This window comes from Tasmannia lanceolata, unplaced genomic scaffold (genome assembly GCF_043159265.1).
Source record: "Tasmannia lanceolata isolate RefF3 unplaced genomic scaffold, GAP_Taslan_0.1 ptg000002l, whole genome shotgun sequence".
Taxonomy (NCBI): Eukaryota; Viridiplantae; Streptophyta; class Magnoliopsida; order Canellales; family Winteraceae; genus Tasmannia; species Tasmannia lanceolata.
Window position 1 is genome coordinate 1425469 of NW_027518679.1, and position 117048 is coordinate 1542516.

The window sequence follows — 117048 nt, forward strand, 5'->3', positions numbered from 1 at the left end:
TCTGGGTTTACCCAACCTTCACCAATGGCCCTGTTTATATATGAATAATGAATTACACTTGGTTATTCTGTCCAACATGGGACAAAGACAATGTGGGCTCCCTCGTGGTGATATAGAAGATCAATGGTCTTGATCTCACTTACTCTATAGTAGGGCTGCACAAAAAACCGTTCAAACCGATACACCGAACCGAACCGGACCTTTCGGTTCGGTTTGGTTCGGTTTTTTTGCCCCTCGGTTCGGTTACGGTTTCTAAAATCAGAAAACCGATCCCATCGGTTCGGTTTACGGTTCAAAAAAAAATTTAACCGAAAAATTCGAACCGAACCGGCAATCGTTAGAAATGTATAAAAAATTAAAAAACCATGTAAGATTACAGATTACAGAACTAAGGGAGTTGATATTTTCACCCCCCATGAAGTACGCATCCACCCCAGTTTAATCCTTTATAAGTTGAAACCCTAGCTCTCTCTCTTTCAAATCTTATTTTTCAATGGAAATCTCACTTCTCTGTTTGTCTCCGGCTCTCCGCCGACAGCCGACCCTTCACTCCTTCAGTCCTTCACCACTTACCACTTAGCACAACAGTGATCTCTTCATTCTCTCTTCTCTTGTCTCCTTAAAAAAACCCAATCTTGAAAAGGAGAAAAGATTGAGGTGGGTTTTGAAAAAGGTAAGAAACCCTAGCTCTCTCTCTCTTTCAAATTTTATTTTTCAATGCAAATCTCCCTTCTCTGTTTCTTTCTCTCAAGATACGTGTCACCACATCTTCTTCTTCTTCTTCTTCTCTGTTTTTTTTTGTGCAGCCCTAGTACACATACACACAAAAAAGAAAAGAAAAAAAGAGAAAGAATGGAAATAGGAAAGTAGAGAAAATAAGAGCTCTTCTCTTGGGTTATTCCCTTTTCCTTTCATCTCTTTTTTTCCCCATCTTGTTTTCTTCTTTTTTTCCAGAGAGACATGGATTGTTTTCTCTATCTCTTATTCTCTTTATTTGTTTTTCATTTTTTTTTTTTGGGTTTTGTGTTGTAATTTTGATGAATCCCTTTTCTGTTCTTGTTGGTGGATTATTTGTTTGTTGATTTCTTCTTGGTGGGTTTTAGATTTGATAGCAACGCTCTTTAGTAGAAATTTACTTCTGAGTTGGGAATCAAATTGTAAAGAAGAACAGAGAAGAAGGGAAAATGATATTCAAGAGGAGGTGGGTGGGTCCTACAGTAGATATCCAAGGAGTCATAACTTAAGAAAATGATCGGATGATCCTGGTCTATCAGGAGCCTCGGTTTTTACTTCTTAGGCCATTAGAATCCAATTCATCAGTCAAATAGGGTTCACTGCTTCTTTTCTTTTCAATTTTTTTTTTATCTTGAGCTGATTTAATTGGATGTGATCATAGCATAAAGCCATAAATGGGATTTGCTTGCCAATTTCAGTATTTCACGGCTGATTAGTTGTTACATTCCTAATTGCCCATGTTTTTCTAGTCAATTTTCTTGAATTCATTTGTTACTCATCACCTTCATCAAAACCTCATTCCCTAACAACATCTTTGGGAATTCTTCATTTTCTTATTAGATGTCAAGCATGGAAGATACCTCCGGCTCTAATCCAACTGTCGAGCTGAGCCTCGATGCTCCACAAGAAACCTATGCATCAAAGTCAAAGGTGAAAAAAAAGCCTTACAAATCTGATGTGTGGGATCATTACACTAAAATTGCAAAAGTGGAAGGACACATGTCTTCTAAGGACAAGGTAAAGTGCAATTATTGTCGTGTTGAATATGTACATAGTAGTGCTAATGGGACTAGTACAATGCGCACACACTTACAAAAATGTGAGAAGTATCCCTATAATAATGACAAGAGACAAAAGCTTTTATCCTGGCAATCAGTGACACAAAAAGAAGGAGATAATAGTCTTGTCTCTTGGAAATTTGACCAAGATGTATGTAGGGATGCACTTGCGAAGATGATAATAGTAGATGAGTTGCCCTTTAAATTTGTAGAGCATGAAGGTTTTAGGTATTTTTGTAGTGTTTTGCAACCCAAGTTCAAGTTGATCTCTCGTTTGACTGTAGCTAGAGATTGCTTAGCTTTGTATGCTGTGGAGAAGAAAAAATTAAAGGGTTTGTTGTCTAATGAAAGAATTTGCCTCACTACGGATACATGGACCTCTTTGCAAAACATGTCTTACATGTGTCTCACCGCTCACTTTATTGATAAAAATTGGAAGCTTCATAAGAGAATAATCAATTTTTGTCTAATTGCTAGTCACAAAGGTGATGCCATTGGAGGGGCAATAGAGTCGTGCATGCTTGATTGGGGTATTGAAAAATTGTGCACAATAACTGTAGATAATGCTAGTTCCAACGATACGGCTATTGCATCTTTGAGAAGAAGAACTGTTAAGACAAATGCTAGTTCACAAAATTGTTTGATGTTGGATGGTGATTTTTTGCACGTGAGGTGTTGTGCACACATATTGAATTTAATTGTGAAGGATGGTTTAAATGAGGTGAAGATGTCAATCAATAATATTCGTGGGGCAGTTAGGTATATTAGGAGTTCTCCTGCTAGAAGCCAAAGATTTAAGGAATGTGTGGAGAAGGAGAAAATCACATGTAAGAGTCTTCTTTGCCTAGACATTCAAACAAGATGGAACTCAACATACCTAATGTTAGATGCTGCATTGAAATTCCAAAAAGCGTTTGAACGGATGGAAGAGGAAGATTCATCATACTTGATTGATTTGAAGGATGCGGTTCCTACTGAAGTTGATTGGGATAATGCTCGATTATTGCATAGATTTTTGAAGTCCTTTTACAATATGACTAATCGTTTATCTGGAACTCTGTATGTGACTTCTAATATATATTTTCATGAAGTGTGTGCAATTGAAAAAATTCTATTTGATTGGTCAAAAAATGTAGACTCGTCCTTGAAATTAATGGCAATGAAGATGAAGGAGAAGTTTGATAAATATTGGGGAGATATAGAAAAAGTCAACATAATGTTGTTGGTTGCGGTAGTGTTGGATCCTCGCTACAAATTAGAGTATGTGACATTTTGTTATTCAAGACTTTATAGCTCTGAAAAGGTTAATTTACTTGAAAAGAGAGTGAGGGACACATTGCATCGTCTTTTTGAGTATTACCAAAGGGTGGACTCACTCTCATCATCTTCAAGTAGCACACCAAAAGTAGCAAGTGACATGAATGTTGATCAACCAAGTGTTGAGGGATGTGAGCAAGCAAAGTCAGATTTCATGTCGGATTTTAGAAAGAAATTGAGACAAGACAAGGGTTTGGAATGCAAGACAGAATTAGATAGATATTTGGAGGAAGATGTTGAGGAGGGGGGGTCGACATTTGAAATATTATATTGGTGGAAGTTAAATTGTTCTAGGTTTCATGTTCTCTCACTCATTGCACGTGATGTTCTAGCTATTCCTGTTTCTACCGTTGCCTCGGAGTCAGCTTTTAGTACAGGAGGTCGAGTACTTGATAAATTTCGTAGTTCTCTAACTCCTAAGTTAGTAGAATGCTTGATTTGTACACAGGATTGGTTGCGAGCTTCACCAATTCCTATAGATATTGAAGAGAACATACATGACTTAGAAGATTTTGAGTCAGGTATGTTTTTTCTTTGTTTTCTTTTTTAACTTCTTGTTGGCAATTTTAATTAATTCCAATTTGTGTAGATATCGATTCTAATACATATATAATTATTTTTCTTTTTTGTAGGCATAGCTAAGGATTTTGAAGCTTTTGATCTTGACTCGTGAATAACATAACTCTTAAGTTACTTGATTCATGGTAACTAATTATGTTCTTGTAAGATTAGAGGAAAAGGGGTGCAAGATTTGATTCATGATAAATAATTAATTGAGTTACTTACTCTTAATCTCTTATGTTTATTTTTCAGAAAATACCTATGGGCTATGGATATTGGATTTGAGGAGAAAGGATGCAAGTTGATAGCTGGATGGCTGGATTGAGTTACTTTATTTCTGTTGATGACTTGATTTGGAATTTTAGATAATGGATATGTTCTAAAATGGATTGGGCAATGGTCTTGGATTTAGTTATTAATAACTGTTTTAATTGTCATCTCATGAACTCGATGTAACTGTTCCATCATTAAAATCTTTTTAGTTTTTATGGTTTACTATCTGAGTATCTGATGGAAATATGTAAGATCCCATTCACCTCACCAGCTAGGTTTGGGAATTTCGATCTGTTTCAAATATTTGAATTTGCTGGCTTGCTGCTCCATGTTGCGGTTTCAATATTTTTTGTAACTTGTTTGGATTGGAAATTGACTCCAAAATGTTTATATCGACTTGTGTTACTCTCAGCTCGTTGTGATTGGTAAGTTAATTATAGAATTTGTACTTCATGTCTGGAATGCTTATCTCAGTAGGCCAATAGGACGAGTTTTACTAATATTGCAATTATTGTTTCACTGTACAGGATGGAAAAATCGAACTTCTTGAAAACGAACAGGTTATATATCTGTAGTCATCACAAATACTAGCTTACCATATATATGTTTACTTCACGAAAGATTTATCAAGGGATTGATTATCTGTTTACATTGTACAGGATTTTGCTAACGCAAGTGTCTGGTATCTGTGCCAAATTGCTGAATTTGCTGGAGGGGTTCATGATGGAGCCAATGCTAAGCCTTTTCAGGTCGCATATTAATGTTTATTTTTTCTTAATACGACAATTCTGCGTTTTGGCATGGGTTGCATGGCTTAATTACTTCGATTTCCATGCTGATTGCTAACTTTGGTTTGCTGCTCATACTTTGGGGTTTAAATTTCTAGCCTGCATATGTATGGATGTTTTAACCTCATTCTTGCATTAAAATGTAAATCTGGCCATTCAAAAAAATATAAATCTGTCTCCGTAGGTGATGTGTAACTAGTTTTTGTTTGTCACCTGGCCTATTTGTTCATGTTGGAGTTGTTATTTTGTATCTCATTACTTGTGCTGCTGGAAAGAACTGAGAATAGCAGATTTGATGTTCATAGGTTTCAACATCCACTTCCTTAGGGTTGACAACTGCTTGCTCTGCATTGAAATTGAAGTATCAGCTGCTATCTACATGGTTATTTCGATTTATTGTTGCATAGACCTGAGCACTGCAACCTGTGTCTATAGAGCTCCTTGTTTGTGCTGGAGTAATCAGTTTGTAGTCACCTCCTTTACAGGGTCTCGAGGAGTATTCATTGTTGTTCTGTTCTTATATGGTGATTTTGAGCCTGGTCATGAGAACATCATATCTTTGATTGCTAGGGCAGCAATGGTGGTGGTTGATTTATTTATTGAATGTGGTGCTACTGTTTTGTAGCACAAGTTGCTGTGGATTATTTATTTATGTATTTTACATCAAAACATCTGATCGTCATATTTTTAGTACTCAAATTTAAAACAGTGCTTAAAAACTTCTTAGAGTGAATCATTGACTTGCCCAAGCCCAAGTCCAACTTGGTTTTAGCCCTCTCGAGTTAATCATAAACTCTTTTAATTCACCCGTCAGTAAAAATAAATCGTTGCATCAATCATTGACTCTCTGGTTCCACATGATTATTTATGTATGTTTGATTGATGGGGAGGTAAAGACACCGCTGCTGATTTGCTTGCAGCCCATGGACTTGAATTCTTTTGTTGAAAAAATCTACAGAAAACAGGGCCATTTGGATTATGGCATTATCTTGGTAAGAGCAATAATTTGAATCCCTAATGACTTTGAGTAATGATAACCTTTTTTCCCCAGTTCATCCACTTTCTTATTGCACTTTATCTGTTATCACTGGAACCTCTTGGGCACCATTCCTTTGTCTTCCCATTCGATGTTTTCCATTATGTTTTATTTGCTGCAATTATTGAGAAAGATGTTTGTCAGTATAATTACTTGTATTATTAGTAATAGTTTATTGATCTAGCATTCCATGATATAAAAGTAAAATGTATCTATTTTATGGGTATAGTACAATGTTTTCTAACTCTGCCAAGCTTTTTAAAAAGTGTTTTGCACTTTTAGTCAAGTAAATATTGTCTGTTTTGCAGATTGGTATATTCTACTTGCCAACTTCATCAGTTATTCCACTCCATGACCATCCTGGGATGACCGTCTTGAGCAAACTCCTTTATGGTTCCATGCATGTGAAGGCATATGATTGGATCGAACCTGTCGGCATACAAAGAAGTGAGGGACCAGAGCAGTTTCCTGGTGTGCTTCTAAAATATGTAGTCCTAAACAATTATGATCATGCTACCATATGACAGTTCCTTGAACTTTCTCAAAATGATAAATCAATTTCACTTCTGCGTGGTGACTGGCTAAAATTCTACTGATATTTTCAAGGTAGTGCACATAGCCTTGTTTTGGGGATCATGTAAAACACCTTGTTCCATGAGAAGTACATGACAGTATGACACCCTTTTTTTCTTTTCTTTTTTGAAAATTTGTAAGTAAATGACACTGAAGTACTGAACCCAGAAAATATCTATTATTATTAAGGGCTACTGATATTCACACTACTATGTTTTGATAATGGGGTGAACTCACCTTGGAAATATCAGGATGATTTTTCAGTATGTTAGAACTAACTAACTAAGAGCTGATGGGTGGTCCCTCTCTGCATTTTCCAACCATCATCTGCAACCCATTAACTCAAGATGCAATCCAAGTTCATGGGTGCCATGCATGCTATTCCATAAATGTCCTAAACTATTTTTCTGTTTAATGGAATGGCTATAATCATTATTTTCGTTTAGTGGTAAATGGTATGTTAGTTTGTTGGCTAATTTGAGTAGCTCAAATGTGTTGCTTTCTGTATTCCAAAGTTGGCATTGTAATCTAATTCCAAATACGGATAAACCATGAACCGAACCGAACCGAACCGGTCAATAACGGTTTGGTTCGGTTCGGTTAGACTACCTATCGGTTCGGTTACGGTTTGGGAAAAAACCAAACCGATGGGATCGGTTCGGTTCAAGAAACACCCTTAAACCGAACCGGACCGAACCATGTGCAGCCCTAGCCGAGAGGTATGTTGATTTTATCTACTTGAAATCCCTTGCATCTTCTTCATCAAATTTTTGAAACCATGGAACGGCACCCCCAAACCGTGTATGCTATGAACCCTTTCTGTTTATTCTGTAAAACCCACTTCACTTTCACGAATTTTCCTTGCCCAAATCTCACGCTCCAAAACCTGCAGAAAATCGACATATGCGTTAAAATAATTTAGGGTTTCTGCAAACCAAGGAATCAAGATGCAAGAAGGAAAAATAAATGAATAAATACAAAAATCTATACATTACCCAAATTCGTTTCCACGATTTCTTCATGCTCAATTTCATGTTTCAACCTGCAAAAACCCACATCTTTGTTAAAAGAAAATAGGGTTGCTGTAAACAAATGAAGCAAGGCAGAAAAGAGAAAATAAATAACGAAAATTTTCATGCTTATGCCCTTGTTTTACCTTGAGACACACCCTTTTTGTTTATTCGTTTTGTTTTTTTTTTTTAAAAGGACATGCGTCTGTTCCAACATTTTTGTATTTTTTTTTGTCACAAATGAAAACTATATAAGGGACTTCTAATTTCCCAAAAAGTGGTAATACACGATTTTATCAGTTCCTAATAAATCTTACAAAATGATTTTCTTTTATAATTTTAAATAAATCAGTTCTACACTAGTAGCCCTCTTAGTACAAATTTTGTGTAGGGTTAATATCTCATCAGTGATGCATATAATATTTTTAAATAATTGATCTACAGGCCTACTACTTCCTTCTCCCACATAAAGGGGCCATCTTAATCTCACACATCTCCAGGTTTAAAAAGGCAGGTGACAGCTAGACCTTGCCTTGTAATGGTTTTCAATATAATTTGTCTATGTGTGGGACCCGATCCCGCGAGAGGGGTGGGGCGCGGGCCGCCACACTCTCTCTTGGTCTCTCGTACCCACGCGATTGGCGTGTGCTCTTTTATTATTGATTTGAATTCATCTTTTATGTGAACTTGGGACCACTAAGGCAATCCGAATTCCACACAAAAGAGACTGACAGAGTCGCCACCTAGATGTGGGATCTAGGACCCATAATTAACCAGAAATCTAGACTCGCTACCTGGTTACGAGAATAGAAGGTATGGGGATTTATCCACCACATGCACCATTCTTGCCCGATAATCGGTCTTCGATTCCAAAAGCTAACTCTTTTAAATTTATTTTAAATGGCTCATTCAACTCTCTGTTAATGCGCTAACTACGGGACATGCATCCTATGATCTAATTTCAATGTGAATCATAAATGTGTATCTTGATTTCTTAATTTGTCTGGATTCAATCTAAGTGAAAGTTCTCGTAAAATTCTAATTTCATGGAAAATCCTAAGTGATTTGATTAAGCATTTACAAGAAAATTAATATACAAAACACCACAATTTGTTGTAGTGCCGACTCGCGGTTGGTATGCCATCAGACATCCAAGCTGCCTACGTACCCAAGCCTCACTGGGATCAGAGTCGACGTAGTTCGGTGCACCTAAGCTAAGCTACTTATGCCTAACTCAACTAAGACACCGACCTAGACGGGATTGACTGTTTCAACAGTTTTAGGAGAAGTTATTTAATTCAAGTTGAGGATTTTATTATCTTAGGATTTCATCTAAGATGCTATATGACTCTTATCTAAATACAAGTTGTTCCTTAGACTAATGCAGGTTAGCCTACATCCTAGTTTACTAGGCTTGTCCTAGGGAAAGATTGGGTGACTAGTGTAACTAGACCTATAGTACGGTTGCTATCCATAGCAAGCGTCCGTGATGAGGCTGGACTCCTAACTCTAGGACTCCCTAAAACCTAAGACTCCCTAAAACCTAGGACACGACCTGACACCAGTGTTCCTAAATTGGGCTCTAATGGTTCTTATATCGGAAACCATAATCCAATGGTTCCGAAAGACTCGAGACAAATCGATTCAAGTTCTTGAAGTTAATGAATTTCAGATTTCAAGGATTTTCAGTTTCTGGACATTTAAGGATTACCAATGGCTCTAGGGTTCACCAATTTCGGCCTAGAATAACATCCAATGAAGGGAATCGTGCGCTCTTTCCTTGTGCAATTTAATACTTAAGTTATAGCATCTTATTGCCTGGCATATCTCAGGATTTCCGTGGACAGTAACCTCGGAGCCAATAACATGCTATAGCTTAAATGTTCAAATTGTCAAAGATCGAGTGCAATAGGGATACGATTATGGATGCACTAGCCATAATTAGGGAAATCTAAAGATCCTAAATTTTTTGTTTCAATGGATTTAGGAATTAATATGTGACAAAAATTCAAGGTTCTTTAGAAACTTTATGATGATTTTTAATTAATTTCGAATTTTCAATGGATTTTATCAATTTTAAACCATATGAGTGATTTTACAAGTGAAATTATTGCAAACAAATTTGAAATGAGTTGAAAATTCTACAGCAGCAAGATATGATGAGATGTAGCTTACTGGAAGATTTCTACAGATTTTTACATTAATCTCATATTTAATTTTGATTTAACAATTAATTGACCAGATTGCAAAAATAACACAGAAACTACTAGAAATAGAAATCTAAATTCAATGAATTTCTACAGTAGTAAGATATAAGTAGAAATAGCAGGCTGTGAGATTGTCATGAATTTTAGGGATTATTTACTATCAGTTTCGGATTTGTTAATTTTCAGACCAGATTATGAATTAACACTACATCCCATATGAAACAAGATCCAAATCAATTGAAACTTTTACAGCAGCAAGAAATATGAAATATAAGACTACTGTAAAAAGTTTGAGAATTTTATCTGTGATCTGATGTCAGTAAAAAGTCTCCCAAAATCTGATAATTTTCAAAGAAAGCATAAAATAATATACCAAACAAAATCCAAAAATTCTCAAAAATTCATGGTAGAATGTATCAGTATCATGTTTTTAGTATATCTTTTATTTTTCTTCGTCGAAAAGATATTTTTGAAGAGTTTTCCATTTTTAAAATACGATTTTCGAGGAAATTACGACTCCGGAAAACGTCCTTTAATCTTGTTCTGATATGATGAACACAAGAAAAATTTTAAATTTCAAAAAATAGATCATCCTGAGATGGCTATTTTTTTGAATTTTGTAATTTCTCAGCCATTATTTTAAATAAAATTCCACTCATCACTCAAATTTTCAAAATCCTTTGATTCAATGTCCGATCCAATCCGATGGTTATTTTAGTCTATTTAAATAGATCAGTGTATTAAATTTCGGGACGAATCGGAATTGAAACACTCATGTAGATCGTGATTTTGAGCACACACATATAATATTGAATTAAATTCAATTAAATGCTAAAAATCGTGCAAAAATACATAAAAAAATATCAAATAATCCTGAAAAAATCTGAGAATAGTGCACCTACCTGTGATGGAGATTTTGGGTATCCTTTGAATAGGACAAGATTTGAAGGCGGGGATATGGAGGATTTCTCTAGTAGTTTTCTTTAAGTCTTCTTCCTCTTTTTTTCTCCTTTTTGAAAGAAGAGAGCATGGGTATTTATAGGTGAGGGATGAGCCAGGTTGCCATCTTTAGGGCCTAGAGGTGTAGGGGTGGAGATTGAGTGATGGAAAAAGGAAGGGGAAAGAATAGCCAAGATCGGATTTTTCTAGAATATTCTCCCTCTTCTTTGGCATCTTCCATTTAAGCCATGGCTATGTTCAAAATGGCAGGCACTTATGCGGCCAGGATCAAGTACTAAAGATTTAGGAACAATTCAAGGTCCAAGATGATGCCATTTGTCCTTAGAATCTTTGTAGATTTTGGAAGCAAATTTCAAGGCAAAGGAAATGTCAAATTTGGTTGCCTTTGTAGAGAATGGCAATGATTTGGATGGTTGCGATTAACTGCAATCTCCATGTGATCGAAAGAACGGGCGAGATCGGGTCTCCAAATATCCTGAAATCTTTGCAATGATATGTAATAAGATTGGGTGGTTGAGATCAATTTCGATCGAAAGAATGGACGAGATGATGCCTCCAAATCTCCTAGAATCTTGTAAAAGAATTTTCAAATATTTTGAATGTAAAAATCAAAAAATGCGGTTTTCAGGAGATTTTGAAGTCCGATTTCGATAATTCTTTCGCCATTAAAATCGTTGATTTTTCCTCTTTCATTTAAGCCCAATATTTCCATAGAAATATTATTTTCAGAATTTTTGACCGATGCGAGCCGTCGGTTTTTAACAGCGAATCGTTTTTCCAACCGTTGATCAAATTGACGATTCGATTGGTCCAACCAACTTGATCAATTTTTGATGAATGATCCTAACCTTTGAAATATGAATTTTTTCAACAATTAAAGTACTGAAAGCATCGTTGTTGATAATTTGGTTAAATTATTTCGACGGCTCTCATTCACCCACTTTGATCCGTGATTTTTCACTGGGTTTTTGCTCAATTAAGTAACACAATGCTTAATCTGAATTTGAGATTAACCTTGATCGATCTTATTTTGACTAAATGATCACAAATTCTTGGTAAGGAAAGACACCCGGGTCAAGATCTGCCCTTGGTCTAACGATTTACGGAAATCGGGTCTCGGAATGGAATCATGTCCCGGGCTGTGAAGTGCTCCTAGCTTATTTTGTCCCGATTGAAGATCCGTAAAGTCAGATCGAGACATAATGACATAAAACATATAAATCCATGATAGAGGGGCTCTCACATGGATTTAACACACTAAATTCACCAATCAGGGTATTTTCCAATTTTTCGGATCTAATCATCTCACCAGGTACATCTCTTTATCATTTTGGTTTTTCAGAAAATTTGAGGATGCATATTTTACCAATGAAATTCTACGGGCAATTAGAGAATGAGATATCATTTTCGAATGGATTCTGAAGGGAAAGGACAAAAATTGTTCTCAAACGGTTTTTAGAAGAAGATGAGACGCCGCTCACAAGCGGGTTCAACGAGGATAAGAAGCATTCCCAAATGGACTCGGACAATGAGGCACCGTTCACAAACGGCCTCAAGGAGGATTGAAAACCATTCACAAATGGACTCGAGAAAAGAGGCACCGTTCACAAACGGGCTCAAGGAGAAGACGAGACCATTCACGAGTGGACTCGAGAAATGAGGCACCGTTCACAAACGGGCTCAAGGAGGACGAGACCATTCACAAATGGATTCGAGAAATGAGGCACCATTCACAAACGGGCTCAAGGAGAAGACAAGACCATTCACAAATGGACTCGAGAAATGAGGCACCGTTCACAAACGGGCTCAAGGAGAAGACGAGACCATTCACAAATGGACTCGAGAAATGAGGCACCGTTCACAAACGGGCTCCAGGAGAAGACGAGACCATTCACAAATGGACTCGAGAAATGAGGCACCGTTCACAAACGGGCTCAAGGAGAAGACGAGACCATTCACAAATGGACTCGAGAAATGAGGCACCGTTCACAAACGGGCTCAAGGAGGACGAGACCATTCACAAATGGACTCGAGAAATGAGGCACCGTTCACAAACGGGCTCAAGGAGGACGAGACCATTCACAAATGGACTCGAGAAATGAGGCACCGTTCACAAACGGGCTCAAGGAGAAGACGAGACCATTCACAAATGGACTCGAGAAATGAGGCACCGTTCACAAACGGGCTCAAGGAGAAGACGAGACCATTCACAAATGGACTCGAGAAATGAGGCACCGTTTACAAACGGGCTCAAGGAGGACACGAGACCATTCACAAATGGACTCAGAAAATGAGACATTATTCACAAACGGGTTCAAGGAGAATACGAGACCATTCATAAATGGACTCGAGAAATGAGGCACGTTCACAAACGGGCTCAAGGAGAAGACGAGACCATTCACAAATGGACTCGAGAAATGAGGCACCGTTCACAAACGGGCTCAAGGAGGACAAGACCATTCACAAATGGACTCGAGAAAAGAGGCACCGTTCACAAACGGGCTCAAAGAAACAAGATAGCTTTGATTGATGAATTCAACAACGAAGAATTTAGAGATTTTTCATGAACTTGAATTTGACATAGGATTGGATTTTTTTGATATCTTTCTATCGACTTTCGGATTGCTTTGAAATTAATGCCCCTAGTTTCAGGAATTGTTGTTATTAGCTTTGCCTGACCTACTGCGACTTCAGAGATCGAGGTAATTTTCCTGGCGTGAATCCCGTCTTACCATGACCAAGTCTTCCTTTTTGGATTTTCAACTTGGCGGACCGCTCGGCCTTAACTTTTGCCTGAATCGCCTTTTCAGGTTTTCGACTCAGCAGGCCACCCCCTTAACTTTTGCCTAAGCCGCCCTTTCAGGTTTTCAACTTAGCAGGGGAATGATCCTAAATTTTGCCTAGATCGCCTTTTCAGGTTTTCAATCTAGCGGATCTTCAAGCTCCATTTCTTTTTTCTCTTCTTTTTTTTATTTTCTTTATTTTCTTTTTCTTTTTATTTGAACACCAAAAGGACTTTATGGGTGAGGTAGGGCTTTTCAAAGAATGGCTTAAGGTTTTGCAAGAGTTTCGACCGAACCTGTGAACAGGTTGCCTACGTATCCCAGTGTAGGAATCAGGTCATGCGTAGTTCAGGGCGAATGCCCCTAATTCGAAGGTATTTCAATTTTTCTTTTCTTTTTGCATGGATTTTTTTTTCTTTTTTCATGGATTTTTTTCTTCTTTTTTTTTCAACTTCTGTTTGGAATAATTGATTTTCTTCTTTTGAAAACAACCGAACTCGGTTTGGCCGAGCTGCCTACGTACCCCAGTGTAGGGATCAGGTCATGCGTAGTTCAGGGCGAATGCCCCCAATATATTGGGTTTTGAAGGAAAATTTTATTTAGGCTCAAAAGGGTTTGCAAAAGGTTATATATATATATATATATATATATATATATATATATATATATATATATATATATATATATATATTTATTTTTTTAATCTTGGGTTATGAATTTGGGATTTATTCGGCCAAAAGACGGCCTTCTAGTGTTCAAGCATAGAACCTCTTGAGTTGATCAAGATTTGTTGGTTCCGGTAATATTTCTCCATTTAAATTACGGAGCTTGACGGCTTTTCCGGGTAAGATTTGGTCCACAATGTAGGGTCCTGACCAATTTGGCTTGAACTTGCCCCTTGGGTCAAACACTGGTGCTCGGTTCTCTTTCAAAACAAGATTGCCTTCTTCTAGATCTCTGATTTTAACTTTTTTATTAAAAGCCCTGGCTATTCTGCGCTGATAACCCTGCACATGGTAAAGCGCCTTTAACCTCTTCTCGTCTAGCATGTTCAGCTCTTTATATCTGGCATCTGCCCATTCATTTTCTGACAACTTGACCTCAGTCAATACCCGGAGCGAAGGTACACGGATCTCAACAGGTAGCACTGCTTCCATCCCATAAACAAGAGAGTAGGGGGTTGCCCCAGTTGAAGCTCTAATTGACGTTCTGTAAGCCCACAAGGCGTACGGCAACTTGTTCGACCAATCCTTGTAAGTTTCTGACATTTTGCTAATGATAGTCTTGACATTCTTGTTTGCAGCTTCTACCGCTCCATTTGTCTGTGGACGATAAGGCGAGGATTTATGATGCTTAATCTTGAACTCTTCGCAAAGAGTGATAACCTCCTTCTTGAAATGAGATCCGTTATCTGAGATAAGCTTGTGAGGAATTCCATATCTGCATATGATGTTGGTACGTATGAATTTAGCAACTGATGCGGATGTAAGCTTTGCATAAGAAGCGGCCTCGACCCACTTGGTGAAGTAGTCAATTGCAACGAGTATGTACTCGTGACCATTAGATGACCTAGGAGAAATCTTGCCAATGATGTCAATTCCCCATACCGAAAACAGCCAAGGAGAGGTAAGAGAATGCAATTCGGTGGGTGGTACATGGATGAGATTCGCATGTATTTGACATTTATAGCATTTCTTCACAAATGTGTGACAATCTGCTTCCAATGTCGGCCAATAGTACCCCAGACGTAGGATCTTCTTTGCCAGCATCTTCCCATTCATATGAGGCCCGCACACTCCTTCATGAATATCTGCGAGAATTTCTTCTGCCTGATCTTCATTGACACATAAAAGTTGAATTCCATCGAAAGATCGTCGATACAACTCTCCTCCACAAATGACAAAATTAGCTGCCAATTTCTGCAAAGTCCTTATTTCTTTACTCGACGCCCCATTGGGATGCCCCTGGCCTGAGATGTAGTTCTTTATGTCCGTATACCATGGTTTTCCATCGGGACATCTTGCAGCTATTTCTATAGCATCAACATATGCAGGAGCCCATTGCTCTTGAACCGTGATGGGCCTCATCTTCATATTGTGAGGTATGTCAATCATAGAAGCTAATGTCGCTAAGGCATCGGCGAATCTATTCTTCAACCTTGGCAGATAACTGAAAGTGATGCACTGGAATTGTTTAGCAAGAGCATCCAAGTATTCATGATATGGCAATAGCTTTTCTTCTTTGGTTCTCCACTCTCCTTGAGTTTGGCAAATGATTAGCTTCGAATCTCCATATACGTCAAGATTCTCTATGCCTAAGGCCAATGCAGCCTCAAGCCCAACAATGCATGCTTCATACTCTGCCATATTGTTGGTGCAATTGAATTGTAACTTAACGGCAAGGGGAACATGCTCATTTCGAGGTGACACCAGCAATGCCCCTACTCCTTGCCCTGTTTGGTTTGCTGCTCCATCAAAATAGAGGGTCCAACCAGTTTCTGGATATTCATCTTCTACCATCATGATCTCTTCATCTGGGAACATTGGTTTGAAAGGCTGATTTTCTTCTCGGGGTGCTTCTGCCAATTGCTCAGCAATGACTCGGCCCTTTACCGATTTTTGGGTTACATGGGTGATGTCAAACTCAGACAACAACAATAACCATCTGGCAGTCCTGCCTGTCAAGGCTGGTTTTTCAAAGAGATATTTCAGAGGATCCATCCTTGACAGGAGCAAGACCTTATGTGATAAAAGGTAATGCCTGAGTCGCTGAGTAGCCCAAACCAGAGCTAAGCAGGTTTTTTCTAGGACAGTGTATTTCTGTTCATATTCCAACATTTTCTTACTGAGATAATACACAGCCTTTTCATGCTTGGTTTCTGGATCTTGCTGTGCTAACATACAACCCATTGTGGTTTCTGTTACTGACAAGTAAAGCATCAAAGGATGCCCCGGTATTACTGGTGCTACTATCGGTGGTTCAGCCAAACTTTGTTTTATCTTCTCAAAGGCCTGTTGACATTCCTTCGTCCATTCTTTAGAAGAGTTTTTCTTTAAGAGCTTAAAGATAGGTTCACAAGTTGATGTCAGATGAGCGATGAATCGCCTTAGGAACTGTATCCTTCCTAGGAATCCCCGAATTTCCTTCTCGGTTTTAGGCAGCGACATCTCCTGGATAGCCTTAATTTTCTGAGGATCTACCTCTATGCCCCTTTGACTCACCATAAATCCAAGCAACTTACCGGAGGTAACCCCGAATACACACTTGCTAGGATTCAGGCGAAGCTGGTATTTGAGAATTCTTTCAAAGAACTTCTTAAGGTTTGGGATATGATCTCTCCTTTCCTTCGCCTTTACAATCATATCATCGACATAAACTTCGACTTCTCTATGTATCATGTCATGGAGTAGGACTGTAGCTGCTCTTTGATATGTCGCACCGGCATTCTTAAGACCAAATGGCATTACCCGATAGCAATATGTCCCCCATTGTGTAATGAACGAGGTCTTAGCCATGTCCTCGGGTGCCATCTTAATTTGATTGTAGCCCGAAAAACCATCCATGAACGATAGTAATTCATGCCCGGCCGTATTGTCTACCAGGATATCGATATGTGGTAGAGGGAAATCATCTTTTGGACTTGCCTTGTTCAAATCCTTGAAATCTACACACATTCTCACCTTTCCATCTTTCTTCAGTACAGGTACTATATTTGCGAGCCATTCTGGATATTCTACCACTTGCAGGAACCCAGCATTCAACTGCTTAGTAACTTCTTCTTCTACTTTCAGGACCCACTCGGGCTTCATTCTCCTTAGCTTCTGCTTTTTAGGTTTAATCCCAGGCAACAAAGGTAGATTGTGCTGAACAATGTCTTCGCTCAACCCGGGCATATCTTTGTAGGACCAGGCAAAAACTTCTTTATATTCCTTAAGTAGGTTTATTAATTCATCGCGCTCTTCAGAGGATAGAGTATTTCCAATTCGTATTTTCTGTATTAAATCTTCTGTTCCGATGTTTATAATTTCGATTTCATCTTTAAGAGGCTGGGCCCGGCGCTCCTCCTCTTGTTTGAGCATATGCTGCAATTCAAGGGGAGTTTGTCGATCCCCTCTTCCTCGTCTGAGGAGGGAGTGTTATCATTATTATTAAAGTCAGAAGCAAACACAGAGACATACTGAGAATCAGATTTCATTGAATTGAAAGAAATTACATCATTATTATCGGACTCATCCTGAACAGGCTCAGGATTCACATAGTAAATAAACTCAGAAAATGACTCACCTGGACTAGGCACTGACACTGATTCAATCGACTTGACTAGACTTGACTTAGCAATAAAATAAGATGGAAAAACATCAGAACTCCAGTTTGAAAGATTTTCTGTTGCAGGTGCAATCTGACTCTGAGGTTCAGTAAAGGTATCATTACTCTGAATAACTGCCACCAGCACATCTTCACAATCGGTCTCTTCTTGTTCTTCAGAATAGTAATCAACATCTGGCACATTTTCTTCAAACAAAGATCCCAGAACATCTGGCTCAAGGTAGACTAACCAGTCCTCAACAGCTTTCTCAACATAATATATTCGGCGGTTCTGTTTCTGGGAGAGCAAGGCCACTGAATATTTCAAAACCGGGTATCATGATCCCTGTCACTGAGTCATACCATGGTTCAGAAAACCCATAGTATGTAGAGGTCTCACCTTCTTTGATAAAATGACCATTCATCGATAAGGAATATGGAGCCATTGGGTGGGAGTACCCTTCCGGTGCGGCGGACTTCTTCCTTCAATTTCAACAATTCTTCCATGGCTTCCTCCTCCTCCTCAGTAGGTACATATCCAAGACCGAAAATTCCATGGTTTGCTTTGATTGGGCGCCAGTGAGATGCCTTGCTTGGATCACGGCCCAAATTCATACCAGGGAAGTAATTCATTTTTCTCATCATCTTGGCCACCACAGGACTGATGGCAAAAGGCAAATACAACTCCTCCCGAGAGGCGTCCTCATAAGAAATAGCAGCAACGTCGAATGCGAAACCATTCAAGTTGTAGTCATCTGCTTTTGCAACTGGAAGGATCAAGGTTTCTCCTGTTATCTGCCCTATTTCTGGCCCTAGTGGCCTGGGTTAGAGCAACAACTTCAGCCAGTTGTTCCGGAGATATCTCTGGGGATACCTGTGTGGTATTCAATTCTTTCAACACAGCCTCTCTGTGTTTCTTTGATGCTATCAATAATCCCCATACAGATATAACAGCCTGAGTTTTCTTCAACTGCTGCACAACTTCATCATCTGGATCTTTCACATATTGCGGCTCCTCTCCTCGAGCCAATGCCCCTGGGTTTTCGACTCTCAATTCAGCAGGTTTGAAAATTCTTCCGCCCCTTGTCACATGTCTGACTTCATCCAATTCAGGCTCATCATAAGTGATAATTTGAGGGACTTGTGGCTCATAGGTGATTACCAAGGGAGGTACAGACTCTCTTAGGTATGATTCATCACAGAATATGATTTGGGGTTCAGAAATGGATTTTAAGGCACATATGAGGGTGAGAGGGTCAAACTCAGAATCTCCTATGGTTATGGCATTAACGGCAGCAGGAGGGTTTGCATGACCAGGTAGTGGGTTTTGGGTGACATTGGGTCTTGGCTGGAATGCAATGACTTTCTCATCAATGAGTTTCTGGATTCTATATTTCAAGGCAATGCAGTTGTTAGTAAGATGACCAGGACCTCTGTGATACTCACAGTGTAGGTCAGCTCGCCAATTTGCAGGTAGAGGATTGGGTGGAGGCCGGATGGCAGGTAGGGTTATGCGACCTGAAGCCAGACACTGCTTAAGCACCTCTGAAGATGGAATGGGGAGAGGGGTAAATTCTACCCGGGTTTGTTGCCGAGGTGCGGTCGCGGGTTGAGCATAGTCCATTACTAGAGGTTCTTGGGATTTGGAGGACTGAGCATTGGAACGAGAGATGCTACTGACTTGGGCTAGAGGGAACTTTTTGAAGTCTCTGGGGTTTGGGTTGCTACGGTTAAATACACCTTGAGCCATAGCCTCCTCTATCTGGGTGCCAGCCACAATGAAGTGTTTGAAGTCTGGATAGTATTGCAATGACATGTGATACTGGAGTTGGGGGGAAATATTTTTCATGATTATTTGAACCTGCTCCTCCTCAGACGGGCGCTCCATCATCTGAGCTGCTATTCTCCTCCATCTTTTCACAAAAATCAGGAAGGATTCCCTCGAGTCTTGCTTTGTTCTCTCTAAATCCTTTCTGGTGATTTCTGTCCCATCATCATATTTAAACTGCCTGATGAATTGTTCGCCGATATCCTTCCATGTTCTGTAACGAGTCTTGTCCAAGACCATGAACCATCTCCTAGCAACCTTGGTTAGGGAAACTGTGAACAATTGAGCCATTTGCTCAGGAGATAAGCCTTGAGGCTGACACATGATGGTGAACATTTGCAAATGTGTGATTGGATAACCCACACCATCATATTTGTCGAAATCGGGCATTTGAAAATTAGAAGGAAGGCGGATTTTGGGAAATAGAGTAAGATCACTGGGATTGAAACCACCCTGGTCTTGAAACTGAATGTCTTGAACTTTCCTGGTAAGAGTCTCTAATTTCTCCATAACAAACTTATCAACCATGAACTGAGAAGGCCTACTGCGATCCTCGCTGTACTGCTCTTTTTCTAAGTCTTCTTCGGCTTTATCGGGGATATTGATGAACACTGGTTGGGCAGGTGCTGCTGAAGTAGCTGCTTGGTGCATAGGCCCTTTATCCTTGGACAATGATGGTCCCAACTTTTCAGAAAGTTGAGCCTTGATAACTCGGTTCTCTTCTTTGAGTTCTTGAAGCTGTTGGAGAATCAAGGTAAGAGTATCGGTAATAGCAGCAGGTGGAAGGCCATCTTGGTTATCTGCCATTGGTGAGGATGAGAAAGAAGGAGATGCTGGGGTTCTCAGAGAGGGTGGTGGAGAGACAGAATTCCTCTCCAATCGTGAAGAGACCCGAACCCAAGGAGCAATGGGGTTAGCTATGGTGTTTACTGCCCTGTAATATTTGAAAGACACATTTTAAAATCACGGAAAGAAGTAAACAATGACGCATGCATAGACTAGGATAATGAGAGAGAAAGATGAACTTTATTGATCAATCATTAAAATTTGAGTACATGGTTCAATCTTTCAAAGATAAACGGATAAGATTAAACATGGAACTAAGAATTCTTTTTAGACTTCTTCTTTGGACGACAATCTTGCTCAGCTGACTCTTTTAGAGGTTTGATGATCCTGGCATCCCAAGCAGATGAAACGGCTTTGACAATCTTGGGCTTGAGATCCTCAGGCGGATAGAAATGACGAAGGGGAGGCACAATAGATTGCTCCCTTCCATACTGACGCAGGATCCTGGCAGGAACATAAAAGGAAGTCTTTTTTAGACCAAGAAGGCGAACGTAGTTAGCTTCTCTAGTGTTGAAGACGGCTTCTTAGATTCCAGGAATTTGCCAATAAATCTGATCTTGTCGGCGAGAATTTAACCATTCAACCCAATCGCTTTTATGACCGAAAGAAACATCATGACGCCATTCACTGAAGGTGTACAACGTATGATCGAAATGCACAGGAGCTGCAATTTTTAGTTTGTGGCACAACCACACCTGAAGTAAAGCAGGACATCCTGAGAAAGAACCAACGAATGAGCGAACATAAGAGCCTGGACCTGAGCTGGCACGAAGACGAGCCATATCATCCAAACCATTGAAGGTTTCTGCAAGCATAGTAGGAATTGGATTGGCACCACGATCCATTTGATCGACGAGGTCCAAGAGAACAGCTGACTGTGGTACCCGATCCCGCGAGAGGGGTGGGGCGCGAGCCGCCTCGCACTCTCTCTTGGTCTCCCGTACCCACGCGATTGGCGTGTGCATTTAATTATTGATTTGAATTCGTCTTTCATGTGAACTTGGGATCACTAAGGCAATCCGAATTCCACACGAAAGAGACTGACAGAGTCGCCACCTAGATGTGGGATCTAGGACCCGAAATTAACCAGAAATCTAGACTCGCTACCTGGTTACGAGAATGGAAGGTATGGGGAGTTATCCGCCACATGCACCATTCCTGCCCGATAATCGGTCTTCGATTCCAAAAGCTAACTCTTTTAAATTTATTTTAAATGGCTCATTCAACTCTATGTTAATGTGCGAACTAAGTGACATGCATCCTATGATCTAATTTCAATGAGAATCCTAAATGTGTATCTTGATTTATTAATTTGTCTGGATTCAATCTAAGTGAAAGTTCTCCTAGAATTCTAATTTCATGGAAAGTCCTAAGTGATTTGATTAAGTATTTACAAGAAAATTAATATACAAAACACCACAATTTGTTGTGGTGCCGACTCGCGGGTGGTATGCCATCAGACATCCAAGCTGCCTACGTACCCAAGCCTCACTGGGATCAGAGTCGACGTAGTTCGGTGCACCTAAGCTAAGCTACTTATGCCTAACTCAACTAGGACACCGACCTAGACGGGATTGACTGTTTCAACAGTTTTAGGAGAAGTTATTTAATTCAAGTTGAGGATTTTATTATCTTAGGATTTCATCTAAGATGCTATATGATTCTCATCTAAATGCAAATGGTCCCTTAGACTAATGCAGGTTTGCCTACATCCTAGTTTACTAGGCTTGTCCTAGGGAAAGATTGGGTGACTAGTGTAACTAGACCTATGGCACGGTTGCTATACATAGCAAACGTCCGTGATGAGGCTGGACTCCTAACTCTAGGACTCCCTAAAACCTAAGACTCCCTAAAACTTAGGACACGACATGACACCGGTGTTCCTAAATTGGGCTCTAAGGGTCCTTACGACGGAAACCATAATCCAATGGTTCCGAGAGACACGAGATGAATCGAGATGATGAATAGTGTGAGGGAATGGGAAAGATAGAGAAAGGTGCGACTGAACTTGGGAGTGCCAAATTGCCTACGTACCCCGTGATGGGGATCAAGCCACACGTAGTTCCACTGGGGAGGTTACTTGGATTTTGGAAAACAGAATTGGTATTTGGATCAGGAATCGGGTTTGTATTTGAGCATTGGACTTGAGATTCAGAAACATTGATTTAGCAATGGGATTTTGGAATTGGGAATTTGCATCAAAGAATTGAGCATATAGGAATCATCAAGGGTTTGAATTTTGGGAATTCAAAATGGGCGGGCTTATGAGATTCGGCCAAATGGATTCAGACATGCGACTCAGATTGTGTTGGGATATGACTTGGTTAGGCAAAAGGGAGGAAGTTCTATTAGATGTAAACGGGCATTAGTAGAATAGGGGAATGACTCGGTTGTGACATGGAAGGCCGCCACTTGGTCGAATGCGACTCGGTTGCATTGGGATGGGTTGATTAAGGAATTGGATTGAGTCAACTAAGGGGAGAGTCCAATCGGTTAAAGAGGTTGAGCATACTCGACTAGAGAGTTGGGTCAACTCGACTAGGGAGGTTGGCTAGAGTTGACTCAGTTGAGCTGGGTTGGGATCCCACTTGGTTGGATTGTATTGGGGCGATTTGACTTAAGCTGCAGGTGGCCTGGCTGGGTTAGATTTAATGTAACCAGATTTATGGATAAATGGTGTGCCTCAGTGAGTGGACAAAGGTATGGCTTGGGTTGATGTGACTCGGTTATAGGGTTTAAGGCTTATGGGTATGGGGTTTAGTGAGTTGGGTCTAAGTTAGGAGCAAACCCGAGACTAGCCATGGTCTAACCAGGAGGAAGCAGGGTACAAACCAGGGTGCGGACCAGGGTGCACCAGGGTGCGAACCAGCAGGGAACCAGGGTGCGAACCAGCAGGGGAACCAGGGTGCAACCAGCAGGGAACCTGGGTGCAACCAGCAGCGAACCTGGGTGCAACCAGGGTCTAACCAGAGTGCGAACCAGCAGGGAACCAGGGTGCGAACCAGTATCGAACCTGGGTGCAACCAGCAACGAACCTGGGTGCAACCAGGGTCTAACCAGAGGCTAACCAGGGGGAACCAGGGTGTGAACCAGGGTACGAACCAGAGTACAACCAGGGGCTGGCCAGGGTGCGAACCAGGGTGCGAATTAGTAGGGAACCAGAGTGCGAACCAGCAGGGAACCAGGGTGCGAACCAGCAGGGAACCAGGGTGCAACCAGTATCGAACCTGGGTGCAACCAGCAGCGAACCTGGGTGCAACCAGGAGCTAACCAGAGGCTAACCAGGGGGAACCAGGGTGTGAACCATTAGGGAAAAATAAAAATGAAGATCAGATGGGTTAAGAGAAGAGGGAAACATGTATAACTTCAAAGTCTACCATCAAGAAGAATATGAGTAAAGATTGATCCTAGATGCTTCCTAACATGGTTTTTCTTTTAAAGTAAAAGATATGCATGAAAACAGACCCTACATAAAATTGAAATAAATGCCTACCTCTTTGAAAACCCACTTTGTGTTTGATTTTTCTTTGATGTTAATTCCTTGAAGATGATTCCTTGCTTGATAATGACCGCTTTTGATATATATCACCCAACGTATAAAATCACCCGATCCGGCAAGGATGGCCGAACCCTTGAAGAGATGAGGGAGAGGGATGAATTTTCTAAGAGAGGGGTTCTTTTTTTTCTTCTCTTCTTCCTCCTCTTTTTGGATGGTGGGATGAGAGGGTATTTATAGGAGAATGGGATAGGAGGTTAGGTGAGGTTAGGTGAGGTTAGGTGAGGTTAGGTAAGGTTAGGTGAGGTTAGGTGGTTAGGTGAGGTTAGGTGAGGTTAGGTGAGGTTTGGATGGTTAGGATGAGAGGAGAGGTTAGGTGAGGTTAGGTGAGGTTTGGATGGTTAGGATGAGAGGAGAGGTTAGGTGATTTTGGATGGTTAGACCCAGGTCAAGATCTGCCATTGATCTAACGATTTACGGAAATCGGGTCTCGGAATGGAATCAGGGTCCGGGCTATGAAGTGACCCTAGCTTATTTTGTCCCGATTGATGATCCGTAAAGTCAGATCAAGATATTAATGACCTAAAACATATAAATCAATGATAGAGGGGGTTCTCACATGGATTTAACACACTAAATTCACCAATCAGGGTATTTTTCAATTTTTCGGATCTAATCATCTCACCAGGTACATCTCTTTATCATTTTGTTTTTTTCAAAAAATTTGAGGATGCATACTTTACCAATGAAATTCTACGGATCAATATATTAGGTTATTGTTGGTTAAAGTAAGGCAAAATGTGGGTGTCTACAGATGCCCCTCTTTGGTAGAGACGGCGTAGTCATCGAATACCAAAGTCAAAATGACAGAACCATTTTGCGTAGCTTTAATCGACAAAGAACCCCCTAAACACAATGCAACCTAATATAATGCAAGACCTTAGATGAAATCCTAGAATTGGAATGCAATAAAACAAACCCGCTGCGGTGCCGCTGGCAACGAGAGAAATGGGATACCATTTTCAAATGGATTTTCGGAGGGAAAGGAATATCGCTTTTGAACAGCTTCAGAGGAAATGAGACGTCATTTTCAAATGGTCTCAGAGAGAATAATGGATGACTTTTGAAAGATTCTTAATGAAAACGCAGCATCATTTTTGAATGGGCTTGGGCAAGATGAAATACCGTATTTATACGGATTCGAAGGAAATGAGACATCATAGTTGTATGATGTTCAAAGGGGATAAGAGACCATAGTTGTATGGACTCGAAGAGAATGAAATACCGTATTTGTACGGATTCCAAGGAAATGAGACATCATAGTTGTATGATGTTCAAAGGGGATAAGAGACTATAGTTGTATGGACTCGAAGAGAATGAAATACCGTTTTTGTACGGATTCCAAGGAAATGAGACATCATAGTTGTATGATGTTCAAAGGGGATAAGAGACCATAGTTGTATGGACTTGAAGAGAATGAAATACCGTATTTGTACGGATTCCAAGGAAATGAGACATCATAGATGTATGATGTTCAAAGACGATAAGAGACCATAGTTGTATGGTCTCGAAGAAAAGAGGCACCGTTCTCAAACGGGCTCGAAGAATTTAGAGATTTTTCATAGGATTGGATTTATTATTATTTTTTTGAATCGGGGATTGGATTTGATGAATTTTTTTTTTTAATTTATTTTATTTTTTTTTAATTTTATTTTTGGGAAATGAAACATCATAGTTGTATGATGTTCAAAGGGGATAAGAGACCATAGTTGTATGGACTCGAAGAGAATGAAATACCATATTTGTACGGATTCCAAGGAAATGAGACATCATAGTTGTATGATGTTCAAAGGGGATAAGAGACCATAGTTGTATGAACTCGGAGAGAATGAAATACCGTATTTGTACGGATTCCAAGGGAATGGGACATCATAGTTGTATGATGTTCAAAAGGGGATAAGAGACCATAGTTGTATGGACTCGAAGAGAATGAAATACCGTATTTGTACGGATTCCAAGGGAATGAGACATCATAGTTGTATGATGTTCAGAGAGTATAAGAGACCATAGTTGTATGGACTCGAAGAGAATGAAATACCGTATTTGTACGGATTCCAAGAAAATGAGACATCATAGATGTATGATGTTCAAAGAGGATAAGAGACCATAGTTGTATGGACTCGAAGAAAAGAGGCACCGTTCACAAACGGGCTCAAGGAGAAGACGAGACCATTCACAAATGGATTCGAGAAATGAGGCACCGTTCACAAACGGGCTCAAGGAGAAGACAAGACCATTCACAAATGGACTCGAGAAATGAGGCACCGTTCACAAACGGGCTCAAAGAGGACACGAGACCATTCACAAATGGACTCAGAAAATGAGGCACCGTTCACAAACGGGCTCAAGGAGAAGATGAGACCATTCACAAATGGACTCAGAGAATGAGACACCGTTCACAAACGGGTTCAAGGAGAAGACGAGACCATTCACAAATGGACTCGAGAAATGAGGCCCCGTTCACAAACGGGCTCGAAGAATTTAGATATTTTTTATGAACTTGAATTTGACGTAGGATTGGATTTTTTTTTTTTTTAATTAAGGATTTGGATTTGATAAATTTTTTTATTTTTGGAAAATGAGGTACCGTCCGCAAACGGGCTCAAGGAGAAGATGAGACCATTCACAAATGGACTCGAGAAATGAGGCACCCTTCACAAACGGGCTCAAAGAGGACACGAGACCATTCACAAATGGACTCAGAAAATGAGGCACCGTTCACAAACGGGCTCAAGGAGAAGATGAGACCATTCACAAATGGACTCAGAGAATGAGACACCGTTCACAAACGGGCTCAAGGAGAAGACGAGACCATTCACAAATGGCCTCGAGAAAAGAGGCACCGTTCACAAACGGGCTCGAAGAATTTAGAGGTTTTCATGAATTTGAATTTGACGTAGAATTGGATTTGATGAATTTTGGATTTGAACTTAATGAAATCGGGGACATTATAGATCGTGCACAGTAAAGATATTGGAAACCAAGACTTTGACGAATGATGAGACGACCAACCTTATGAACGAAGAACCATTAGTAACAAGAATGGATTAGGAACACTTTTATGAAACTTCAACAAGATTTTTCTCAATGAGACTGTTGGTCTTGTCTTCTTGGGATTTTGATAACTGAAACCTTGAACAAGACATTTGAGATTGATAATTTAGAACAATGGCTCTCTTGGATATAATCATGAAAAAGTGGGATTTGCCTCTTGACAGGTGTTTAGATAAACATTTCTTGACCAGGATAGTATTTAACTAACTGGAAGGAGATTCCGAATTTTAATGGTTCATCTTTCTGAGAAATTGGCTCAACCACCATTGCATCTGGGGCTCTTCCAAGCTTAAGGTGCCTTCCTGGGGTATGATCTTTTTACGGAAGCTGGGCTTTTTGATGTTTCTACTTCTGAACTCTTCTGAGTTGATCTTCTTTGAAATGTAGCTGTTTGACTAGATTCTCGAACCCTTTCAGGTATAATTGCAGGGAGCTGCCTAGGCCGGGCTTCCTTCACCAAGACAGTTACATCATTTGGACATAGGAACGACGATTGACTCTTTTTAAAGAGAAAACTTAGATGAAAGGCACTACTCAAAGGATTGAGCAGCCCTGAAGGAGTGAACTTAGAATAACAAAGATTGACTGACTACACTGACAGACACAGTGATGCTTCTGACTTAGTTAATATTTTGTTTGGTAAGTCTATCCTTCCGAGGAATAGTTTTTCAATTGGTAAACACTGGACCTTTTCCTTAAAACAGTAATGCCTCAAGGATTTAATTACGACCCCTAAGATTGCTTAGCTTCAATGCCCCCAGTTTTGAGGATGTTACTTGAATTTGTTTGAACTTCAGTTAATCTTCAGTCTTGATATCGGATGTGGCCTTCTTATAATGATTCTCTTACCGTGACCAAGTCACCTTTTTGGGGTTTTTAACTTGGCGGACCGTGCTAGCCTTAACTTTTGCCTGAATCGCCTTTCTAGGTTTTCGATTCAGCAGGCTGTCCCCTTAGCTTTTGCCTAAGCCGTCCTTTCGGGTTTTCAACTTAGCAGGGGAATGATCTTAAATTTTGCCTAAACCGCCTTTTCAGGTTTTCAGTCTAGCAGATCTTCAAACTCCGTTCTTTTTCTTATTCATCATTTTTTTTTCTTATCGTGTCTCGAGACCTAGATCATTAGTTCTGAACATCGGGAGGACTTCATAGGTAGGATAGGGCTTTACAAAGAATGGCTTAAGGCTCGACAAAGATTTCGACCGAACCTATGAACAGGTTGCCTACATATCCCCATGTAGGAATCAGGTCGTGTGTAATTCAGGGCGAATGCCCCTAGTTTGAAGATAAATTGTTTGAAGGTTAATTGATTTTTCCTTTTTTTCGTTCTTTCTGGAATGATTGACTTCTCTTCTGTTGGAACTTGTCCCTCTTCTTTTTTTCTGAAACGATTGAATTTCTTTTCTTTTTTTCTTTGAATCGTCCGAACTCGGTTTAACCGAGCTGCCTACGTACCCCAGTGTAGGGATCAGGTCTCGCGTAGTTCGGGGAAATGCCCCTGGTTTGATGGGTTTTCAAGAAAATTTTATTCAGGCTCGAAGGGTTTGCAAACCGGTATTCTTTTGACATTGGTTCTGATTTTGGGATTTATTCGGCCAAAGGGGGCCTTCCGATGTTCAGATTGGCTAGAGTCCGTCTGGTACTGATTATTTTTTTCTTTTTTGTTTTGTTTTGTTTTTTTTTTTTTTACGGAGTTTGACGGCATTTCCAGGTAAGAGATAATGGATCTTCTTCTTCCAAGATTCTAAAGTGTGCTTTCGACTTTCATAGAGCGAAACTTGTTCTTTGACATCCTCCATCTATGGATTCGTACTCTCGATATCTGATGATCACTTTTCATTGTTTGCTCTTGAACTTTTCATCTTGAATTTGTTGGCTTTTTGCTATGAATTTGAGAACCAAGGTCATTGATTGGAAATATGAAAGTTGTTTCCACTCTATGCCCCTTGTATAGCATATATCTTCTCACTTTCTTCATTTTCTTTGAGCTTTCCATCTATGTCTTGCCCCTGGTATCGGTTGTAGCTTTTCTAGACAATCTTCTTATTCTTGAAATAATTTTATCAATTCTTCACACTCTTTAGAGGGTAATGTATTTTCAATCGGCATTCACTGAATCAAAGTTTCAGTGCCAGTGTTTATCATTTCAATTTCATCTTTGAAAGGTTGGGATTGGCGCTCCTCCTCTCGTTCAAGTAATTGCTGTGACTCAAGTGGAGTTTCGTCAATTTTGTCCTCATTTGAAGAGGGAGTCTTATTTTAAGATCAGAAGCACACTTAAGAACAGACACAAGTGAACTTTTTGGAACTGACTGAAATTTTATTTAAAGAAAAGCTATTACATCAGACGACCTATCCTGAACATGCTCAGGATTCACAACTCTAAATAAGAAAGGGAAACAGAAGATAACTTGCCTGGACTAGGCATTGACCTTTAACTGTAAGACCGGACTCAACAATTATACTGACCATGATGACTGACTCAACATAAAATAGTAAGTGACTAAAACTTTAACTGCTGCAACTGTTTGGCGTTGAAGGCTCGGCGAAGGCTGGTTCGTTCTGAACATCATCATGGCTGATACTTTCAATTTTGGACAATGATGACTGATTCGCATAGGGAAATGCCCCTAGCTCAAGGATTCTGAGAGTGAACTCTGAAGGACTTAGCAAAATAATCTTGAAAAAGGTAGCCCCTAGAGGAGGAACAGACCAGGGGTACAAGCAAGATTGGATTATCTGGACCAGGCATGATCAGATCATGAGAACGCATAATCGAAAGATTGTGAGATTCTGCATCTGCCAGTTAGGGGATGGCATGAAGATACGATCGAATCGTATGACAGAAGAACGAAAGACGCACGATCAAAAGATTAGATGAGATAGCATAAGATTGCTTTCAACGGATAGATCATGAATGACTAATCCTATGAGATCTTTGGAAATGATGGGATTTATATCCTAACTCAAAGGGAATTTTTTTTTTTTTTTTTCACATTTTATCAGTGTTACCTGAAGGTATCAACCTTAATCCTAATCTATCGGAGTGGAGAGAGAATCTCGACTCATGACTTTGTTCGTGTATATAAGGACCGATCGTGACCATTGGAAGATGGACCACGGCCTAATCTAGACACCAATGGGTAGGATCCTAAACTAGGCTCACACACGTGATGCACATGTGTTCGTATACTACATGCATGTGTGGGTTAATCTAGGGGTAAGGCCAAGAGTTCCCTTAGCGCGAATCCCTGCTCGATATACTGTACCAGTGTCCGGCGTATCAGTACGTGAACAAGAGATCCGTTTACGTACCATAAAGGTACCAGGCTAAGGGTGGAATGCTTCTCTAGCACAGAGGCACCAGGTGATGAAATCCCAGTCAACCATGCTAGATAACACTCCGGGTTCCTAAAATAGGACGTGTGTGCACGTGAGATGCAAGGGTTTAGATGCAAGTGATGTAAGTGTGTGCAATAAGTTCGCGCGATCTATGATGCCTTCAGGTTTTGTTAGATTAAGTTTGAGTAAAATGTGATGAGAAAATAAAACAAGACAAACTAATCTGACAAGTATACAAGAGATAGAGTTCTTATGAGCCAGTTAAATTAAATTCAAATGAATTATCTTTTGGAATTTTAATGAAGTTAGGTGATCCCCAGCAGAGTCGCCAAACTGTGGTACCCGATCCCGCGAGAGGGGTGGGGCGCGAGCCGCCTCGCACTCTCTCTTGGTCTCCCGTACCCACGCGATTGGCGTGTGCATTTAATTATTGATTTGAATTCGTCTTTCATGTGAACTTGGGATCACTAAGGCAATCCGAATTCCACACGAAAGAGACTGACAGAGTCGCCACCTAGATGTGGGATCTAGGACCCGAAATTAACCAGAAATCTAGACTCGCTACCTGGTTACGAGAATGGAAGGTATGGGGAGTTATCCGCCACATGCACCATTCCTGCCCGATAATCGGTCTTCGATTCCAAAAGCTAACTCTTTTAAATTTATTTTAAATGGCTCATTCAACTCTATGTTAATGTGCGAACTAAGTGACATGCATCCTATGATCTAATTTCAATGAGAATCCTAAATGTGTATCTTGATTTATTAATTTGTCTGGATTCAATCTAAGTGAAAGTTCTCCTAGAATTCTAATTTCATGGAAAGTCCTAAGTGATTTGATTAAGTATTTACAAGAAAATTAATATACAAAACACCACAATTTGTTGTGGTGCCGACTCGCGGGTGGTATGCCATCAGACATCCAAGCTGCCTACGTACCCAAGCCTCACTGGGATCAGAGTCGACGTAGTTCGGTGCACCTAAGCTAAGCTACTTATGCCTAACTCAACTAGGACACCGACCTAGACGGGATTGACTGTTTCAACAGTTTTAGGAGAAGTTATTTAATTCAAGTTGAGGATTTTATTATCTTAGGATTTCATCTAAGATGCTATATGATTCTCATCTAAATGCAAATGGTCCCTTAGACTAATGCAGGTTTGCCTACATCCTAGTTTACTAGGCTTGTCCTAGGGAAAGATTGGGTGACTAGTGTAACTAGACCTATGGCACGGTTGCTATACATAGCAAACGTCCGTGATGAGGCTGGACTCCTAACTCTAGGACTCCCTAAAACCTAAGACTCCCTAAAACTTAGGACACGACATGACACCGGTGTTCCTAAATTGGGCTCTAAGGGTCCTTACGACGGAAACCATAATCCAATGGTTCCGAGAGACACGAGATGAATCGAGATGATGAATAGTGTGAGGGAATGGGAAAGATAGAGAAAGGTGCGACTGAACTTGGGAGTGCCAAATTGCCTACGTACCCCGTGATGGGGATCAAGCCACACGTAGTTCCACTGGGGAGGTTACTTGGATTTTGGAAAACAGAATTGGTATTTGGATCAGGAATCGGGTTTGTATTTGAGCATTGGACTTGAGATTCAGAAACATTGATTTAGCAATGGGATTTTGGAATTGGGAATTTGCATCAAAGAATTGAGCATATAGGAATCATCAAGGGTTTGAATTTTGGGAATTCAAAATGGGCGGGCTTATGAGATTCGGCCAAATGGATTCAGACATGCGACTCAGATTGTGTTGGGATATGACTTGGTTAGGCAAAAGGGAGGAAGTTCTATTAGATGTAAACGGGCATTAGTAGAATAGGGGAATGACTCGGTTGTGACATGGAAGGCCGCCACTTGGTCGAATGCGACTCGGTTGCATTGGGATGGGTTGATTAAGGAATTGGATTGAGTCAACTAAGGGGAGAGTCCAATCGGTTAAAGAGGTTGAGCATACTCGACTAGAGAGTTGGGTCAACTCGACTAGGGAGGTTGGCTAGAGTTGACTCAGTTGAGCTGGGTTGGGATCCCACTTGGTTGGATTGTATTGGGGCGATTTGACTTAAGCTGCAGGTGGCCTGGCTGGGTTAGATTTAATGTAACCAGATTTATGGATAAATGGTGTGCCTCAGTGAGTGGACAAAGGTATGGCTTGGGTTGATGTGACTCGGTTATAGGGTTTAAGGCTTATGGGTATGGGGTTTAGTGAGTTGGGTCTAAGTTAGGAGCAAACCCGAGACTAGCCATGGTCTAACCAGGAGGAAGCAGGGTACAAACCAGGGTGCGGACCAGGGTGCACCAGGGTGCGAACCAGCAGGGAACCAGGGTGCGAACCAGCAGGGGAACCAGGGTGCAACCAGCAGGGAACCTGGGTGCAACCAGCAGCGAACCTGGGTGCAACCAGGGTCTAACCAGAGTGCGAACCAGCAGGGAACCAGGGTGCGAACCAATATCGAACCTGGGTGCAACCAGCAACGAACCTGGGTGCAACCAGGGTCTAACCAGAGGCTAACCAGGGGGAACCAGGGTGTGAACCAGGGTACGAACCAGAGTACAACCAGGGGCTGGCCAGGGTGCGAACCAGGGTGCGAATTAGTAGGGAACCAGAGTGCGAACCAGCAGGGAACCAGGGTGCGAACCAGCAGGGAACCAGGGTGCAACCAGTATCGAACCTGGGTGCAACCAGCAGCGAACCTGGGTGCAACCAGGAGCTAACCAGAGGCTAACCAGGGGGAACCAGGGTGTGAACCATTAGGGAAAAATAAAAATGAAGATCAGATGGGTTAAGAGAAGAGGGAAACATGTATAACTTCAAAGTCTACCATCAAGAAGAATATGAGTAAAGATTGATCCTAGATGCTTCCTAACATGGTTTTTCTTTTAAAGTAAAAGATATGCATGAAAACAGACCCTACATAAAATTGAAATAAATGCCTACCTCTTTGAAAACCCACTTTGTGTTTGATTTTTCTTTGATGTTAATTCCTTGAAGATGATTCCTTGCTTGATAATGACCGCTTTTGATATATATCACCCAACGTATAAAATCACCCGATCCGGCAAGGATGGCCGAACCCTTGAAGAGATGAGGGAGAGGGATGAATTTTCTAAGAGAGGGGTTCTTTTTTTTCTTCTCTTCTTCCTCCTCTTTTTGGATGGTGGGATGAGAGGGTATTTATAGGAGAATGGGATAGGAGGTTAGGTGAGGTTAGGTGAGGTTAGGTGAGGTTAGGTAAGGTTAGGTGAGGTTAGGTGGTTAGGTGAGGTTAGGTGAGGTTAGGTGAGGTTTGGATGGTTAGGATGAGAGGAGAGGTTAGGTGAGGTTAGGTGAGGTTTGGATGGTTAGGATGAGAGGAGAGGTTAGGTGATTTTGGATGGTTAGACCCAGGTCAAGATCTGCCATTGATCTAACGATTTACGGAAATCGGGTCTCGGAATGGAATCAGGGTCCGGGCTATGAAGTGACCCTAGCTTATTTTGTCCCGATTGATGATCCGTAAAGTCAGATCAAGATATTAATGACCTAAAACATATAAATCAATGATAGAGGGGGTTCTCACATGGATTTAACACACTAAATTCACCAATCAGGGTATTTTTCAATTTTTCGGATCTAATCATCTCACCAGGTACATCTCTTTATCATTTTGTTTTTTTCAAAAAATTTGAGGATGCATACTTTACCAATGAAATTCTACGGATCAATATATTAGGTTATTGTTGGTTAAAGTAAGGCAAAATGTGGGTGTCTACACTGACGCAAAGCGAGAAGGCTGGACAGTGAGGAACCTAGCAAAAGAGCAGAATCTCAGAGCACGACGTCGGGCTTTCTAAATATCAACAGCACCAATGTGTCCAACAGGAGGGTAAATGTCAATCAGTTGCTGCATGGACACTTCTTGGCCTTTGATGAAAGAGCTCATGGATTCATCTGGATTATTCATCAAGCGAATGAACAAAGGACAATAATCTGGAACACATGATGGCTTCACTAGAGGGCCATCCACAGGATATTCCAATAAGGCACACCATTCTTCAAAGGTGGGACACATTTCTAAGTTGCCAAAATGGAAGACATGATGATCGGGATCCCAACACTCTGATGCGGCATAGAGTAATCCCCAATCGAGCTTAATGGTCGCCACATAGCCGAAGAGATTTTTCTCTTGCTCACTTATGGCATAGATATGGGATTCTCTTAATGTACCACAGATCCAATCAAGAATTGTACGAGTAGACATGGTGCCTGTAATCCAAGAGAAGGGATACAAGAATGATCAAGATTACATGAACACAAGATTGGGATAAGTTCCTGCCAGTAAAAGAAAGTATGAATACATGATCGAATCACATGATAGAAGATTGAAAATCGTACGATCAAGAGATGAGATGAGATAGCATAGGATTGCTTTCAACGGATAGATCATGAATGACTAATCCTATGAGATCTTTGGAAATGATGGGATTTATATCCTAACCCCAAAGGGAAAGTTTTTTAATCTTCGCACATTTTAACAGTGTTACCTGAAGGCATCAACCCTAATCCTAATCTATCGGAGTGGAGAGAGAATCTTGACTCATGAGTTTGTTCGTGTATCTAAGGACCGATCGTAGCCATTGGAAGATGGACTACAGCCTAATCTAGACACAAATGGGTAGGATATCCTAAACTAGGCTCAAACACGTGATGCACATGTGTTCGTATTCTACATGCATGTGTGGGTTAATCTAGGGGTAAGGCCAAGAGTTCCCTTAGCGCGAATCCATGTTCGATATACTGTACCAGTGTCCGGCGTATCAGTACGTGAACAAGAGATCCGTCTACGCACCATAAGGTGCTAGGCTAAGGGTGGAATGCTTCTCTAGCACAGAGGCACCAGGTGATGAAATCCCAGTCAACCATGCTAGATAACACTCCGGGTTCCTAAAATAGGACGTGTGTGCATGTGAGATCCAGGGTTTAGATGCAAGTGATGTAAGTGTGTGCAAATAGTTCGCGCAATCTATGATGCCTTCAGGTTTTGTTAGATTAAGTTCAAGTAAAATGTGATGAGAAAATAAAGCATACAAACTAATCTAACAAGTATATAAGAGATAGAGTTTTTATGAGCCAGTTAAATTAAATTCAAATGAGTTATCTTCTGAAATTTTAATGAAGTTAGGCGGTCCCCAGCAGAGTCGCCAAACTGTGGGACCCGATCCCGCGAGAGGGGTGGGGCGTGAGGCGCCACGCTCTCTCTTGGTCTCTTGTACCCACGCGATTGGCGTGTGTATTTTTATTATTGATTTTAATTCGTCTTTTATGTGAACTTGGGATCACTAAGGCAATCCGAATTCCACACAAAAGAAACTGACAGAGTCGCCACCTAGACGTGGGATCTAGGACCCATAATTAACCAGAAATCTAGACTAGCTACCTTGTTACAAGAATGGAATGTATGGGGATTTATCCACCACATGCACCATTCCTGCCCGATAATCGGTCTTCGATTCCAAAAGCTAACTCTTTTAAATTTATTTTAAATGGCTCATTCAACTCTCTGTTAATGTGCGAACTAAGTGACATGCATCCTATGATCTAATTTCAATGTGAATCCTAAATGTGTATCTTGATTTCTTAATTTGTCTGGATTCGATCTAAGTGAAAGTTCTCATAAAATTCTAATTTCATGGAAAATCCTAAGTGATTTGATTAAGCATTTACAAGAAAATTAATATACAAAACACCACAATTTGTTATGGTGCTGACTCGCGGTTAGTATGCCATCAGACATCCAAGCTGCCTACGTACCCAAGCCTCACTGGGATCAGAGTCGACGTAGTTCGGTGCACCTAAGCTAAGCTACATATGCCTAACTCAACTAAGACACCGACCTAGACGGATTTGACTGTTTCAACAGTTTTAGGAGAAGTTATTTAATTCAAGTTGAGGATTTTATTGTCCTAGAATTTCATCTAAGATGCTATATGATTCTTATCTAAATGCAAGTTGTTCCTTAGACTAATGCAGGTTAGCCTACATCCTAGTTTACTAGGCTTGTCCTATGGAAAGATTGGGTGACTAGTGTAACTAAACCTATGGCACGGCTGCTATCCATAGGACACGACACGACACCAGTGTTCCTAAATTGGGCTCTAATGGTTCTTACGACGGAAACCATAATCCAATGGTTCCAAAAGACTCGAGACAAATCAATTCAAGTTCTTGAAGTTAATGAATTTCAGATTTCAAGGATTTTCAGTTTTTGGACATTTAAGGATTACCAATGATTCTAGGGTTCACCAATTTCGGCCTAGAATAACATCCAAGGAAGGGAATCGTGCGCTCTTTCCTTGTGCAATTTAATACTTAGGTTATAGCATCTTATTGCCTGGCATATCTCAAGATTTCCGTGGACAGTGAACCTCGGAGCCAACAACATGCTATAGCTTAAATATTCAAATTGTCAAAAATCGGTTGCAATTGGGATACGATTATGGATGTACTGGCCATTTTTCCAGGAAAATCTAAAGATCCTAAAATTTATGTTTCAATGGATTAAGGAATTAATATGTGACAGAGATTTAAGGTTCTTTAGAAATTTTCAGGTGTTTTTCAATTAATTTCAATATTTTAATGGATTTAATCAATTTTAAACCATATGAGTGATTTTACAAGTGAAACTGTTGTAAACGAATTCGAAATGAGTTGAAACTTCTACAGCAGTAAGATATGATGAGATATAGCTTACTGGAAGATTTTTACAGATTTTTACATTAAGCTCATATTTAATTTTGATTTAACAATTAATTGACGAGATTGTAAAAATAACACAGAAACTACTAGAAATAGAAATCCAAATTCATTGAAACTTATACAGTAGTACGATATAAGTAAAAATAGCATGCTGTGAGAATTTCATGAATTTTAGAAAGTATTTACTATCCATTTCGGATTTTTCAATTTTCAGACCAGATTATGAATTAACACTACATCCCATATGAAACAAGATCCAAATCATTTGAAAATTTTACAGAAACAAGAAATATGGAATATAAGACTACTTTAAAAATTTTGAGAATTTTATCTGTGATCTGAGGTCAGTATAAATTCTCCCAAAATCTGATAATTTTCAAAGAAAGCATAAAATAATATACCAAAAAAAATCCAAAAATTCTCAAAAATTCATGGTAGAATGTATCAGTATCATATTATTTTCCCACGAAATTTCATTAATTTTGGAATCCGTTTAGTATATAATTTATGTTTCTTCGTCAAAAAGATATTTTTGAAGAGTTTTCTATTTTTAAAACACAATTTTTGAGAAAATTACGACTCCGGAAAACGTCCTTTAATCTTGTTCTGATATGATGAACACAAGAAAATTTTTAAATTCCAAAAAATAGATCATCCTGAGATGGCTATTTTTTTGAATTTCGTAATTTCTCGGCCATTATTTTAAATAAAATTCCACTCTTCACTCAAATTCTAAAAAACCTTTGATCCAGTATCCGATCCGATCCGATAGTTATTTTACTCTATTTAGATAGATCATTGTATTAAATTTTGAGACGAAACGGAATTGAAACACTAATGCAGATCATGATTTTAAGCACACACATTTAATATTGAATTAAATTCATTTAAATGCTTAAAAATCATGCAAAAATCTAAAAAAATATCAAATAATTCGGGAAAAATTCGAGAACAGTGTACCTACCTGTGGTGGAGATCCCTGCTGAATCCAAAAGCCGAAAAAATTCGAAAATCCCGCCTACGTGCGATCCGCTTCCGCTTTCTTTCTCTTTTTCTTTCTTTTTTTGTTTCTTTTTTTCTTATTTTTCTTACTGTGAGAAAGAGATAGATAGATAAGAGTGAATGAGAGGGATAGAGAGAGATTGTGACCGAGAGAAACACAAAGAGATAGAGAGGTTGAGAGATGGAAAGTGAGAGATAGAGAGAGAGATAGATAAATAGAGAGAGAGTGATAGAGAGTAAAAGAGAGTGAAAATGAGAGTGGGATGGAGAGACAGACAGGGAACGAGACAGAGAGTGGAATGAGGGTGGGAGAGAGTGAAACAGAGAGTGGAGTAGGAGTGAGAGAGACCGAAACAGAGAATGGAGTGAGGGTGAATCGTGGATGGAGGGAGTGAGAGAGAAACGAGAAAAAACGAAAAAACAGAGTGTTAAAAAAAAACGTGAAAACACTCTGTTTTTGTAGTTTTTATGAGAGAGAGAGAGAGAGAGAGAGAGAGAACAAAACAGAGTATGTGATACTCTGTTCGGTTTTTTTTTTTTTTTTTTTTTTTTTAAACGCTGCTGGGGGAGAGTTAGAGGGGAGATGAGAGGGTTAAATGGAGTATGAGAGAGGAGTAGTGCTGTTAAGAAGAGAATACGAATGGGGAAGAAGGCTGCTATGTTGAATCGTGTTTTACCTTGTCTTCTCTTTTTTTTTCACAAATCTGTTCTTCCCTCTATTCAAAACAGAGAGCCGTATTTTCCACCTTTTTTTTTCCCTTTTTTTTTTATTCTCCCATCTCTTGTGTTACAATCCGCCAAGCTCACCCAAGGAAGAAAGTTTCTATCCTTTCCTTTCTCCTTTCTTTTTTTTTAGAATCTTTTCACCCCTACATAGCAATTTTCCTTTTCATCATCTGGGAATGGGAAGGAGCTGCCAACCTTATTCGAGGTCGTCCCAAGATTTCCCTTTACGTGAATTTTAAATAGCAACCTCAAAAAAATCCTTTCCCAACTTAATTCAACTAAGTATAGAAAGCCGAAGGATTTCGTATAATTCCTAAACTCCAAGTGGGGCGTACATGGAGAATGGAAAAAGAATGAGAGAGAGAGGAACACTATACAGTTGGCGTCATAGGATGATCCAAACCGTCCAAATAAATGAGCCACAGTCTTATTTGATGAGTTGTCAAATGAATGGTCATTCACTCCAAATCGGCCATTGGATGATCCAATCCGCCCAATTAGTGGGCCGCAATACAAATGGGTTGGTCTCCTAAATCTTTTCTATAGGATGATCTGAACCGGTCCAAATGGTGGGTTGATCCGAGCCATCCAACTCACGACCTATCAAGTGAGTGACTTGGATCATCATAATGTGGGCCCCATTCCATGCTAGATGTACTCATTTTTTTCTTAAAATTTGATCTTTGAAATCCATAGCGACCTTTATAGATGACTCGAACGCTCTTTTAGCTGGGCCCACTTACTCGGTCCAAATTTAATCAAAATGCATCATGCGGCCCCACCAAATGGGTCCACACTCTCTCTGGTTTGGATTCTTCTGAATGACCCCTCTCAACGCTTGGCGGGAATATGCGAAACATGGCGGAAATGATTGAAAAGATCGAGAAAGCATAAGGGACTGACACGGGAATGGAAAACACTGAAAAAGACCGATAACAAGAACACTAACTTCTTTGTTGATTAAAGCAGAGCAAAATGGGGTGTCTACAATCGTGTTTTTGCATAGATCACCAGCCGACTTTCTCTCTTTATCCCTCTGTTTTCACGATTTCTTTCTCCGTACCTCTGTTTCTCTATCTCTATCACTCTCTGTATCTCAATCTCCCTCTCAGTTGTCACTTTCTCAATCTCGGTCTCTCAATCTCCCTCTGCTTCTCTATCTCTATCAATCTACGTGTATTTCTTATTCTCCATCGCTCGGTCTCTCTCATACCCTCTGTCTTGGTCTCTCTCACTCTTTCCATCTCTCGATTTCTCTCACTCTCTCCATCTCTCGATTTCCCTCACACTCTCACTCTCTGTGTATCTCTCACACTCTCACTCTCTATGTGTCTCTCATACTCTCAATCTCGTGGGGAAGGAAAGCAAGAAAAAAGAAAGAAAGAAAGCGTATTGGAGTACACGTCGGCGGGATTTTTCGGACTTGCGGCTCTTGGATTGGGCGAGGATCTTGACTACAGGTAGGTGCATGATTCTCAGATTTTTCCAGGATTATTTGGTATTTTTATATATTTTTGCATGGTTTTTAACGTTCAATTGAATTTAATTCAATATTAAATGTGTGTGCTCAATATCATGATCTACATGAGTGTTTCAATTCCAATTCGTCTCGAAATTTAATGCACTGATCTATCTAAATAGAGTGAAATAACCATCGGATCGGATCGGACATTGGATCAAAGGATTTCAAAAATTTGAGTGAAGAGTGGAATTTCATTTAAAATAATGGCTGAGAAATTACAAAATTTGAAAAAATAGCTATCTCAGGATAATTTATTTTCTTGTGTTCATCACATCAGAACAAGATTAAAGGACATTTTCCGGAGTCGTAATTTTCTCAAAAATCTTGTTTTAAAAATAGAAAACTCTTCAAAAATATCTTTTTGACGAAGAAAAATAAAATATATACTAAATAGATTCCAAAATTAATGAAATTTCGTGAGAAAATAATATGGTACTGATACATTCTACCATGAATGTTTAAGAATTTTTGGATTTTGTTTGGTATATTATTTGATGCTTTCTTTGAAAACAATCAGATTTTGTGAGATTTTTTACTGACATCAGATCATAATTAAAATTCTCAAAATTTTTACAGTAGTCTTATATTCCATATTTCTTGCTTTTTTAAAATTTTAAATTGATTTGGATCTTGTTTCCTAAAGGATGTAGTCTAAATTCATAATCTGGTCGTAAAATTGAAAAATCCGAAATTGGTAGTACATAGTCTCTAAAATTCATGAAAATCTCCCAGTATGCTATGTTTACTTATATCTTATTACTGTAGAAATTTCAATGAATTTATATTTCTATTTCTAGTAGTTTCTGTGTTATTTTTGCAATCTGGTCTCATTATTGTTAAATCAAAATTAAATAGGAGCTTAATGTAAAAATCTGCAAAACTCTTTCAGTAAGCTACATACATTCCCATCTTGTTGCTGTAGAAATTTCAATTCATTTCGAATTCGTTTGCAATAACTTCACTTGTATAATCACTCATATGATTTAAAATTGATAAAATTCATTGAAAACTGAAATTAATTAAAAATAATCACAAAATTTCTAAAGAATCCTAAATTTTTGTCACATATTCACTCATCAATCCATTGAAACAGAAATCTTAGGATCTTTAGATTTCCCTGGTAAAATGGTCATTGCATCCATAATCGTATCCCAATTACAATCGATCTTTGACAATTTTATTATTTAAGCTATAGCATGTTGTTGGCTCCGAGGTTACTGTCCACGGAAATCCTGAGATATGCCAGGCAATAAGGTGCTATAACTTAAGTATTAAATTGCACAAGGAAAGAGCGCACGATTCCCTTCCGTGGATGCTATTCTAGGCCGAAATTGGTGAACCCTAGAACCTTTGGTATCCCTTAAATGTCCAGAAACTAAAAATCCTTGAAATCTGAAATTCATTAACCTCGAGAACTTAAATCGATTTGTCTCGTGTCTTTCGGGACCATTGGATTATGGTTTCCGATATAAGAACCATTAGAGCCCAATTTAGGAATACATACGTCATGTCGTGTCCTAGGTTTTAGGGAGTCCTAGAGTTAGGAGTCCAGCCTCATCACGGACGTTTGCCATGGATAGCAACCGTGCCACAGGTCTAGTTACACTATTCATCCAAATTTTCCCTAGGACAAGCCTAGTGACCTAGGATGTAGGTTAACCTGCATTAGTCTAAGGGACAACTTGCACTTAGATAGGATCATATAGCATCTTAGATGAAATCCTAGGATAATAAAATCCTCAACTTGAATTAAATTACTTCTCTTAAAACTGTTGAAACAGTCAATCCAGTCTAGATCGGTGTCTTAGTTGAGTTAGGCATAAGTAGCTTAGCTTAGGTGCGCCGAACTACGTTGACTCTGATCCCAGTGAGGCTTGGGTACGTAGGTAGCTTGGATGTCTGATGGCATACCAACCGCGAGCAGCTCCACAACAAATTGTGGGGTTTTGTATATTAATTTTCTTGTAAATTCTTAATTAAATCACTTAGGATTTTCCATGAAATTAGAATTTTATGAGAACTTTCACCTAGATTGAATCCAGACAAATTAAGAAATCAAGATACACATTTAGGATTCACACTGAAATTGGATCATAGGATGCATGTCACATAGTTCGCACACTAACAAAGAGTTGAATGAGCCATTTAAAATAAATTTAAAAGAGTTAAGAAGACCGATTATCGGGCAGGAATGGTGCATGTGGTGGATAACTCCCCATACCTTCCATTCTTGTAACCAGGTAGCGAGTCTAGATTTCTGGTTAATTATGGGTCCTAGATCCCGCATCTAGGTGGCGACTCTTTCAGTCTCTTTTGTGTGGAATTCGGATTGCCTTAGTGATCCCAAGTTCACATAAAAGATGAATTAAAATCAATAATAAAAATGCACACGCCAATCGCGTGGGTACGAGAGACCAAGAGAGAGCGTGGCGGCTCGCGCCCCACCCCTCTCGCGAGATCGGGTCCCACAGTTTGGCGACTCTGCGGGGGATCACCTAACTTCATCAAAGCTTCAAATGATAACTCATTTGAATTTAATTTAACTGGCTCATAAAAACTCTATCTCTTATATGCTTGTTAGATTAGTTTGTCTTGTTTTATTTTCTTATCACATCATACTCAAACTTAATCTAACAAAACCTGAAGGCATCATATATTGCGCGAACTCATTGCACACACTCACATCACTTGCATCTAAATACTTGCATCTCACGTGCACACACGTCCTATTTTAGGAATGATTGAAATATTAAATAACCGCAAGTGCACGGATCGTGTAAATACGGGTCGAACTCAAGGAAGAGAAATCTAGTTGTCAATCCTATTCTTGTACCGATTAGAATACTAGCTATGATATACTGTTGCCTGGCAAAATCTCAGGATTTCCGTGGACTTAGACCTCGGAGCCAACACTATATATATAAGCGTGTATTCTATTCAATCTAAGAATCAAATTCAACTACGATCTTTTTGATTTAAAATCCTAATTTAGGCAAAGTGTACCAAATTTTAATGATCTCTATTAACTACTTATCCAATTTAATTAGAAAACTAAATTCTAAGGGCTTAAGTAAATTGGAAAATTGCAAAAGTAATTTGGAATAGTGTAAAAACCTTAATTCAATATAAAAGATTACTTAGGGTTAGAATCCACCATGGGTTTGGAATTATATTATTAATCAAACCAATTTCTGTATTGGATAGTGTATTTGATAAATTTAGTCTATGGGGAATAAGATCTATTGATGTCATTGCCCATGAGTGTTTTATCAAATATACTACTCAATTTAAAGATATTATATAAGAAATTATATTTATTTATCGGCAATCACTTATACGACTAGGGAAAGCCAGTGGCATACGTGATTGGGATCCAACAAATACAAATCCTTACATAAGTTGTTATATAAGCCAATGGTTTTAATTACTTCTCATTCTCCTTCCCCATGGCTTCATCTAAACCCTAAGTATAGTGGGTTTAGCTACTCATGGAGAAGGCTAAAGAAACAAAAATAAAGGGGATAGAGAAGGGAAGAAGTGCCATATAAGAACTTTAAAAAGAAAAATAACACAAGTACTCTCTTTAATATTAAACTTCAAAACAAAAGTACATCGAATTATAACTTGGAATTGAACTTGAAAATAAAGAACACAAGTAAAGTAAACTTAGTCTTTTTCTCCTCCGAACAATGGTTGAATCCTTGATCGCCCTCCTTCAAGCCTTGGTATTGCCTTGGACTAGGATCTCGGACGGTTGGATCGTTCCTTGATTGAGAGAAAGAAAAGAAAAAGAGCAAGAAAAAAATAAGAGAGAGTAGAACATGGGAGAGAGTTGTAGAGAGGACCGAGAGAGAGGAGGAGAGCAAGAGGGATGTAGAGAGAATGGAGAGAGATAGCCGAATTCCACTATGGGAAAAAAAAAATGCCAAAGAAAAGTCTTACGAGAATAATCCAGAGCCTTTTGTCATCCTTTTATTGCAATATATAGAGGAAATCTCCTTCTATTTTCAGCTCCAAAGAGGTTCACAATCTTGGCATGTGGGTAAAGTTTTTTTTGGAAACCCCAACTATCCTTGGCAATTTCAGCAACTTCACCATTTGTTGGTAATTTTAACAACTACTTCTTTTCTTCTTTACCATTTCACCAACTTTATACCTTGCTTTTGTAATTTTCTCTCTTCTTTTTGACTTTTCAACGTGGGAATGAGTGAGTTTTTTTAAGCAACTTTCTTCTTCACTTTGGTGGTGGGTCCCACTTTTATTGTATAATGTATACAATACAAGCTTTTGAAAAATAATATTTTCTAACCCCAAAGTCGTGGGCTACTGTGAATCAAATAACTTTTCATGAATTTGCACCACCATGTGGGTCCCATGCGCACTATAATAGCCACACTTCAACTTGGAAACTACCGTTTTGAACCAAAAGACGTGGGAGAGCTGCTATGTTTGGAACTTTAAGGTGGGTCCCACAGCTTGCATGCATGCATATAGAAAATACTATTCTTGCTTCATCCCAAAACGTCCAAAACGTGGCTACTAAAAAATTAAATAAAGTAACATGCTGTACCTATTTGGAAAGTTGCCACCATTCACATGCACAATAACACGTGGGTCCCACTTTTAGAATTTAGAAACTGCTATTGTTGGGCCACAACCGTGAGAACCAAAGTGGCAATTTTGGCAAGATGTAAAAATCAGTGAATAGGCAAGAGGTCGGTGGATTGTGGTTTTGGATGTGAGAAATGAATGGGTGAGATCATATGGGCTGCACTTTTGATCACTATAGACACCCAGTGTGAGTGTATCAACGTCAAAAAGGGAATGGAGTGATAGTTACGCACCCTTTTGATCACACTAGAATAGTGGGCCCACACCACTTTCTTAACGTATGAGAGAGAAAGAATCACACAGCATCTTGCATGGCTTTTTGCATGGCTGTAAATCACTACCACGTGCAAGACAATTCCAAATTTGATAGATGGCCAATTAATCTCACCCTTATGGAAAGTTTTTAGACGGGCAATCCACTTCTTAAGATAATCCAAACCATCCATTTTATGGAATACAAAACAAATGGTCGTGCCTCTTATTCCAGTCCCACAAGTTGATCCAAACCGTTCACTTAATGGGCAACTGCAAAATAAATGGGCCGTGCCGTCAAATCATTTTTATAGAGCAATCCGAACCGTTGAATTGACTAGCCACGACATAATCGGCCATGCTCCTCAACTCATTGCCAAAGGATGATTCGAACTGTCCGAATGGAAGGTACAAAGATGGCATCCCAAATTATCATTCCCATAGGCTGACGTTAGCTCTTCAAGCTACATATGGTGGGGCCTACACTAGGCTTGGTTGATTCCCATTCCAATTCAGCAATTTCTTTCCATTCAACAACTGATTCCAGCACAATTCCAGCAGCTTTTCAGTAACCTGATTCCATTTCAGGAACCTGATTCCAGCAGCATTGAATTCATATAGATCCTTGAATTCTCTTTGCAATTCCATCTCTTAGCCCTATTTTCTATGAAAATCCAGAAAACAACCTGAAACACCAAAAACACACAAAATACCTTAGTAGCACCGATTTAAATGAGATAAATGCGTGCTTTTCCTACCTATAATTCACACATAAAAGTGCTCATCAGATTCCCCCATACTAAGCTTTGCTTGTCCTCAAGCAAACAAGAAGAAAATAAAGAAAAATAGGAACAAAATAAAATCCTAACTCACTTTCGTAGGAATCACGATTGCACTTAGCAGGTGCAATAAGCCTTTAAACCCCTAGGTTACCCTAGTGGACGAGTTTTGTCTCGTGAGTGTTTGCAGTGAATATACACACAAAATTCTAAAAATAAACTTTTCTTTCCAAATCTCCCTATAGAATAAAGCTAAAAATTTCTAATCCTTTTTATTTGTTTGATAAATTACTCAAAAATAGAAGAACAAGAATACCTATATACTTAAACTTTGCATCCTATCCCAAGTCGGAAAAATTTGAAAAAATATTTTAATCAAGGAATCCTCTTTTGAATTTGTCCTACTTTGCTCCCTTAAACTTGCCTCTGATGTAATCGTACCATAAAAGAAATTTGATTCGGAAACTTCGTAGAAAACTTACAAATTTATATGGTCCACCATACTTTCAACTTTTCCCATAGTTTCTAAGAATAGAACTCATTTTTTTTTTTTTTGGTAATCCTCTACTGCTTTTGGCGTGAATGACATGCAGGGCATGCACCAGACACCCAGGCTACTAAGCAGTGTCCGACTAATCTTTGATTTGCATATGTCATAGATATTGATGCATATGAGTCCAAACTTTACCTTTGATTACGTGCAATGCTTTGATTTATTAAGCTTTCTAATTGACCCATGTATGTAGTTTTCAGTCAGTTGCTCTCAAGCCAGTTGGCTTTAAGGAACTAGGCATAAAAACCCTTCAGACTTAATAGCTCATGTCAAAAAGGCTACAAATCAAAACTATAATCAAGAAGCAAACTTTCTAAAAATCATTCTTTCTTTCTTTTGTTTCAACCTTTCTTTCCTTTTTATCCATACCATATAAAAAGCAAGTTTCTATTTCTATTTCTTATTCAAATCCTTTTAAAAGAAAGATTCCAAAAGAAAACAAAACTAAGAAAGGAAAGTATTCTTTCTAATTTTTTAAATTCCAAAATTAAAATATCCACAAACTTTCTTTCTTAAAATAGGAAAACAACTTTCTTTTTAAGAATACCATGTTCTTTCTAATTTGCGAAAAATTACCAAAAATAAAAAGAAAGGAAATTTTCTAACTTTAACTATAGAAAAGATTAGAAAAGAAAGTTTCTAAAAGCTACCCCCCCCATACTTGAATCATGCAGTGTCCTCAATGCATGCAAAAATAGAAACAAGGACAATAAAGAGAAGAGAGGGGCGTACCTTTTTCTTTTAAGAGAGATTTGAATAAAGAGGCTCATGAAGATCCATGACCTCTTCTAAATTAGATCTTGGTAACTCAACAAAGGACTTCAATCTGAGTAAATGAAACTTGTCCTTCCAAGTAGAGTCCTTATTTTCTTTTAAAAAATTAATTAACTCTTCTTCTTGGGTCGAGTTTAAGTCCATTTTGATTGTCACAGGAGATGTGCAAGTCTTACCCAAATATGCTTTTCTTAAATTTGAATGCAAAGGCGGCAAATTTAACTGTGGGGCCTTTTTGGGTGGAGGCTTGGGAAGGGGCGGAGATAGGGATGCTCCAAATTCTATTTGTTGGATGCTAAGGTCATCAGAAAAGGAGTCCCCTATATCTCTTGCATTCTCCAAGCCTTCTTCATCCAGAGCTTCTTCAAATCCTGCATTCAAAATATTTTCACAATTAGTCTCAGGAGAGGAGTGCAACATATTAATTTCTTCTTGTAAATTAGGTTGCTTACCTAATCTAAAAACATTAAAGTCCATGGAAGCATTCCCAAAAGTTAATTTCATTAAACCATTTCTACAATCAATTAAGGCGTTGCTCGTAGCAAGGAAAGGCCTACCAAGAATTATAGGAATTTGATCCTTGATATTAGCAACGGGCTCAGTTTCTAGCACAATGAAATCTACAGGAAATAAGAACTCTCCTACTTTAACTAGGACATCCTCAACCATCCCTTTCGGTTTCTTCATTGATCTATCCGCCAACTGAAGAGTGACGGTGGTGGGTTTGAGTTCTCCTAATCCTAATTGTTTAAAAACAGAAAGAGGTAATAAATTCACACTGGCCCCTAAATCTAAAAGAGCATGATTAATATGAGTATTTCCAATAGTGCATGCAATGGTAGGACATCCCGGGTCCTTGTACTTAGCCACCATCTGTTGAGACAAGATGGAACTAATGTTTGCAGCCAAGAATGCCTTCTTGGGTACATTAGACTTGCGCTTTTGTGTGCACAAGTCTTTTAAAACTTTGGCATAAGTCGGGACTTCGGAAATCGCATCTAACAATGGAATATTAATTTGCACTTGTTTAAACATATTTAAAATTTTCTCCTTAGCAGCCACATTTTTATTATTAGCAAGTCTCCTTGGAAAAGGAGCTTTAGGCACATACTCTTTTTCAGGTGGAGAAACTGCCTGCTCTGTACTTACCTGTTCGGGCTCTTCTTCTGAACCAATGGAGGATGACTCTTTACTTACCTTAATTGGAGATTCTTGAGCATCTTTAGAAGGTTCGGATCTGCCCTCCTCCCTTTGATATTCTCTGCCACTCCTTAAAGCAAATACAGCGTTACAGTGATCGGAGGGCTCCTGCTGCGGCAAGTTTGGTTGCATGGGATTCAACTGATTTACCTGTGGTTGTTGATTCCCATTTATGGCCACATTCCTTGGATTAGGAATTGGTTGACTTGGCATCTTCCCCTTTTCCCTTTCATGCAAGGCCATGGCAAGTTGGGAGATTTGCTTCTCCATATTGTGTTGGCTTGTCATGAAAGTGCTAGTGAGAAGTTCTATGCTCTTTTCTAAGGAAGTTATGCGTGCCAACTCCCCTTGTTTTGGAAAACCCGATGGTTGCTGATTTGAAACATTATTTAAAATTGGGTTTTGAAAAGGTGGAGGTGTGGTTAGGGGTGGTCGAACATTCATAGAAGGGAAGGTGGGCCTAGGTTGGCCAAATTGGCCTTGACCTTGGAAATTTGATGGCCCTCCTTGATAATTCCCTTGATTCCAAGAAAAGTTGGGATGATTCCTCCATCCCGGATTATATGTGCTACTATATGGATTATTTAAAACCATGGCACTTGCATTTTCATTAGAATTACCAAATTTAGCAAGAGTTGGGCACTCTTCCATGACATGGTCCGTGGCTTGACACCAATTGCACATAGGAACACTATGTGCAATTTGATGGACCTGTGAAGGTCCTTTGACAACTATTGCTTCTAGCCTTTTGATTAGGCTATCAAGATGGGCCTCCTTAGCCACGGCACCCTCTATTAGAAATCCCTTACCTGTGTTGGCTCTCTCACCTTCTTGAGTGGATTCCCACTCTCTTGTTTTTTCCGCCAAATCAAGTAAGAAGTTCCATGCCGCGGCCTCATCTGTGAAAGATGTAAAACCGTTAGGACACATGGACTCAAGAAGTTGCTTTGTTTGGTAATCTATGCCCTCATAAATAATTTGGCATAAATGCCACACATCAATTCCATGGTGAGGACACTCTTGGAGTAGGTCCTTGAACCTCTCCATAAACTTAGAAAATGACTCTAATGGCTTTTGTTTGAATTGTAAAATATCGTTCCTAAGCTTATTAGTTTTATGTAATGGAAAAAACTTTTTTAGGAAAGCGACGGCGAACTCCTCCCAAGTGGTGATGGAGTTCGTTGGTAAGCCATAGAGCCACTTTTTAGCTCCCTCCTTGAGTGAAAACGTAATAAACCGCAACTTTACCGCATCATCGGTAAGTTGTTGCATCTTAATTAAAGCACATACATCTTCAAACTCACGCAAAAATAAATAAGCATCCTCCGAAGGGAGGCCATGAAAATGAGGAAGCAAAGAAATAAATTGCGATTTTAGCTCAAAATTATTGCCCTGCGCAACCGGCAATCTAATGCAAGAAGGTTGCGCGGTTCGGGCCGGATAGAAGCGATCGCGTAAACTCTTTGGCGGCTCTTGTTCTTCCGCCATGGCTACTTGATTTGGATTTGGTTCGATGTCTTCCTCCGTCTCTAACCGGTTTGCTCTTTCTAGTCGATTGGCCGAGTTCCGCACCCAACCTTCACTCATAAACACAGGAAAACCAAGTAAGAGAGATGGATAGCCAAGAAACCAAAAAATATAACTAAAATAAAAATAACTACTAATCTAACACTTCGAATAATTAAGATTCTAATGCATCTCTCTTCCCCGGCAGCGGCGCCAAAAACTTGATTGAAATATTAAATAACCGCAAGTGCACGGATCGTGTAAATACGGGTCGAACTCAAGGAAGAGAAATCTAGTTGTCAATCCTATTCTTGTACCGATTAGAATACTAGCTATGATATACTGTTGCCTGGCAAAATCTCAGGATTTCCGTGGACTTAGACCTCGGAGCCAACACTATATATATAAGCGTGTATTCTATTCAATCTAAGAATCAAATTCAACTACGATCTTTTTGATTTAAAATCCTAATTTAGGCAAAGTGTACCAAATTTTAATGATCTCTATTAACTACTTATCCAATTTAATTAGAAAACTAAATTCTAAGGGCTTAAGTAAATTGGAAAATTGCAAAAGTAATTTGGAATAGTGTAAAAACCTTAATTCAATATAAAAGATTACTTAGGGTTAGAATCCACCATGGGTTTGGAATTATATTATTAATCAAACCAATTTCTGTATTGGATAGTGTATTTGATAAATTTAGTCTATGGGGAATAAGATCTATTGATGTCATTGCCCATGAGTGTTTTATCAAATATACTACTCAATTTAAAGATATTATATAAGAAATTATATTTATTTATCGGCAATCACTTATACGACTAGGGAAAGCCAGTGGCATACGTGATTGGGATCCAACAAATACAAATCCTTACATAAGTTGTTATATAAGCCAATGGTTTTAATTACTTCTCATTCTCCTTCCCCATGGCTTCATCTAAACCCTAAGTATAGTGGGTTTAGCTACTCATGGAGAAGGCTAAAGAAACAAAAATAAAGGGGATAGAGAAGGGAAGAAGTGCCATATAAGAACTTTAAAAAGAAAAATAACACAAGTACTCTCTTTAATATTAAACTTCAAAACAAAAGTACATCGAATTATAACTTGGAATTGAACTTGAAAATAAAGAACACAAGTAAAGTAAACTTAGTCTTTTTCTCCTCCGAACAATGGTTGAATCCTTGATCGCCCTCCTTCAAGCCTTGGTATTGCCTTGGACTAGGATCTCGGACGGTTGGATCGTTCCTTGATTGAGAGAAAGAAAAGAAAAAGAGCAAGAAAAAAATAAGAGAGAGTAGAACATGGGAGAGAGTTGTAGAGAGGACCGAGAGAGAGGAGGAGAGCAAGAGGGATGTAGAGAGAATGGAGAGAGATAGCCGAATTCCACTATGGGAAAAAAAAAATGCCAAAGAAAAGTCTTACGAGAATAATCCAGAGCCTTTTGTCATCCTTTTATTGCAATATATAGAGGAAATCTCCTTCTATTTTCAGCTCCAAAGAGGTTCACAATCTTGGCATGTGGGTAAAGTTTTTTTTGGAAACCCCAACTATCCTTGGCAATTTCAGCAACTTCACCATTTGTTGGTAATTTTAACAACTACTTCTTTTCTTCTTTACCATTTCACCAACTTTATACCTTGCTTTTGTAATTTTCTCTCTTCTTTTTGACTTTTCAACGTGGGAATGAGTGAGTTTTTTTAAGCAACTTTCTTCTTCACTTTGGTGGTGGGTCCCACTTTTATTGTATAATGTATACAATACAAGCTTTTGAAAAATAATATTTTCTAACCCCAAAGTCGTGGGCTACTGTGAATCAAATAACTTTTCATGAATTTGCACCACCATGTGGGTCCCATGCGCACTATAATAGCCACACTTCAACTTGGAAACTACCGTTTTGAACCAAAAGACGTGGGAGAGCTGCTATGTTTGGAACTTTAAGGTGGGTCCCACAGCTTGCATGCATGCATATAGAAAATACTATTCTTGCTTCATCCCAAAACGTCCAAAACGTGGCTACTAAAAAATTAAATAAAGTAACATGCTGTACCTATTTGGAAAGTTGCCACCATTCACATGCACAATAACACGTGGGTCCCACTTTTAGAATTTAGAAACTGCTATTGTTGGGCCACAACCGTGAGAACCAAAGTGGCAATTTTGGCAAGATGTAAAAATCAGTGAATAGGCAAGAGGTCGGTGGATTGTGGTTTTGGATGTGAGAAATGAATGGGTGAGATCATATGGGCTGCACTTTTGATCACTATAGACACCCAGTGTGAGTGTATCAACGTCAAAAAGGGAATGGAGTGATAGTTACGCACCCTTTTGATCACACTAGAATAGTGGGCCCACACCACTTTCTTAACGTATGAGAGAGAAAGAATCACACAGCATCTTGCATGGCTTTTTGCATGGCTGTAAATCACTACCACGTGCAAGACAATTCCAAATTTGATAGATGGCCAATTAATCTCACCCTTATGGAAAGTTTTTAGACGGGCAATCCACTTCTTAAGATAATCCAAACCATCCATTTTATGGAATACAAAACAAATGGTCGTGCCTCTTATTCCAGTCCCACAAGTTGATCCAAACCGTTCACTTAATGGGCAACTGCAAAATAAATGGGCCGTGCCGTCAAATCATTTTTATAGAGCAATCCGAACCGTTGAATTGACTAGCCACGACATAATCGGCCATGCTCCTCAACTCATTGCCAAAGGATGATTCGAACTGTCCGAATGGAAGGTACAAAGATGGCATCCCAAATTATCATTCCCATAGGCTGACGTTAGCTCTTCAAGCTACATATGGTGGGGCCTACACTAGGCTTGGTTGATTCCCATTCCAATTCAGCAATTTCTTTCCATTCAACAACTGATTCCAGCACAATTCCAGCAGCTTTTCAGTAACCTGATTCCATTTCAGGAACCTGATTCCAGCAGCATTGAATTCATATAGATCCTTGAATTCTCTTTGCAATTCCATCTCTTAGCCCTATTTTCTATGAAAATCCAGAAAACAACCTGAAACACCAAAAACACACAAAATACCTTAGTAGCACCGATTTAAATGAGATAAATGCGTGCTTTTCCTACCTATAATTCACACATAAAAGTGCTCATCAAGGAACCCGGAGTGTTATCTAGCATGGTTGACTGGGATTTCATCACCCCAGTTCGTCTCCACAAAGACCGGAAGCGCACTTCTGGTAAGGAACGGGCCCAGGCAGAAAACCAAACCTGCTCAGAAACCCAGTTCACCAAAACTTAGGTACTCGCTGCTTGGTTCACCCCGATTCGTCTCCACAAAGACCGCAAGCGCACTTTTGGTCAGGAACGGGCCCGGGCAGAAAACCAAACCTGCTCAGAAACCCAGTTCAGCAAAACTTGGGTACTCGCTGATTGGTTCACCCCGGTTTGTCTCCACAAAGACCGGAAGTGCACTTCTGGTCAGGAACGGGCCCGGGCAGAAAACCAAACCTGCTCAGAAACCCAGATCACTAAAACTTGGGTGCTCGCTGCTTGGTTCACCTTGGTTTGTCTCCACAAATACCGGAAGCGCACTTCTGGTCAGGAACGGGCCCAGGCAGAAAACCAAACCTGCTCAGAAACCCAGTTCACCAAAACTTGGGTACTCGATGCCCGGTTCACCCCGGTTCGTCTCCACAGAGACCGGAAGCGCACTTCTTGTCAGGAACGGGCCCGGGCAGAAAACCAAACCTGCTCAGAAACCCAGTTCACCAAAACTTGGGTACTCGCTGCTTGGTTCACCCCGGTCCGTCTCCACAAAGGCCGAAAGTGCACTTCTGGTCAGGAACGGGCCCGGGCAGAAAAATAAACCTTGGCGAGAATCCAGGTCAATAAAAACTTGAATACCTGCGGGAGCGTCGTTCTATTCGGAAACCAACTGTTTTACAAGTATTATTGGCCCACAGTGTTGAGTTAATCAATACTAGTCAGAGGCAGACACAAGCAGAAACAGTAGACAGCAAAATGTAACTTCTATTCATGAAAAGTTGGGCCGCTAAGGGCCATTCCAAAAAGTAGGGCCTCCAAGGGCCATTACAAAGATAATTAAGAAACAGTGCCAAAAAGGGGGAAATGGGGAGCTCAAGACACCCCATGACTACCATCCCGTGGGGGATCTACCACCGGGGCTTCAGCTGCTGCGAGGGCGTCCTGTTCGTCTTCGTCCCTGGCCACTGGCGGATCAGCAAGGACAAGGCCCGTCAAAACGACATTCGGGTTGGATCCCTTGACCTGCTCAAGGCAATCCATGAATCCCAGCTTGTCAGATTCAATGGACAAACTAATGAGTTCGCCCTCCTTCTTCTGCACGGCCTCTGCCACGGCCGCTGTCTGTCTCTCCCGGGTTCTCTCCCACTACGCATTGAGGGCTTTGGAGGCCTTCTGCTTCTGGGCGGCCATCTCGGTCTTGAGCCTATTATCTCCTGGTTCCTATCCTTAATGGACCTATTGAGCTCGGCAGCCTCCTGCTTCAGCTTGCCGTTCTCCGCCTCAGACTGAGTGATTGCGGCAGAAAACTTCCGGCTCTTCTCGCGGAAGTCATGATAATACAATTCGATCTGCGGGTCAGCGAAAATAAATGAGCAACGGATTAAAAAAAAGTACCTGGTAAAGTGAAGAGAAGATGGCCTCATCGGCCGCATCTGGAAGCTCGTTTAGCACCTGGAGCTTGTCATGGTTCAGTAGGCCTTTGGTGACGATCTCCATGGCCACCCGGTTGTCACCCAAGCCGGTGTCGCTCTTCTGAACGGCCCAGTTGGGCCGGAAAACATTGTCCCCGGGCCTCGCGGGGGTGGATCGGACTCTGGTAGCTGCGTCCCCTGACTTAGAGGACCCTGCTCCCCGGCCGTATGCGCCAACCAGCTTTACCGTGGGCTTGCCCTGGGGGGGGCGGTGCGTCCTGAGTTGGTGCTGGACTTGTGACCTCGGGAGCTTTCCTTTTCTGGCCATGGCCCCTGCTGAAGGCCCCTTGCCTCACCTTCTCCAGGTCGGACTGCTTCTGCATTTCTGAAATTCAACATGACAAACAAAAACCGGTCAGGAACGAAGGAGAGAAAAGAGGAGCTCAAAAGCAAGACTAGCCACATACGTGCCGGGGTCGCAGTACTAATGCCGAGCCCGACCAGAATCTCTTCCCTAGAGAACTCGTCACAATGAATCATGCTCGTTCGTTGCAGCTCATCACAGACTCGAGCAAACGTGAGCCTATCCTCGCCTTCCAGGCTCGGCTTGCGACTCAACGCAAGCGTGTCCGGCGTATCCCATTTTAATGGAACCGGCCATGGCTCGGAGAGCTCGCTGTCCTCAATGTAGAAGAACCTGTTTTTCCACTTACGAATAGAAGTTGGAATGCCGGTGATCATCTTCACATCTGGATGCTGGCAAATATAGATCCAACCCCCGTCCTTGTACCTCTCCAGATGTGCACACATGCGGAACAGAGGTATGGACAGGTTCCTTTCGAGACGACCTTGGACTAGATATATGAACCCGACCAGCGTCCTCCATGAGTTCGGTGTGACCTGGGCCGGCGCCAGGCCGTAATATCGGAGGACCTCGGCAAAGAAGGGATGCAGAGGGAACCTAAGCCCGGCTCTTAAGGACTCATCGTAAATACAGACGTCGGCACTCTCATTGCTGGCTCTATCCCCCTCTATTGCTGCCCTCAGTTTGAATCGCTCAAGAATGCAATATATATCCCTAACTTCCCCTAGACTGGACTCGTCAAGGATATTCTCCTCGTACAGAGCCTGAATGTTATACTGGGGATTGGCGTCCATCCGAGCCACAGCTATAACCTCAACAGCCCGGCTCGGAACGAAAGTGGTGGACGCCTCCGCAACATCACTACCCCCACTCGCCTCTGCTCGGAAGTAGCTATCCGTTGGGGCTGGGTGGTATTTAAATCCAAAATCACCTCGTCCCCACTATCTATGACCTCTACACTAACACTAGGACTCGCCATATATGGGCCGGGAACCCTGGGTGGATTCGTTTGGGTCCTCTCCGACGAACTAGACCTCGAACTGCTAGAGGATGCGGACTCCCCTGAGGACGACCTAGAATTGGACTCAGAACTAGTCACTACGGGACATGAAGGACGCAGGAGAAGAAACGAGTAAAAGACGTGCTCAAGAAGATTGCCGGTCTGAAGAGGGAGGCTCTTAACCCGCAGACGACCACAACCCCATGATTGACGAGCCGAACAAGCAGAGCAAAAGAAAAAAAGAAGGGGAGTAGTAGAAAGTGAAAAGTGAAAATGAAAGGTGAAAACCTTTATTTATAGCCTTGAGACCTGAGGCAGTTCGCATTCGTGAACTAGGTGATGCCACGTGTCCCTCATTAATGAAGGGCACACACTTCGAGGCAAGAGCGCGAGTAAATGCGCACGTGTATAGACTACGCACGTACAATGTGGATGCGGAAAAATCTTCCAAGTGATTAAGGGTTATCTATGAAGTGCTTGAGTACGGGATATCTTCTAAGTGACTGTGCCCGTCTAAAAAAAATTGTCCGGCCCAAGTCAGACAGCATATGACGCGTCCGCTAAAAGACAAAATTATGCCCGGCCCAAGCCGGACAGAATATGACGCGTCCGCTAAAAGAACAAATTCTGCCAGGCCCAAGCCGGACAGAATATGACGCGTCCTCAAAACGACAAACATCTGCCCGGCCTAAGCCGGACAGAATATGACACGTCCGCTAAAAGACAAAAACATCCGCCCGGCCCAAGTCGGACAGAATATGATGCGTCCGCTAAAAGACAAAATTATGCCCGGCCCAAGCCGGACAGAATATGACGCGTCCGCTAAAAGACAAAATTCTGCCCGGCCCAAGCCGGACAGAATATGACGCGTCCGCAAAACGACAAACATCTGCCTGACCCAAGCCGGACAGAATATGACGCGTCCGCTAAAAGACAAAAATGGCCAGACGAATTTTTACACTTCAACTTCTGGTCGTCTCAGGCCAGACAGACGGCTTGGCCGGACAGATTTTACACTTCAACTTCTGGCCGTCCCAGGCCGGATAGATTTTACAGTTCAACTTCTGGCCGTCCCAGGCCAGACAGACGGATTGATCGGGCAGATTTCACCCCATTTATCCCGGTCAGTCCCAGCCGGATCTCTTCATTTCATCGAGCCATCCCGAACACCGGCTCGTTCTACCGTTCAGGAACACAACTCCTCGCACTTCCCCAAATCACTACAATGACTTGGAGAACTGGGGGGCAACTGATGGGGTATGAAAAACAACAACTAAGCAGCTGTCGACACATGGCCCCAGAAGGGCCCACCACAAATCCGGCATCTGCTCAGGGGTAATCCGGTAATTACCTAAGAGTAGGTAAACCTAAACCCACAAAAGGGCCGACACCTGTCCTGGGGTAGGTAATCCAACCACCCCAGGTCTCCCTCTATAAAAGGCCTCTCAAGGCTCAAAGCAATGGGTAATAACTTCTAAAACTACCACTCTTAAAGTTTTGGCTCTGCACTTCTACTCATACTGACTTGAATGTCGAAGGGCCCGTCCAGAGCAACGACTCCGGGTTGGTCTTCTGACTTCGTGCGCTCTTGTGAAGGACTCAGTTCCTTCAGCTCGGTCCCTTGGACCTGCCAGATCAGCTCTTTCGTCACTGTCGTATCTGTTACCAATTTTAGGCATAACACCTACCCAACTCAAGAATCCAACCAAAGCCTCAATCCAGTTGAAAGGAATGCAGAAAACTGGAAAAAGAAAAATTATGAAGTTTATTTTCAATTTTAGACTGGTCAAACCGTATAAATAACTTTCTTAAGAGATTTAATTAGGGTTGTCAATGGACGCAGACGGTCCGATGGACAATCCAAATCCAAACTTAAGTGGGCACATTACCATGATCAATGGACACATCTTGGGACCCTATCATAGGATTCGAAATTATTACCGGATCCAAACAACCAACAAAAGCCTGCAGGACAGTCTTAAATCCGATTTTATTATACTGTTTTACAAAAATACCTTCTATTTTTTTATAATTTTAAGTATTATTTTAGGGGTATTTAGTAGAAATAAGTCAATCCTTAGCCCAGTGTGTTGCCGCCGTTGTGGCTCACCCTCACAGCTATCGATTATGTCTGCACTCGCTCTCTTCTATGAATTTTAACTATGTAAAATGTAAGTAGGACCTAGTAGGACACTCCAATGGACGGTCCGATTTGAAATGGATCGTGACCAAGACGTAGGAAGTAGGATCCGAAGAACACTCAAAATCCAACCTAACTAATAAGAGATTTCAATGGATTGTGACTAAGACATAGGTGGATCCGTTGACATGAGATTTTATATGGTGGATGGTAGCATGGTTTTAAAATTCGTCAAAATCTGAAATTTCAGTTGAGACTGAAATTGAAACATATCGAAAATGGAACTTCCAAAATGTACAAAATTTTGGTCGAAATTTCGGAAATTTCAGCTAAAATTTTGAAAAAATAATATCTTTTATTATTATTTTTTACAAAATTCCGGCCCAAAATACCGACATTTGAAGACTTTTTACCAAATTTCAGCCGAAATTTCGGTTTCGGCAAACTCCGAAATTTAGTCCAAAACCGAAATTTAAAACCTCGGATGGTAGTGCCTGAACGTGCGGCCTAAAGATATAGTGGGGCCCACATTGTCTGGGTGATCCAAACCAAAATTTTGTTGGGCCTTGAGATAGATCGGGGGTGCCATAAAATCTTCTCATAGGATGATCTTTTAATCCTTCGATCCGTGGAGAGTTCTATACTGTGCCCTCTATTTTAAACCTCCACAAGTCGGAGGATTAGTATCAGATATGGAGAAGATTTTATGGGCACCCCCTACGTCAGGACCCTGACAATGTGGGCCCCACTGTATTTTCAGTCTGCAAGTGCATGCGCGCCATATAATTTCTCCCTTTCTCATATTAAATGGTATAATGATAGAATATCCATATCGCATTAAAAATGATAAAAAAAAATACACTTATCTCATTATAATAGCATAAATACCTTTCGAGTAATGCTAGGGAAACCGAGAGTAGGACCTAAAAGGGGACCAGACAAATAATTTCACACCACAACCATGGTTTTAAATTTCGACCGAAATCCGAAATTTCGGATTCGGATTTCGGTGGAGACCAACACCGAAATCGACCAAAACCAAAATGGTCATCTATTTCGGCCGTAATTTCAGAATTTTGATTTTTCCGAAATTTGACCCAAAAAAACTGTATTTTAAAATATTAATTTAATATTTTACCGAAATTTCGACCGAAATTTAATATTGAATAAAATATTGGTTTCAGGTTATGTACCAGATTTCGACCGAAATTTCAAATTTTCGAAATTCCAGTCAAAATTTCAAAATTTCAGGGTCCGAAACCGGTACCGAAACCGAAATTTTAAACCTTGATCACAACCTCACAAGTGACGTGAGCCATCCCTTATTTAGGGAAATCATGAAAAAGAAATTTTTTTCTTGCACACATGGCATGTTCTCATTGCAGGTTCCCCTGCTAGGTGGTACTCTCGGTCTCCATGTCATTTTCCATATCGCTTTTCTCTTATAAATAATCAAAATGCATATATCTCATACAATGAAATATACCCAAATCTCTTATAAAACCACAATAATACTCTTATCTCATGAAAATGGCCAAAGTATTCATAGCTCATACAACATATCAAAATACCCATATCTCATAAAAACTAACAAAATGTCCATATCTCATGGAAAATGACCAAAATACTCATGTCTCATAAAAATGTCAAAATACACATATAGGATGAAAACAGACCAAAACATTCATATTTTGTTGGCTACCGATGTTGGCATTAGCGTGTTTTAACGCTAAATAGTCCCAAATAATTACAAAATTCTTGCATTTTTTGTTTAAATACAATATTTCATGATTGAATGCAAATTTGATGAATAATTCATCATTATCTCATGTATTATTTGTAAATCTCAATAAATCAGAATAAAAATCAAGCCCACATCTGAAATCTTATCCTAATCTAGCACACACATGCACTTGACCTTCCTTCCATACTTTTTCCGTTGCATTTTGCTTATACAATAGACGTGCATCTTATCAAGAAAAATATGTAGTGAATAAATTTAAAAAAAAAGCATTCTCTCTCATCTTTTTCCAAACTCTTCCAAAACATTTCACAAAATTTTCAAACATTTACCTCAAGACATTATTCCCAATTCCTTTGTAACTATGATTTCAATAGTAGGTGTACACACCCCATTTTGATCGGGCCCTAAAGTCCCTTAGTTGAATAGGTTCCCGAAGTCGAATAAGGTCCCGAAACCGAATTCAATGTCTCCCAAAATCAAGTCTCAAGTTCCCAAACCAATTTTGAAACCAATTCCCGAAATCGAATGAAATTTCCGAAGAACCGAGCCTTGAATGCAAAAGAACCCGAAAATTCCGAAAAATTTTATGTTGTAAAGCCTGATGAACAATTTTTCATAGCCTAGATGGTCCCCTAATCCCGTTTATATCATTCATTTGGAGGCCCTGATCTTCTATTTCATTTTTCCGAAATTTACAAAAATTACATAATACCCCTGAGTTTTTGGTATTGGCACTCCTCTATTCGAATCCCCCTGCGCTCTAATGTATATCGGCATGGTCCTATCTTGATATTGTCACTAACCCATTTTGTCTTATAGTGTTTAAGAGAGAGAGAGAGAGAGAGAGAGAGAGAGAGCTAACAATGGTTATTACATTTCTTGAGAAGTTCCCATGAGTCATTTAGGACAGAAAAGACAAGCTGAAATAGTGCTATTATCAAAATGTGGGCGTGTCGATAATCCCCTCACTCTCAAAGGCCGCAAAGAAAAGAAAAGACAAGCGGAGTGTGCCAAAACCAAAAATGATGCTGCCAATATCATTTCCCTTTTAAATGAAAAAAAATATTTATATAAAGAGCCAAATGTTACCCCCTTTTAATGTTCTATTGGAAGTTAATAAAAGTCAATTTTCAAAAAAAAAAAATAACACTAGGGAATTCTCAGCTTTGCATTGGTTGTTTAATATTACATGGCTCTAGGGAAGAATAAACAGTATCATTGTTCAGATATGTTCGGTATAGAAATTCCCAGTATTTGTTTAGCACGTGGTCTTCGGGTTGCACCTGTTTCCACTTGCCTGTACAAAATATTGCATGTGCATCTGCTCCATACCTAAGCCAAAACATGAAAAAGAATCGTATGAGAGCAAATGGAAAATAATGAATGAATTTGATGGATACAGAGCTGAGCTCCTATGCAAAAAAAAGAGAACTAACTTTCCAACACCATGTAGCTGGGTCACATGTGTCCAGTCTTCCTCCAAATATTCCTTCGAAAAGCGCTGAATCATTTTTGCCCGTTTCGTTTGCAATCCAAGATGCCGTATCACCTTCTCGATCTCCTCTTCATCAACCTCTGTTGCTGTCTTTGCATCGGGGCAGAGTCTGAAGAGATCCTCCAGCACTTTTGTAACCTGCAAGAGATGCACCTATTAGAAACTGACACACAAAGTGCACAATATGTGTATTCTGTTCAAAATGTGTTCTTAAAAAGGGAAACCATGATCCCAATGCCCCTTGCAACTCAATTACCAGCTCTTGCACAACCACAATAGTCATGCCCAATACATAACCAATCTGGCTAGGCCAAAGGTCAAGAGAACTTTGCTTTCCTGTGGAAATAACAGTCAGCTCTTGCTGTAAGGAAACCCCGCAATTCAATTTATAATGTATGTGTTCCAAGACATGTCCTTGGGTAAAACAGTACCAAAAATGTCTGCATGGTACTTTTAATCAAACCATATGAACCACATATAATAACAGAAGCAGAGAAAGAAGATCTCAACTGCTGTTCTATGTTGTTGAAGTAGTGAGTGCTCCTAACTTCTCTGGACGAATGAAGCTTGATATAGAGGCTTGCATATTATGCTTTTTTTATAAAAAAATTTGAATGATATTTGCATATTCCTGCATGTGGACGATGATCAAAACTGAAACGGAAAAGGATGGAACGGATGCGTAGTTATGGTGACAGAAACTCAACTTTTGAATGAAGAAATCGGAATGATGAACGGAATAATAGCAAAAGTAGTGGCTTTCAGCATCCGAGGAAGCCACCTGCTCTGCAACTTCTCCCTGGAGATTGGCTATGTAAAGGTTGTGGGTATTACAACTTTAGAAGAAGAGAGAGATGCAGGCAATGCAATCGGAACAAAGCATCTGGGCATCAAAAAAAGGAGTCCGATAGAGACAGAGTCTGGACATATGATATGGCCAGAAGGAGGTTCCATTGAAGTATGTAACGATGGTGACATTCCCCAAGTAGTAATCACCGGAAAGGAGGTTGCAAAAGAATGGTGCTACTAAAGACTTCGTCTCATTGGAAAGATAAAAATGGAGAAGTGGACGGTTAATGAAATAGGGGAGTAGGCCAAATGGTTCTGGAATATCCCGTTTCTACCTGAACCATATGTTTTAAATGCGCGAGAAATTCTTTTTGGTTTCGAATCGGAGGCCCAAGCGATGCATGTATTCAGTAGAGGGGCTCAAGCTTATGGAAGTCACCTACTCTCACTGAGTCCTTGGCATCCGGCGTTTGAGACGGGCGGTTCGTTTTTACGGGATTCCATTGCACGCATGGGCTTCATCTACCGTGCAAACTCTAGGAGGTATTTTCGGAGCGGTTTTGGAAATCAAAACCAGAGGGGAAGCATTCTCAATGTATGGAGTACATGTCAGGGAAGATTTTTACAATGGAATGGAGATTCCTCCGTTCATATGTTAGATTAAAGGTGGAGAATCACTGGTATTCTATCGGCGTGATGGGTGAACATGACGAAAATTATCTGATGGGAGCCCGGCCGGCGAACACTAAGCCCAATCATTATCCGTTTGAGGAAGATGGTGAAATGAATGGGATGAAAAATTCAAAGGCAATGGAGTCCAGATCTAGGCTAAGTTGTACTCAAAAAATGGCCGGCGGATCGGAAAACAGAACCACTGTCGGTCCGACTTTGTTCGGAAACAACTGGAGGAAGACGAACGGTGATCCGTCAATCGACGTTGGATCAAAACCTGACGGCGGAAATGAGATTAATGACTATGATTGGCAGGCTGAACGGAAAAGAAAAGGAAAAAACATTGTAACCGTTGATCAGGGGATGAGGTCTGATCAGTTACATCCATCCACTCATTCAAATTTCAATAAAATTTTTGATTTGGCGGAAACTTCAAAGGCGGCTTATCGTCGTCTACTGGAGAGGACACGTGTTGAAGACCGAATGGATGAACCTGTTCGTACAGATGCCTTGGGAAGAAAAGGAAGGTTAATAACTAGGACACGTGTTGCAAATCAAAAGGTCGAATGTGAGGTGCCTTCACACTGAAGCAACGATAGGAACGTGATGCCAAATGCTCCATTGAATGTTATTCGGACACGCGTCCCGGATTGTGAGACACGTTCTCAGCCTGAGATGACTTCTGGCAGAAGCAAGGTAATGGAGTGGGAAACACGTCGCCTTAACGATAAGCATAAGGAGGATAAGAGCACAGCTATTAGACGTAATGAGACACATGGCGGAAAGTATCCAATTGATAAAAACACATGGCTATCATCCAGAAAGGCCCACTCGCATGCGATACAAATGGAAAACATGCAGCCCCAGTACCGGAAACCGACTAGAAACAATGTATTGGTTAACAATGATACTGGATATAGCCGGTCCAGAAGACAATTTATCATGAGAAGAGCCGGTCGAAGGTATATGAATTATAGATCTCGTGGAAGAACAAAAGGGGGTGCTAACAATTCGATTATCAAACACAGACTGAATATGTTGTTTGAGGAAATTTGGTCGGAGAATCACAAGCGTTGAAGATCCGGTGTCTCTCCCTCACGGGAGGAGATTGTTCACGAATTCTTAAAACTGAAGTCTAAAAGATCTGCGGTGAATGTAGGAAAGCCTCAACAGTTAGGGGAATTAAAACCCGCAGATCTGGAGGAGCACGCGGATCCGAATCAAGACATTCAAGCTGAAACGGAATCATTCAGGCCCAATCAGGAAAACATCTTGCTACAGGTGGAGGATCCGAATCAGGAAATCCATGCCGAAACAGTATCATTCAGGTCCAATCAGGAAAACGTCTTGTTACAGGCGGAGGAGGAAGTATGTTCCGAGCCCAAAGAAAAAATGTCCGATCTTGGGGATGAGGGGACGATGAATCTGGGTGATGAGATTATGGGGTCATCGAGAACTGATCATAAGCATAGCGATATGGTTGATCATGCTGAGAAACTTAATGAACCGTTGTGCCTGGAGATTGAAGTGGTTCCTGAAACAATTGAGGACTCCTTAGATCAGGAATTGAATCAAAAGATTAAGGAGGCGATGGAGATATCTATGCAGGGGATTGACTCAACTGAGGAATCAACAACCCTGGAACATGGAAAATGGACAGATAAGGGGTACGACATGGGTAAAGAATACAAAGAAAAAGGGGTGGTGATAGAAGTGGAGCCGGCTACCATCGATGACTCTATTGACAGTGTGTTGAATCGAAATATTATGGAGGCGAATGAGAAGTCATTGCAGGGGGAAGATTCGACTGAGGAATCATTGACTCTTGAAAAAGAAAAAATGGCGATCATGGGATCCAATCTGGGTATCGGATACAAAGAAAACGAGGCGGCGACATGGAGCATCCTTGAGGACATTGACATGCGTGATAAACCCATGAAAACTGATAAGAAAAAAGCGAAGAGGGGCAGCAGGGAGGTCCGGGGTTTATTGTAAACCTTGGATTTCTGAGGGGAAAAGAAGTATATCAATAAAGATTGGTATATGAAATATCAGGGGTCTTGGGACGGACAAGAAAATCCTGGTGGCAAAGGATTTCATTCAGAGTAGAAAGCTCGATTTGGTGGCGATTGTGGAGTAGAAAATTATGGGCGTTACCGAGGAGCTGATCAACAACGTTTGGGGCAGAAATAATAGGGAATGGGCTGCGAAGGAAGCGATTGAAACAGCAGGTGGCATAATCATCATCTGAAGAGTATACTGTTCAATGTGGTGGAAGTTACAATCCATCAATTCGCTATCTCGATCATATTCAATTCTGCTCACTGGAACGAGAGATGGATGCTTACAATCGTTATGGGCCGGCAAAGGCAAGGGACCAAACTGCTCTGTGGCCGGAATTGAAGGGGATAAGGGATATCTGGGAGGGCCCGTGGATCATAGGGGGTGACTTCAACACAATCAGGTTTCCGTCTGAAAAGAATAAACCGGGGAGGATCACAACCAGTATGAAACAATTATCCAATTTCATTCTGGATAGCCAGCTGGTCGATTTGCCTTTGGAAGGTTCCAGATTTACCTGGGCAAACAATCAAGAATCCTTGGTGAAGTGCCGACTTGACCGCATTCTTATTTCGAAGGAGTGGGAGGAGATTTTTCCTAAAATCTTTCAGAGGGCACTCCCTAAGCCCACTTCTGATCACAACCCTCTTCTTCTGGAGATGTCGAATCATTCGGGCGGGCCAAGACCATTCAGGTTTGATTTGGATTTATGTGAGATCCCAGGGTTTGATGAAAAAATCAGTAGATGGTGGAAGGAGATAGAGGTGGACGGATGGGAGGGCTTTAAATTTTGCAAAAAACTAAAACAGCTGAAGATGAAGGTCCGCGAATGGCAGAAAATCGAAGACGAGGAGAGCAAATGTCGAAAGGTGGAGGTATTCCAATTATTACAGAACATGGAAACTAATGAGGACACTGCATCATTAAACCCATCTAAGAAGGCGGATAGAATCAGATTGATGGAAGAATATGACAAAATCATTCGACGAGAGGAGATAAGGTGGCGTCAGAAATCTCGAGCATTGTGGCTGCGGGAAGGTGATCATAATTCAAAAAAAATTCACAGAATGGCAAATGTCCGTAGTAGAATCAACGTCATTAATTGCCTAAAGATGGGAGATGAATTAGTGGAAGATAGTGAAGATATCAAGGGCCATATTATATCATATTTTTCCAAGCTTTATTGCAAGGAGTACGCATGGCGCCCGAAAGTTGAGGGGCTGCAATTCAGATCTATAGAGTCCAGGTTGATGAATTGGAAAGGGGTTTCTCTGTCGAAGAAGTTGAAGCTGCGATATTCTCAATGCCGAAAGACAAAGCTCCCGGACCCGATGGATTTCCTAACGCCTTCTTTCAGAATTACTGGACCACGATCAAGGATGATGTTATGGCCGTGATGCAGGAGTTCCACGGTCGTGGTAAATTAAATTGGGAATCAAACACAACATTTATCAGTCATACCCAAGAAATGTGGTGCGGTAAGGATTTCAGACCTATCAGTCTCACACATAGTCTATCCAAAATCATTTCCAAGATTCTTGCCAAGAGGCTAAAATCAGTCATGGGGGACCTAATCTCGAAATATCAAGGAGCATTTGTGGAACGGAGACAGATTCTAGATGGTGTCTTAATTGCAAACGAAGTTATTGATTCGGTTAAGAGGCGTGGGGATGGAGGGCTGTTACTGAAAATCGATATGGAGAAAGCTTATGACCACATGGATTGGGAAGCTTTGTGGTTCATGATGCGGAAAATGGGATTTGGGGAGAAATGGAGGGGATGGATGCAATCTTCTATATCTACGGCTTCTTTCTCTGTTTTGGTGAATGGAGTGCCTGAAGGGTTTTTCAAAAGTAGCAGGGGATTAAGGCAAGGCGACCCGCTATCTCCATACCTTTTTATCATGGTGGTGGAAATCCTCAGTCAAATGATAAAAAAAGGCAGAGGCAAAGGGATACATCAAAGGTATCAAGGCTAGCAGTAACTCGGAGTCCATAACTCATCTTCAATTCGCCGATGACACGTTGGTACTGATAGAGAAGGACGAAGAAGCTGTACGAAATGTCAAAAGAATATTCAGATGGTTCGAGTCTGTATCGGGGCTGAAGATAAACTTCTGCAAAAGCGTGCTGACCGGTGTCAATATTGATGAGGGTAGCATTAACTGGTATGCGAGAATTATTGGGTGTAACTCTGGAACCCTTCCTATAATGTATCTGGGCCTCCCTTTGGGCTTTGGGATCCCATCCATTGCTCAATGGGACCCAGTTGTGGAAAGAATTGAGAGAAAGCTCGCCACGTGGAAGAAGAAATACATTTCTTTGGGAGGTAGGATCACTTTGATCAAAGCTGCTTTAGCTAATATGCCCGTATATTTCATGTCCTTGTTCCGAGTTCCATCTAAAATAGCTCAAAAAATTGAGAAGTTACAGCGGGACTTCTTGTGGGAGGGATATGAAAGCTCAAAAAGGTTGAAACATTTGATTAATTGGAAGAATGTTACCAAGCCGAAGAAACATGGGGGGGTTGGAATTGGAAAAATTAGGCTTTGAAACAAATCTCTTCTAGGATCATGGCTATGGAGATTCGGGAACGACAGAAATGCTTTATGGCACTCTGTCATTAAAGATAAATATGGAAGGATGTGGGCAAATGGAATGCGAGGACACCTAGAGCCGGCATGGGATCTGGAGCCTGAAAATCAATAACATCATGCAAAGTGGAATTTGAGGCCTTAATACGATTTCGTGTCGGAAAAGGGGATGACGTTCGTTTCTGGTGGGATTTATGGGTAGGAGAAAAAATTCTGAAAGAGGCTTTCCCCAAACTGTTCATAGTGACGTCAAAGAAGGATGCAGTTGTATCGGATTATATGAATAGGAATAGCGAAGGGAGACGAGTCTCTTGGGACATCAGGCTTCGTAGAAACTTGACGGACGAAGAAATCAGTGACTTGGCTGCCCTCCTGAAGTTAATTGAAGCACAATATTGCAGGAACGTATATGACCACCGTATTTGGACACCTGAAGAGAACGGTGAGTTCTCGGTTAAATCATTTTTTTCAGCCTTGAACAATGGCCGAAAAAAGGCATCTAGCACTGCTTGCATTTGGAGATCCAAAGCACCCCCAAGGGTGATCGCATTCGCATGGACAGTCCTTCACAGAAGTATAAACACCTGTGACCAGCTAAAGAGGAGGAGAATTCACTTGGCCTGCAGGTGTGTTTTGTGCAACAACGCGGAAGAATCGATCGATCATTTACTAATTCATTGCCCATTTTCGTACCGACTATGGACCGGGATGATTGGTTTGTTTGGGGTAAAATGGGTGCTACAAAGGTCAGTCCGCAGAGTGCTTATTGGGTGGACGGGAGGAGCTTTTGGTGAGGTGGGACAAATATTCTGGAAACTGTTACCTCTTGCTATTATTTGATCCATATGGAAAGAAAGGAATGAACGTATATTTGGTACCAAGATCAAATCTACAGACAGAATCACCATTGAAGTTAAAGCGCTACTCATTTCTTGGGCTAAAAGTATCAGAGGACTCCCTCACGATACAGGCTTGATATTAAAGCATTGGAACACAATCATATTTGAACGGAAGATGGTAGAGAAAATTTCACCGAAATGGACAGCACCTCCGGAAGGGTGGATAAAATTGAATTTTGATGGTAGCGCTAAGGGCAACCCCGGTCCGGCTGGAATTAGTGGAATTATCAGGGATGACAAGGGACGGATGACCATGTCGTACTCGGGGCCAATTGGAGAATGCGACACGAATGAGGCGGAAATTAAGGCTCTACTGTTTGGGATTAAATGGAACGCTTCAAATCTCTCCAAGCCTTTAATCATCGAGGGAGATTCAACAAATGCTATTGCCTGGGCAAATGGCAAATCGAAGGGGCCTTGGAGACTCGACAATTACATTTTCGAAGTAATGGACCTTGTACAGCTGATTCACCCCTCTATTGTGCACAAAAGGCGAACAGCTAATAGGAGTCTGACGTGCTAGCAAAACAGGGTGTAACTCTCGATGCTATGAGCATTAACATTCCGGGATCTGTAATGGGAGCTGGGGCTAGGTAGATAAATTTTGATTCTGCTCCTCACATGTACTCTGGCTGATGGGCCTTTTCTGTGTAGGGGACATCTTGTCCCCATCTTCATTTCTGCATTAGATTAATAAAGTTACCTTTCAAAAAAAAAAAGAATAGGAAAGATATGTTAGAAACACTGGAAATGATATTGGGAATGGCAATCCCAGGGCTTGGCTTATGTGACCAGACATCTGAGTCATCGAAGGAAATGGATGTAATTGCTACCCCAAAAGAAGGTATTTTTAATACTAGATTGAAATTCCAAAGTAGACACCGAAATTTCTTTTATATTGTTAACTTAACAACTTCTCCAAAAGCTTAAGCTGTTGGAGAAAGGTGTCATTTATCTTTTATACTTTTTAACACTCCCCCGCACGTGTGGCCCACTTGGCAAACACGTGGCACATGTGGTCCCACTTTGAGCCGACCATCGCATGTGGATTTCTGCTATCCGGGAGGTTTGACCTAGAGACCTTTGGCTCTGATACCATGTTAACTTACCAACTTCTCCAAAAGCTTAAGTTGTTAGAGAAAGGTGTTATTTATCTTTTATACTTTAACATATATAATGACAACTAAAGGTTGACTTGTCTGAAGGATAAGGCAGATTGAAATTCCAAGGTAGATGCGGAAATTTCTTTTATATAATGACAACTAAAGGTTGACTTGTGTGAAGGATATGGTGAAGGATAGGCAGCTCCGTAGTGTAGCACATAACTTCAAAGATTGTATGACAAACACATTATGAAAGTTTAAATCTCATCACCTTTTTTTCTAATATAACAGCACATCGGAAGTAGCTGTTCCATATTTCCGTACTCATGCAATAGCACACATTAGTCCAACCACGGAACTTCTTAAATGTGATGCAGCATTGAAGGAAAAAGCAAAATACTAGCTGACTTATTCTTCTTCTCCTTGGCCTAACTACCAACAAAACCCTAACCCTAACCCCTCCCATTCTTCTTCTCCTCCCTAAACCAAAACCCTAACCCTAACTCGCCGGACGCCAACCCCCATCCCCTCCAACTCTCAAGGATTGAAACTAGTAAACAAAGCAACATTTTTTCAAATTTAGATGAGAAGAGAAAAGACTAATTTGCTTCAACAAATGACAGCAATTTGTAAGCTTTTAGAAATATTAATCAGTTAACACTAGCCAGTTGATTTCCTTGGCAAAAAAAAAAAGCTTTGGCTGCAGTGAAGTAAAATAAGAACGGAACTAAATATGATCAAAGATTCTTACTCGAAATTCACCTGCACTAAATATGATCACAAATTCTTACTTGAAATTCACATGCAAGTACTGAACATGAACTTGGACGCATAAGAATGAGCTAGTCAAGAAAAGACTTAACTTTCCAGATTTAAAGTTCAATAACTTGCTAGATTGAGTCAACTCGAAGACACTCCTTTGCAAGGATCCAATCAGTTTTTGAATTTCAAAATTCAAAACATAGAGTCAATCCGAAGTGGATATGATGAAGCTTTAGCTGATGTCAAGGCCAGAAATCGTTGTACGAATGTCACCTCCATGTTGAAAAATCGAAAAAGCAATAAAGTAGAGAAACTGCTACAAAATCTTTTATGTAATCTCTTGGGTCATGACTCTATCCCCCCCTAAGCTTCCAAAGTTAGGCTTTTCCCGCACGTGTCAGTACTTAAAGATTTTGATGGGACGCCAAACTTGGAGAAAAGGCCTCTCTCTCCAGGTGTAGCTTCCTTGGGTCTTTTCGGAAACGTAATTTATAGCCAAATTCACGTTGTTCTTGGATAAGTACAAACTGCTTTTATTAAGCTAGATGCATGTAAGGTCAGTTTGCTTGAGAAGGGTGTTCGAGGTGAGGAATGAGTATTACGGCTTTTTGCTCATTTAGGTTGTTCCAGCCGCCAACTATTGGCGGTGGGCTCTTATACCTAGCTCCAGGTGTAATGTTAAGTCTCTTTGATTGCTTTTTAAGTCAAGGCTTAACAGGTAAGGCTTTAGGCAACCTTAGGCTGAGAATTTTAGCGGTGAATCTTGGGCTTTGCTCTCTAAGGCGACTTTTGAACAAAGAAAAGAGGAATGGATGATGAAGAGCCCCTTGAATCGTGCCCTGGTAATCGATGACGCAATCTTTTTATAGAATTAATGGTGTTGCACTCCATTATCGACAAGATGAGATGAATGACTTACGTTGATGAAGAGGCAATTGCCAATTCTTTCCTCAACTGCATTGGTCGCCAACCAGAGGATAGAAGGCGTCGAAGCAACGTTTGGCACGCCGTTAGGGATACGACCCTAGCCATAGTATAAAACATGATTGAATCCCGCTCATCCCCTGGATTTCTAGAAAGGTCAGTGGGAGAAGACGAAGAGGTTTTTCCTTCCTCTTTTCTTCAGGGATTTCTGGATGGGCTTCAAAAAGCTTCGCGCTAAATGAAGGAAAGGATTTACGATCTTTGTTGAAGATCACAAAGTTTGGTATTTTGTTTTGCCTGGTAATTTGAAGGGAAGATAAGGGGGAATAGGTTTGGTTCTTTTGTTACAACATGGAGTTATCTCCTAGGCCTTCATACGATGTAATTTCATGGGAGACTTCTGGTCCCTTTCTTATGTAATTCTCGTATAATCTATCAATATATTTTGTCATCTTTCAAAAAAAAGTTCAATAACTTGCGCTTTACGCATCTGACCTAAACAAAGCTTGCAATTTATGCAAAAGTGACTTTAATCAAACATGAGCATGAAATTGAATGGAGGTTTTAAGTTGTGGGAATGTTTTGAAACATTTTTGTAATTTTATTTTTTTTAAATTGACTTTTATTAATTGCAAGAAATGATTAAAACGAAGGGGACAAGTTGTCCCACAAGCAGACGTAAAATACTGCAGAATTTTTTTTTAATTTCGGCCGAAATAGTTTGATTCCGACCGCAGCCGAAAGGAAATCGATTTGAATTAAAAACTTATGAGATTTCACCTGAAATTTTGGGAATTCATCCGAAATTCCAAGATTTCGCCCGAAATTTTGAGATTTCATCTATATTTCAATAGAAATTTGCAAAACATGCACCTTTCAAATAAAAAAGTATAGTGTTCGTCGACAAGTTGATATTTCGATAGAAACCCAAACAAATATCAATTCCACTCGCAGACAAGGTTTTAGCTTCAGTGTCGGTCTGGGCCAACACTGAAACCAAAATATTTTGGTTCTGGTGGAAATTTCGGCAAAGGACTTGTAAAATTCTGTATAAAATGTCGGTATTTTTAAAATTTTGGCGGAACTATTGTAAATATGCATGAAAATGAAATTTCAGAATTTTGGTGAAATATTGTAAAAACCCGAAATATTGTGTAGTTCGTTTGTTTCAACCAAAATATTTTGGCCAAAACGACATGTTTCGGCTTCCTCACAGAAAAGAGGAGAACAATGAGATTTCGTTAAGATATTTCCAAAAAAACAACAAAAAAATATAAAGAGAAACCCACTGTGAAGAAACTTACCTGGATTTGGTTGTCGACTTCAAAGTTTTATAAATAAAAAATTAATACCAAAACCGAAATGTTATAAGATTTCAGCCGAAATGTTTTCGCGATTATACAAGATTTCGGCCGAAATTCATACTGAAACCGAAATACTTTCGTCTCGCTGATGACCGAAATCAAAACCAAAATTTACCCGAAACAACCGAAATATTTTTGTTTCTATCCCCACTGAAACGAAATCTCAATGAATTCCTGCCACGTTATTATTTGCCTGAAATTTCGACTGAAATACTAAAATTTAATCGCAATGGTTGGAACGACAAAAAAATGGAAAGATGTTATGATTTGCATTTCATTTCATTTCATTAATATAGGGAATGATATTTGGTCGGCAACATTATTGAACTGCACAACAAAATAATTGTATCTTATGCATGGGATGTCAGATCAGCATGGGACCAATAATACCACGTAACTCTATGGTATTGACATAGAGATGGGGTCCTTAGAGGGGGGACTAGTCATTATACTTTCTTGTACTTCATTACATTAATTCTTCATCAACTTTACAGTTCAAAACATGTGCAACAACGCATGTCACTAGGTGTTCGATGTGATTATGCTATTATTGATGGGTTTTTTTCTGCTTATGTGATTGTTTCTAAGTATGTATTTGTGCTTACTCTAGTATTCCCAAAGTTTCTTCTTAAAATTTCATCATTTGCAAATGTTTCCATAAGTTTTCGTGATTTTACAAGATTTCCAAGGAAACCGAAATGTTTCCGTTTCTGTGCTGACCGAAATCGAAACCGCAATTTAAAACCTTAAGCAGTAATCAAAATGAGCACATGAGCAACAAGATCTACCAATGAAGTTTTCAACTCTAGATCAATCTTAATGAGCTCACAAAATAGTAGTAATTTGCAGATTCATGGGTATTTCCAGGAACAAAATACAACCCAATACTGTCATCAGTGAGTTGAAATAAGATAAATGCCATCGGCCAGATTTGTGATCTTGAAACCCAAGCAACATTTACAAATTTTGACATATTTTGGATGCCTTCACAGAAGTTTGCATGAGCACAATTAGGCAAGATGCCTTGAACAACCCACAAGTCTCCTAAACTATGTCAAAATATCCTTGCCAAATTGGATTCACTATCGGCTGTACTGAAGGACGGAGCATGGCTCCTCAATCTTCATCACGTGTGATGGAATAATTATCCTCGCCAAATTGGATTCACCATCGACTGTACTGAAGGATGAAGCATGGCTCCTCATCTTCATCGCGAGTGATGGAATTATTAGTCATTCCAGCCCTCACAAAAATATTGCCCATTTAAAATCTTTGTCCTGCTTTCAACTCCTTCCTCCTTCAAATACTTGATTTGTTCTTTGAGGCTATCCATTTGACTACCCGTCTTCATCAATACTCTTTACTCTTCCACCAAACCCCTCAACGGCATCCTACTCCTATACGAAGACATTCCAACTTATGGCTCTAATAACAATTCGATGTAGGATGGGTTTATGGGAGAAGAATTATGAAAACTGAATTGGGACTGGATTGGTGGGAAAATTCAATCAGAAGGGTCAACTAGATGAAATCCAAGGAGAATGCAGAGAAATTTGAAAGCAGTAATTTTTAGGACTATTAGGGTGTGAATAACAATCTTTAGGAGAGTTCAATATTCAGAGAAAATTTGAACAAGATCTGAAGGAGAGATTTGTCTGTTCGTTTATTTTAAAATAGTAATCTGTTCTTTTTAGTAGCTAAGTTGGGATTGAACCTCCGACCTCGGGGTTGAAGAACATAGTCTTTACCAATTGAGCTTGAGGCTCAACCCCTTAAACCAGTAATCTCAGGACCACGAAATTGAAAGATGAATCAAGAAGGACTGAGATTTAACTAGACCTGGACGTCGGATTGGAGATCGGGGTTGAGCATTCGAAATTGAAAGAAATTCTTAAAACAATGCCAATATTGCAAGGAACAGATTTTCGAGAGTAGAGGTGGTGGAAAAGATGAAGATGACAAAAACTTGAAGTGAAGTAGAAGAATCTAGATGCAAAGTAGCAGAGTTGCAAAATTACAATCTATGTGGTGCTCTGTAATTTTAGCATTTTTCTTTGAGTTTGAAAGGCAAATACCATTTCGAGGAGCTATTACCGCCCTAGTTCGTATGATGTTGCAAGCAGACAAACATGGGAGTGTTGTTAGTGTCAATGAGGCGTCGCAATATCATTTCCCTTAGTAATTCATCCGTTAATTGATTAAACTAATACGTTTACTACTAAAAGTTTAGACATGCTCAATAGTTTTACTAAATCATGTGACATCTTTCTAATTCACTAAATTTTTTCAATTTTATTTTTTTAGCAAGATAAAAAGAATTTATAGCATTTTGTAACATTTATAAGTCACTTTACCCTGATTTGTTTACGACATTTGACAAGTATAGGACTAGATCATAGTTGCCGGAAACTACTTGGGCAGGTGGGAAACCCGTTTCCCCTAAAACACGTTTCTCGTGGGTGGGAAACTTTCCCATAAAAATCAGGAAACGCGTTTCTAGAACGTTTCCAAAACATGATAAAAAAAATTAGAGAAATGTTTTTTTGTGTTTAAATCTACAAAACCACATATTTCGTGTTTTCCTTGTGCTTCATGTGTGTTTTTTCTATCGCTTCTGAAACGCTTCTAAATGCATTTCCTAAGACGCTTCTCATACGATTTTCTATTGTTTTCACGTTTCTCGTTTCCCCTATATTTTTTTTCTTGTGTTTCCCGTTTCCGTTTCACGTTTCGTTTCCCAAATTTGTTTCCCACCATGGTAACTATGGACTAGATACTCCAAAGACGTAACATCATAACACTAGGCAATTGGTATAAGTTTCACTCCAAAGACGTAACATCATAACACTAGGCAATTGGTATAAGTTTCACTCCAAAGACGTAACATCATAACACTAGGCAATTGGTATAAGTTTCACTTCCTAGGTCGGAAGAACCAAAGTGAGAACCCAATGAGTAACCTTTTGGCAAACATAAGTTCTCACCGCCTACATTGAAATTATTGACATCAAAGAAGGCGCATGTAGAAGTTATGGTAGACCCAGAGATCCAAAATGAGGGTGCTCTTCTAGCATATAAGTGTCATAAGTGCAAATGGATGAAATAATGCTCAGAAGAGTAATGGTATAGATATACAGAATGAGGCCACTGATTAAAATCCATACAGGATGAGTAAGAAGGAATATCTCAACCACCAATTCATTTTGAAATTACAAGTAATGTTGAAGAAGGCAATACTAAATAAGAGTTGTGCAGCTGGAAAGAAGAATGAATCCTACTTTGACTCGGTCGTGATCAAGATCATCAAATAATTTATAAGACTTAGTCAAATTTACATGAATTTAGGAACATACTCTGCAGTGCCCAAAGCAATTAAAAATGAAAAGTGCCTGATAAGGGCCAAAAAGAGCCCCCAATCACCAACATGTGGCGTTAGGACCTATTTGTAATAACATCGATGTACATGGGGCAACAAGGTAACAGCTGTCCTCAACCCAAAGTTCCTAATCAAATGAAGGACCGACACCTGTCTCCGAGGGTACAAGGGTAAAACAACACACGAACCCTTGTTATAAATAGCCTACGACAATCCCAAGGGATCCGAAATTTTTCACTGTTTAGAGACATTACATCAGCATTACATCATCTATTGTAATAGCTTAGGTCAGCTCTTCCAAGGCCATCTCAATAAATTACTATTTTTAGACCATAACAGATTGGCGCCATCCGTGGGACCCGAACAAAAAGCTGTCCCATACCTCGGAAGATGGCAAGACGGAAGAGCGCCCGCAACACCGCCCGAGCAGTTCAACCAATGTTAGAACATATTCCTCACACTACGCGACTTGCATCCCAGGTCGTGATACCTCCTCCCCCAGCAACTACGAGGCGGAGTTCTTCCCACATCGGACAGCCTTCTTTGATGCCAATGCCTACTCCCGAACAATTCCAGACCCTTGTTCAACAGGTGACTCTCCTAGCGGATCAGTATAAGAACCTAGTGCAACAACCACCTCACCAAGCTGGCCATAGCAATCCGCACCTCCGGCGAGAACCAAGCTTAGAGGCTGGCGATCCCGTACCTTCTCAACGTGAGCCTAGCCCCGCAATTCGTCAGATAAGCGGGCTCGTCATTCTAAGACGAGGCAAGCACCTTCAGACGGTGGCCATCGCCACAGAACTCGCTCACGCTCACTCAGCCGACAACGAACTAAAAATGATCGCAATGATCGAGCCAAACCTCGACATCGTAGGAGAAGCCCAGAAAGCCATTTGGGCTCCGTTGTAAGTCCAACCGTGCAAAAAGATGCTGAGAAGGATGACAGATCGCCTAGAAGAGCCAATACCATGTTGTGAAAGTTCGAAGAAATTGACAACCGGATCAAGGAGCTAGCCAAAGGTCGTAATCTGTCCGCACACAAACCGTTCACCAGTAAACCACCCTTCACGGAAAGAGTGCTAAATGCACCAACCCCTCGGGGGTTCAAGATGCCTTCCATCCCGCAATACGATGGAACTTCGGACCCCATCGATCACCTAAAGACATTTAGAACCATAATGCTCTTGCATGGTGCTTCCGATGGTTTCCTCTGTAGGGCGTTCCCCAAAACTCTCATAGGAGCAGCTAGGGACTGGTACTCCCGGCTGAGGCCGGGCTCCATTGACACCTTCGAGGAATTCGGAGACGATCTAGTCCGATATTTCATGAACAGTAGAAGGCCCCGAAAAACTGCTGCATCCTTAATGGCCATGAGACAAGAGAGAAATGAATCTCTTAAGGCCTTTGTAGGCCGGTTTAATAGAGAAGCTTTATAGGTGCTGAATTTGGATCCGTCCGCCACTATGAACGCTCTGCTCGCTGGGGCCCAGTCCAATGATTTCAGGCGATCAATCGCCCGAAAAAATATGTCGTCCTTGGCAGACCTCATAACCGGAGCAGAAGAATATATTTCTGTAGAAGGGACTCTGGCTGCCCTAAATATAGGACGGGGGGATACAGCCGATGGAAAAAAGAAAGGCAAGGAAGAAGAGCAAAACCCCATAAAGCAGCGCCGAGAAGAACGACCACAAAGGAGGGAAGAGAACTACACTCCATTCAATACCTCAAGAGCTCGGATACTTGCGACAATCATAGAAGAAGACTTCCTCAGGTGGCCAGTGAAAATCCAGTCCAAAGGAAAAAAGAGAGACAAATCGAAATATTACCGGTATCATAAAGATCATGGCCATGACACTGACGAATGCCGCAACCTGAAAGAAGAGATTGAGTTGTGGATAAGAAGAGGGCACCTCAAACGCTACATAAAAGAGGACGAACACTACATGAAAGAGGATAGAAACCATAGCCCTCAGAACCGAAGGAGCATGCATCGATCCCGATCTCCAAAAACCCGCAATGGATCAACCACCCCGAGAAGTCCAACAGCTGAGAGACATCGTGTCCAACCCACTGGGGTCATAAACAAGATCATAGGTGGACCGGCGGCAGGGGGAACGTCGTCATCTGCTCGAAAGGCCTATGCCCGACAAATCAACTCAGTTCATACTTCCACAAAGAAGAGAAAAGTCGAAAACAAGATAACATTTTCAGACGCAGATCTCGACAATCTCATATTGCCCCACGATGATAGCTTGGTCATCAACATGCTGGTGGCGAACTGGGAGTTGATGAAAATCTTGGTAGACAATGGAAGTTCTGCCGACATTCTGTACTACCACGCCTTCAAACAGATGTTCATTGGAGAAGACCGTTTAAAGCCGGCCAACTCGGACCTCTTTGGGTTCTTTGGGGAAATCGTCAAAGTAGAAGGGTCGATTGAGCTCCCAGTCCTCGTTGGGGAACCACCCCTGCAAGTGTTCGCCATGGTTAACTTCCTGGTGGTGAGAGCCACGTCGGCCTACAACACCATACTTGGAAGACCCGGACAAAATCTCCTCCGGGCCCTTGTGTCCGCATATCACCAGAAAATGAAGATTATAATACCAAATGGTGTGGGAGAAGTCCAAGGAGATCAGCCCCAATCAAGAGAATGTTACGCCGCAGCGTTAAAGGGAAAGGGGGCGGCAGAGACACTGCCGATCGAGTTACTCGATCTTAGAGATGAGACTCAGGTCGCTGTCAACAAGGCAGCTAAAGATCTCGTATCTATCCCCTTGTACGAACATGACGAAAGCAAGATAGTCTGAATCAGCTCATCTTTAAACGATCACCTCAAGGAGGAACTTGTCAAGTTCCTGAGGGAAAACACAGATGTTTTCGCGTGGACTCCCGCTGATAGACTCCCGCTGATATGCCAGGAATAAGCCCAGAGGTTAGTGTGCACAAACTTAGTGTGGACGCGACTTGCAAGCCGGTGAAGCAGAAGAGAAGGCACTTCGCCCCAGAAAGGCAACAAGCTATTAGAGAGGAAGTCGAGAAGCTACTAAAAGCCGAGTTCATTCAGGAAATCAGATATCCCGACTGGCTAGCCAATGTGGTCATGGTGAGAAAAGCCCACGGGAAGTGGAGGATCTGCATAGACTTCACCGATCTGAACAAAGCCTGCCCGAAAGATAGCTACCCTCTCCCCAAGATAGACCAGCTCATAGATGCTACCTCCGGGCATGAATTGTTAAGTTTCATTGATGCCTTCTCGGGATACAATCAACTCCGCATGTACGAGGAGAACATTCCTAAAACGTCATTCATAATAGATCAGGGAACTTATTGCTATAGAGTCATGCCCTTCTGCTTGAAAAACGCAGGGGCCACCTATCAAAGGCTCGTCAACAAGCTCTTCAGGAATCAGATCGGAAGAAATATGGAAGTCTACGTGGGTAAGCCCTGCAGCGCTTGCAGCCGTCCTCATAAGAGAAGAACATGGGCAACAGAAACCGATCTATTACGTCAGCAAGGTGCTACATGAAGCGGAGACCCGGTATCCTCGAGTAGAAAAGCTAGCATACGCCTTAGTTATGGCGGCCCACAAACTAAGGCCGTACTTCCAGACGCAGACCAAGGTCATGACCGATCAACCACTTAGACAAGTCCTTCATAGACCAGACGTCTCAGGTCACCTTGTGGGATGGGCGATGGAACTTAGCGAGTTTGACATCCGGTATCAACCGAGGCCAGCAGTAAAGGCGCAAGTTCTGGCCGACTTCATTGTTGAATGCACCATCCCGGTACCAAATACCCCACCGGGAGCCAAGGAGATCATTCGACCACCGAGTGGAGAAGACATGACTACACTCGGGGGGCAAACCCGGAGAGAACGTCTCAAAACAACGACAAAGCCGCTCAGAATCCGGAGTCGAACCCACTAGAAACCAAGCCTCAATAGGAACTATACGTCGGCGGGTCATCCAACGAAGCAGGGAGTGGAGCAGGCCTGATCCTCACTGGACCCAATAACTTCACTATGGAATACGCCGTAAGATTCGGCTTCCATGCGACAAACAACGAATTCGGCTTCCATGCAACAAACAACGAAGCCGATTACGAAGCACTCATAGCTAGAATGAACCTAGCAACTACGTACATGCCGACAAACTCAAGGCCTACAGTGACTCGCAGCTTGTCGTTGGACAAATACAAGGGACCTACGAAGCGCCCGACATGCGAATGAGCAAATACCTGGACAGGGTGCGCCACATCAGCAAGAAATTCAAACACTTCGAAATAGCCCGAGTCCCAAGAACCGAAAATAGGAATGCCGACGTACTTTCTAGACTCGCCGCCTCTGGAGATACCGCACTGGGTAGCATCTATATGGAATTTTTAAGGAAGGCATGTATCGATTCTGAAATCATTGAAGTGATGCAGGTAGATCATGAACCCTTTTGGGTGGATGGGATTACAAACTACCTTCGAACTGGAGAATTACCCGAAGATAAGAGAGAAGCGAAGAAAATCATGCAGAGAGCAGCCAGATTCTCTCTCAACGGCGAAGTCCCTCTACAAGAGGTCGTACACTTGGCCATACCTGAAATGCCTTCGCCCATCCGACGCCGCCTATACGTTGCAGGAACCACATGAAGGAACCTGCGGTGAGCACCTTGGCAGAAAAGCGTTAGCACTAAAAGTACTTCTGAGAGGATAGTACTCGCCAACTCTAAGGCAAGACGAGCTTTACATATCTGACCTAAACAAAACTTGCAGTTTATGCAAAAGTGACTTTAATCAAACATGAGCGTGGATTTGAATGGAGGTATCAAGTTGCAGGAATGTTTTGAAACTTTTTTGTAATTTTTTTTTTTTGAAAATGGCCTTTTATTAATTGCAAGAAATGATTACATTGAAGGGGACAAGTTGTCCCACAAGCAGGCGTAAAATACTGCTGAATTTTTTTGTAATATTGTCGACACAGATTTAAATTTTGGCCGAAATATTTTGATTCCAGCTGCAACAGAAACGAAACCCATTTGAATTCAAAAAATATGAGATTTCACCTGAGATTTTGGGAATTCATCCAGAATTTCAAGATTTTGCCCGAAATTTCGGGATTTCGTCTGTATTTCAATAGATATTTGCAAAACATGCACCTTTTCAAATAAAAAAGTAAAGTTTTCATCGACATGTTGATATTTCGACAAAAACCCAAACAAATATCAATTCCACTCGCATACAAGGTTTTAAGCTTTTCAGCTTCAGTGTCAGTTTGGGCCAACACTGAAATCGAAATATTTTGGTTTCAGTGGAAATTTCAGCCGAGATCTTGTAAAATTCTGTATAAAATTTAGGTGGAACTCTTATAAATATGCATGAAAATGAAATTTCAGAATTTTGGTGAAATATTGTAAAAAACTCGAAATATTGTGTATTTCGTTTTGGCCTTGGCATAAACCGAATATTTCGAACGAAATGGCATGTTTCAACCAAAATATTTTGGCCGAAACGACATGTTTCAGCTTGCTCGCAGAAAAGAGACTAATGAGATTCCGTTAAGATATTTCCAAAAAAACAACAAAAAATATAAAGAGAAACCAATTGTGAAGAACCTTACGTGGATTTGGTTGTCAACTACAAAGTTTTATAAATAAAAAATTAATACCAAAACCGAAATGTTTTCGCGATTATACAAGATTTCGGCCGAAATTCATACTGAAACCGAAATAATTTCGTCTCGCTGATGACCGAAATCAAAACCAAAATTTACCCGAAACAACCGAAATATTTTTGTTTCTATCCCCACTGAAACGAAATCTCAATGAATTCCTACCACGTTATTATTTGCCCGAAATTTCTACTGAAATTCTAAAATTTAATCGCAATGGTCGGAACGAGAAAAAAAATGGAAAGATGTTATGATTTGCATTTCATTTCATTTCATTAATATAGGGAATGATATTTGGTCGGCAACATTATTGAACTGCACAACAAAATAATTGTATCTTATGCATGGGATGTCAGATCAGCATGGGACCAATAATACCACGTAACTCTATGGTATTGACATAGAGATGGGGTCCTTAGAGGGGGCACTAGTCATTATACTTTCTTATACTTCATTACATTAATTCTTCATCAACTTTACAGTTCAAAACATGTGCAACAACGCATGTCACTAGGTGTTCGATGTGATTATGCTATTATTTACATGTTTTTTTTTGCTTATGTGATTGTTTCTAAGTATGTATTTGTGCTTACTCTAGCATTCCCAAAGTTTCTTCTTAAAATTTCATCATTTGCAAATGTTTCCATAAGTTTTCGTGATTTTACAAGATTTCCAAGGAAACCGAAATGTTTCCGTTTCTGTGCTGACCGAAATCGAAACCGCAATTTAAAACCTTAAGCAGTACTCAAAAGGAGCACATGAGCAACAAGATCTGCCAATGAAGCTTTCAACTCTAGATCAATCTTAATGAGCTCACAAAATAGTAGTAATTTGCAGATTCATGGGTATTTCCAGGAACAAAATACAACCCAATATTGGTCATCGGTGAGTTGAAATAAGATAAATGCCATCGGCCAGATTTGTGATCTTGAAACCCAAGCAACATTTACAAATTTTGACATATTTTGGATGCCTTCACAGAAGTTTGCGTGAGCACAATTAGGCAAGATGCCTTGAACAACCCACAAGTCTCCTAAACTATGTCAAAATATCCTTGCCAAATTGGATTCACTATCAACTGTACTAAAGGACGGAGCATGGCTCCTCAATCTTCATCATGTGTGATGGAATAATTATCCTTGCCAAATTGGATTCATCATCGACTATACTGAAGGATGAAGCATGGCTCCTCATCTTTATCAAGTGTGATGGAATTATTAGTCATTCCAGCCCTCATGAAAATATTGCTCATTTAAAATCTTTGTCCCACTTTCAGCTCCTTCCTCCTTCAAAGACTTGATTTGTTCTTTGAGGCTATCCATTTGACAACCTGTCTTCGTCAATACTCTTTACTCTTCCACCAAACTCCTCAACGGCATCCTACTCCATATGAAGACATTCCAACTTATGGCTCTAATAACAATTTGATATAGGATGGGTTTATGGGAGAAGAATTATGAAAACCGAATTGGGACTGGATTGGTGAGAAAATTCAATCAGAAGAGTCAACTAGATGAAATCCAAGGAGATTAACAAAGAAAATTGAAAGCAGTAATTTTTGGGACTATTAAGGTGTGAATATCAATCTTTAGGACAGTTCAATACTCAACTCAACAAAGCCTTTGTCCCAAGCTAGTTGGGTTCAGCCTTTAGGACAGTTCAATATTCCGAGAAAATTTGAACAAGATCTGAAGGAGAGATTTGTCTGTTTGTTTATTTTAAAAGAGTAATCTCTTCTTTTTAGCAGCTAAGCTGGGATTGAACCTCCGATCTCGGGGTTGAAAAACACAGTCTTTACCAATTGAGGTTGAGGCTCGACCAAGGTTTTAAATTTCGACCGGAATCCAAAATTTCGGACCGGTTTTAGTGGAGAACGAAACCGAAATCGGGTAAACCAGAAACCCTAAAAAATAAAAACGAAATTTCGGTCTGAAATTTAATGAAAATCCCAAAAAATCCGGAATTTTAAGACTAGTTAATATTTTCTCCCAAACATTTTGGGCGAAATTTAGGAGATAAAAGATCTTTTTATAGTTTCGTCCTATGATTTGTAGACACGGACACAAGTGTCGCTTGCCAACACGGACACGAGTGTTGCTTGCTAACGCGGACACGGAGTGTTAGACAAGGCAAACCCCCAAACTTTAGAAACGGGGACACGGCTAAAATAGAAAGTATATGTAATCATGATTTGTGGATATGGATTCGTGTGTCCAGTTTCGACATGGATACGAGTTGTGTAAATGAGGTAAACACAATATTCAAAATAAAAACAGAATGTCACACTTGACACGGTACAAAAAGATGTCCACACACCCACATTTAGTCAAACACTTCTAGCAATACAAGTAGAAGTGTCCAAATGAGTGTCGACACATGTGGACAAGCGTGTCGTGTCGGACACGGTAGGACACGTGAGTCGGCAATAAATTCGAAGTGTCGGCAAAATCATAGGTTTCGTCAGATTTCGCTAGAAATTTCGAAATTTCGAAATTTCAGTTTAGGTGAGGACCGGAACGCATTCTGAAACCGAAATTTAAAACCTTGGGTTCAGCCCCTTAAAACAGTAATCTTAGTTCCATGAAATTGAAAGATGAATCAAGAAGGACTGAGATCTAACTAGACCTGGGCGTAGGATTGGAGATCAAGGTTTAGCATTCGAAATTGAAAGAAATTCTTAAAATAATGCCAATATTGCAACGAACAGATCAATGTTACCTGGAACGCGATTTGTTCCGGTACGTGGTACGGGAACGGGTACGGGGTACGATGGTAGCCCGATACGCGGTACGACGAGGGTATGCTATGTTGGTTCGCTATTCGAGGTCGCGGGTTAGTTTGGAGCGCTAATTCGGACACACTCACACATATAGATATAATTTCTTATTTTTTTACAAGAATATTATTCCATAGTACACACTGCATATATTTAATACACAAAATATAAAAACCTCATATATGTCATACAAATTTTTTCATAAAGAAAGTTCCCGTTGGAATATATGAATATCCTTCCATAGTTCATACTACATCCATCTAATAAACAAAATAAAAAAAACCTCATGTATGCCCTACATATTTTTTTCAAAAAGAAAGCTCTAGTTCTAATCCAACCCAAAATATATAAAATTTATAGCTCTCTCTCCATCTCTCCCTTAGTCTATATACATCTCTCTCTTTCTCTCCCGCAGGTCGTCATTTTTTGCGATCTGAGTTGCTAGCGAACCACATTTGGGATCATACGACCCCGGATCGCGGGTTGGAGGATGGATGACGAATCCGGTAACTATGGAACAGATTTTCGAGAGTAGAGAAGGTGGAAAAGATTAAGATGACAGAACCTTAAAGTGAAGTAGAAGATTCTACACGCAAAGTAGCAAAGTTGCAAAATTACAATCTATGCGGTGCTCTGTATTTTTAGAATTGTTCTTTTAGTTTAAAAGGCAAATACCATTTGGAGGAGCTATTACGGCCCTAGTTCGTATGATGTTGCAAGCAGACAAACAAGGGTGTATTGCTAGTGTCAATGAGGCATGGCAATATCATTTCCCTTAGTAATTTATCAGTTGATTGATTAAAAGTTTATACATGCTAAATAGTTTTACTAAATCATGTGACATCTTTCTCAGTCACTGAATATTTCCAATTTTATTTTTTTAGCGAGATAACAAGAATTTATAGCATTTTGTAACGTTTATAAGCCACTTTACCCTGATTTGTTTACCACATTTGATAAGTATATGACTAGATACTCCAAAGACATATCATCATAACACTAGGAATTGGTATAAGTTTCACTCCACTGAGTTTTCCTAGGTCGGAAGAACCAAAGTGAGAACCCAATGAGTATCCTTTTGGCAAACATAAGTTCTCACTGCCTACATTGAAATTAATGACATCAATGAAGGTGCATGTAGAAGTTATGGTAGACGCAGAGATCCAAAATGAGGGTGGTCTTCTAGCATGTAAGAGTCATAAGTGCAAATGGATGAAATAATGCTCAGAAGAGTAATGGTATAGATATACAGAATGAGGCAACTGATTAAAATCATACAGGATGAGTAAGAAGGAAGGAATATGTCAACCACCAATTCATCTTGAAATTACAAGTCATGTTGAAGAATTCAATGCTAAATAAGAGTTGTGCAGCTGGAAAGAAGAACGAATCCTACTTTGACTCAGTTGTGATCAAGATCATCAAATAATTTATAAGACTTAGTCAAATTTACATGAATTTAGGAACATACTTGCTGCAATGTCCAAAGCAATTAAAATTGAAAAGTGCCCATCAATGGAAAACTAATAATCTAAATGCAGTGCATTCATTCATACATTGACAGAAAAAGTGAGAGGAAGATAGAAGGGACCTGTCTGCCGGTTGTCAGATTCAGAAGCATGCATATAACCAAGACCCTCCAAGGATCGTGGGCATGATTCTCTTGCAGGAGGCAGAGCTTGGAGCGCGGAGGAATCCATGTCTCCTCAGCAGTTTTTCTTTTATAAGCATCAACCCGCTTCTCAGAAGCAGACAGTTGGCAGGATTTTCTCAACTTTACAACTTTCCGGCGTGGTTTCTCCTCTCTATTTACCCTCTTCACGAATTCACCTTCTGCTGTGTCTTCCGTTTCAACGTGAAAGTAAGGGGAGACAATCCTTACTGGATCTCTGTTCTTCCTCTTGGACGATGCCTTTAATTTGGGCCTGCCGTCTTGTTCTTGGGCAGCAGTGTTAGAAGAGGAGGCCTTTTGGAAATACGGTGAAACCCTCACGGCCAATTGAGTGCTGCACTTTTTGTTTCTCTTCTTCCTCTTGGGGCCGATTTCATTCACAACATTAGTGTTCGTCTCTTTCCCTGTATCTACGGACTTTTGGAAATACGGTGAAACCTTCACCATCAATTGATTGCTGCCCTTTTTGTTTCTCTTCTTCCTCTTGGGGCTGATTTCATTCAGAACATTCTTCTTGTTCGTCTCTTTCTCTGCATCTACAACTTGTCCGTCGTCACCGTTCCACATATCCTCGTCCAGCTTCTTAGGGGGAGAAAGGAGGAGGGATTTGGGCTCGCAATTGCAGGCAATGACAACATTACATGCTTCGTCCCCTCCATTCCTCCTCTTCACCACCGTCTCCTCCTGAAAGTAGGGCGAAACAACCCTTACACTCTCGGATGATGCCTTTAATTTAGGGTTAGAGATCTCCTCCTGTTGTTTGAAGTAGGGGGAAACAAATGTTACACTCTTGCAAGGCTTTCTCTGGGATGATGATGATGATGATGGATTCAATTTAGGGTTAGGGCTTTCCTCCTCGGCCTGTTTTTGGAAATAAGGGGAACAAACAACCCTTTGACTGTTTCTACTCCGATCCTCAGCCTGTTTTTTGAAGTAGGGAGAAACAACCCTTCCACTGTTTATCTTGTTGCCGTTAAAAGAAGGAGAAGAAGGGTTGTACCGGAACTGGGAAATAAAATCCATTGATTCGAGAGCCGTCCTTCTCCGCCCCATCCTCATCCCTTCTTCTTCTTCTTCTTCTTCGCTGATCATCCTAACTTTCACCTGATCGGACGAGGAACAACGCTTCATCATCATCATTTGGAACTGGTCAATGCCTCTGCTCTGCTCTCTCTCTCTATCTTGAAATCCAAAAGCGTCAGACTTTAACACACTCAAGTGGTGTGAATCATCCAACAGGGGGTGCGAATTTTTCTTTACCCTTTTCTCTCTAGTTTCAAGGCACTCGCCGCCACTGTCAGTGCTCTTTCTGGATTAGTGACTGCAGATGACACGCTAGGGAAAAAAAATTGGAGGGAAAAAGAGAAAAACAATTGACAAAAAAAGGCGGTTTGCGAAAAGGTCTTTACTCTTTAGAAAGAAAACCTACTACTGTGATCTTGTCGATCTTCTTTGGGATTGGAATTTATTAAATTAGGGTTTGCTAAGGACAATCTTGAAAACGTGTTTCTCAGCTGGCTGCTGCATTTGAGAGGCCTACTTTTCAGCAGATCTTGTCTTAATTGATTTATTCATTCGTTCGGAGTGGCTGCTCTTTCATGCAACAGCCAGCAGCAAAATGAATTCATGCGACCGTCCCTAGCAAATCCTATATCTTTGGTCTAAGAAAAGGGTCGATAGAGACCCTATTCATATAATCGGGCAGTGATAAACCGGCCCCCAAATATCTTAATTCGACCCCCTATTGTGTCTTTCTCTCTTCCCTCTGGGTTAGAGAGAGGAAGACACACATAGGGGGTCGATTTAAGTTATAAGGGGGTCGATTTATCACTCCCCATTAAATACTATGGCATTTATTACTTGAGGCTAACCTTGTCATCCGTGCATTTAAGCTACTTCCATTATTTCACTCGTTATTCTTTGGGGCTTTGCAAGTCAATCTTTTGATAATTACACTGCTCATTTTGTCTTACACTTCTTTAATTAAGTATTTTTAAGGGATTTGGTATGGTAGGGACCACCACAGAAGGCACTTGGGCTGTTGCACGAAATGCCTTTTTTGATGGTCCCTGGCGAATCCTTTTTTTTTAGAAGTGTAGTAGTAAACTTGTAATATACTAATACTCATGGGAAATGTTATCGGCACAACAATATTTTTATATCTGCACAAACCCAACTGTCTTTTCTTCTTTAATTGGACCGTGAGAGATTTTTGGGAAATGAAGTAACCATTTGACAGCTCTTTAAATACTAAAATACAAAATGAAAGTGGTGCGGGTATCATTTCCCTACTCCAGAAGCTATCAACAACTACTTAAACAAACCAACAAAGCCAATAGTGCACCGGTATTATTAAAATAAGTATGTGTAATTTTGTCCTTTCAACCTATTTTGTGATGTTGTACCGTATTTTAATAATGACACTACTCGCTTTGTTTCTTTCATTAACCTTTTTCTACTACCGTTGCAATACTCCGCATGCTATCAACAACTAGTGAAAAAATCCAATAGACCCAATTGTGTAGTGTCGTTATAAAAACATACACAGTATTTAATTGGTTTATTGACTACGTTTTATTTAGCCAATATTTCACTCCATTCGGCTGCCCCGCTGCTATAGTCAGGGTTATCATCTTTTTTGGATTCTTCGGTTAGAGTGCCCAATAGAAGACTTCTATCAATTCTTTGGGTGTGTTTGGTTGCACAAAAGGTCACTATGTAATTATTGCATGACTGCTAAGGTGAAATTCGTGTCCCCTCCTTATATCATAACACCAAAGGGATGAAGTTAAACCTAAAACATCGGGATCTTTCCTCACAGTAAATGTATCGCAGCCAGTTTTGCTGGGTCTGGAATACGGGACAATGCATCAACGGCTACATTCTTGGCCCCCTTTTTTATAAATGATTTCATAATCATAGCCTAGCTACTTTGATACCCACTTCTGATGTTCCATAGAAGAGATCCTCGGCTCCAAAAAATATTTCAAACTTATATGGTCTGTCTGTTGGCCTTTTTTTGGTGTGGCCCACATTGGTGGGACCCATTTTAAGTGAAAACGTTGGTTTTTCTATTCCGCCTTGTATTCTAATCACAAAGGGAGTCTTAGGGATAAATCCCAACTGTTTAAGAACTCTAAAACACATTAGTGTTAGAGGTGTAGAAGGACACGAATTCGTTTGTGCCAAAATCTATAAATATGGGTTGGGTTTGATGGGAACAACACTCATACATTATAGCTAAAGTTCCATCATAAAGAGGGTCCCTAATCTGAGAGGAAAATTGTGCCTACGATTCCATCAATCGAGCCATAAGGTCTTCTACAGATTAGAAGAACACACCTCCATTGTTTGTGGCGCAACGGTGTTCGTGGTTGCAACAAGGTTCGAGGGAAATCGCGATCTCAACATCTAATCGTCATAGCCGGGGGTAAGTTCCGCATTATTTAGAATTAAATAAAGTCTAACAGTTGGTATCAGAGCAACCTTCGGGTTGTGGCAATTGATCAAGTGAGATAAATTTGTTTTGAATGAAAAATTCAAATCAATTTTAGCCGCCCGCCCTTCAATGATAAATCAATTTCAATTTGATAAGGTTTTTGAAGAGTGGATGACATAAACTTGATTTGAATCATGAAGATTATGATTCTGGAATAAAGGTATAGTTTCCAGAGAAAGAATGGCGAAAACGACCATAAAAAGGGCGAGAAAATTAAGTTTTATCTTTCTTGACCACCGATAAAATCCAGCCGCCTCCGACTTTCCGGCGATGTCTTCGGCGATCCGACCGTACGGATGGATAGCCGCCGCCAACACGAAGCCAACGCAATTGACGACTTGTCAATTGAAGTTTTGTAACTCCTACAGTAAGCGTTTGAATTTTGCCCCGTTTTGGGACGTGATGGGCTACAAAAAACAGCAACTAATAAGCTGTCGACACACGGCCCCGATAGGGCCCACCACAAGCCCAACTGCTGCGCAGGGGTAATCTGGTAATTTCCTAAATAGTGGATGAACCTAAACCCACAGAGGGTCCGACACCTGTCGTGGGGTAGGTAATCCAACCACCCCAGGTCCCCTTCTATAAAAAGCCTTTCAAGGCTCACATCGAGGGGTAATAACTTCTGAACTACCACTCTTAAAAACTGGCTCTGCTCTCCTGCTCGTACTGACTTGGGTGTCGAAGGGCCTGTCCGGAGTAATGACTCCGGGTTGGTCTTCTGACCTCGTTTGATCTTGTGCAGGGCTCTGCTCCTTCACCTCAGCTCCTCGGGTTCACAAGCCTAGCTCTTACGTCACTGTCGTATCTGTTACCGATTTTAGGCCTAACAGATTGGAGCCATCCGTGAGACCACGAACTAAAAGCTGTTCGAGTCCCCTATTGTAGACACCCCATTTTGACCGAACCCTAACAGAGTCGTTAGGGTAGAAACCCTATTAAACTAGTGTTTTAATGTCCCAAATTTGTTCCTAGAATAGGTTAGGGTCTCATTTAGGTCCCCGTAAATTTTCGTCTGAATCCGTCGCGGTTTGCCTAGCAAACGGACGATGTTTGTAGAGTAGTGTAGTGTAGGATTAAGGGTGGCGATTCAGCCAGAAGCGGGGGTGCGCAGTAACCTAGAAAACCAGTTCAAATTTTCCGTCATGGGTTGTCCGGGAAGAAATAGGGGTATACGAATTAATGTGTAACGTAATTAGGGGTGTATTATCCTGAACCAGGGCAATTTCGTAATTTGCAAAGATGCTTTTCTTCCCCTCCAAGTCACCATTAAGGCCTAAGCTAGGTTGGTGAGAGCTTTAGGACTAGAATTAGCCAGAGGGGAATCCTATGTAGATTAGGCTTCCTTTGATCCCAGCCCTTAAACAAAAGCTGATTTGAAGGGCTAGGATCAAGGGGAGGGAGATATTTTTCATAAAATTTTCCCCCTCCGCCATTGCCCGAGGCCCCCCCTGTAAGTTAAGAAATATACAAAATGCATTGATAGGGGCTGTCCAAAGGAGAGGAAGGGGGCGGAATATATCATTTTTTTCTAGACCATTCTTTCCCTGGGCCCCCTGTCGAGTAAAAAGTAGTCATAAATATCCATAGAGGGGGGTTGTCCAGGGGGGAAAGGGGTCGAATTTATCTTTACCCTATATAGACACCTCACGAATTAGGGTTAGGGAGGGATTTTTTCTTTTTCTTCGTTCGAAGCAGAGGGAGAGAAAAAAAAAGACAGAGAGAAAAAGAGAGAGAGAGAGAGGAAGAAGAAGAAGGAGAAGGAGGCAACCACCTCCATCCAAATCCCACCTCATCTCCACCTTCTTCTCCACTTTTCCATCGGCCGGCCACCTTTTCTTCCTCCCCAACCATCATTTTCTCCGGCAACTCCCCCTTCTCCGGCAACTCCCTCTTCTCCGGCCATTCCTCACCTCCGGTAAGCCACCGGAACCCAAGCCTCGCCATTATTTCCCCCCATTTCCCCTAATACCCAAACCCACCTCCACCACTTCAGCCACCCACCTCCACCACCACACCATCCTCCTCCTCTGCAAACCCCTAATCCAAACCCATCCTCTGCAAATCCGGCCGGCCACCTCCACCACTTCAATCCACCACCTCCATTAAACCTACACCCTCTTCATCCTCTGACCACCAAAGCCTCTCAACCACCACCACCATCTCCGGCCGAATCCTTCCCCCATCTTCTTCTTCTTCCCCAAATCCACCGCCATCTCACCGGCCGTTTCTGCAACTCCGGCCGGTCATCTCCCTCCTCCATTACCATAACCACCCCATACCCATCCCACCACCATCAGCCTCCTCCCATCTTCTCCTTCCTTTTCCCCTTTTCTCCTCTGCAAAACCCAAACCCCTTTTCAAAATCCATCTCCACCCACCTCTCTATTAACTTCCATCCAACCACAGCCACCATTTGTTCTTCCTCTCATTTTCTACAAAAACAGAGAGTGAGAGAGGGATCCGGCCACCAATCCCACCTCCACTTCACAGCCATATCTCCCAAAACCCTTCTCCATTTTGTATAAGAAAATCGCAGAGAGAGAGAGAGAGAGAGAGCCTCTTCTCATTTCCTCTTTATTTCTGCTGCCGTGGCCACCGTCTGCAACTCCGGCCCCCCCATTCCACCGGAGCCTGGCCACCATTTTCGTCAATCCAAAGCTCTGTCAACGGTGGAACGTCGAGAAGCCCGTCCGGCATAGTTGATTAATTCTCCAAGGATCCAAGAGCTGCTGTTCTAGACTACAATTTACTGTAAGTTCAGTTCAGCCCTTCTAATTCTTAAAGTTTGTTCCTTATGGCATAATGCTCTGATTTGTGCGTTGTTATGCTTTCAATCGAGTCATGATTCTATTTCGTTGTGTGATGTATTCTATTAAGAAATTGCTCAATAGAAGGTTTTCACTAGAATTTTTCCAATTCATGTCTTCTCCTATTCAAAGGACAGTGATCTTATAAAAATTTGTTTTGCAAAGATTTATGAGTTCGGGAATGTGAGGTTAAAGGTTCTGTTTTTTCTGGTTGTCCTAGTGTAGTCTCTTGGACCTTCGTTCCGGCTCAAGTCTTTGCCTCATGACACCAGCAGGTTGTAAATTCACCAGTTTGGCTCCATTAAGAAATTTCGGTCGATTTAGCCTGCATGTTTGAAGTTTGGTTAAGTGGTTAACTTTAAATATTCCTAGATTCCAAATAATATTCTGAGTCATAATTTGATTTTGGTAAAAATGCCCTATACTTTAGATGGAATTTTATGATCTGTAAATACAAAATATGCCAAGAAGGATAGCAAGCTATTAGCTCTCTTTGATTTTGTCTTGTCCCTTTTACTAATGATATCCATTTAATTTTAATTTAGCATAAGGGAAGCAAGTTAGGGCAGCTGCTTATACTTTCATTTCGCTCATGGACTTTCATCTTAGTGTTTGGAATTCTTGAGATTATGGAATTTGATGAATATGCAATTGCATTGTGTGAATCATTTCCGGATTCATTGGTACAGATTTGTTTAGCTTACCTTGCTCATTCATGGAATTTACATACCCATCATCCCCCCTGTAAATTTCCAACTTTGATTCCTTTGAGGCTTGACATCGAGGCTTGTTTCAATCATGGTAAACAACTAGTGAATAAGGTAAGAGATGGGTTCTTGCAGAAAATCTAGTTCATGCTTGTAGAGTAAGTGGATATGGAAAGGAGCATAGCATGGTTGATTTGGATTTAAGTGCGTTTTACTTTCTCAGATTTTCTATTCCCCCCTTTTCATGGTTGCGGAGGGGAATGCGTTTGTAAGTTGTCCTTGAATCTTAGCTTCTAGGATTTGGATATGAATGCTTTTGTTTGGCTTAGAGACCCATTTCATACCCAGAGCATTGTCGAGGGGAAAAGAGAATATTGTACCCTCCAGCATACCCCTTATCCTTCTTCCTTCACTTCGTTTTCAAGTTTCCATAGGATTCGGGGTCTACTTTCATTTTCAGTATTTGCTTTCGTTTTGGGTCTTCTTTCGACGATTTCTACATTTCAGGATTTCTTCCTTTTGTCTTCGGGATTTTATTTGGTTTCCGAGATCTTCATCGATTTTCAGAGTTTCCATTGGGCTAAGGCGATGAAGCGATAGCCCCAGCCCACCTTTAGGGACTTTTCTCAATCCAGGTAGCGCTCCCCTCTTTTGTAGGCCTACCCAACCTTTTGGATTTCTTTTAACCATTTTTTTTAAAAAAAAGAACCCTTCTCTGGGCAATGATAAGGTTACTTGGAGCCCGTCTTTATATTTTGCGGCTCACCGCTTCGCACTTGGATCTGCACAAGTTGATGTCCCCTGTATGCACTGAAATTTTTACTAATTGGAATTATCATAATCTTTTGATATTTATAATACTCTTCTTATCTTAAGCATTGAGTTAGGTTCTGAAGACAATAATGAATGGACTGTTCAGGTGAGACTATCTTGAGGCCTATCATACTTGTATTTATTCAAATAAATTGTTTAAGTGGAGAAGGAAATCAGATGACTACTCTATTCGATGTTATCGACATGAGTACTGTCTGATTTCAAGGCGGTTGGTAGAAATATTATATGTGTATTGAAATCAGATGATTACTTTGGCATCATCTGATTTCGTTGGAGTCCCCGTATTGGGGTTTGTGGTTGGTTTTGAAGTGTTTAATATCATTTTTTTTACTTCATTAGGCTACCCAGCGGCTGGTCTGGGCTAATTAATGTTGTTTACCATTTTATGATTGATATTCTTACAGATTGTGCACTCTTTAGTTGTAAATCCTACTTTGCGGATATTTGTTTTGTTTTTATAATAATTGATTGGAAATTTGAGATTATCTGGTATCCTTTTTCCTCTCTCTTTGGATAGACTAGCACAGTCTTTTAGATTTTTGTTAGATTTCTTTAGATACTATAACCGGTACTAGGAGACATACTCTGTCTCGTTAGGCAATTCTCCTTTGGAGGCAAGCCTCATTTTTTTAAGTTTAACCTCAGGGAGGTTGCTTTGATTTTGATAAATGGTGTACCTATAGGAGGCATGCCTTGCCTCATTTAGAGAGCCTTTGAATCATTCGTTTGTGTGGTGATATTATCGGGGGAGTCTTTGACTCATTTGATCTTTATTGATGTTATTAGGGAGTCATCTGTCTTGGCTTTGTAAGTAGTTAGCCTTTGGAAGGCCTGCTTGGCCTTATTTGTAGAATCCTCTCAATTAGTTGTCTTAGCCTCGCTTCCCCCTTGCAAGGGCAATGATAATGTTACTTGGAGCCCATCTTTGTGTGTGTTTGGGAGACCCGCTCGGTCTCATTCTCTCGTTAGTCCTCCTCTCTGTGCGTCGTTTGGTTTTGGGAGAACACCATACTCGGCTTGGCAGCATACCCCTACCCTTATGGGTATTGGGTTGCACATTTGTTGCACCCTAGGGCTAGGTAGCTGTCCGGCCCGGCTGAGTGTTTTACCTCTGCCAAATGTGCAAATTCGTGTTTCATTCTCTTTTAGAAAGTCTTTGACTCGTCTATCCTTTAGTTGGTATTAGTGGAGTCTTTGACTCGTGTTTCATTCTCTTTTAGAAAGTCTTTGACTCGTCTATCCTTTAGTTGGTATTAGTGGAGTCTTTGACTCGTGTTTCATTCTCTTTTAGAAAGTCTTTGACTCGTCTATCCTTTAGTTGGTATTAGTGGAGTCTTTGACTCGTGTTTCTTTCTCTTTTAGAAAGTCTTTGACTCGTCTATCCTTTAGTTGGTATTAGTGGAGTCTTTGACTCATGTTTCATTCTCTTTTAGAGAGTCTTTGACTCGTCTATTCTTTAGTTGGTGTTAGTGGAGTCTTTGACTCGTGTTTCCATTTCTTCTAGAGAGTCTTTGACTCATTTATCCTTTAGTTGGTGTTTTTGGAGTCTTTGACTCGTGTTTCCATTTCTTTAAGAGAGTCTTTGACTCATTTGTTTTTGTGATGTTGTTATCAGTGGAGTCTTTGACTTGTGTTGTTGTCAGTGGAGTCTTTGACTCGTGTTTCCATCTCTTTTGAAGAGTCTTTGACTCTTGTCTCCCTCAGTTGCTCTTTTTGAAGAGTCTTTGACTCTTATATCTCTCAGTTGCTCCTTTTGAAGAGTCTTTGACTCTTGTATCCCTTAGTTGCTCTCTTTGAAGAGTCTTTGACTCTTGTACCCCTCATTTGCTCTCTTTTGAAGAGTCTTTGACTCTTGTATCTCTCAGTTGCTCTTTTTGGAGAGTCTTTAACTCTTTTATCCTTCAGTTGCTTTTATTAGAGAGTCTTTGACTCATTTATTCGTCAGTTACTGCTATTAGAGAGTCTTGGACTCATTTGCTCTTATAATGGTATTATTATAGCCTAGTTTCTCCTTTTAACTCTAGGGTTCGTCCCTAGGATGTTGTTTTGTATTTTCCCTCCGGTCTTTGACCAAAAGGGTGAAAACATCAGAAACCTATAATCCAAAAATATCGAAACATTTGAATTGTTTTAAAATGTTCTGAGTGTAGTTAGAGAGTTCGTTTCGAACTACGTTGGCTTGATCCTCTTCCGAGGTACGTAGTGCAGCTTGGGATTTATATCCCAAGTCCAGCCAAACTTTGTAAATAAATGTTTTAACCATTTTTCTTCAAAACCTTGTTTTCAACAAGATCTTCCTCTAGAGTTAGGAGTTTGTCCTAGATAGAGAGTTTTAGAGTTAGGAGTTTGTCTTGGATTTGTTGTGTGCTTGTTTGTGTTTGTTTTAGAGTTAGGGGTTTGTCCTAGAGTTATAGGAGCGCCTCCGTCCGGTCAGTTGGCGATTCACATCGCCGACTGATGACTAGGTCTAGGATGCGTTAGTGATCCCATTGTTTTCCTTAGGACACACAGCCTAGTTACACATAGGTTGTAGGAACCACCTGCATTAGCTTAGGGCTAACCTGCATTTAGCTAGGGCATATAGGGTGTCCTAAAATTCACAATTCACTGGAATTTAAATAATCGTACAATAAACTTTAATAATTGGTCAGGTCTTTTAGATCGAGTTAAGGATAGAGGGCTAGGTGTCTTAGGCATCATAGCTTTGAATAGGTGCGAAGAACTACGTTGCCTTGATTCTCGTGGAGGCGGGGATACATAGGCTTCTTTGGATGAATATCAGACCATCCGAGGACTCAGGCTAGATCGTTTAGAGTCTTAGGATTTGTTGTTTTGTTATGTTGTGTGTTTTGTTGTGTTTTCTTACTTTCTTGTGCAGACCTATACCTGTAGCTGTAGCATGCATGTGTTTGTCCACCAGAACTTAGACACCAGTTAGGTATGTCACTCATAACCTAGTTGTGATTAGGCGACACATCTTTTATCTTAATTTATGTGTATTTATTATTTCATCCCCGAGTCATGCATGATTAGGTAGACGTTCACTCGGGGATATTTGTTCCCATTTCACATGATTTTTACCCAAACTTCTTCGAAGTTAATGAAAAATGGCATAAGAGACCAAGTGTTCGCACTCGGGCGAATTGGGGGCGCTCTTCGGACCTTCTCCATTCGTCATCAGGCACGGACCTTTTGTATCTCTGGTTATCCATTGCAAACAGAGCATTTGTTTTTGGTTCCATGGCGTGTCCATGGATGGCGACTCTGAGTTATTTTCAGATATATCTCGGTTTCGAGCCCTGGCTCCGGATCAGGATGTATCTCTTTCTTTTTATATCGCCACTCATGCTATGCTGTGAGGGTGGCATCCGTTTCGAGAGTTCCTTGGCAGAGCTCTCTTCCGTTGTGGAGATCTTAGAGGATTGCAGGAGGGATCTCGCGTCCCTCGGCACCCGTCCTCTCGGGATCGGGGTCCACACCTATACAAAATGGCAGGGCGGAAAAGTGCTCGGGGACCAACTGCCCGAACTACCCGAGCCGTAGTACCTCGTAGGACCCGGAGCCAGCGAATCGCCTTGCAGGTGGTGGCTCCCTCTGCTACAGCAGAGCAGAGCCCAGCTCGTTCGGAACACCTCAATCCCACCCCCACTCCGGATCAAGTTCAAGCTCTCTTTCAACAGATGACGGCTCTTGTTGATCAGTACCAACACCTGATCCAAGCGCCTCCCCAGCATCCTCTAGAAGCTCCACGACCTGTACAGGAAAGGTCGAACACCCATAGTGGAGAGCCAGCGCGCCCCAGTGGAGACCGGACCCACCACTCCACGAGGCGAGTTCATCACTCCAGAACCAGGCATGCCCATACAGAGCCTCACCACCGTCGGAGGTCACGGTCCCGCTCCGCGCGAAAGCACCGGGCCCAGGAAGACCGCGCACCGCAGGAAAAGTCCCGGCCTCATCGCTAGAGTCCGGAAAGTCAGTCCGGCTCTGCTGCGAGCCCATCAGTGGAGAAAAACAAGTCGTTGGACGGAGCAGACCGGAGGGCTGACCCAATGCTACGGAGAATAGAAGAAATAGATCACCGTATAGAAGAGCTGGCAAAAGATCAGGGCCGGCCCGCTGCGAAGACGTACTCGAGTAAACCTCCGTTCACGGATAGTGTTATGAACACGGCAGCGCCCAGAGGATTCAAAATGCCGACGGCTCCGCAATACGACGGAACCACCGACCTTGTGGACCACCTGAAAACGTTCAGAACTATGATGCTCCTCCACGGCGCCTCTGACGGATTCCTCTACAGAGCATTCCCGACCACACTAACCGGCGCAGCCCGGGACTGGTACTCAAGGATCAAGCCGAACTCCATTAGCAACTTTGAGGACTTTGGGGACGACTTGGTCCGCCATTTCATGAGCAGCTGGAGGCCAAGGAAAACAACAGCATCCTTGATGGCCTTGCGACAGGAGGATAATGAACCTCTGAAAACATTCGTCAGCCGTTTCAACAGAGAGGCTCTTCAAGTGCCAAACTTGGATCCATCGGCCGCCATGAATGCGCTCCTCACAGGCGCCAAATCCAACGACTTCCGCCGATCAGTCACTCGCCAAAACCCGCACTCACTGGCGGATCTGATGGCAGGGGCTGAGGAATATATAGCCGTGGAGGAGACTCTAGCGGCCTTAGACTCAAACCGGAGGAGAACCTCCGAAGAAAAGAACCCTACCAAGCAGCGTAAGGATGATAAGGCCCCCAGAAGGGAGAGGTCCCCCCAGATGAGGGAAGAAAGCTTTACCCCTCTCAACACCTCCTAGAGACACATACTGGCCGCAATCAGAGGGGAAGAGTTCGTAAGGTGGCCGACCAGAATGATCTCCAAGGGAAATAAGAGAGGCAAGTCGAAGTATTGTAAGTTCCACAGGGACCACGGGCATGACACATACGAGTGCTGGCAGCTCAAGGAAGAAATCGAGCTGCTGATTGGCTGCAGATACTTGAAAAGTATGTCAAAAATGACGGCCACAGAAGAGAGCGGAGGGAGAAGAGTCTCCAGGGCCAGAGCCCCCGACGGTCACAGCCGCCCCATGCGCGAAATCAATCTCCTCCGCCATCCAGTCCACACCCAGAGGCGTGCCGATCCCAGCCCAAGGGGGTCATCAACACGATTATGGGCGGGCCAGCAGCCGGAGGCACATCATCTGCTGCTCGAAAAGCATACCCATACTGAGTCAACGCCGTGCACACATGCAGCAAAAAGATGAAGACGGAGAATGAAATCTCCTTTTCAGATGCGGATCTCGACACCTTGATACTGCCTCACGACGACGCCCTGGTCCTAACAATGCTCGTCGCAAACTGGGAATTGAAGAAAATCCTTGTCGACAACGGGAGTTCGGCAGATATCCTGTACTATCATGCTTTCAAGAAAATGATGATAGGTGACGACCGTTTAAGGCCGGCGAACTCCGATCTGTTCGGTTTCTCAGGGGAGGTCGTAAAAGTGGAAGGACAAATTGAACTCCCAGTCCTCGTCGGAGAACCACCTTGCCAAGCCTTCGCAATGGTCAACTTCCTGGTAGTGAGGGCCACTTCGGTCTATAACGCTATCTTGGGACGACCCGGCCAGAATCTAATCCGCGCCGTCGCTTCAGCATATCACCAGAAGATGAAGTTTATAACGCCAGACGGCGTGGGAGAAGTTAGGGGAGATCAATCACAGTCCAGGGAGTGCTATGCCATGGCACTCAAGGGCAAAAATGCGCGGGAATCGCTGCCGATTGAGCTACTCGATCTGAGAAACGAAGCCCAGGGGACCCAGCCCACCGAAGACCTCATCTCCATCCCTCTGTGCAAAGGCGATAATGAGAAAGTCGTTCAGATCGGCTCCTCTCTAGGCAGTAACACCCGTCATAGCCTCACCCAGTTTCTTCAAGACAATGCAGACGTCTTCGCATGAGCTCCCGCTGACATGCCCGGCATAGACCCGGAGGTCAGCACGCACAGACTTGGTGTTGATCTGACCTGCAAGCCGGTGAAACAGAAAAGAAGACATTTTGCCCTCGGAAGGCGGCAGGCGATAAAGGAAGAAGTGGAGAAGCTCTTGAGAGCTAACTTTATTCGGGAAATTCAATATCCGGACTGGCTGGCGAACGTGGTCTTGGTAAAGAAATCCAATGGGAAGTGGAGGACATGCGTTGATTTCACCGACTTGAACAAAGCTTGTCCCAAGGACAGCTACCCGCTCCAAAAAATCGACCGGCTGATAGATGCCACCGCAGGTCATGAACTGCTGAGCTTTATGGACGCCTTCTTCGGATACAATCAAATCAGAATGTATGAATCGGATATACCAAAGACCTCCTTCATAACAGATCAGGGAACATACTGTTAGCGCGTCATGCCCTTCGGCTTAAAGAATGCCAGGGCCACCTATTAAAGGCTCGTCAATAAGCTTTTCCAGAAACAGATCGGCCGTAACATGGAAGTCTATGTGGACGATATGCTGGTCGAAAGCCGAAGTGCGCAAGATCATGTCTCCGACCTGAGAGAAATATTCCAAGTCCTAAGAGAGCATAACATGAAGCTCAACCCCAGCAAGTGCACTTTCGGCGTCAGCTCGGGAAAGTTCTTGGGGTTTATGGTAAGTCAAAGAGGGATAGAGACCAATCCAGAGAAGATCAAGGCCATGGTGGAGCTCACTCCACCGAAAACCATCAAAGAAGTACAACGGCTAACCGGGATGGTGGCCACGCTGGGGCGCTTCATCTCAAAGTCCGCAGAGAGATGCCTGCCTTTCTTCAACGCCGTCAAAGGAATCAAGACAGCACCCTGGACAGAGGAGTGCCAAGCCGCATTCGAGGAGTTGAAGCAGTACTTGTCCTCCCCACCGCTGTTGACAAATCCAGAGCTGGGGGAGGATCTGCTCCTGTCCCTGTTCGCAAGCCCCATGGCATTGGCAGCCGTGCTAGTTCGAGAAGAGCACAACCAACAGAAACCGATCTACTATGTCAGCAGGGTCCTGCATGATGCTGAGACCAGGTACCAGCGGGTTGAGAAACTGGCGTACGCCCTGATCATGGCGGCCAGAAAACTGAGGCCATACTTTCAAGCCCACACAATAAAGGTCGTGACCGATCAGCCGCTCAGGCAAGTTCTCCACAGACCGGACACCTCGGGGCGTCTTGTGAAATGGGCCGTGGAGCTGAGCGAATTTGATATCCAGTACCTACCTAGGCCAGCCATAAAAGCTTAAGTGCTGGCAGAATTTGTGGCTGAATGCACCATCCCCCAGAGGAGCACCGAGTCCGAAACTGTCCAAACCCCGGTTGTGGAGAAGGTAACAACTGGGGAACAAACAGAAGCCGAGACTGAACCAGCAAGCACAGAAATCGTCCCCGTACCGGCAGAACAGGATCCATCGATCATCGAGCCAATCTGGGAAGTGTACGTGGATGAATCTTCGAACAAGGGTGGCTGTGGAGCCGGTTTGATTCTTACCGGGCCTGACAACTTCGCTCTGGATTACGCCCTAAGGTTCAAATTCCGTGCGTCCAACAATGAGGCAGAATATGAGGCACTCCTCGCCGGAATGAACCTAGCAGTCCAGACCAGCGCTCAAAGACTGAAGGCATACTGCGACTCCCAGCTAGTTGCGAACCAGATCCAAGGAGTCTATGAAGCCCGCGACGAGCGCATGATTAAATATCTCTCCAAGGTCCGCCAGTTGGCTAGTAAGTTCAAAGACTTCGAGGTCATCAGAATTCCTAGAACAAAAAATACAAAGGCGGATGTGCTATCTAAGCTGGCAGCCTCCGGTTACACCACTCTAGGAAGTATATGTATGAGGCAGTCGAGGTAATGCAGGTCGAATGCGAGCCGTGCTGGATGGACGAAATCATCGAGTACCTACGTAGCGGGAAGCTTCCCGAAGCGAAGAAGGAAGCCCGCAAAGTAGTACAGAGAGCAGCCCGATTTTCCCTCAATGGTGAGAGCCTGTATAAAAAGTCGTACACCCTCCCATACCTAAAGTGCCTCCGGCCAGGCAACGCCGCATACGCCCTACAAGAGACGCACGAAGGGATTTGCGGGGAACACCTAGGGGCAAGGCCCTGGCAATCAAAGTGCTGCTGAGAGGCCTGTACTGGCCAACCTTAAGGCAAGATGCTCTGGACCTGGTCAAGAAGTATGAGAGATGCCAGAAGTTCTCTCCCACAATCCACCAGCCTGCTGTATCCATGGCCCCGATCATCAGCCCACTCCCTTTCGCAGTATGGGGGATAGACATTCTGGGCCCCTTTCCGCCAGCCTCCGGAAGGCGCGAGTTCGTCGTGGTAGCCATTGACTATTTTACCAAGTGGGTGGAGGCCGAACCTCTGGCTCGGATCACAGAGCAAAACGTACTGACCTTCTTCTGGAAGTCGGTCGTTTGCAGATTCGGGATCCCCCGCATCTTGATAACGGACAACGGTAGACAGTTCGACTGCCGAAACTTTCAAAAATTCTGCTCTGACTTGAAGATCGAACAGAGGTTTACTTCAGTAGCGCACCCTTAGACGAATTGACAGATAGAAGTAACGAACAGAATTCTGCTTCAGGGGATCAAAAAGAGGCTGGACGAAAAGGCTGGCCGATGGGCAGATGAACTTTATCATATCCTATGGGCATATCGTACCACCCCGCGCACATCAACGGGGGAATCACCATTTAACTTGTCCTTTGGGACGGAGGCCGTAATACCTGTCGATGTAAGTGCCCCGTCTCCTAGAGTCACCAACTTCAATGAACAAATCAATGGAGATGGGCTCCGCGCAAATCTCGACTTACTGGAAGAAGCCTGGGAAGAGTCTCAAATCAGGGTCGCCGCCTACAAACATAAAGTGTCCAACTATCATGATTTGAAGATACGCCCCAGAGAATTCTGAGCAGGGGATCTAGTCCTAAGGAAAGCTGCTATCTCCCAACCAAAGAAGGTCGAAAAACTCTCCCCGACTTGGGAGGGGCCGTACCGAGTGAGAGAGGTGATTCGCTCGGGAAGTTATAAACTGGAAACGCTTAGGGATCACCTGCTACCCCATGCCTGGAATCAAAGAACCTCCGAAAATACTATCAATAGACGGCCACTTGGCGTTAAAACGAATGCCGTTGTAAGCGCTCGAATATGAATGATAAAGAGGATACTGTTTCTTTGTAAATCTCCGAGCAAACCATCTTAGAAACCCAGTTCACTAAAACTTGGGTACTCGCTGCTTGGTTCGTCCCAGCCCGCCTCCACGAAGACCGGGAGCGCACTCCTGGTCATGAACGGGCCCGGACAGAAAAACCAAACCATCTTGGAAACCCAGTTCACTAAAACTTGGGTACTCGCTGCTTGGTTCGTCCCAGCCCGCCTCCACGAAGACCGGGAGCGCACTCCTGGTCAGGAATGGTCCCAGACAGAAAAACCAAACCATCTTGTTAACCCAGTTCACTAAAACTTGGGTACTCGCTGCTTGGTTCGTCCCAGCCCGCCTCCACGAAGACTGGGAGCGCACTCCTGGTTAGGAACGGGCCCGGACAGAAAAACCAAACCATCTTGGGAACCTAGTTCACTAAAACTTGGGTACTCGTTGCGCTTCCACGAAGACCGGGAGTGCACTCCTGGTCAGGAACGGGCCCGGACAGAAAAACCAAACCATCTTGGGAACCCAGTTCACTAAAACTTGGGTACTCGCTGCTTGGTTCGTCCCAGCCGCCTCCACGAAGACCGGGAGCGCACTCCTGATCAGGAACGGGCCCGGACAAAAAAAAATCAAACCATCTTGGAAACCCAGTTCACTAAAACTTGGGTACTCGCTGCTTTGTTCGCCTCGGTTCGCCTCTACAAAGACTCGGGTCAATTGGAGCTTAAATGTCTGCCCGGAGTATTTTTGGCCCACAATATCAAAATCGAGCAGTATTAGCCAGAGGTAGACATAAGTGGACAGCAAAATGTAATTTCTATTCATGAAAAAGTAGGGCCTCGAATGACCATTACAAAAAATAGGGCCTCCAAGGGCTATTACAAAAAGTAAGACCTCCAAGGGCCATTACAAAAAAAAAGTGGGGTCAAGAAGTCGTGCCTAAGAGGGGAAAATAGGAAGAGCTCAAGACACCGCGTGACTGCCACCCCGTGATGGATGTGCTCCAGGGACCTCTGCGGCAACGACAGTGCCCTGCTCGTCGTTGCCAGCCACCAGCGGATCAGGGAGGACAAGGCCCATCAAGACCACAGTCGGGTTGGATTCCTTGACCTGGTCGACACAATCAAAGAATCCCAGCTTGTAGGATTCACTGGACAAACTAATAAGTTCGTCCTCTTTCTTCAGCACGGCCTCCTCGACGGCCGTTGTCTGTCTCTCCCAGGCCCTTTCCCTCTGTGCATTAAGGGCTTCTGGGCGGCCTTCTGCTTCTGGGCAGCCATATCATCTTTGAGCCGCTGTACCTCCGCGTCCCTCTCCCCAATTGATCTTTGGAGCTCGGCTGCCTCCTGCATCAGTTGGCCGCTCTCCTCCTCGGACTTAGTGATCGCCTCAGAAAACTTCCGGCTCTTCTCCCGAAAGTCATTATAATACGGTCTGATCTGCAGGGAAGCGTTAAAAAAAATAAAAGTATGTAATAATAATACAGGCCATCTTACCTGATAAAGTGAAGAGAAGATGGCCTCGTCGGCCGCAGCTGGAGGTTCGTTTAGAACCTGGAGCTTGTCTCTATTCAGGAGACCGTTGGTGACGATCTCCACGGCTACCCGGCTCTCACCCAGGCCGGTGTCACTCTTCTGAACGGCCCAGTTGGGCCGAAAAACATTATCCCCAGACTTCGCCTGGGGGGGCGGGCTCCGGTGGATGCTCCCCCCGACCTAGAAGACCCCACTCCTCGGCCGTAAGATCCGACCAGCTTCACTGAAGGCTTGCCCTTGGGGGGCGGCGTGTCCTGGGTCGGAGCATGACTCAAGATTTTTGCGACTTTCCTTTTCTGGCCCTGCTGGGCCCTTCCCTCCTTGCCTCACCTTCTCCAACTTGGACTGTGTCTGCATCTCTGAAAGTCAACATGGACGAACAAAACCGGTCAGGAGCAAAAAGGAGAAAAAAAGAGTTTAAAAGCAAGACTAGCCACATACGTGCCGGGGTCGCAGTACTAATGCCAAGCTCAACCAGAACCTCTTCCCCAGAGAATTCCGCACAATGAATGAGGCCCTCCCGGTGCAGCTCCTCACTGACTAGGGCGAACGTTCCCATATCCTCGCCCTCAAGGAGCGGCTTGAGGCTCAACGCAAGTGTGTCTGGGGTGTCCCATTTTAGAGGAACTAGCCAGGGCTCGGTGGACTCCCTGTCCTCGACATAGAAGAACCTGTTCTTCCATAGATGTATGGAGGACGGAATACCAGTGATCATTTTCACCTCAGGGCGCTGGCTAATGTAAATCCAACCCCCGTCCTTGTGCCTCTTCAGGTGCGCACACATGCGGACTAACGGCACAGACAAACTTTTTTGAAGCTGGTCCTGGACAAGGTATATAAACCCGATCAGCGTCCTCCATGAGTTCGGCGCGACCTGAGCCGAGGCTAGCCCGTAATATTGAAGGACCGCGACGATGAATGGGTGCTGTAGACACCCCATTTTGGCCGTACCCTAAACCTCCCATGTTTGGCCAAAACCTAACCAAACCAATGTTTTAAAACTCCAAATTTCACCTCAAGGTAGGTTAGGGTCCCATCTAGGTCCCCGCAAAATTTCGTCGAAATCCGAGTACGTTTGCCTAGCGAACGAGCCGAGAGAGGACCGTAGTGTAAACCAGAAAAGGGGGGTGAATTATCCTGGAACAGTGCAGAGCAGATTTCGAATAAGACACGATTGGATGGTACGCCAATCAATTTTTCCGTCAATAGTGCACCCATCAATGTTGGTAGTGCCAATATCAAACACTCAAATCACTTATAAATAGCATTTTTAGTCTCATTTGAAAAAAAAAAAGAAAAAAAGAAAGGATGGTTTGTTTTTTTATAGGTTTCGATTTTCTCGAAGAAAAGTGCAGATGCGTGCGATTATGATCTTGCAAATTACTTTCTCTCCCCGATTTTCTGATCCGTGATCTGTGATTCTGCTGTTTTTCCCTCATCGATCAATCTATGGTGTCTGATTCGTGTGTTTCTAAAGATCCTTGATCTATCATGTCTGATTCGTGTTTTCTGATTCGTGTTTTCTGATCCGTGATCTGTGATCCACGATCTCTGATTCTTCTGTTTTTTCTGATCGATCCATCCATAGTGTCTGATTCGGCCGATCGATCGATCCTTTATGCGTCTATTTATAAAGAAACTAGAGTCCTCGCTGAGATCAGCTCTGGCGATCGTGATCTTGAAACCCTAGCTTTGAAATGCATTGAGAAGGATTTGGGAAATCTCCAAGTTTTCAGTTCCTGGAGCGCGTGAAGGACGCCTTCACAAACATGTTGAAGAACCGATTTATAGACAATTCTGGTAATTTTACATCTCTTTGTTTCCACGAAGAATTCGGTTTGACTTTCCGCCTCTTAATGCAATTGCAACCTGGAGAAACCTCGCAACATGTTCTTAAGGTTGATCGGATGGCTGATCCTTCAAGGATTGATCAAAATGGTGATAGAACAGTTAGAGGTTCTCAAGCTGGTGATTTGGATGCTATTACAGGAAAGAAAGCTGTATCTACTGAAGTGCCATTGCTTGGGAGACCTAACAAGTATGAGAAGAAAACGAGATCATTGAATTATGGGGAGAAAGGGGAAGTAGGAGTTATACTGATGAAGAACAATCACGCCGCCTTACTAGCTTTATGCTGGTATTGGGCAACTGATGGAGTGGGATCCAAGGATATGGTTGTACTTCCGTACAAGGATAGCCTGCTATTATTTAGTAGGTATTTGCAACAGTTGGTCATGGAGTCACTTGGGAAAGAATTTGACTTGGATGGAAACCGGGTTCATCAAGGACTTACTGTCTACGGAAATAAAGGGAGCACAGATCAACATTGCATACATTCAACAGCTGAGGGAGGGGGTGCACAATTTTTTTGTTACTTTCATTGAAGTATTACGTGATAGGCCCCCTGTGGTACCCTGATCCCGCGAGAGGGGTGTGGGGCGCGAGCCGCCGCTCTCTCTCTCTTGGTCTCTCGTATCCACGCGATTGGCGTGTGCATTTTATTATTGATTTGAATTAATCTTTCCTGTGAACTTGGGATCACTAAGGCAATCCGAATTCCACACGAAAGAGACTGACAGAGTCGCCACCTAGATGTGGGATCTAGGACCCGTAATTAACCAGAAATCTAGACTCGCTACCTGGTTACGAGAATGGAAGGTATGGGGAGTTATCCACCACATGCACCATTCTTGCCCGATAATCGGTCTTCGATTCCAAAAGCTAACTCTTTTAAATTTATTTTAAATGGCTCATTCAACTCTATGTTAATGTGCGAACTAAGTGACATGCATCCTATGATCTAATTTCAATGTGAATCCTAAATGTGTATCTTGATTTATTAATTTGTCTGGATTCAATCTAAGTGAAAGTTCTCCTAAAATTCTAATTTCATGGAAAGTCCTAAGTGATTTGATTAAGCATTTACAAGAAAATTAATATACAAAACACCACAATTTGTTTGTGGTGCCGACTCGCGGGTGGTATGCCATCAGACATCCAAGCTGCCTACGTACCCAAGCCTCACTGGGATCAGAGTCGACGTAGTTCGGTGCACCTAAGCTAAGTTACATATGCCTAACTCAACTAAGACACCGACCTAGACGGGATTGACTGTTTCAACAGTTTTAGGAGAAGTTATTTAATTCAAGTTGAAGATTTTATTATCTTAGGATTTCATCTAAGATGCTATATGATTCTCATCTAAATGCAAATGGTCCCTTAGACTAATGCAGGTTTGCCTTACATCCTAGTTTACTAGGCTTGTCCTAGGGAAAGATTGGGTGACTAGTGTAACTAGACCTATGGCACGGTTGCTATACATAGCAAGCGTCCGTGATGAGGCCGGACTCCTGACTCTAGGACTCCCTAAAACCTAAGACTCCCTAAAACTTAGGACACGACACGACACGACACCAGTGTTCCTAAATTGGGCTCTAAGGGTTCCTAAAGGAATTTTGAATCCACCGGCTCTTGGGAATCTCGAATTCTTTTGGGTTTGTGGAAACTTTTAGAGTTTTCTTGAAGCTTTTATTATCTGAAGGTATTTAGTGTGTTTGGTAGCTTTTAAAGTTGTTTATTTAGAAGGTTTTAGTTTCATTTGAAATTTTTAGTGGTCTTTTGGTTAATGGCTTTTAACGGATTTTTATCAGTGGATTTTAAATGGGTGAATTTTAGTTTTGTTAATTTTAGGTTGGATGTACTTTAGATTAATGTCTTTCGATTTTGGTTTGGAAAATGACGTTAACACAACCAAGTTTTGACAATTGCACAAATTCGACAAACCATTGACCATTAAAAGATCTGACAAATGCAGCCCACTAAAACTGTCGTAACTCTTTAACCGCTTGGCCAAATTCAACGTACAAACATGCGTTGGAAAGATCTTTTATAGGGCTACAACTTTGTAGTTCTCCATTGTTTGTAAATCTGTGATTTAGAGGTTCGAATTTGTGTTGCAAACAAAAGGACAGCAACATTAAACTGGAAATGCCTAAAGGTGTGCCGCAACCATTTTGGACTTAACTTTTTAACCGCTCGCTGTCTGATCTAGCACGAATACTCGTTGGAAACGGCACGAAAATATCTACGACTTTGTAGTTAACCATTTCCCACGATTCTGTTGTTTAGAGGTTGAAAAATCTGTTTAAAGTCTAACAGCTAGCACTATGACGGGAATGATATTGGCACCCCCATGTTTTCTTTTGATAGTTCTTATTTTTTTAGTGATTAAAAGACGGTGAATATGAAAAATGGCTTGAATGGGCCTGAGATTAGATTCAAATGGGATGTTTGAAAAAGGGGTTGTTTTTATCTACTTGGCAAGGTGGGGTATGGATATTGGGTTCTTGAGATTGAGTGGGGGCTGTTGTTATCAAATTGGAGTGGGGGCTGTTGTTATCAATTGAAAGATGGAGGTTTTGTAAGCCAAATTAAATGGGTTTTGATAATTCATGTAAAATTCAAGTTTTCTTTCTTGTAAATGTTCAAAATTTTTAATGAATTGTTTTCCCAAAAGAAATCTAAATTCCCTAACAAGCCAATGATTTCAACATCCCATTGCAAATAGGTTCTAATGACCCTAACACATTAATCATATTTAGCATAAGTGAGAACATGACCAAGGCCAAACTAGTACAAAATTAAACATGACATCAACCAAAATATACGCAAAACAACACTCAATCCTACAAATATAGAAAAGAAAATAAAATTCCAAAAGACATACCTTTTTGTAGACGATATTCCATGCAAACTTATGGAGAAGAGGGATTTGGTCTAGAGAGAGGGCTTGAATTTTCTAAGAGAGGGGTTCTCTCCTCTTTTCTTTTTTTTCCTTCCTTTCTTTGGTGAGATGAGAGGGTATTTATAGGAGAATGGGATAGGAGGTTAGGTGAGGTTAGGTGAGGTTAGGTAAGGTTAGGTGAGGTTAGGTGATGTTAGGTGAGGTTAGGTGAGGTTAGGTGAGGTTTGGATGGTTATGATGGGAGGAGAGGTTAGGTGAGGTTAGGTGAGGTTTGAATGGTTAGGATGAGAGGAGAGGTTAGGTGGTTTTGGATGGTTAGACCCAGGTCATGATCTGCCATTGATCTAACGATTTACGGAAATCGGGTCTCGGAATGGAATCAGGGTCCGGGCTATGAAGTGACCCTAGCTTATTTTGTCCCGATTGATGATCCGTAAAGTCAGATCAAGATATTAATGACCTAAAACATATAAATCAATGATAGAGGGGGTTCTCACATGGATTTAACACACTAATTTATTTGTTGATTAAAACAAAACAAAATGGGGTGTCTACAGATGCCCCTCTTTGGTAGAGATGACGTAGTCATTGAATACCAAAGTTAAAAATGACAGAACCATTTTGCGTAGTTTTAATCGACAAAGGACTCTCTAGATACAACGCACCTTAACATAATGCAAAACCTTAGATGAAACCCTAGAACTTGAATAATAATAAAAACTCGATGCGGCGCCGTTCACAAACGGGCAATTAGAGAATGAGATATCATTTTCGAATGGATTCTGAAGGGAAAGGACAAAGATCGCTCTCAAACAGTTTTTAGAAGGAGATGAGACGCCGCTCACAAGCGGGTTCAACGAGGATAAGAAGCATTCCCAAATGGACTTGGATAATGAGGCACCGTTCACAAACGGCCTCAAGGAGGATAGAAAACCATTCACAAATGGACTCGAGAAAAGAGGCACCGTTCACAAACGGGCTCAAGGAGAAGACAAGACCATTCACAAATGGACTCGAGAAATGAGGCACCGTTCACAAACGGGCTCAAGGAGGAAGATACCATTCACAAATGGATTTAAGAAAAGAGGCACCGTTCACAAACGGGCTCAAGGAGAAGACAAGACCATTCACAAATGGACTCGAGAAATGAGGCACCGTTCACAAACGGGCTCAAGGATAAGACAAGACCATTCACAAATGGACTCGAGAAATGAGGCACCATTCACAAACAGGCTCAAGGAGAAGACGAGACCATTCACAAATGGACTCGAGAAATGAGGCACCGTTCACAAACGGGCTCAAGGAGAAGACGAGACCATTCACAAATGGATTCGAGAAATGAGACACCGTTCACAAACGGGCTCAAGGAGAAGACAAGACCATTCACAAATGGATTCGAGAAATGAGGCACCGTTCACAAACGGGCTCAAGGAGAAGACAAGACCATTCACAAATGGACTCGAGAAATGAGGCACCGTTCACAAACGGGCTCAAAGAGGACACGAGACCATTCACAAATGGACTCAGAAAATGAGGCACCGTTCACAAACGGGCTCAAGGAGAAGATGAGACCATTCACAAATGGACTCAGAGAATGAGACACCTGTTCACAAACGGGTTCGAAGAGAAGACGAGACCATTCACAAATGGACTCGAGAAATGAGGCACCGTTCACAAACGGGCTCGAAGAATTTAGGGATTTTTTTATGAACTTGAATTTGACGTAGGAATGGATTTTTATTTTTATTTTTTAATTAAGGATTTGGATTTGATAAATTTTTTTATTTTTGGAAAATGAGGTACCGTCCGCAAACGGGCTCAAGGAGAAGATGAGACCATTCACAAATGGCCTCGAGAAAAGAGGCACCGTTCACAAACGGGCTCAAAGAGGACATGAGACCATTCACAAATGGACTCAGAGAATGAGAAACCTGTTCACAAACGGGTTCAAGGAGAAGACGAGACCATCCCCAAATGGCCTCGAGAAAAGAGGCACCGTTCACAAACGGGCTCAAAGAGGGCATGAGATTTTTCATGAACTTGAATTTGACGTAAGATTGGATTTGTTTGAATCGGGGATTGGTTTTGATGAATTTTTTATTTTTGGGAAATGAGGTACCGTCCGCAAACGGGCTCAAGGAGAAGACGAGACCATTCACAAACGGCCTCGAGAAATGAGGCACCTTTCACAGAAGGGCTCAAAGAGGACATGAGATTTTTCATGAACTTGAATTTGACGTAAGATTGGATTTGTTTGAATCGGGGATTGGATTTGATGAATTTTTATTTTTGGGAAATGAGGTACCGTCCGCAAACGGGCTCAAGGAGAAGACGAGACCATTCACAAATGGGCTCGAGAAATGAGGCACCGTTCACAAACGGGCTCGACGACACAAGATAGCTTTGATTGATGAATTCAACAATGAAAAATTTAGAGATTTTTATGAATTTGAATTTGACGTAGGATTGGATTTTTTGAATTGGGGATTGGATTTGATGAATTTTTGATTTTTTGAGAAATGAGGCACCGTCCACAAACGGGCTCAAGGAGGACATGAGACCATTCATAAATGAACTCAGAAAATGAGGCACCGTTCACAAATGGGCTCAAGGAGAAGACGAAACCATTCACAAATGGACTCGAGAGATGAGGCACCGTTCACAAACGGGCTCAAGGAGAAGACGAGGCCATTTGCAAATGGGCTCGAGAAAAGAGGTACCGTTCACAAACGGGCTCGAAGAATTTAGAGATTTTCCATGAACTTGAATTTGACGTAAGATTGGATTTGATGAATTTTTTATTTTTTTTGAACTCAATGAAATCGGGGATATTATGGATCGTGCCCGACAAAGATGTTGGAAACTAGGACTTTGACGAATGATGAAACGGCAAACCTTTGGAACGAAGAACCATTACTAGCAAGAATGGATTAGGAACATTTTTATGAAACTTCAACAAGATTTTTCTCAAAGAGACTGCTGGTCTTGTCTTCTGGGGATTTTGATAACTGAAACCTTGAACAAGACATTTGAGATTGGTAATTTAGAACAACGACTCTCTTGGATATTAACATGGAAAAGCGGGATCTGCTTCTTGACAGGTGTTTAGATAAACATTTCTTGACCAGGATAACTAACCGGAAGGGAATTATGAATTTGAATGGTTCATCTTTCTGAGAAATTGGCTCAACCACCATTGCATCTGAGGTTCTTCCAAGCTTAAGGTGCCTTCCTGGGGTATGATCTTTTTACGGAAGCTGGGCTTTCTGATGTTTCTACTTCTGAATTTTTCTGAGCTGATCTTCTTTGAAATGAAGTTGTTTGACTAAATTCTCGAGCTCTTTCAGGTATAATTGCAGGGAGCTGCCTAGGCCTGGCCTCCTTCACCAAGACAGTTACATCATTTGGACATAGGAACGACAATTGACTCTTTCTAAAGAGAAAACTTAGATGAAAGGCACTACTCAAAGGATTGAGCAGCCCTGAAGGAGTGAACTTAGAATAATAAAGATTGACTGACTATACTGACAAACATAGTGATGCTTCTGACTTAGTTAATGTTTTGTTTGGTAAGTCTATCCTTTCAAGGAATAGTTTTTCAATTGGTAAACACCGGACTTCTTCCTCGAAACAGTAATGCCTCAAGAATTTAATTACGACCCCTAAGATTGCTTAGCTTCAATGCCCCCAGTTTTGAGGATATCACTTGAATTTGCTTGAACTTCAGTTGATCTTCAGTCTTGATACCGGCTGTTGCCTTCTTATACTGATTCTCTTACCGTGACCAAGTCACCTCTTCAGGGTTTTTAACTTGGCGGACCGCGCTAGCCTTAACTTTTGCCTGAACCACCTTTCTAGGTTTTCGATCCAGCAGGCTATCCCCTTAGCTTTTGCCTAAGCCGCCCTTTCGGGTTTTCAACTTAGCAGGGGAATGATCTTAAATTTTGCCTAGACCGCCCTTTCAGGTTTTCAGTCTAGCAGATCTTCAAACTCCGTTATTTTTCTTATTCATCATCATTTCATTTTTTTATTGTATCTCAGGACCTAGCTCATTAGTTCTGAACACCAGAAGGACTTTTATAGGTAGGATAGGGCTTTTCAAAGAATGGCTTAAGGCTCAACAAAGATTTCGACCGAACCTGTGAACAGGTCGCCTACATATCCCAAGGTAGGAATCAGGTCGTGTGTAGTTCAGGGCGAATGCCCCTAGTTTGAAGATAAATTGTTTGATTTTTTTTTCCTTTTTTCTTTTCTTTCTGGAACAATTAACTTCTCTTCTTTTGGAACTTGTCCCTCTCTTTTTTTTTTGAAAGGATTGAATTTCTTTTCCTTTTTGAATCGACCGAACTCGGTTCAACCGAGTTGCCTACGTACCCCAGTATAGGGATCAGGTCTCGCGTAGTTCGGGGGAATGCCCCAAGTTTGATGGGTTTTCAAGAAAATTTGATTTAGGCTCGAAGGGTTTGCAAATCGGTATTCTTTTGACATTGGGTTTTGATTTTGGGATTTAATCGGCCAAAGGAGGCCTTTCGATGTTCAGATTGGGAATCGATCTAGGTTACTAGAGTCCCTCTGGTACTGATTATTTTTTTTTTCTCTTTTGTTTTTTTTTTTTTCGCGGAGTTTGACGGCATTTCCAGGTAAGAGATAATGGATCTTCTTCTTTCAAGATTCTAATACGTGCTTTTGACTTTCATAGAGCGAAACTTGTTCTTTGACATCCTCCATCTATGGATTCGTACTCTCGATATCTGATGATCACTTTTCATTGTTTGCTTTTGAACTTTTCATCTTGAATTTGTTGGCTTTATGAACTTGAGAACCAAGGTCATTGATTGGAAATATGAAAGTTGTTTCCACTCTATGCCCCTTGTATAGCATATATCTTCTTACTTTCTTCATTTTCTTTGAGCTTTCCATCTATGTCTTGCCCCTGGTATCGGTTGTAGCTTTTCTAGACAATCTTCTTATTCTTGAAATAATTTTATCAATTCTTCACACTCTTTAGAGGGTAATGTATTTTCAATCGGCATTCACTGAATCAAAGTTTCAGTGCCAGTGTTTATCATTTCAATTTCATCTTTGAAAGGTTGGGATTGGCGCTCCTCCTCTCGTTCAAGTAATTGCTGTGACTCAAGTGGAGTTTCGTCAATTTTGACCTCATTTGAGGAGGGAGTCTTATTTTAAGATCAGAAGCACACTTAAGAACAGACACAAGTGAACTTTTTGGAACTGACTGAAATTTTATTTAAAGAAAAGCTATTACATCAGACGACCTATCCTGAACATGCTCACGATTCACAACTCTAAATAAGAAAGAGAAACAGAAGATAACTTGCCTGGACTAGGCATTGACCTTTAACTGTAAGACCGGACTCAACAATTATACTGACCATGATGACTGACTCAACATAAAATAGTAAGTGACTAAAACTTTAACTGCTGCAACTGTTTGGCGTTGAAGGCTCGGCGAAGGCTGGTTCGTTCTGAACATCATCATGGCTGATACTTTCAATTTTGGACAATGATGACTGATTCGCATAGGGAAATGCCCCTAGCTCAATGATTCTGAGAGTGAACTCTGAAGGACTTAGCAAAATAATCTTGAAAAAGGTAGCCCCTAGAGGAGGAACAGACCAGGGGTACAAGCAAGATTGGATTATCTGGACCAGGCATGATCAGATCATGAGAACGCATAATCGAAAGATTGTGAGATTCTGCATCTGCCAGTTAGGGGATGGCATGAAGATACGATCGAATCGTATGACAGAAGAACGAAAGACGCACGATCAAAAGATTAGATGAGATAGCATAAGATTGCTTTCAACGGATAGATTATGCACAATTGGGAATTTGGTCACATATGGGACCCATTTGGATTATCTTTTACCTACTCAAAAGGACTTTAAAAAACATGCATGGGGCCACACACATGTCAAAATTCAATGTCCACAATGGTGGCCACCTACCATGGAATATGTCCACAATGGTGGCCACCTACCATGGAATAAGTCCACAATGGTGGCCACCACCCTCCCATTCCTTTGCTATAAATGGTTCAATGAGGGTGAGTAAGAGAGTGAGAACTCATTTCTCTTCTATCATGTGTTCTAACAAAGTTGCTATGAGGGGTTGAAAAGAAAAAAAAGAAGAAAAGAAATAAGAAAAGAAGAAAAAGAAACAAAAAAGAAGCAAAAAGAGAAAGAAAGCGGAAGCGATCGCACGGAGGCGGAATTTTCGAGTTTTTCGGCTCTCGGATTCGGCGAGGATTTCGATCACAGGTAGGTACACCATTCTCGGAATTTTTTTTAGAATTATTTGGTATATTTTCGGATTTTTGCATGATTTTTAACAAAGAAAACTAAACGATATACTAAACAGATTCCAAAAATAATGAAATTTCGTGGGAAAATAATATGATAATGATACATTCTACCATGAATTTGTGAGAATTTTTGGATTTTGTTTGGTATATTATTTTACGCATTCTTTGAAAATTATCAGATTTTGAGAGAATTGTTACTGACGTCAAATCACAGATAAAATTCTCCAAAGTTTTACAGTAGTCTTACATTCCATACTTCTTGCTTCTGTAAAATTTTCAAGTGATTTGGATCTTGTTTCATATGAGCTGTAGTGTTAATTCATAATCTGGTTTGAAATTTGAAAAATCCGAAACTGATAGTAAATAGTTTTCTAAATTCATGGAAATCTCACAGCATGCTATTTTCACTTATCTCTTACTACTGTAGAAATTTCATGGAATTTAGATATCTATTTCTAGTAGTTTATGTGTTATTTTTGCAATCTGGTTAATTAATTTTTAAATCCATATTAAATATGAGTTTAATGTAAAAATCTGTAAAAATCTTCCAGTAAATTACATCTCATCATATCTTGTTGGTGGAGAAGTTTCAACTCATTTCGAGTTCGTTTGCAACAGCTTCACTTGTAAAATCACTCATATGGTTAAAAATTGGTAAAATCCATTAAAAAAATAAAAATTAAGTGAAAATCATCTTAAAATCTCTAAAGCACCTTCATCTTTGTGTGTGTTTGGGAGACCCGCCCGGTCTCATTCTCTCATTAGTCCTCTTTGTGCGCCGTTTGGTTTTGGAAGAACGCCCTACTCGGCTTGGCTTCATACCCCTACCCTTATGGGTATTGGGTTGCACATTTGTTGCACCCTAGGGCTAGGTAGCTGTCCGGCCCGGCTGGGTGTTTTACCTCTGCCAAATGTGCAAATTCGTGTTTCCTTTTCTTTTAGAGAGTCTTTGACTCATCTATCCTTTAGTTGGTGTTATTGGAGTCTTTGACTCATGTTTCCATTTCTTTTAGAGAGTCTTTGGCTCATTCGTTCTTTTGTTGTATTACTAGGAAGTCTTTGACTCATTGGTTCTTCTGTTGGCGTTATTTGGGAGTCTTTGACTCATTCCTCCTCTAAGTTGTAGTATTAGAGAGTCTCTGACTCATTTGTTCCTCTCTTTAGTGTTGTTAGTTCGGAGTTTCTCCTTTAGAGTTGTTGATTACTTCGCTTTGATTAGAGGCTAACTCAGTCTTATTAAAGCTTTGCTTGCTTGGGATCTTGGATCGTTTTCTCTCTTCTTGGGACGCTATCTTTCTTGTTGTGGTTCGTCTCTTTGAGGCGTTAGTTGCTTGTTTGGGGTTTTCCCTTTTTGCTTTAGGGCTTTGCCCTAGTTTATGGTTATGCTTGTTTGTTCTCTGTAAGAGTGAATTCATCTAAAGGTCCTGAGCATTGGAAAAGCTTTAAAATCCAAAAACATTAGAAATTTAAAACTCAAAAACATTT

The 117048-nt window shown here is 41.4% G+C and overlaps 4 protein-coding genes and 1 non-coding gene across 8 annotated transcripts; 2 read left to right on the top strand and 3 right to left on the bottom strand.

Annotated features, from left to right (window-relative positions):
- Positions 1 to 4181: 4181 nt before the first annotated feature.
- Positions 4182 to 6292, top strand: LOC143882121 (uncharacterized). The gene is made up of 4 exons (XM_077385548.1): positions 4182 to 4295; positions 4472 to 4504; positions 4604 to 4693; positions 6077 to 6292. The coding sequence occupies exons 1-4, from the start codon at positions 4182 to 4184 to the stop codon at positions 6290 to 6292; spliced, it is 453 nt and encodes a 150-aa protein (XP_077241663.1).
- Positions 6293 to 17534: 11242 nt separating this feature from the next.
- Positions 17535 to 33945, bottom strand: LOC143871281 (uncharacterized). 4 transcript variants are annotated; one of them, XM_077376672.1, is made up of 3 exons: positions 33181 to 33945; positions 23774 to 29626; positions 17535 to 20368 (listed from the first exon to the last, which is right to left on the bottom strand). In XM_077376672.1, the coding sequence occupies exon 3, from the start codon at positions 20239 to 20241 to the stop codon at positions 18358 to 18360; it is 1884 nt and encodes a 627-aa protein (XP_077232787.1). In that variant the 5' UTR covers positions 20242 to 20368; positions 23774 to 29626; positions 33181 to 33945; the 3' UTR covers positions 17535 to 18357. The 4 variants fall into 4 exon arrangements, 2 of the variants coding, with proteins under 2 accessions (XP_077232787.1, XP_077232779.1); XM_077376664.1 differs by having other exon boundaries at positions 23774 to 29686; XR_013246359.1 differs by lacking the exon at positions 17535 to 20368 and adding an exon at positions 20424 to 20995 and having other exon boundaries at positions 23774 to 29686; positions 33181 to 33940.
- Positions 33946 to 47097: 13152 nt separating this feature from the next.
- On the bottom strand, positions 47098 to 114406 carry LOC143871649 (uncharacterized). The gene is made up of 2 exons (XM_077376690.1): positions 109221 to 114406; positions 47098 to 49974 (listed from the first exon to the last, which is right to left on the bottom strand). Exons 1-2 carry the CDS (start codon positions 109240 to 109242, stop codon positions 47165 to 47167), a joined length of 2832 nt encoding a protein of 943 aa, XP_077232805.1. The 5' UTR covers positions 109243 to 114406; the 3' UTR covers positions 47098 to 47164.
- Positions 49398 to 49504, top strand: LOC143846283 (small nucleolar RNA R71). Its single transcript, XR_013234736.1, has one exon. It is a non-coding gene; the product is annotated as a small nucleolar RNA R71 (small nucleolar RNA).
- Positions 60818 to 87365, bottom strand: LOC143882242 (DNA glycosylase superfamily protein). Its single transcript, XM_077385738.1, has 3 exons — positions 85874 to 87365; positions 61246 to 61442; positions 60818 to 61141 (listed from the first exon to the last, which is right to left on the bottom strand). The coding sequence occupies exons 1-3, from the start codon at positions 87092 to 87094 to the stop codon at positions 60970 to 60972; spliced, it is 1590 nt and encodes a 529-aa protein (XP_077241853.1). The 5' UTR covers positions 87095 to 87365; the 3' UTR covers positions 60818 to 60969.
- Positions 114407 to 117048: the final 2642 nt, after the last annotated feature.

Coding starts and splice junctions, on each gene's coding strand:
- LOC143882121 (XM_077385548.1), top strand. CDS start 4,182: ATGGAAATATGTAAGATCCCATTCACCTCACCAGCTAGGTTTGGGAAT. Junction 4,296..4,471: donor TTGCGGTTTCAATATTTTTT/GTAACTTGTTTG, acceptor TTCACTGTACAG/GATGGAAAAATCGAACTTCT. Junction 4,505..4,603: donor AACTTCTTGAAAACGAACAG/GTTATATATCTG, acceptor TACATTGTACAG/GATTTTGCTAACGCAAGTGT.
- LOC143871281 (XM_077376672.1), bottom strand. CDS start 20,241: ATGGCAGATAACCAAGATGGCCTTCCACCTGCTGCTATTACCGATACT.
- LOC143882242 (XM_077385738.1), bottom strand. CDS start 87,094: ATGATGATGATGAAGCGTTGTTCCTCGTCCGATCAGGTGAAAGTTAGG. Junction 61,443..85,873: donor ATCTGACAACCGGCAGACAG/GTCCCTTCTATC, acceptor CATCTCTTGCAG/GTTACAAAAGTGCTGGAGGA. Junction 61,142..61,245: donor CAGCTACATGGTGTTGGAAA/GTTAGTTCTCTT, acceptor GTTTTGGCTTAG/GTATGGAGCAGATGCACATG.
- LOC143871649 (XM_077376690.1), bottom strand. CDS start 109,242: ATGGAATATCGTCTACAAAAAG. Junction 49,975..109,220: donor GGAATATCGTCTACAAAAAG/GTATGTCTTTTG, acceptor TTATGAGTGAAG/GTTGGGTGCGGAACTCGGCC.